The 132,325-nt window shown below is 41.5% G+C and overlaps 8 protein-coding genes and 1 long non-coding RNA gene across 31 annotated transcripts; 4 read left to right on the top strand and 5 right to left on the bottom strand.

Annotated features, from left to right (window-relative positions):
- Nucleotides 1-6,655: 6,655 nt before the first annotated feature.
- Nucleotides 6,656-22,033, bottom strand: matk (megakaryocyte-associated tyrosine kinase). 4 transcript variants are annotated; one of them, XM_064331667.1, is made up of 13 exons: nucleotides 21,822-22,033; nucleotides 21,025-21,093; nucleotides 20,293-20,406; nucleotides 20,009-20,124; nucleotides 19,419-19,638; nucleotides 15,949-16,042; nucleotides 15,785-15,850; nucleotides 14,642-14,741; nucleotides 14,408-14,492; nucleotides 13,663-13,736; nucleotides 12,947-13,142; nucleotides 12,765-12,851; nucleotides 6,656-7,275 (listed from the first exon to the last, which is right to left on the bottom strand). In XM_064331667.1, the coding sequence occupies exons 2-13, from the start codon at nucleotides 21,031-21,033 to the stop codon at nucleotides 7,084-7,086; spliced, it is 1,353 nt and encodes a 450-aa protein (XP_064187737.1). In that variant the 5' UTR covers nucleotides 21,034-21,093; nucleotides 21,822-22,033; the 3' UTR covers nucleotides 6,656-7,083. The 4 variants fall into 4 exon arrangements, with proteins under 4 accessions (XP_064187737.1, XP_064187734.1, XP_064187736.1 ...); XM_064331664.1 differs by having other exon boundaries at nucleotides 21,025-21,127; nucleotides 21,822-22,032; XM_064331666.1 differs by having other exon boundaries at nucleotides 21,025-21,130; nucleotides 21,822-22,032.
- Nucleotides 22,034-22,286: 253 nt separating this feature from the next.
- On the bottom strand, nucleotides 22,287-46,825 carry zfr2 (zinc finger RNA binding protein 2). 12 transcript variants are annotated; one of them, XM_064331663.1, is made up of 19 exons: nucleotides 46,718-46,825; nucleotides 41,215-41,452; nucleotides 40,735-40,849; nucleotides 40,197-40,418; nucleotides 39,736-40,049; nucleotides 38,971-39,153; nucleotides 38,334-38,553; nucleotides 38,014-38,162; nucleotides 37,587-37,706; nucleotides 36,396-36,541; nucleotides 35,866-35,992; nucleotides 34,939-35,129; nucleotides 34,338-34,509; nucleotides 28,620-28,794; nucleotides 27,109-27,203; nucleotides 25,646-25,741; nucleotides 24,919-25,030; nucleotides 24,400-24,497; nucleotides 22,287-24,215 (listed from the first exon to the last, which is right to left on the bottom strand). In XM_064331663.1, the coding sequence occupies exons 1-19, from the start codon at nucleotides 46,768-46,770 to the stop codon at nucleotides 24,042-24,044; spliced, it is 3,000 nt and encodes a 999-aa protein (XP_064187733.1). In that variant the 5' UTR covers nucleotides 46,771-46,825; the 3' UTR covers nucleotides 22,287-24,041. The 12 variants fall into 12 exon arrangements, 11 of the variants coding, with proteins under 11 accessions (XP_064187733.1, XP_064187728.1, XP_064187732.1 ...); XM_064331658.1 differs by having other exon boundaries at nucleotides 40,197-40,436; XM_064331662.1 differs by having other exon boundaries at nucleotides 40,735-40,852.
- A 694-nt stretch (nucleotides 46,826-47,519) lies between these two features.
- On the top strand, nucleotides 47,520-67,361 carry atcaya (ATCAY kinesin light chain interacting caytaxin a). Of its 4 annotated transcripts, XM_064331671.1 has the most exons (13): nucleotides 47,524-48,567; nucleotides 52,289-52,396; nucleotides 58,628-58,686; nucleotides 59,045-59,281; nucleotides 59,830-60,009; nucleotides 60,099-60,201; nucleotides 60,567-60,698; nucleotides 61,457-61,543; nucleotides 61,840-61,938; nucleotides 62,455-62,490; nucleotides 63,110-63,175; nucleotides 63,578-63,642; nucleotides 65,313-67,361. In XM_064331671.1, the coding sequence occupies exons 2-12, from the start codon at nucleotides 52,320-52,322 to the stop codon at nucleotides 63,609-63,611; spliced, it is 1,110 nt and encodes a 369-aa protein (XP_064187741.1). In that variant the 5' UTR covers nucleotides 47,524-48,567; nucleotides 52,289-52,319; the 3' UTR covers nucleotides 63,612-63,642; nucleotides 65,313-67,361. The 4 variants fall into 4 exon arrangements, with proteins under 4 accessions (XP_064187739.1, XP_064187741.1, XP_064187740.1 ...); XM_064331669.1 differs by lacking the exons at nucleotides 63,578-63,642; nucleotides 65,313-67,361 and adding an exon at nucleotides 63,310-63,421 and having other exon boundaries at nucleotides 47,520-48,567; XM_064331670.1 differs by lacking the exons at nucleotides 47,524-48,567; nucleotides 52,289-52,396; nucleotides 63,578-63,642; nucleotides 65,313-67,361 and adding exons at nucleotides 55,422-57,040; nucleotides 63,310-63,421.
- Nucleotides 67,362-70,534: 3,173 nt separating this feature from the next.
- Nucleotides 70,535-75,185, top strand: mibp (muscle-specific beta 1 integrin binding protein). Of its 2 annotated transcripts, XM_064331679.1 has the most exons (8): nucleotides 70,537-70,739; nucleotides 71,846-71,936; nucleotides 72,927-72,975; nucleotides 73,246-73,420; nucleotides 73,938-74,009; nucleotides 74,096-74,202; nucleotides 74,611-74,696; nucleotides 74,809-75,185. In XM_064331679.1, exons 1-7 carry the CDS (start codon nucleotides 70,714-70,716, stop codon nucleotides 74,694-74,696), a joined length of 606 nt encoding a protein of 201 aa, XP_064187749.1. In that variant the 5' UTR covers nucleotides 70,537-70,713; the 3' UTR covers nucleotides 74,809-75,185. The 2 variants fall into 2 exon arrangements, with proteins under 2 accessions (XP_064187750.1, XP_064187749.1); XM_064331680.1 differs by lacking the exon at nucleotides 72,927-72,975 and having other exon boundaries at nucleotides 70,535-70,739.
- Nucleotides 75,186-80,716: 5,531 nt separating this feature from the next.
- On the bottom strand, nucleotides 80,717-84,817 carry LOC135252975 (uncharacterized). Its single transcript, XR_010329500.1, has 3 exons — nucleotides 84,720-84,817; nucleotides 83,914-84,408; nucleotides 80,717-81,344 (listed from the first exon to the last, which is right to left on the bottom strand). It is a non-coding gene; the product is annotated as an uncharacterized LOC135252975 (long non-coding RNA).
- Nucleotides 84,818-92,332: 7,515 nt separating this feature from the next.
- Nucleotides 92,333-98,297, top strand: loxl5a (lysyl oxidase-like 5a). The gene is made up of 7 exons (XM_064331673.1): nucleotides 92,333-94,554; nucleotides 94,641-94,749; nucleotides 95,036-95,173; nucleotides 95,449-95,605; nucleotides 95,748-95,843; nucleotides 96,849-96,964; nucleotides 97,535-98,297. The coding sequence occupies exons 1-7, from the start codon at nucleotides 93,513-93,515 to the stop codon at nucleotides 97,539-97,541; spliced, it is 1,665 nt and encodes a 554-aa protein (XP_064187743.1). The 5' UTR covers nucleotides 92,333-93,512; the 3' UTR covers nucleotides 97,542-98,297.
- A 5,127-nt stretch (nucleotides 98,298-103,424) lies between these two features.
- On the top strand, nucleotides 103,425-107,771 carry mydgf (myeloid-derived growth factor). The gene is made up of 6 exons (XM_064331676.1): nucleotides 103,425-103,891; nucleotides 104,920-104,970; nucleotides 105,215-105,276; nucleotides 105,532-105,613; nucleotides 106,759-106,831; nucleotides 107,003-107,771. The coding sequence occupies exons 1-6, from the start codon at nucleotides 103,631-103,633 to the stop codon at nucleotides 107,080-107,082; spliced, it is 609 nt and encodes a 202-aa protein (XP_064187746.1). The 5' UTR covers nucleotides 103,425-103,630; the 3' UTR covers nucleotides 107,083-107,771.
- On the bottom strand, nucleotides 104,989-112,051 carry LOC135252971 (uncharacterized). Of its 2 annotated transcripts, XM_064331675.1 has the most exons (4): nucleotides 110,568-112,051; nucleotides 109,221-109,889; nucleotides 107,540-107,628; nucleotides 104,989-106,562 (listed from the first exon to the last, which is right to left on the bottom strand). In XM_064331675.1, the coding sequence occupies exons 1-2, from the start codon at nucleotides 111,558-111,560 to the stop codon at nucleotides 109,323-109,325; spliced, it is 1,560 nt and encodes a 519-aa protein (XP_064187745.1). In that variant the 5' UTR covers nucleotides 111,561-112,051; the 3' UTR covers nucleotides 104,989-106,562; nucleotides 107,540-107,628; nucleotides 109,221-109,322. The 2 variants fall into 2 exon arrangements, with proteins under 2 accessions (XP_064187745.1, XP_064187744.1); XM_064331674.1 differs by lacking the exon at nucleotides 104,989-106,562 and having other exon boundaries at nucleotides 107,509-107,628.
- Nucleotides 112,052-117,523: 5,472 nt separating this feature from the next.
- tnfaip8l1 (tumor necrosis factor, alpha-induced protein 8-like 1) lies at nucleotides 117,524-127,702 on the bottom strand. Of its 4 annotated transcripts, none has more exons than XM_064331683.1 (3): nucleotides 127,376-127,702; nucleotides 125,254-125,438; nucleotides 117,524-120,309 (listed from the first exon to the last, which is right to left on the bottom strand). In XM_064331683.1, exons 2-3 carry the CDS (start codon nucleotides 125,273-125,275, stop codon nucleotides 119,747-119,749), a joined length of 585 nt encoding a protein of 194 aa, XP_064187753.1. In that variant the 5' UTR covers nucleotides 125,276-125,438; nucleotides 127,376-127,702; the 3' UTR covers nucleotides 117,524-119,746. The 4 variants fall into 4 exon arrangements, with proteins under 4 accessions (XP_064187753.1, XP_064187752.1, XP_064187754.1 ...); XM_064331682.1 differs by having other exon boundaries at nucleotides 125,254-125,441; XM_064331684.1 differs by lacking the exon at nucleotides 125,254-125,438 and having other exon boundaries at nucleotides 127,376-127,700.
- Between the last annotated feature and the right edge of the window lie 4,623 nt (nucleotides 127,703-132,325).

A 132,325-nucleotide genomic window follows, 5' to 3' on the forward strand; every position in this document is an offset into this window, starting at 1 on the left:
TGGGGAACACTGTGATAAACAACGTACTGCCACCACAAGCAGCACAGTCAAGATTTGCTTCCATAACTTGGGCCACAGCTATTGCTTCAGCTGGACTCACGCTGGAGGCCCGTGCTTATGAATGGTCTGAATGGACTTGGTTGCTAAATTACTAACTGTGTCACAAATTGACTCAACGTTTTAGCGCCTCCCACAACTCTGAGAGCTCATTTTAAATGCGAGTGAAATATATGTTAGTCACAGGAGTATGTGGGGCTAGCCTTACTTTCTCACAAACTCAGAATACAGAAACATTATAAAATTCCTTTTAATCTCCTTTAATTACATTAGCAGTAAAAGTCAGGGCTCCCCAACCTTGCTCCTGGTCTTGGGGTGTGTTTTTTTTTTCTCCACACCAACAGTTGCCAAGAACAACCAATTCAGACAGACACCTTGTGAGGTTAATTAACTGTGTAACCAATCATTTTAATTGATTGATAAAGTGCTGGGTAACAACAGAAACCAGCACACCCTGTGGCCCTTCAGTACAGAGTATAAGATGATATAAAGCACTGCTGAATACAAATGATTAATATCTGTGTTCAGATGTAATGTGTTATTATTGATAGGGATTTAATAACAAATATTCCTTTGGTTTTGAAAGATTGAGTCCTGGGTGAGCTAGATGTTAAGTTCCTTAATTCTCTTCCCCGCTCAGACAGAAAATACCAGACAGGAATATATTTTGTCTATCGATGCATCCTTCCGTGAACAAGTGTGCATGCAATTACTGCTTTATCACTTAATCTGATACTCTTAACGTCATTAAAGAAGTAGCAGAGGCCTTAGGAAGCACTGACGTACTGTGGCAGATAATCTGCTGATTAGCCACTACACCTGTCAATCCACCCTCTCTGCCCCCCCTCTCCCCACACATCTCCTCCGAGATTCGGCCAAGCCCTTCCCTGAGAAGCCCCTGTCAGGTGACCTCTCCTGACCCCCCGCCCGAATTTCCTGCCATTGGCTTCTTCCCCCAGTGGCCTACTGGCAGACTAATCCGCAGTAGCTGAGTCTTGTCAAGTCTGGAGGAAAGCTACATTCACACACCATGCCACGGAAATAACACTCAATTTGGCTGGGTTTGGCAGATGCTTTCTGGGGATACAGCGTCAACGGACGCCTATCTCATAATGAATAATCAGCCAATTATTTTGCACTCATAAAAAATCCCAGTGAGGGGATATTTCGTGTTATAACATCATTATCCGTCTCTTTCCTGTGTGTGTCCATGGTTATCGGCAGCTGCTGCAGTTAAGCAGATGTTGCTAGGAAACAGCTGGAGACTGTTTGGCCTGATTATTACAGTGCTGAAAAGTAGAGGAGAAACTGTTCACCAAAATGCCGCTAAGCTAGCCCTGTCTTTTTCAGATGAATCACTGAGAGCAATGGTACTCAAAACCTCTCCTTGAGGACCCCCCAGTCAGTTCCAGGCATTTGATGTGTTCCACCTAATGAAGTTCGTTTCCTCTACTAACAAAGCCCTTGATTAGCTACATTAGGTGTGCTTGAGAGGGAACACTTTAAATACCTAAAACTGACTGAGGCTCCCTGAGGAGAGGTCTGAGAACAACTGACTTTCAGAAAAAAGAGAAGGAGAAAGCATGGAGAAGAGTACGAAGACTTCCTGGGCAGGCCCAGCAGTGTCCAGCATGGAGAACCAGGCTGACACAAACACACTCTTCATTACTGTCTCCTGTGTCTGATCACTTCCTTCTGTCTCTGCCTTACGACACAGGATTACAGGGCACCCACGGTGGATTAGGAAAGCCCAAATCAGAAGATATACCCAAAGAACAAAATCACAATTCCAAGAGACCTTAATCTCTCCTTCATAAATAGAAAATAGAATGTTTTTAAAATTAACTTTAGGAACAGTGGGATTTATTGTTATAGGATGTTGAAGGTCACCTTCTCTGCATTCACTCTACAGTCAGTCAGTATCTCCACAGTGCTGCCCTGATTTCTTGTTAGCTTTAAGGGAGAAGAGCAAAAGCATTGCTGCTTTTCTTCGATTGGAGCCAGGTGTTATGGTCAGATGTGAACAGCTTTTTGGACACATATACACTAGCGGTGGGTTTGGTGCAGAAATGTTGAAAAGGATGTCAAACCTGTCATAAAATATGGTGGTGGATCTTTGATGTTATGAGGTTGTTCCGTATCTGTTGGTCCTGGGCCTGTACAAAGTACTGAAAATTGAGATGAAAATAATTATAGAGCATATTTTAAGGAAAAAGAGTTAGCAAGTAAAAAAATCTATTACGTTTTTTTTTTTTTTTTTCCAATTCTATGTAAGTATAAATAATATATTTTTCCCATTTTTTGAGCACACAGTATAGCTTATTACTTGTTTTGTTTATACAGTCTTCTTTTCTCATCTTTATCAAAGATATGATTGAATCTTAAGGGTACTTTATGTAAAATTTTCTATGGAAAATCTGTGAAACAATTTAAAGAGAAGCGCAATCAAGTTATCCTATATGAGCAGAATGTGCTCTTCTTCTGTTCTTCTACATGAGTTGACAGGATGACCATGCCAGCGCTGACTGTGGTCGTGTCCGAAACAGCTTACTTGCCTACTATTGAGTAAACAAGTTGCATGTTGTACACTCAATTGTAGGCAAATAAGCTGTTTTGGACATGGTCTGTGAGACAGCCTCACAGGTGCTTCACAATTGGCTCTAGCGCCACCCAGGGATGGGAGGTTCTCAATCTGCTGGGCTCACAGCATGGTGATGATTCTACATGTCTTCTATACAATAATGATAATTTGTTGAAATTATATATTATAATTATATACTGCAAGCAAATCTGAGGACAAGGATGATAGGACTAAATCATTTTCAACGTCAGTGGTCTTTGATTTAATATTGCTCAATGTGGCCATAGTCTTTGTGACACTGCAACTCATCTTATAGCACCATTCACAGGAAAAAGGATACAGAGCTTGGGTACAGAGATTTCTGTAAAATTTCCTTCAGTTGATTTCTTAAGAGTATTTCCAGTTCAAGTTTGAGTAAGGCTTCAGTAAGATCCTCTAGAAAAAAACATTGAGAAAATGTTGTCAGACCTAATCGTAAGGTCTAACCTTTGACCTAGAGCGCTTGTTTCTGCAGTGGCCCTAATCCCCACTAATGCAGTCTGGTATTATACAAACAGTCAAGAGGTTACCATCGCCAAGACATGTCTTCCTTTTCAAAGCCTGGTTACACTCCCAGACAGGTGATGTGAGAGCAAAACCCACCTGAAATGTTTCCATGGCTGACTGTATGTGGCTGCAGTATTCACGAGTAATCCCTTAACCGGTGTTGGACACCAGATTTAAATGGTAATTTAAACTTGATATGTCCTACAAAACAGGACAAGGCCTCAACCATAGAAAGCAGCAACAGGATAGTAAGAGGGAGGTAAAGTTTTAGGAGGAAGAATTCTGAAGAAAGAAAAACATTACTGTAAACATTTATAGAAAGAAGTGGAGTCAAATCAAACCACCCACGTGGTGGTTCAGAGCCAGTGGTAAAGGAGAGCAATGCTGTCCCTCTCTCTGAAAAAGCTCCACCACCACTGTCCCTCAAGGTGAGGGGATCCTGGTGTCTGTGTAGTTTGTTGAGAGTAAAACAGCTCAGCTCAATAGCTTAGCTCGTTAAAAACAGCCTTGATCAGCTGGGCTGCCATCACCTTTGTGCACGCTCCTGATTGGTCCCCAGGGTACCGTGTCAGTGGGGTCTGGAAATGACCCTGCCAAAATCTGAAAGAGGAAACAATGTTCCACAAGGGTTTCGTGTTTTTTATGAGTTATGGATTTTTAAAAATGCCATTTTAAATCAAAACTCAAAGATCTAATATTATATATTACATGCTTACTCTAAAAGGCTGTTGGGGCCTACAGAATACTTGCAAATGCCTTTATTACTGAAGATTGGGAAAGCCTAATAAAAGTTTCAGCACTTGCTTGATGATAACATTCTTTCTTTTTTCTGTTTCTATATTACAGTACATTATGCTTTCCACATCTATTCCTATAATTTCTCAGTCAGCCCAACTCAGAGAAAGAAAATTACAATAAGTAACAATCAGTTTTTTTCTGCTCAAACCTAAAAGGCCTCAATAGGTTATATCCATTTCTTAGAATCTTTCATTTTTTGGACCAGGACCAGGAGGAGCAGGTGATGAACCTGTGATGCCCAGGATTTGAATTATTATTATAATTTATTTTTCCCATTCAGCGGTAATCCAGAAACCGTGCTTATAGTGTGACTGACCAGAACATGAAAGGAATTTCTTTCTTTTTTTTTCTTTTTTTTTTTAAAAGGCCCAAGAGAAGATTATAGGAAGTGTCAAAAGAGAATTCTACATTTGAAGTGTATAAGCCTGGATTATATAAGTCAGATAAATGTTTAATTAGATGCCAATAACAAGTATAATGCCACTTTGGTCATAATGTACTTATTGTGCATCGCTTTGGATAAAAGCCTCTGCCAGATAAACGTAATGTAATGTCTCGGCCTTCAGCTATGAAAGGCCTGTCTGGCGGCATGCCCCATCTGCCCTCCTGTTATTTTAAGTGCCCTCGTGTCCCCACCTGGCCTGCATGTCCACCCCTCCCGCCCCGAGCACACTGCATTGTTCATCCACACTGGATAGCTCTGAACTTACATGGATAATTACCTAAGTTCATTCAATCCACTTGATCCATTTTGAATCTTTACTTGTTCATTTCAATTCTGTTACTATCAAGGCTAACGGTATTAGTATCATTAATGCTAGTACAGTACTAATAGCATTATTGGTAGTGCCAATGTGACGAGTACAAGTGTTGTTTTTATCACTTCTGCATCAAGTAGAGTGCATCTTGTTCAAGGGTACAATGACAGCCCCATTCGATGGACTAAATTCTGCAACACCTAGGATAGGGGTTATGTACATTTTTGTGTTTCTTTTGTGTTTTTATGTTTTTATTTTGGGTTAGCACCTGTTTTACAGGAAGGTTTGGCTGAGACAGTTTTGGCAGGTAACTGTAGTAACTATACGCAATCTATTTCATTGCTGTACACAATCGAATTACTATACGCAATCTACTTAAACTGAGCAGCACAGGATAAGCCTGAGTCACACAGGTTTTCTTGAGCACGTACCAAATGGGACCAAATGCAATTTCCTCTGTATGAAACAAAAGGAAATTACCTAGTAGGACATATCTAGCACTTAACAGGCTTTAAATGGGGCTTACTCTGCTACAGTGGTAAGCACCTCACTGATATGTATTAGAGGATAATGAAGTTATCCGTTCGAAGCAGCGCTGACTTTCATAACATAACATAACATAAAGTAAGATGAGAACAGGCCATTCAGCCCAACACTGCTCGTCTATTCCTACCACTAAACTGTCAAACAAAGTAAGATACTTCTGTAAATTTGGGACCCTGTATCCCTCATTAGATGATGTACCTGGGAAAGGGGGGTTTGAGAGGGGAGGAGGGAAGAAGGAGGGAAAAAGGAATGCATCAGTGATCACACTTCTGCAATTCTTTATGCAGTCAGATACAACACATTTACCCCCAAAAGAAAACAAATTCATCTTAAATATTTTAAATATGCCAGAAATTTTCCTTTTTTTTCTTTTTCATTATTTCTTTTAATGTAACAACTCATCCAATTAGGGGATTTTCAGAGACAATGCAAATCCAACACGGGCCGTGTCTTAATGAAAGGACAACGGATAAGGACCAAATCTGAGTCCCATCCCACGGGTGAAAGACAAAATAAAAACAGGCTTAGAAAGCTTTAAAGCCACTGGCATCTTTGATTTGGGATGCAACATGACAACAACCAAAAAAAAAAAACTCTCCTCGCAGTAATCTGTGTCAAGTTAATCGCCACTATTTTGGAGTTGGGAAAAGCTGGTTCTCAACATCTAGCCAAAAATAGCTCTGCGATCCAGATTCTAATTTTATCATTTTGCCCCCTTCTGAATTTTTATTTAACCAAGAGAAAATTTAATATAGAGCACTGAGCCTCGTGGATTCCCTCCACACACTACCATGGAAACAGTACCATGGAATAGGAAGGGTTCCCGCAAATCCAGTAACATTCACAACCGATTGCAGAGAGGTATCTCCATACACATGCTGTTTCCAGCTTTGTAATTCCTGACTTATATCTGCAATAACATTAAAGGTTCTGCATATTAAGCTCTGCAACCCAGGACATATTGTGAGACAATTATGCTACAAGACGTGCAGACATGGGTTATCTGAACACTAATCCCGGATAAGAGTTTTTATCTCTCTCTCTTTCTCTCTCTGTCTCTCTCTCTCCATCTTTTTCTTGCCATCTTGCTCTCTCTCTATCTCTTTCTTACCATCTCTCTCTCACTCTGTCTTTCCCTCTCTGTGTCTGTCTTGCAGCAGAACAGCAAGAAGAAGTTCTGTCCTCAGAAACACGAAGTCTAAGTCCAGGCCAGGCCATCCAAAAGCTACTGAGATGGAAACCACTGACACTTCCCGTTCTTTCCCTCCTCTCCTCAGAGCAAAAGCCACCATCACCTCACTGTCGCCTTTCAGGCAGATACAATATAATAAACCTGAAAAAATAAAAATAATAAAAAAACTAAAGAAAATGCATTAAAAAGTTATTTAATTACAATAGCCTTTTCCTCAATATATGCATTACATATATCCAACAGTAGTTACATCATATAGCTGTATAATACAGTGTGTATGTACAGTGGCTGCCTTTAGGCACTATATTGCTTGATAGGAGAGCAGGGATTCATCTGATCTGCTTCAGTTCTTAGTGCTGCCCCCTGGTGGCCACCAATCCCAGCTCTATTTCAAGTGCCTTGTGTGTCATCTCTCTCTGTTTTCCACACATCATAAATATATAAATATCTGTATAATTAACTGGAGAAACAGCACAGTTCTTGTGTGACCCTCAGGAATTCTAAACATTTCACATGGAAACTTTGGATGGGGGGGAGGAGGGGAGGGGAGCGCGACACAAACTGTCTGCTAATTTTGGCCTTACTCCACCCTCCCCTCAGCGGCCTCAGGAGCCCGTTGCAGAGTTGCTGTCGGGCAGCTCCCTCTTCAGCTTGTCCCGCAGTTTTCGGAAGGAAGGCCTCTTCCCGGGATCGGCCTCCCAGCAGACCCTCATGATGGCGTAAACGCTGGCGGGGCAGTCCTCCGGGGCTTCCATGCGATAGCCTTGTTCCACCGTCTCCTTCACCTCCTTCAGAGACTGAGAACACAAGGAGAACACAGTGTGCCACATGGCCTCCTGAACCCCCATTAGCCCGCCTTTTCCCCAGCACGGATAAGCAGGACAGGGGAGCCTCTCCCCCAAATCTTGTCCGCTGTTATTTTTGGCGAGGACGTCCTGATCACAGGGCTCATGTGGGGGCCCGTCCCACGCTCATATGAACCCAATGAACTTTAAGGAGGGCAGCAGGGAAGTAGACGGACAGGTAGAGAAGATTGACGGAGAGACTATGTGTCACAGGGAGCTTTAAGTAAGATAATCCTACCCACCCCCACATCCCCAACCATCACCCTGACCCATCCTGGCTCAATGCCATCATAAGGAGCTGTTGCCATAGAAACGAGGCCTGCTAGCTCTAATCCCAGTTTATCCCTGCCTCCATTACCTGCTTAGTGCCGTTGCTTTGATTTTTCTGTGCCACATACCTGTGTGATATACACAGTTAAAACTAAGAAGCTAATAATAGTTCTCGCCCTTAAAAACTGAAAAATTGTTGTTACTTTGTCCTACAGAGCTCACCATCTTGCCCCTGTGGGACATGATAACTGTTTTACAGGCTAATCTTCAGGTATATAGAATTTCCATTTAATACTAGTTTGCGTTAATCACATTTTGAGCAAACATTCTCAGTAGCTGTCATCATCACAGGATGATGGTTTATTATATTCTTACAAAGTATCTACAGGTGATTAAATACTATCTAACATCTGTCAATGTCTGTTTTATATGAATACTTTTCAAAGTACTTAAACCCTCTCCACACAGAAAATGTTCATTGTAACAAAGGCACAACAAGGGATTATATAAATAAAGTGATTTATGGTCCTCAGAACCAGAAGCACGTTTGTAAATAGAGTAACAGGCAAACTCAGCTCAGTCTACTCTGTAGGCTTGCCTGGAAATGTTATTTAGAGGAATGTAGTTTCAACAAGATCTGTCCATGATGGTCCCCTGCTGGTGAGATACCCTCAGTGCACATGTGCTCTGAATACACAACCATCTCTGAACATTTGTTCATCATAGTCTACCTTGACATTATGTTACGTAAGGAACAGGGAAACTTTGGTGTGCTCGAATTCAGCACGTCTGCTCCCCAAAACACATCCGCCGGCAGAAGATAAGTTAATCGTCTCATAGGTAAAGGTGAATTACTTCTGGATCCAAAGAGCTTATTTGTCCTTAAGGAGTCTTACAAGTGGGCTTTAGTACCTTTGAAATGAACTCACCCAGCGGTGTTTCAAAGAACATGCCTTAATCACACTTAGTTTAGCCCATACGGGCCATACGCTGGGGTCAAGACACATTGCTTCGATTGCCTAAGATGATTACACGGTCCTTAGACGTATGGAGGGCAGCACAGGATGTTCTTTAGGTGAACAGCACGCAGGGCTCGTATTAAAAGGTGCCCTCAGTTTGCCTCATAAGAAATATCATCTATAATACTGGATTAAAAAGGAAAGGAGATCCACATAGGTCCCCCTACAGAGCACAGTTAAAATGGCCTGTACTGAAACTGCCTAATGCAGGTCATACTCCAGAGTCCAGACTACATGTGAGAGATTTGCTGGAAACTCAAACCATTTTTACAGAGTCTGCCATTCTAATGTAGACAGTGCAAGTAAACGTCTTCTACACACACTTAGAATTTGTGAAAGGCAAGAGCTTTCTTTGTTTCTTCACAAACACAGTTTGACAAGTTCTGTAATCACTAAAAGGACGTTGCTAAACTGAGTTTGTGATGACATTACATTACATTACAGGCGTTTGGCAGACGCTCTTATCCAGAGCGACGTACAACAAAGTGTATAACCATAACCAGGAACAAGTATGACGAGACCCCTAGAGAGAAGTACCGGTCCAAGTACAGGGAACAACCGCATAGTTCAACTTGGACCCTGATGGTTAAACTGATTAACACTAACAACGAGAACGGCAACAACGCAATCTATGGAAAAATAAAAATAAATAAAAATACAAGTAGTCGTTAAGACAGTTGATGCGCCTAAGTCACCTATGAAACAGCTGCCTAGTTACAACCCTAAGTTTAGTCATTTACAAGGGGGAAGGGAGGGATGGGGAGAGGTGCAGCCTGAAGAGGTGGGTCTTCAGTCGTCGTTTGAAATGGGTCACAGTCTCAGCTGCTCACAGGGAGGTCATTCCACCATCGTGGGGCCAGAACAGACAGGAGACGTGTTCTGGAAGTGCAGGTGCGGAGAGGGGGAGGTGCTAGGCGTCCTGAGGTAGCAGAACGGAGGGATCTGGCTGGCATGTAGGGTTTGAATATCTTGTGGAGGTATGCTGGGGCTGATCCCTTGACTGCCTGGTATGCTAGGACCAATGTTTTAAATTTGATGCGAGCTATAACAGGCAGCCAGTGGAGGGTAGTGAGCAGGGGAGTTACGTGGGAGTGTCTGGGGAGGTTGAAGACCGGACGAGCCGCAGCATTCTGAATGAGCTGCAGGGGTCTGGTGGCAGATGCCGGTAGTGCAGCCAGAAGAGAGTTGCAGTAGTCCAGGCGGGATAGAACCATTGCTTGGACCAGGAGCTGGGTTGAGTAGGTGGTGAGAAAGGGGCGGATTCTGCGGATGTTGTATAGGAAAAATCTGCATGCCCGGGTTACTGCTGCAATGTTGTTGGAGAGGGACAGCCTGTTGTCCATCATCACTCCGAGATTCTTGGCGCAGGGTGATGATGTCACTACGGTGTCCCCTAAGGAAATGGAAAAGTCGAGGAGGGGAGAGGATAGAGCAGGAATAAAGATTAGCTCCGTCTTTCCCGGGTTGAGCTTCAGGTGGTGATTGTCCATCCAGCTCTGAATGTCCCTCAGGCAAGCGGAGATGCGGGCAGGGACCTGTGTGTCCGATGGGGAGAAGGAGAGAAAGAGTTGCGTGTCGTCGGCATAGGAGTGATAGGACAAGCCATGGGCAGATATTACAGGGCCAAGGGATCTGGTGTACATGGAGAAGTGAAGGGGACCAAGGACTGAGCCCTGGGGAACTCCGGTGGTGAGGGGACGGGATGGTGATACCTTACCCGCCCAGGCAACCTGGAAAGAACGGTCAGAGAGGTAAGACTCAATCCAGTCAAGGACTGTGCCGCGGATCCCTGTTGCTGCCAGGGAGGACAGGAGGGTAGAGTGGTCCACAGTGTCAAATGCAGCGGAGAGGTCTAGAAGAATCAGGACAGAGGAGAGGGAGGCTGCTCGTGCGGCATGGAGTGACTCACTGACCGAGAGGAGTGCAGTCTCGGTCGAGTGGCCAGGCCTGAAGCCAGACTGGTGGGGATCAAGCAGGTTGTTCTCAGAGAAGAAAGCAGAGAGCTGGTTAGATGCAGCACGTTCAAGTGTTTTGGATAGGAAAGGGAGGAGAGATACCGGGCGGTAGTTCTGAATGACTGAAGGATCTAGTGTGGGTTTCTTCAGCAGCGGGGTGATGTGGGCCTTCTTGAAGGATGAGGGGAAACATCCAGAAGATAGGGAGGAGTTCACGAGGGAGGCGACAAAAGGGAGGATGTCTGGTGTGATTGCTTGAAGGAGAGATGAGAGGATAGGGTTGAGGGCGCAGGTGGTAGGGCGGTGAGTGAGCAGAAGCTGGGAGACTTCAGTGTCTGAGAGGAGAGAAAATGTGGAGAAACAGGGCGAGGGGGGCGGAGGACGCAGAGGGGCGGAGGACGCAGAGGGGCGGAGGACGCAGAGGGGGCAAGAAGGAGCTGCGGATGTCTGCAATCTTTTCGTCAAAGAATGCTGCAAAGTCATCTGCAGTGAAGGAAGACTGGGGTGGAGGAGGTGGCACGCTGAGGAGAGAAGAGAAAATAGAGAAAAGTTGACGAGGGTTAGAAATGGAGTTATGAATTTTGGTTTGGTAGAATTTTGCCTTAGCGGCAGTGACAGCAGAAGAGAACTCTGTCAGGAAAGACTGATAGGCTGAGAGGTCAGATGGGTCCCTGGATTTGGCTCACTTCCTCTCAGCAGCACGGAGGGTGGCCCTGGATGTGCGTAGGATGTCAGACATCCATGGACTGGGAGGGGATGAACGTGCTGGCCTAGGGACGAAGGGGCATAGGGAGTCGAGTGCTGAGGAGAGAGATGACGTTAGGGTGGAGGATGCAGAGTTAGTGGGGAGCTTGGAAAATGATTGAAGAGGGGGGAGGGAAGCAGTCACTCTGGGAGCAAGAGAAGAGGGTGATAGGGAGCGGAGGTTACGGCGGACAGTGACAGTGGGGATGGGAGGGGGAGAGGGAGGGTGTGGAGAGAGGGGGAGGGAGAAGGAGATGAAATGATGGTCAGACGTATGCAGGGGGTAACCGTAAGATTGGAGCTGGAGCAGGTCCTCAGGAAGATCAGGTCTAGGAGGTTGCCTGCCTTGTGGGTTGGAGGAGAGTGTTGTAGGGAGAGGTCAAAGGAGTGAAGTAGTGGTAGGAAGGCAGCAGACTGGGAGGCTTCTAGGTGGATGTTAAAATCTCCAAGGAGGATCAGCGGGGTGCCGTCCTCAGGGAAGGAGCTGAGCAGGGTGTCTAGCTCATCCAGGAAGCTTCCCAGGGGCCCCGGGGGACGATAAATAACAATAATATAAAGGTTAGCAGGGTAGGTGATAGAGACAGGATGGAATTCAAAAGTGGATATAGACAGGTCAGGGAGGGGGAAAACAGAGAATTTCCAGGTGGGGGAGATCAGTAGACCAGTACCACCACCACGGCCAGATCGCCGGGGCGTGTGGGAGAAGGAGTAGGAGGATGAGAGGGCAGCAGGAGTGGCAGAGTTGTCTGGTGTGATCCAGGTCTCTGTGAGGGCAAGGAACTGCAGGGATAGGAGGGAGGCATAGGCAGAGATGAAGTCTGCCTTGCGCGTAGCAGACTGGCAGTTCCATAGCCCCCCTGTGACCGTGAAGTTCTCACAGGGGGTCAGCGGGGGGTAGCAGAGATTAGAGGGGATCCGTTGTCAAGGGGGGCCACGTCGCTGGAAGCGCCTTCTGGGGGGGAGAGCACAGACTGGAATGGGGAACTGGCTCATGATGAGTAAGTGTAACACTTGCATTTAGTTGTAAGTTACAATTAAAGACAAATACAAGCCACTGTGGAATACAGGCCAATGAGTCAACGGTATGGAGCCTAGGGTTGCCAGATACCTGGTTTTTTCCAAACTGTCTGGTTTTCAAATTATTTGTACCGGTCTGGTTAGTGGTTCCAACTGCACAATATAATGTCCGATCTGAGTAATTGATTGAAAAAAATGACCTTTAGTTCGTAATGAATTTGCATTTCAAGAAGTCTCAGTCTGTGATCTGTTCCAATAGCTACCCACCTCGTTCACGATTAAGTTTCCAGCTGTCCATGTTGCCAGTTTGGACAAATTCAAAATCTGGCAACACTAATGTTACGTGCAGTACCTACAGGACAGTGACTTGCTAACGGCTCCATGTATGTAGCACTATGGCATCATGGCTATGCAAACTCTCACTGCGGGAGCTTACCATCTTTGGGTAGGGCTGTCTGCCGTAGGAGAACGTCTCCCATAAGAGGACCCCATAGCTCCAGACATCTGAGCGCGTGGAGAATTTCTGCCAGACAAACACAACCCCAGCATCGTTTACAATATCAAAACGTTGCCCTTTCAAATCCAAAAAACAAGCCGTGAGCTCATGGAGCATCTCACATCTTTCTTCAGAGCTTCCGGGGCCGTCCATTTGATGGGCAGCTTTGCGTTATCCGTCGCCTTGGAGTCCCTTTTGGCCAGCCCAAAGTCGCTAACCTTAGCCACACTGTCGACGGACACCAGGACGTTGCGAGCGGCCAGGTCTCTGTGTACCAGCCTCTTGGACTCCAGGTACTCCATCCCTGCACAGACGTCTCTGGGGACGCAACACACACAATGTACTCTGTTTCTCTGATGACTCAGAAAAGCCATGCACACTGTTCAGTAGCACTTCCGTTGGGGACTATATTGGGATAGGATACTGGAGGTCTTACTATAGATTTCATAATAGCAAAAGTATAAATAAAGAAAAAATTGCGTGTTGCCAAACACATTTCCCTTGTGTTATATCTGCATAAAAAAGCTACAGGAGTTTCAGCATGAAAAATTATTTAAATAGACATGCATTACATGCATTCGCCATCCATCTTGCTGTCATGTCATCTGTGAACAGCATTTCTGCATCGTTTCGCTAAATGTAAATGAGCCGGCAAAAACGAAATCAGTCAACGTATCTTTACACCTCACTTCCTGCCATCCATTTTTGCTGTGTTTACATTGCTCCCCTGAGAGTGTCTTCCATGATTTACTGCATCATCTTTAATAGACATAGTACAGGGGTGGGATCTGCAGAAGGAGGAGACTGAGAGGCTGATAAAGAGATTGACGGGTCTCACAGTGCGAAGTGAAGCAGTTGCGTCTTGCCAATCACGGAGCGACCTCTCGTCCGGAGGAAATTCACCAGGTTACCCTGCAAAGCAAAGCCACACAAGCACACACACACACACACACACACACACATAATGGTCAGAACCATCTCAGACAGGATACCATGCATTATTAACTTTGATTCATATTAACGAGGAATGAATGGCTTCTAAATTCCTTTCTCCCTCCACCACCTAACAGCATCCCTAATTTGGAAAGTACATTCACTATGATAGGCCCCTCCCACCATTGCAACATTTATCATTAATAAGCAATGGTGTGGACTGGCACACGTCCTTGGAAAAGGATGAGAAAGCCAGCCACATCTATTCACGACAGTTATCTGACAGCTAATCAGCTGCATGTGCTGCAGCAGGGGACTGCACAGCTGGTGCGCCTGGTGCAGGCAGAGAGCCACTGGGTGATCGATCAGAGGAATCACACGAAAGATAAGGCAGGGAACACCCTGCTGATTGAAACCCTCCTTCCCTGGGACACACTATGGCCTACTGTCACTCCATTAGACTCCCAGCAACAGTTGGCGCTGGTGCAGTCCAGCCTTATTCCACAAACTCCCGCTAATCACGCTATGGAATGAAGCCTGGCTGCGCACACTCCCGCTGACTGATTTCACCACCTCTTGAAAATAAGAATGCAGTTGTTATGGAGTCTACAGGCCTTACGAAGACAGCTTCCCAGCTCAATTAAGCCTACCTTCGCCATGAACTCTGTGACGATGTGCAGCCCATTGTCCAAGATCACCCCTAGCAACTGCACCAAGTTCCTGTGCTGGAGTTTCCTGGGAGGAAGTGAGGTGGAACAAGAGAGAGGGAAATTGACAGAAACGTGTAAATATGGAGAGAAGTGGGTGAAGACACAGAAGAGGTCAGTTTGCTGGGCCCCGAAATAACATCTACAACCAACAGATCCAGGTCCAAAGGTTCTTACGTCATGACAGCGGTCTCCGCCAGGAAGGCCTGAGCTGTGACATCACACTTGATGTTCTTGACGGCCACCTTCTGTCCCATGTATTCCCCCATGTACACCTCTGTAGACCGGCAAGAGGCAGAAGGTCATAACGTGACTCACGCCCTTTTTTCCTCTCTACAACTAATTTGTCTTGATATTCATACAGGCGTGTCTTTATACCGTGGTCACCACACATGATTCAGACCCACAGAACTTCCTGATTTATTGTAGAACCGCAATTTCTGACTTTCCAGCAAAACAACGTTGCTATGGTATTTTGTGATGAGAACAGGCAATACAGTACAGTAGAGAGGAATACAATGTGTATTTGTTTCGTGTAAAAAATAAAAAAAACCTAGATAATGTTTGCTTTTAATGATAATGTTCATTTATAAAGAAAACATCTGTGTGAATATAATATTTTCCACACATTATGTCGCATGGGGGAAAATGGGATGACTATTTTCCACAGTTTCTGATACCAATAGAGGACTTAATCTTCCATTTTGTTAACTCAAGGGATTGTGTTGCAAGGTACAATAAGCATTCAGCAGTTAAACTACTGTGTATGTCATTTTCCAGTTTTTATCTATTACCAAAAGACAACGATTCAGCATAATTGTAGAATTGTGCTTTTTTAAATCCATGATTAAAAAGGACAACATGTCATTGACTTGACGCTCACTGTGGCATTGTATCTGTCCTTATACTGTAGCAAATGGCTTCACCTGGCCTGATCATGGACTGGTAAATGGACTGCATTTATATAGCGCTTTTATCCAAAGCGCTTTACAATTGATGCCTCTCATTCGCCAGAGCAGTTAGAGATTAGGTGTCTTGCTCAAGGACACTTCGACATGCCCAGGGCGGGGTTTGAACCGGCAACCCTCCGACTGCCAGACAATCGGTCTTACCTCCTGAGCTATGTCGCCCCTGATCACTAAACAACTTTACTTCTGTTCTTCACATTTCACCTTTGGCTTTACTGAACCGAAAGTCATAGTTGATGATTTGGATCGAAATAAGCTAGTTATAAGAACGGTAGAGAATGTGCCCTTTCCCTTACGGTGTCTGACGGTAGTGCCAGTGTCAGAGAGCGAGGCGGGTGACCCCCAGACTCACCTCCAAACTCCCCTTCTCCAATGCTCTCTCCCAAGGTGAGCTTTTTGATGTCCAGCAGCCATCCAGCTGAAACACACAAACGAGCAAGTCCCAAAAGGCCAATAAATGGAAGCTGTAGAAGAGGCTGAGATGACCAAAGCCTGACACCTGGACCTCACGCTTACCCTTAGACAGCTCCACCTCCGCTGATTTGGTGCCCTCTTTCTGTTTCGGTTTCTGCAGGGTTGTAGCAATGGCTCCCTTGTTCTTTGTGTAGAACTGGACAACAATGCGAAAACATATAGTATATGACCAAAAGTATCAGGACGCCCCTTGGTCTGGGGCTGTGTTTCACAGCTTAGCCCCTTATTTCCAGTGAAGGCAAATATTGGATGGAGTCGTGACCTCAAACCCAACCAACACCTTTGGGATTAATTGGAAAGCCAACAGTGAGCCAGGCCTAATCGCCCAATCAGTGCCAGACCTAACTAATGTTCTTCTGGTTAAATGGAAGCAAATCCCAACAGCAACGGTCCAACATTTACTATAAAGCCTTCCCAGAAGAGTGGAAGTTGTTATAGCAGCAAAGAGTGGACCAACTCCATATTAATGCCCATAATTATTGATGAGATGTTGGATGTCAGGTGTCCACATACCTTTGGCCATGTAGTGTAACATCTTGATGTTTTACAGCATTCCCTTGCTCAAAAATGGGACACAACACCGTGACGCAGACTAATGCGATCCAGTTTAATATTATAAGCTAGTTTGAGGGTGGGTTACCTGTTTGGTATTTAATGTCATTATATTTAATGCTTGTGCAGCAAAGTAATTGAATTTGTGGTGCTGTGGTAAACCTGAATTAGGCAAGTCATTAATCAAAGAAAGCACTATATGCAGGAACAAAGGGAGTCCTTTGACACAGTTTGTGGCTGAAATATGGGATGGGTATCCCTGGTAATCCCTGTTGTTGGCAACCCTACCCGAGACTGTGGGGCACTAACATTCACTCTCACTATTTACTGCGTGTTTCACAACAACACATCGTATAATTTCGTTTCTTCATAATTTCCTTGACAAAAATATCCTATAAAGTGATACTTCTCAAAAGAAATACAGTACTGGCAGAAATTATGGAAACACTGTGCCTAAGGAAGTCTCTTAAAACTGTTACTATTAAAATCAGTCATCTCCCCAGGAGCATTTAATAAGGGCAATAAATGTAACTAACTAGATCAAGCTTTGTGATAAAATTATTGTGCAGCACAAATCTTTGAGAGAGTATAACAACCACCACATGTATTCCCCAAGTTAAATTAGAATTGGGTCCTCAACTGACAACTGGCTAAAAGATTTTAAAATATTACAGCCCAGCTCAAAACCAGAAGTGAAGCATCTTAAAAATTGTCAATGAACAGAGAGGCAAAATTAACAGCCACAGAAACATGAATTTATTTGCCAGAAGAAGACCACAGCAATTAACTTCTCACAAATACTAATTAATATGTGTTCAATATCCTGCGTGGCTTAAGCCACTGTTATTACATTTCGACCATTAAGGCCATTTGGTCTGACCTGTCCCTCAGAGCGTGGCCTGTATTTATGAGTGGGAGAGCAGCTGAACACTGGTCTCCCACACAAGCTTATCACATGAACAGGACGAGGAAATGAGTCAGGCTGGATAAAGCAGCCCACTCGCCATGGGTAACCAGGCCTGGGTGCCTCAGATAGGGAAGCCTTCTCGTTCAATGTGATGAGGCACCACTGTTATTAATATTCACACCATCTGCCTCACATCACTTTGCGTCACTCAACTCTTTACAAATTCAGCAAGCCAAGGTCAGATCTGGAAAATTATTTTTAATGTGGGTGTTCAGCTAGTATGACGGCAAAGCAAAGATCTTTCCTTTGAAGCACAAAATGAGGAAGACACAACAATTTCATAACAGTTTCAAAGGTATTGGATTTGTCAAGACCTGTGGAAAACATGTGAGAGAAACACATGCAGAAATCCACCCAACTTCCTTTCAACCGCAAACAGATACACATCAGTTCTCAATTTCAGATGTCAACCCTCAAATATATTGGGGGAGTGGCACTTTTTATAAATGGACAGTCAGTCAAACTAGTGCCATCGAAAGTCATGCGGTTATGTAGCACAACATAACATAATGACGAGAACAAGCTATCCAGTCCAACAATGCTCACCATTTTCTACCACTAAAGTGTACCTAGTGCTCAGCTTAACTAGACATTAGATACTATACAGCACCATGTCAAGCCAGGTCTTGAAACCCCCGAAGTCTCTGAGGCAAGCGATTCCACAAGGTGACTACTCTCTGTCTGAAAAATACTTCCTAATGTCTGTGTGGAATTTACCTTTTGCTCATTTCCATTTATACCATTTTTTTTCTACAAACAGAACTCAACCTGAAGAAACTCAAGTAGTTCACTTTCTTAATCACTTTTATTAATTTAAAAGTCTCAAACAAATACCCCCGAAGTCTCCTTTTACTAAGCTTGAAGTCTTTCCTCAACTTTTATCTTACCAGGGACCAATTTGGTTGCCCATCTTTGAACCTTTTCCAGAGCCTCTATATCTTTCATGTAGTACAGTCCCCAGAACTGCACACAATTTTAAAGTGTGGTCTGACAAAGGTATTGCATAAGATAAGTATAACTTCCTTGGATTTAAATTCAATACCTTTGTCAATATATCCAAACATCCTGCTTGTCTTTTTTAATGCTACAGCACAGTGCCTAGAACCTGAAAGGCTCTGATCAAGAATCATTCCCAAGTCTTTTTCAAATTGAGCACATTCCAGTTTGTTCCTCACATAAAGCAGTCATGCCTTATGTTTTTATCCCACATGTAGAACTTTACATTTAGCTGTTTTGAATTTAATTTGCCTGGTTTCTGCCCACTTCTGGATTCTGTTTAAATCCTCTTGGATTACATTGCTAGAGTCCAATCTGTTAGCTAAACCACTCATATCATCTGCAAATGTAGGTAATGTACTTCCAATGTCCCTGTCAAGGTCATTTATATAGATGAGGAAGAGCAGTGGGCCCAGCACCAATCGCCGTGGGACTCTAGTTCCTGTGATACCCTGCCCAGATAAGATCCCCCCACTACTCCTTGTTCTACCTCATAGCCTTTTCAGAACACACTCTGAAATATCTCTTGTAATTCCTACTGTCTTCATTTTGATACTCTCCTGTATAGATTTATTCATCCACTGTGGAGATTGCTTTGTCAGCTTACTTTTTCCTTACCTTTGGAAAGAATTTTTGTGCATCAAGAATAACCCTTTTGAACCTGCCTCACTTTCCATTCAGTCTTCATCCGCAATCAAGAAGCAGCACCCAGCCTATATTATTTTGTATTATACAGTATTTAACAGTGCTATTTTCAAATGTTCTTTGGTCAGGTGTAAAGTATGTAGCTCAAAACATCACATTCTGCAGTATTAAACACTGTTACCTTTGGAGTAGTGGACAATGTGAACTCCACATTATCTATTAAACCTCAGAATATTCCGATTTTTCTTTACATGCCAACAGTTTGTAGTTCTGAAATGCCACAAAGTCCCTCTAGTCAGGTCTTTGAATGTAAATTGCAAGCTCTAAATCAAGGTAAATCTCTAAATCTTACCTCAATCATGTCAATGAGGTTGTAGAAAAACTGGGTGTTGTCAATTGTCAGCTTGTTGTCACGATAGATAACCCGGTAGTGAATGACTTCGTGAGCAAAACTGACACACAGCACATAATCGCCAGGATGCCGGATGGACTCTCGTACCAGGAACAGCCCATCCTCCATGGGTTTCAGCTTGTTCACCGCTTCTGGCCCTGAGATTTTCCCATGAAACCAGCTGTGATGGAGCCAAACAACCAATTAAGAGCAGCCACGGCCCAAATATTTAATTGCTCATGGCCCACATGACTTGAGGGGTTCTCAAAAATACTTGACTCCAACAAAACTAGCATGTACTTACACACACACATACAGTATTTAGTAGGCAGAGTTGATATTAATAGACTGATACCAAATACTCGTAACAATTAATGAGAAGTTATGAAAAAACCCTGAGGTGTAAGAAAGAAGTACTGAGGTTTTCATTCTTTTGAGCCCTACTCTGAAAAGGAAGAGTGTTTTTCACACGTCTCCGTAACATGCAATGAAACAATTCTAAGGGTTGCCACAGTTTGAGAGTGCGTGTATGCATGCCTAAATCAACTCACGGCATGAGGCTGAGGCTTGGGTCTATGCGAATGGCTTCCCGCTCTCGGACATTGCTAGCAGAGATGAGGCCCTCCTCTCCGGTCTTGTTGTGTGTGGCTTTGTAAACGCCCTTGTCCTGAAGAACAATACGTTTTCTTTTTTTTCAATATGAACCCATGATAATACATCCACAGATCTGCCATTCCCATACTAAACCCCTTGTAGACTTCCCCTTCAAACTGCACATAGGGCTTAATGGAAAGCTTGTATCCCTAAACAAATAAGACGGCAGTCCAAATCATACCATCCCAATCTCCACAATGGTGAGAATGTCTCCTTTGCGGTAGGCCAGCTCAGAAGCTTTGGGCTTGGTGTGGTCATTCTTGGCAATACACTGAGTGCCAGCCGCCCAACATTTCTATAACAAAACAACAGGCAGGGTCAATAGCAACCAATGTATAAATCAAGGTGAGTTTGTTCATATCCAGAACTGAACTTGTTGATAACTTCGTGTTTAAACGTGACACTAAAGGGTCTACTGAAATGCCACTCATTCCTCTCTCAATGCAGACAACAATTAAATAATGTCTGTACTGTATGTGCTAAATTCTGAGAGAAGTAAAAAATAAACAAAAAATTAAAAAAGTGACTTAAGTTAACTTAGCATTAATGAAGAGCTCCCATAGTGGTCTGCAGTGCAAACGCTCCTGAACATGAAGACTTGTCTTTGCTTGTGGTATAATTTAGCCCACACACTTCCTTTACGAAATACTATGTAGGCCATGTCATTTTTAAAAATGAGTTCAGTTTGTCGCAAGAAAGTGCGGTAGACTACTAAATCTCATTTTCCCTACTGAACATTGATACTCGCAGAGTGATCAAGTGATTTTCTAGTAATACAGCACATCACATTAGCTGGACAGTAAGGACTGGTGTCGATTTAAAGGATGATACATCAAGAGAAATAAGAGAATCTATGTCGAAGTGAACAGCCATTCACCCAAACGGTGGTCTTAAGACGGATCTCAAAGCTTACCGTTGCCATCCTAAAGTGTGGCTGGTCCAGGCTGGATGACTGATGTTATTTCATAGGGTTAAACAGTGCCTGGTTGAGAATAGTAGATTCCATATGTAAGAATCTGCTGAAACAATGTAAATGTTCAGTGGATATAATTCAAAGCAGTAGCCTAAGCCTGGGTTGGTTTGAAAGGAGGAATGTTTTATTCATCCTTAGTTTCAAACCATTCATGACCCACCGATCCGTGACATTCTCTCTTGAAGGGACCACGTGAGAGTTTGGAACTTAACACAGCGAAAAAAAGTTCAAGCACCACCATTCGTCTGCAGAACGAACGTTTTCAATACTATGTTCAAATATAGCCAATCGAAATTTACTGAAGATCTGAAATTGTTAAGAAAGCGATTACCTATCATTACAGTTATAATCTTTTTGTACTTTTCTGTGTGTAAGCCTTTCTGGCGGTTTTATTTATTATAATGAATTATTATTATTAGGCTATTATTATTATTGACTGAAGTCAATGGAAGCCTATTGAATTACTGAAATGTCTACAGCGCCAGCGGTGTGATGACAATAGCTTTTCCGAAAATAAACATCGCCTCGAACCGAAAACAGCATTAATTTATCGAATTACTTTAACGGCAACTCTATAATAAAAAATAAAAAAGCGATTCGATGCCCAAAGCTCTAAAGGAATTCGCCAATGACTTCTTCATTCAATGCCATACGTATGTTAGAGCTAAGAATTGCAGCTGCTTTCTTTCGAATACGTCCTGTAGCAACCTTGTGTTGAATGAACACACCTCACTTACCTGAATGCCTCTCATAAGCCTTTGTAGACGCAGTCTCCTATGCCATCTCTGCGACCCAGCTAGGACAGCAGATTCCAGCAGAGAGATCCGTGTGCGGAGGAGGTGATGATCAATGTACTGCTGCCAGAGTCAACCAAACAAATACAGGCCAAATGCTGAACCGGCTTCCTCATTTCAGAGCGCACCAAGCGTGAGATCCCTTAACCATTACCACTGGTGGTAATGACGTAGCTATGATTTGTGACCATTCAAGGCACGCAAGTTTTTTGTTCATTATTCCCTTGCAACAATGTGCGCTATGCTAGTCCAAATGTTCATATCCAACTATACATTCACTACCATGTGAAGCGTTCCATTTCTTTAAGGTATGTTTAATTTTCTACCCCACTACCATTGTAAGTCACTAACGTCTAATAAAAATGACAGAAATTGTTAAATTAAATTTGTGACACTGACAAAACCAACAATGATCTTAGTTTCTTTAATATTTTCTCTTGATTTTAGGCAGCACTACAACAACATTCAAATAATATTAAAGCAACGTACACACTTTCCTAACACATATATAAAACAAAATTGATTGTAACACCCTCCTGGAAACTTAAAGTCAAATGGGGAAAAAAAAAGAATATCTCAGATGTTAAATGTGAATCTTTTAATTGAAATTACCATGAAATGCACAAGCTCGGTACATAAACAGACATACACTTAGACCTGTGCATTTTTCAAGGGTATACTGTCTCTTCTCCAAATTTCCACCACATGAAATATCTTCCCTAATGTATTAGGTTTTTTTCCTACATTCATACCAAACGTATGAAATCTCCAAAGTGCCTGAATTATACAACACAATTTTATGTTGTAGACATAAGGAAGTCTGACCACATGAGTCCAACACCCATTTGTAGGGGATACCCAACGCTTCAAAAAAAATAAAATTCCCCTTCTACAAGTACACTTTTTTCCTTCCCACTCCAAGCCTTAATAATGACAGGTCAGACAGCGTTGATGTCGTGGCTGACCCAAGATAGCTGCCTATCATTCTACCGCCTGTCCCAAAGTACTGCTTCTCCTCTCTATGCTCTGGCCACACAAACAGCATTCCAAAATAGATTTGAAAAGCTAGTCTTGGCAGAGAAATTGCCTGCCTTTAAACTAGAGCCGTTATTCTGGTTACACTTTAAAGCTTCCAAATTTCACTCCAGTCACACAATCGTGCCTTGGCCAAGTGTCCCTTTGGGCAATTTTTACTTGTTAAACAGCACCGAGGCATATGTGTGCATTTTCAGAAAGGGTCATTGCCTATAAACAAGCCCTTCTCTTAGCTATTGACATTCATACCTCAGCTTGTGTCAGGTTTTACAAGAGACACCATCTTGAGAGGAAACAACCACCCACAACAAGCACCAAGTAAGCAACACGCGTAAAGGCGGCGTTTCACAGCTTAGTTTGTTTGGTTTTTTGTTTGATCCTTTAAAAAAAAAAAAAAAAATTCCAGTGAACGCCGTCCGTTTAGTCATTTTTATGCTTATTTGTTTCAAGGTGCAAAGTTTTTCCAAATTCTTACACCTGCAATTTGGGCACTGTAAACAGTATCTTTCAAGATAACTTATTACTAAAAATTTGTCCTTTTGTCTTCATACCTACATAGCACATATTAAGTCATTGCTCTGGAGTATGTGTAAAACATTAATTTTCCTTCCCCAGAGCTCCCAACATGCCCTAAACGTCTTTCTCCTGCATATAGCTCTATACAAGCAACTTAAAAAATAAAAACTGCTGTCGTAAATGAATTAAAAATACTTAAACTGGCCTTTGCAGGTGGTATTTCAGCTTTTCTTTTCTATAAGAAAAGATGTAGGTAAAGTTAAAGAAAGTGCACTATTAAAAAAATAAGTAAAGTAACAGTGGTTGGTACAGGTACTGCATGATGAGAGTATTCGGCAGCTATGGTGGGGGCAAAGATCCTTACAATGGAATGATGCAAAATTTTCTTTCTGCTTCAGTGACATTTAAACCAATTTTAAAGCACAATTCCTTAATGACATCCACAGTGGATTGTGTATGGGGAGAGAACTGTGTGTCCTGCCCCCACGGATCCCCACTGTAAAATGCAAACTGAACGTATGGTCATATAGATGGATAGTGTATCTAATACAAGAGAAACGGACGGTCGAGAGCTTCTGAAAACGAGCGGTGGCTACGCTGTGGTTTTCTTTTTCAGACGTCCTCGGCATCTTCCTTCTTGTCTTTCTTTCCTTCCCCCTCCCCCTCCCCCGTTTCGCTGCCGTCTCTCCTTCGCTTGCGATTGCGAGCGCTGGCCTTGGCCGCTGGCAGCGACTCCATCCCCAGAACCTTGTGGATCTGCCGGAACGCCAGCAACCGCAGAGCGTGCTGATGGGAAAACAATAATAATGAATAAATAAAAAAACGAAAAATTCCAATGACGAGAGTCTGACACCATAAGCAAAATCTGCGAGGTGGATCAATAAGGTCTATTTAGACATTGTTTGATCAAGTTGTGTGACACATGGAAGAAAACAGAATGAGTCAGCCATTAAGAAGACAATGATTTTACCTGTGCACTTGCGGTTACATCTTCCCTGGCCTGATTGGTCATGCGTTCAAGAGCATCTATTTGGTCTTTTTCGCAGGGATCGAGCAGCCCGGGGCCATCTGTGTGGACAGCATTGACAGCTAACTACCAGCGCAAGACTCAAACACCATTCACAGCTGCAGAAATTCAGGAACGGCTTGAGGTCACCCCACCCTCCTCCATGGCAGCATGAGACGATGGCGAAACGCCAACACAAAATGTTGCGACGTTTTATTTACAGTAATTTGTTTTTCTCCACAGGCCTCCGCGTCAGTTGACAGTACGGAACAACAGAAATGGGGAAGCGGCTGCTCGAGCCGATAATTAAATAGGTCACAAAAGTGAGGAATGGTAGAGAGCACTTTAACCACTAGTGTTATTAGCCTGACAAACACAGCGGGAGGCCTACGTTTGGAGCCAGCGGCGTGACAGAAGCAGAAATAAGGCCATAAATGTTCACCCCTCTCCTGCCCAGCCTGCAGGGGGCAGTCAGGTACTCACCCGGCAGCAAGATGCCCGTGGCAATGCACTCCAGAACCCGGCGCATGGCCTCCCCGGGGCTGAGTGGGCCAGACGCGCTGCTGATGGCCTTCTCCACCAACAGCTCCATGGCCTGGCATGAGGGGGGCACCACAATGCCATCTCAATGCTGTTAGTCTTTGACTTAGCAAAGCTTAGCTTAAACAATCAAACAGGTTATAGTGGTAATCTAACTACACGTATATGAATAATTATACAATTATCAATTATAATACATACATATACAGATCGATGAGGATTCATTTGCTTTATTTATTTAGATGTGGTGTTCACATTTTTAGTGATTATTAAAAAGTTATTAGAATGTATTAGTTATTAAAAAGAGGACTTTGACAATAAATGAATGGAAAGACAACAACTTCTCAAAATGTACTTCCTTCTGCAAATTATACTTTCAATCACATTTAGACACCACAAATCATGTAGAAATCATTAGCAGGTTTACAGGGGGGCGATTGTGCATTTCATTGGTTAGAGTGAAAACAAACAGTGATAATCATTTCCAAGACATAATCAGCGCACTGAGAATGCTGCTCAAAGAACAAAGGACCCCCTGTTCTTTGATCGGAGTTCCTGTTTATGCACCTGTTCAGCCTTATTCTAAATGTAACATGAAACCAAGAATCATTTTAACCTCTACTTCCTGTTTTCAATTTAAGAGAACAGGAAGACAGGAAATCTCTCTCACCCATCCGGGCATCTTTCCCCAGGTCGGCACTCTCTGGCACAGGTCCCGTAATACCCTGATGATGATCACACAAGACTGCAGACCATTTGCACGAGCCTGAAATCACAAGGGATAGCGCTAAAGATGCATACTTTGTTATTTTCTGTAACGCCACTAGCCACAGAGAGAATTAGAATGTCTTTTTTCGGCTAATGAAATCTCAGTTGGCATTGTCTCAAGCTCTAGAATGGCAAGCCATCATGTCTGCCAACCATGTTTGTGTAAACCGGTCTCAAACATTTTATAAACATTATTTTCAGTCAAATCAACGAGGAAATGGAAAAATCATAGAAAGTGATTAGTGTTCTCCACTTGCTTACTTCCTCAGACATTTTACCAAGCCTTACCTTCCAAACAGTAAAACCACTGCTGAAGAGAATGTCTACTGTATCTTGCCAAAGCTTGTGACAAGCATCAGTCATTTCACACTTGTGGTAATTTAGTTTCAAGAACTGTTCCCCTTACTAAAGCATTTGGTTCACTTTAGCAAGCTGGCTAGCAAGCCTTTATGAAGTGGCAGTGAGCACATAAGTAGCGTAGGATCTACATTTCCAGAGGACATCGCTGTATTCTCAAATAAATAACCAGCCAAAATAAAATGGTGATTGAATGCATCACACGTTTGTTTTTTTATCTGAGATAATGATATTAGCTACTATATGATGCTGTTTCAATAGCCAACGCGTTATTGCAAGCGAGTGTGTCATCTAGTCACGCGTCATCGTAGCAAGCTTTTTTCACCACCGAATTCTTATGGACAAGCCTCATGTTACGTATTTCATCCAGTCAATTTAGTTTCATCTAACGTTACACTTGATTCACTCATTAGCTCCGCTAGATAAAGTCTTACTCTTTGAGATCATGTAGTAGGAATAAAATAAGAAAATATAACTCATTTACTGAGAATAGATACTAAGAAATAATAATAACAAATTAATAACAACAACAACAATAAAATAATATTCATAAAAATACATGTTTGAAACTGGAAAACTGATTTTTTTTTTAATTTTTTATAGATGGCTGGAAAAGAAAAGAGTAAAAGCAACGTGTGGAGTTATTTTGAATTCACACCACTTGAAGATGGTGTTAATATATATATTTAATTTAATATCATCTTTTACATTTTTTTATCTATCAAAAAGGTCTTTGTGTGTTTATTTTTATTTATTTGTTTGCTTATAAGTTAAATGTTCTCAAATATAGAAACTTTGATAAAATATAAGTTTTGAAAATGTTGCACTTTTTGACAAAATATCGGTCAAAACATCGGTAATCGCTGGGCTAGGACTCTCCAAAATCGGGATCGGCATCGGACCCAAAAATCTGGCATCGGTCGGGCTCTAATCAATACCCTTGGAAAAGGGAGCACTCTGCGTTCTCTGTATTCTTTTATTTCATCTTGAACATTGATGACCTCTCACCTGGAACCACTTAGCGTGCCGAAGGGCGGCCAGGGACTCCAGGCACTTCTTCCTGTCCAGTACGTCCAGAGGATCCGTCTCCACCTCGGGAGTCCCTAGAAGACAAAGAAGTCCATCCCATTTCACACAGCCCATTTTCCCCAGTACCATTCAACTGCTGTCTACACTGAGCCCTCACAGTTCCCCTGTGCCCAGGCCTCCTCAGAGACTGAAAAGGTCTTTCAGCCCTGCAGCTTCTTGTCCCCATCCTCATGTTTCTGCTAGGATGTGTTCATGAAGGAATGGTGCACCATTTCTTTCAGCCCCAATGAAACTTAAACTGTCCGAGTCAAGGAATTTAATCCTGTCCTCTTCTTTTTTTGTACCTCCATTTTTCTTTTGACCAAAGATAGCACATCGAGACCTCAAGAAGCTGCTGACAAACACCACTACAGCCAATGTACTCAGATCAGAAAAGAAATAGCTTGTCAGTTCCCAGAAGTCTCCATATATTTCTCAAGGAAAAAAAGGCTGTTTTAATAGTAGTCCAACTTAAGAACCAACTCTCTATTATAAGAGCTAGACTGTAAGGCAGAAGCGATGTCTGGCTAATTTAAGTAAATGCACAGATAAATGCAGGTATATAGTCACAGGCTTTGTTTCACAATAGAAATATCACAGGTGCTCCATAAAACAGGCGGGTCCAATCTCATCCAAAAAGGGTTGGTGTTGGTGTAGGTTTTTGCTTCAGCACAGCACTAAGACACCTGATTGTACTTATCAAGATTTTGACTGAAGCCCATGCTAAGTTAATTAGTTGAATCAGGTGTCGTAGTGCTGGGATAAAACAAAAACCACAACAGCCCTTTTCGGATAAGATTGGACACACCTGCCTAAAACCTTCCACTGCAAATGAAATTTTACGCGTTCCTGAAACGCTATTTAAAACTGATGTCAATAAAGTCTGGTTCCTAAAAACCAAGACAATGGTAATAAAGGACATTTTATTTCATAAGCACATCAAAAACATTTTTTTAAATGCTAAATACATGTCTGGACATCTTCCGGGACGATGAGCAAAACTTTACAGTAAAACAATTTCAGAGATTTTCACCAAAACACTTCTCAAGTAGAAAATGTACAGGAGACATCGACCTCATAAAAGCAGTCATAGAATAATTATAGAATAACACCAATGCAATTTTAGGGAAGAGAGATTACGAGTTGGATCTAAGACCACCAGATGCACATTCTCTAGGCTCACATAATTCTTTCCATAACACACTGTTCACAACATTCCACATATGGGAGAAAGGTCAGAGATCCCTGCATCAAATTGAAATTGAGGGGTGGATTGCACAGAATGACAGACACGTTTACAAGTGACACCAATTAGTTAATATTGATTGGGGGTTGGGCTGGGGGGGTATCAGGTTGGAAAGGTGTCGACTGTGTCGGGGCGTTTCCCGTGAGCTGAATCTGACCCGGAGAGGCGCACGGGTGTGGCGGGCAGAAGGCCAGGCTTCTCTAACCTTTCTCGGCCGGTTTCTCCCCCGCCTTCGTGTCCGTCTCCGCGGCGGGGTCCTCCCTCATCAGGGGCGAGGTGAGGGAGACGGTCACCTGCATTTTGGGCTCCTTGCTGGAAAAAATGACGATGTTGGCTTCCTCAGGGTGAGCCTGCACCTCATACTGATCTTCAGAAAACGTCTGCCGGTTAAAAGGACACTCGGTATTACTCACTACAGAGGAGAGGACAAGGGTGGGGTTGGAGGGCTATGGGACACTAGTGTTGGGAAATAATAATGACTATTCAATATTTTGGTTTTGAATCATGGTCTGGTTGTACATTGTTAATTGCATATGGGTGACCGTGAATTCCGTTCTCTCTTTTACAAAAAGCAGTTCTACATAGCACAGCCTGGAAGTATATTTATAGAGGAATTGTCAAAGGCCACAGAATTACAAATGACCAATTTGGGGTTTGCAATATTTTCTCTCAGGAAACGAACAGATGGGAGGGGAGGCAGGGGGGAAATGAAATGGAATAACAGCCCCACTCTCGCTCTGTAGGAACTAGGTGTCATAACCAGGCAGGGGTACTAAAGATCAGTTAACATTGGTACTGAAGATCAGTTAACATGGGTACTGAAGATCAGTTATCATTGGTACTAACGATCAGTTGACATTGGTACTAACGATCAGTTGACATTGGTACTAACGATCAGTTGACATGAGTACTAAAGATCAGTTAACATGGGTATTGAAGACCAGTTAACATTGGTACAAACGATCAGTTAAAACAGGTAGTAAAGATCAGTAAGCATGGGTACTAAAGATCAGCTCTCCAGGTGAATGAAAAGATGGATTAAACCAGTCAGATCACCCAATAAAGGGAAAAAAAAACAGGAACTGTGCCAGGCAGCAACTTTTATCCATTCATTTATTTTGTATTCCCTCCCGTATTGTAAGAAAACATGTTCATTACAGAACAAAGATAGCTACAGATTTGACACCGCTAGGAGAGCATACAGGTGATGAAAACGAACACTGTGGGACACTCATCCGACCAACTACTTTATTTAAACGATTCCTAAAATGGCAAAAATTGAAATGAGGGATCCTGTTTTTAACAGCAGAACTACAGGCCAACTGTGCTCTGGAGGCCGGTTTACCCACAGACAAGGCTATCGCACGCCTCACACAAGGTACAATAGCACTTTGTGTGGCTGAAACAGGAGCACATATAAAGACAGCTTTGGCAAAACAGCTTTACAGTGGCAGCATATCTTTAAACTGCAGACAAAACCACTTTTGTGAGCTATGCATAAAGTGCAGTTTGCATACAGACGTATGCAGACTGTGATAGGGTGGGCGTGGTTTTGCGTTGGCTGCAGAGAGAGAGAGTGGGCGGGGCGGCTCCCGGAACTCTGCGCCACAGCTGTTGGGGATTATTAATCAGCACTGATGGTTAATTGTTTGATTAATGAACAATTTGCTGATTACCTCGACAGTGAGCCTGGACGCTTAAAAAGCCGGTCTACACAGACGGAACGGGCTGACTGGAGACGGTTGAAGGGCTGACGGACGGTCAGCCGGGAAATTGTGTGTTTGTCTAAAAAAGTGTAACAAAAAGCAGCGTGACAGCAGTAAAAATAAAAGACGCATTTGCGTCCAAAAATAAACTCTCGTCTCTCTCATCTCTGACACGAGCGGTGGCACGCAGTTTGCTACACAGACATTACTGTTTGTATGGCTTGCATCTCAGAAATACAGTTGCAACTGTCACAATAAAAGGCTAAATTAATTTTCGAATTTTCTTTTTTTTTTTTGCATGGCATGAACGACTTTCAGTTTGTTGAAGTGTTAATCAAGGACCAGTGTTGGAAAACTGAATTCATGAGTGTTGAATGTGAAAAACGTTTCATTCACATGCACAAAGTGTGCAGTTTACCAGACTGAGAACTGCTAGGTTTGGCCAGGGAATATGATTAGCAGAATGTCACACAGCCACCGGCACACATCTATAGTCCCGGCCTGATAAATGTGGCATATGCTGCATGGAAGACTGAACTTTACTGCCAGGTGCTAAGAGATGACAGGCAGGCTTCATTCATTCTGTTAAGTCTGCAGACACTATGCCTGATATACAATATGTTGTTGAATTAGATTAGTCTTTGAATTAAATTATGTTGTGAGCAGCTTTTTTTTTTTTTTTTAGCCCCACATTAGGGGCTGCTTGGGTGTGTTTAGATCCGACACATGAGAGATGACAATGAGTGAATACTGTGAAAAGCCACTGTGGGGGGAGAAAAATTCTGGTAGCCATTTTGGGTATGTCCTTGGATATTAAGGTGTTAAATTTAAGCGTTATTCTATTGCAGAAGACACATCATCACATTTGGCATAATGCATGAAGTGTTTTAAGAGAAAAGGACGGTTATAAACCATACACCTTATAAATTTAGCTGAGACTGAGGGTAATGAATACTAGAAAACCAGGTTTATCACATAGTGGTTTTCAGTGGATGAGCAGACATTAGGGCATAAATGTCTGCCACATTGAAATCACACACCAAACATCTTTTCCAAATGGACTTCACCAATACCACGCACAAAAACAGGTGAGCAAGATCCCGTGTCTGGATAATCTAAACGGCAAGAGCTGTCAATCATCGAGTGCATAAACATAGGCTACGTTGGTGGGTGGGACAACTTGACTGAATTTGGTCAAATTTGTGGCATCAAATTGTCTAACATGGCAGTGAAAGAAGAAGTAAACTGATTGAAGCAATGGTGATTGCAACTGCAGTGCATCAAACTGATTAAACTGCTAGTGAATACAAAAATATTAAAGCAATCAAATACAATGATGAAATGATTTTTAAATCATTGTATCACCAAGGGATTGTTTCATTTGATAGCATTTTGGCACTTCAATATATAGTTTAACAGCATTTTATTTGGTGCAACATTTCATTTGATTGCATTTGACAGAACATTTAATTTGATTACAATTTAATCCATTCCGCACGCATTTAGTAACTTTTGTTGCTTCCACTCATAGAGTTCTGCGTAACAAGTTTAGGAACAGTTAGCATAAAGCTTTTATATGGATGCCACGTTCAAAGAAATGGTGCCGTCGACCTTGCTGTTGTGTCGACAACCTCCCTCCATTCATTTTGTGATTTGAGCACATTTAAAATTTGCCCATTCTGTATTTCTGTAAATTATTTTCATTGGGTAAAAGGTATGCATGTACACAGCTCAGAGCTGATTTTAATGCCCTTCTCTCTTCAGTTCATAAGCGCATACAATTGTGTATACAATGGCCAAATGTTCTTGTCCTTTATTAATTTCCCTCCAAAAAGAACATGAATGTGTCATGCAGTCCCCCACATTCCCACCACATTTTACCAAAACTGGGTATGGCTATGAGACAGACTGGAGGCACAGACACAGAAAGGCAGTAACACCAAAGAATTTTCTTTTTCTTTTTTTTAAAAGAAAAATTAAAAAAACACAAATATGCTGTTGCTACCTTCGGCTTGTAAGTCCAACAAAAATACAATGAAAACCACATTAGCTCACAAAGACATTAATGCTTTGGCTAAACATGAATAAGAACTCAAGAATAATGGTGTGCTTTCTGATTAATAACAAGTTATTTTAAGTTTTGTTTTCCCTCCAAAAAACCTGAATTGCCTAACACATTGCAACTCATAGTACATCTGTTTTTATATTGTTCGTCAGGGAACTTAAGTGACACCTTTAGAATTTCCCACAAAAACTCCCTAGTCTCCTTCTATAACTTCAAGGATTGCGGTGTAGAGACCAGCAATACTACACAGGCACGAGAAAATGTATGAAGGTAGTTCACTTTGGAATGACTGTTTTCTCGTTTTTTGGCATTGCTCACATCAGAAAAGATTTGCAAAGTCTTCAGCATAAAGACATGAAATAAAGATGCTGGTGGTATAGGGATGCCTTTCCCAAAATAAACTGTGTCTAACAACACTGAACCATGATCAGTCCTTGTTACTGTACTTACAAAATTAATAGTTAACATTTAAACAATATTCAAGGTTTCAAAAATAAAATAAAATTAGCAGAAGAGGCAATTGAAGCCCTCAATAGAAATTAATCAGCCAACAGCAACAGATTCATCTGCCACGTGCGGGCTTTAATGCTTTAGACGGAAGTCTGAATGAAAAGCAGACCCTACTTGATTTTGTGAACCACCAGTATAAAGCTTTAATACGCACTACACATCACACTATTTTCTGATGTGTGCACATTTTCCCACGTTGGATATTTAGGGGATAATTAAATACCTCCACGATGCAAACAAAATATCTTTCAAACAAGGAATAAATATGCACACGTTTTGCCTCCTCCATGTAGTTCTCTCTAGAAATCAAATCATAGCTCACTTCTTTATTCTTTCAGTTTTAGTGTACGCTTTCAACTGGCCCAGTTTTTTCAATGCGACGAATAGTTGAAATGCACTGATGCAAGTTCATGACGACTTGCAGTTTTACAATGGCAGATATAAGGGCAATTGTAGCCCTGTGGTTTTCAAAAAAAAAAAAAAAAACTTCAGGTAACTCCAGATGAGCTTGCAAGGCAATGGTATGCCTACACAACCTGAAATAACATTTTAAAAACATTTTAAAGAGTGAAGTCCTGAGCCTCACACTGATCCAGCTGGACTTTGAGCCCTTGTGTGTAGTAAACACGTTATGAAGCTGCAGAACGTCAGCAAGCATCTCAAGCACGTGAGGTCAGCAGTGCTGCCACAGCTTCTATAAAAAACCTTTGTGGTTGAAAAATGTCACTGCAAAAGTAAAACTGAAAAACATTCCATTTCCATAAAGTATAATAGAATCAGTATTGTTTTCACTTTTTGCAATATTACAAATTAGGACACACACTTTGAGAAATACATATTTATATACACTGCAACAGTCATGGTTTTTCATGAGTTACAACCTTGACAATATATCTCTGTCTGAAAACTGAGCTAAAAACATATTTTAGGCATAAGCTTTGTTCACTTATCATAACTGGTTTAATATTGTTAATGCAGTGATATTATTATTCTTATATTCAGCTTCACCATTTATGTTACTATTAGTAAAGTGGAAGTTTTTTAAATTACTGCAACATCCTCATTTTACGGTCATCCCAACACATAAATGAGAAGCTCTGAATTTCGTAATGCGTTTCCAGGAAAGGAAGTGACGAATTAGTTTTTTAGAATAACAACTTAAGGGCTGCTGACGTCTCATGAGTGCTTAAATTTCTACATGTAGCAGTGCTATTCTGATGCTTCCTCAGACCACGTTTTGAGCAGGATGTGGTCATAATTTACCACGATGTATACCAAATCCATAATACAGGGCTTCCAGCCTCCGTTTATCAAACACAAAGACAGATTATATTCAAATAATATGATATTTGGTTTCAGACTGGTACTGTACTGGTTTACTGCGGTAATTGCAAGTTTTCCTTTATTTTTTAAGTCCACTACATTCACCCAGCTAAATGTGCGGAGAAGACATCTTCCGTTTTTACAAACTCGCTGTACTTGTGAAGACAGATCTGAAAAAAAAGGCCAAACTTGTCGACCCTCAAAACCACCTGCTGCAAACACGTGGGGAATCAAAAGGACACTTCCCCATTTGTTAAAAAAAGATCATAAAAATGATAAGAAAAAAAAAAAAGGTGTGAGGAGAGTTGGCAGATCTTACCGCGAGCTCGCGGGGGAGCTGCTCTGCGATGGCGCTGAGGAGGGAGGCGGTGGGCTTCTTGGCGGCCAGCAGAATGAGCTGCACGGTGGTGTCCCCGTGCAGGAGCAGGCCCTTGGCCAGGATCCCCACCCGCATCACCCCCTTCAGCATCCGGGGCTGGGGGTCCGCAGCGCTGCGCCCAGGAGACAGGAATAGGGTTGGGTTAGGGTTGGGTTGTCACAGTTTAAACACGGGTCTGAAGTTTAACCGTGTTCGCAAGGCTAATTTCTCCACCAACATCGAAAAAGAAAGTTTCATATTGTGATAATGTTTCGTCTTACTTCTGTAAAACACATAGTAAAAGACACGTATGTAATGTTCCATATAAACAAAGCTATTATTATTATTATTGTTATTACTTTGTATGCCTAGCAATACAGACCAACTTACACAGCTTACATTTTTACCAGTTATCCATCTATACAGCAGGGTATTTGCTGAAGTAATTTAGGTTCATCTCCCAGCTTAGGCATATAACAGCGCATTTCTTGCGACACCGTAGCCCGTAAGACTACGAGAGGACAGGCTGGCAGATGTTCCCTCGGGGGGAGGGGGGCCTTACGCGCTGTCCTGGGGGGCCTCGTCGGCCCTGGGGCCCTCCTTCTCCAGCAGGCTGTCGGAGACCAGCTTGAGGGCACGCTCCGAGTGCGACACGATCCTCTGCACCGCCTGCAGCTCCTCCTCCACCGGGTAGATCTTGGAGTGCTTGGCCATGATGTGGCGGTCGTCGGGGGAGTCCGGGCGGCGCGCAGGCTTGGGGGAGAAGAGCCGAATGAAAACCAGGCCCCTCTCAAGAGCCAAGCGGCACCGAGGCGGGGGCGCCGAGCTGGGGGGCCACGTCAGAAGCCAAAGGGGCCAGAGAAATACACAGGTCTGTGCCAGGCTGCTGATTTTAAGGGCCTCTATGCGAATGCTCTACTGGATTCTCTAACTGCAGGGAAGTAAGCTGTTGCATGGGACCCAGTCATATGGTCATGTGCAATACCAGGATACTACATGACTGTATGCAGAGTGCTCTTCTGGATTCTCGAATTGTAGGAAAACAAGCTGTCGCATGGGGGTCATGTGCAATACCAGGATACTACATGACTGTATGCAGAGTGCTCTTATGGATTCTCTAACTACACGGACTTGAAGGGCTCTGTAGGACTGTTTACAGAAGTGTGCCCCTTATCTGACCAGCAATCCACAGACCCACAATACTGGCGGAAAGCAGTCTCTTCCATCTATATATAACTGAAAGCATGGAGGAAAGGTTAAAACTCTATTTTGGAGTCAGATAATTGAGATATCATTAAATGAATTCCGTTCCAGGAGCACTGAATAAGACTACGTTCGCCACTCAGATACTTCCGTCGATCAGTGCGTAAAATTAGGGTATTAAAGTATCTGTATATGAAGATAGACTGCTCCTCTGGATTCATTAACTGTAATGGAACAAGATGGCTCCCTGTCATGATTATGTGCGGAACCAGGGGAGGACACGTACCAGGAGGGGGGGTACAGGCATTCCGGGCCGACTCATCAGGGGAGGGGGGCCCATCCTGCGTCGCTGTTCCCCCCAGTACAGCTGCTCTTCCTCTACCCTCCTCCAGTACATGTCTTCCTCATAGCGCCTGTCACAGGGTAAGAAAACCTACTCAGCTTTCATCTCTGACTGGCTCAGCTGGTTGAGGATGGAAAAATGCAGACACTGAGTCATGGATATATATTAGAGCAGGATTTCACAATATTTTTAACACCCACTGAAGGTTACTTTAGCATTTTATAGTAATAGAACACCTTTTTTCAACACACACAAAAACACACATGCGCGCACACACACACATATGCACGCACAGGCACACAAACACACACACACACACACACACACAGAAGGCTGGAGGGAGAAGCCATGTGAATCCCTTTGGAAGACCCTACACTATGACACACTGGGGATTCCCCAGCTCTGACATCATCCCCATGAGCCAGCTCTGCCCATCTGGCCTCATGAACATGCGCCGGCCCGGCCCCTCTGACCTCATCTCCATGTGCCAGCGCTGCTCGTCATCGCGCTGCCTCTTCAGCACGGCTTTCTGCTTCTGTTTCCTCAGCTTGCCCTCCTGCAGTTTCCGCGCACGGTTGCTAGGCTTGATCTCCACCGGTAGCTCTGGGTTCACCTTTTTCTGCGCAGGGGGAAAAAAAACGCAACGTTTCACTTCCCTCTCCCAAAAACCACACGTGTCTTTTCGTGACAATTCAGGAAAAACCCAAACTTATTGTTCCACAGCCAAAACGAACAGCAGAAGAACTCAGCCATTTGTACATGACACACAACTCAAGGTCAGCTAAGGGTATTAGGAGGCATTCTCGTCGATGGCATTCAAAGATCTTGCGAACCTTTGATAGATCAAACAGATACAGACCAGCAAAAATCTCAGCATACACAACATTTTAATGTATTTCACGGACAGGTAAGGGCATATTTAAATTGGTTCTCAGAGGCTGACATCATCAAAGTAACTGTTAATGTCAGCTATGCCCGAGTCACAGCCGTGATCTTGAGTGTCCAGGGGTGAGTGCAGTGTTCCTGTTCTCATTAGCTACTATATGGATGCCTTCAGGCGTTATTCACTGTAGTTTAGTATAAATAAAGCCATTTTTTCCTGATTACCCTGCTAGGTTTGTTTCTTTTGAGTAGTACTGCACTGTTATAACTCAAAACACAGTTTGTTAATGTCTACACCTCACTCTTCCAGAAATGTTTACTTAATATTTCGGTTTCTACCTCTCCATTAATATTTCACGGCTGCTGGCCACAGAGATGTCATAAAAATAAAAATACGTTGTTGCATAATGATGAGATTTTTTTGTAGCCGTTTACCTTCATGGAAACCTCAAAACCACCCTTATGTTGAGAGATGACAGTATGAGCAATATAAACACCTTAATCGGACCAATCTTGCCACCTACTGGTAAAACTGAAAAACAGCCTTCAATTACACACAAAATGCAATCCCTTTTTTGGTTGCAACTCAGAAGCAGACCAAGAATGCCATGCTACAACCCCACACTGATTTACTGACTGGCTAAATGCAATCTACCATCTATGCTGCATGCAAACTTAAAGTTACAAAGTCAAAAGCCTCAAACTGTGTTGAGCTTTTCCGTTCTGAACAAAAAAGGCAAACATAACAGCAAATTTAATCATTTGTGAAGCCCCCCCCCCACCTTGTACTGCAGCCTGTGCCTCCGCCCCTTCAGGTGCATGTCTTTAGCGTTGGGGTCGTTAAAGCTGCATTCGCACAGCTTACAGTGGAAGCGGATCACCTTGCCGTCTTCATTACGGACCTGAAGAGACCACGGAAAATTAGCATTAATGCTTTACGCAGAAGCAGCACATCTACATTCATATAATAATAAATGAATACAGTACTCAAAGGCAGCATATACATTTATATAACAGTAAATTAATATATGACTCAGAAGCAGCACATTTATGTTTACTTAAAAGTAAATAAAAGTTAGAAAAAAGTAACCAAGGGTTGTTATGAGACGCCAGCTATATTATATAAAAAGATAAATATAATGTGTTCTTAGACCATGAAACACAACATAAAGGTGCCATTTCCTCTGTGAGAGGAGAGCCGGGCCCCACCTCCTCTACGTAGTCGTGCCCGACGGGCTGCACGTCTCCCTGGCCCCCCGGTCCGTCGCCGTAGTCTTCGTCGCTCTGTGGGTCCGGCTTGGCCACGGCCGGCTTCGCCTCCTCCACCTTGGCCACCGGAGGAGCGGCGGGTTTGTTTGCTGATGGAGAGAAAGGCCCACGCCAAAGGTCGCGGTAACCAATGGCGCGAATTACAGGATTCAAAAAGATGCCAAATGGTCAATTCTCTCTCAGCGAGTGGCATGTGACCTTACACACCAGAGAGGGTTTGAATTGTGTTCCGCTCGTGTTTTGTGTACGCCAAGACATACCGACAAAGGTTATTTTGGGTGCGGCGGCCTTCTTGACCGGCGTTGGAGCTTTGCTGGGGTTGGGCACCACCGGTTTCGTCGGTGCGGTGGCGGCGGCTGGCGTGACAGCGGGAGGGGCAGGTTTACCGGCAGTGGTTGTCGTGGCAACAGGGGCGGAGTTCACCAGAACTGGCTCTGTTGACGGAATGGGCTTGCCCAACTTGGTGTGGAGTTTTACAACCTGGGGAGGAGGGGGGGGGGGGCAAATATGAGCACTGGGCAAACACGAGGCTGACAAAGCAACACACAGTACAGTTACAGTTCAGTTACAGTACAGTTCACTGGGATAAGAATTCTCATTTGGTACAACGAATTTACAAAAAATACAGGCTTACTGGATAGAAAAAATAAATGTGTTTTGGCTTAACGGCATGTTGAAACACACTGGCTTTTCATGACTAATAAACCTGTACTTTTCCCCTCTTTTTTTCTTTGTGGCTAGAATTGTTATCCATGCACGTGTGTAGTTAAGCGAAGTGGACATGGAGCACGCCATTACACCCTTTCCAACAAACAAGGACTCTGTGGGCTGTAGTTCCAACTCAGATGAGGCAGACTTGTGGGTGCCATGGTAACGGTCGCTGCGGCGGCGCCTCACCTTCTGGTGCTTGGCCCCGCGGATGTGGGCGGCGTACGCGTCGGCGCCGGTGCAGGAGACGTCGCACAGCTCGCAGCGCAGCTGCGTCTGCACCCCCCGCAGCCCGTTGCTCGTCTGCGTGCCGGATTTGAGTGCCGCCTCCTTCTTCTTGTGCTTCTGGCCCTCCAGGTGCTCTCGGTACGTCTGCAGGGCGAAAGCGCGTTTGACGCCTCTCAAATCAAACCCGCCTAATGAAAAACCGCAGCTAGCTCCAGTGTTGAAGCTTGTGAATCAACTGTAACGGCATTTCCACATAGCACAAAACCCCTTCGAAATTTAACAAAAGAACTAAACCGGGGACAGCACTGAAAGCCAGGTTTTCTGTCTGGTCATCTCTCATACCACAAACTGATGTCATCTATATAGTTGCAAATTGTGCTCTCTTCTTTTTTCCCAGAGCAGAAACAGTACATTTATGTTTGGGCAAAGTTTTATCTTCCTTAATAACATTTGATTCTTATTTTTTTCTCCATATCACTGCTTTTTTAGACGTTTGATAATCACACGCTATGTTGACTGACGATAAACTATGTGGTGCTTCCAGCATCTGTGAGCTCTCCTGGGAGATTGTTTACTACGCAGATATAAGCCTTTTCTCACAGCACCCTACAGAGGCAAACGAGAAACACAGCTAGCCGCGGTAGCGATCCAGCAACAGTAGCACAACACCGACCGCCACCCTGTACGCCGTGGGTGAGCCAGCAGCGACGCTGCAGGGAGACGCACCTGCGGACCAGCACAGCTGATCTTGCAGATGTCGCAGTAGTGCAGCTGCGGCTGCTTGGGGGGGCCCTTGGGTTTGGGCATCTTGCTCTGGTGGAACATGGGCTTCTTGTAGGTGTTGACCGCAGGGGCGGTCACCATATTGCTGCCCGCGTTGCTCCAGGACGAGCTGGTCAGCTGCTTGGGGGGCTGCTGCACGGGAGGCTGGGGCTGCTGCGGGGGGGGCTGGGGCTGAGGGGGGGGCAGCTGGGCGGGCTGGTAGTAGGACGGGGTGGAGGTGTAGCCACTGGTGTCGTAGCTGGAGTAGCTGATACCTGCTGGGGGAAAAAAAAAAGTAAGAGCGCAGCGGGAGCCGGGGTAAAGCACAGCGCCGCAGACCTCTCGAACCGCCATACCGCGCGGTTCTGGAAATAAAACCGTAAACCGCCTCCGACTACCGGGAAAGGAGGGGCACGCCGGCTCACCCGAGTAGGAAGTGGCAGCGGTGGAGTTGTAGGAGGAGCTGGGCGCGTAAGAGGAGATGGGCGTAGGGGGCTGCTGGACACTGGTGGACACCGGGTAGATGTTGTAGCTGGTGGACACGGAGATGGCGGGCGCGATGGGCTTTAAGGCCGTGACCTGTCTCTGCGGGGGTGGCGGCGGCTGGCTGTACACCGTGCTGGCCTGACTGTAACCCGTCTTCGCGCCTGCAGGCAAGCACATGGCTTTTCAGAAGAAAGGGTAAAGGTCTGCTCTTTGTGGTTCAGATTCACTTTTCACACAGACATACACGTTCAAGTGGGGATTCATTTCCCTTCTGATGGTGAAACTATACAGCTGTATATTTAGCCTAATTTTTTTTTTTTTTTGCGGTGTTACAAAGTGCACTGGGGCACAAAAATACGCCCACAAACGCAGCAGCTGCTCTGAAGCCTGGCTAACATTACGGTGTTTGGCAGCGGCTTTTGAAAGCGATGTCTGGAATCTGCAGCGTGGGTGTAGCTAACGGGCGGAGCTGCTCACCTGTCTGGTAGTAGGTCTCTGTTGGCGTCCGCTGGGCAGGTGCTACGCTTGTCTGGTAGTACTGCTTGCTCTCATAGTTGGTGGCAGACGCTGCACGGCCATAACTGTAGTTGTCCTGCTGTTTTTGTGACAAAAAAGTGCGAACACATCATTTGCATTGACATTCATATTGGACAACTAAACTGTGCATAAGGAGAAGAGTAAGAATGGAGGGCGGGGTTCATACAAGAGATTGACAGTTCTAAGATTGACAGTATAAACAGGTTTTTTTCGTATGTTATCAGACAAACTAATCATTACTATAAGCACCACCACACTGAGGACACAAATTAACAGGCGACCTCAGAAATCACACAAATGAATACAGGGCATGGTACGAGAGTGTTAACGGCGCTCAAATAAAAGAAAAGCGAGTTGCATGGAACACTGCATCAAATAAGCGTGGATACGGTAAAAGTGACTGACCGTTTCACTGTATACCTGGTAGGTCTGAGGCGTGGTGGTGGGCTGTGGCGCGGGGTCCTGCTGCCGCGCCCCGTAGCCGTAGTCGGGCCCCGGGTGGGCCTGGTACCCGGGGTAGGGGGCCGATGCCACGGGCCGGGCCGCGGGGGCGGTGGCGGGAGCGTAGGAGGCGGTCACGGCATGGGCCACTCCGGGAGCCGGCTGCACGCTGTAGCTGGCCGTGGTCGGGTGCGAGTAGGCAGTAGCCGGCTGGGTGCTGCAAGAAACAAAAAAAAAAACAAGACAAATAAGAGACAATTAAGCTAAAAGGCTTAGGAAACAGGCCAAAGACTCACCACTGCAGGCACGTCGAAATTAATCTATTTAAAGCCAAGACGTACGTTGAAATGTGAAACATTTCAGCCGTCGCCCATTTTCGCCATTACCGATTTTGAATTAAGGCAAGGCTGCTTTCCTCAGAACTCCGTGCTTAGCATAAATCAGAGCTGACCCATTTTCTGCAGGTTGTTTAAATCAGCCAAAACATACCAAATAAAAGCTGAGCTTGCAACCTAGCCCAGGCCTCCAGAAACATTTTAAGACCCAATGCTCTCACGGAAGCTGGAAAACAAGGCCGTGCCAAGTAATTAAACGTGTAGCTTTTCTCTGCTAAAACGGATTAATTAAGGTGACAGCCCGTGCTCAGGAACACAACATTCGGTTCACAGGCCTTCTCATAAAATCTCATGATGCGAGATGAGGTCCTCAAAGGGAGCATGATCTAAAACACGCGTGTAAGCCCAACAGCACCACATTGCCAAACTAAGCCTTATGAGAATACGGAAGTTCACTTGCGTGATCAGGATGTCGGAGAACAGAGTTCAATCAGAATCTGTGAAACCGAAAAATTGCAGACCGCTCCCAATAAGCATGAGTACAGCCAGTTCAATACAGACATTCGAAACAAATAATATTTGAATGCACTGCTTACCACCATTTTACTTTTCAGTTACAGATGTCAAAATTAGCCATATCTGAAAGAGGTAGAGATTAAGGCTCCAAACTGACTTTGATTTGTTCAGTAGTCAACAATTTCCACAGGAACACATGTATACCTAAAATAGCAATATTTTTAAATATCCAAATTGTCAAGTTTTTCATACTGTTTGAAAACGGTTTATTCACTGATAATTTTAAATGTTAAAGCCTGTATTAAACATTTGGCTGTAGGCTATATTTATATTCATAAGATCCCATTCAAAAATGTTAAGTAATTTTACACTAAAATTATAACATATAGGCTCCAGCACCCCCCCTGATCCTACCCAGGATAAGTGGGCATTGGTTAATGGATGGATGGATGAATATGGCTGAAATAGTAGGCTATACTTTTACAACCCATGCAAACAGTGCAACAGTAACAATAAGCAACACAACTTGCACAGCACAGGATGCATCATGAATTAGTATAACAATTCCAGTAAACAAAATGTCAGTGTGCTGGTATAGGAAGTAAGTGGGAGTCAATCTTCGGAAGCATTGGTCCAAGGAAACACTGAATGGTGTATTGCAGCATTATCATGGGAACATTACATTATTATTTCTGGATGGATGAAATTTTCCTTTGGAATTTAGACTGGATTTAGCCTAATGCGTAACAGTTTAATGCATTAAAAATCACTGTCATTTTGAATTGCATGTTGGATCAGAGTATAATTGTTTTAAAAAAATTTGAAACCATTTGTGTAAACATCACAAGGACTGAACAAAGTAAACATTTGCAGATGAGCTCTTCTGAAGTAAAACCTTTTATTTTACAATTAGCTGCACTTAAGTAAAAAAATATATGTAAATACAAATGTGACATGGGGTTTTCACAAAAGGGTTATTGAAGTTTTTCTGGCTTAATCTTGAATTTTCCATTTTTAAACATCCTTTTGGGGAAAAGACATTATTTGAAGTGAACATTCTCAAATTTACAAAAAATAAAAACGCAAATGCAAAAAAACAAAATGCAAACAAAGTTTTTTCAGGCTTTCCTACATACTGCCACAGGACCACAATATAGGCCTAATGTGAACAAATATGCCTAAAGGCTAAAAAGTTCCCTTATCAAGGAAAGAGAAAACTCAGAGCACAAATATGCTCCCCACGGGCGTACTGTGGTTCCATAGCACGTCCTGCAGGCACATGCTCAACTGCTTTCACTCTCAACTCTAACATTTTGTGTAAATGTCAACTGAAATTTGACAGTGGGACAACGACAAGACATCTCTGCCTCCTCCAAAATCAATCGCGCCTTCCATCTTTTTTCCATCCGGAAAAACGTAATATCCAACATCACAGAACGTACACTGTTTCTACCAAACCCAGGGTTTTCAACAGTGGGGCCCCTGTGGGGTCCTTCAAAGTACTGTAGGGGGTCCCTGGCCAAACTTGATAAGCAATGCCTACATACAGATTTGGGATAATATTTCAAAATATAAAACACTTTTCAAAAATATAACCCTTTTTAACTTATGACGGGGTCCCCTGGGTGCCTTTGGGACTGGGTAGGGATCCCTGGTTCAGAAAATGCTGAAAACCCCCAACTGTCACTATCATTAGTGGTGTGGAAATGGCTTCTCGGACACGAAGCACAGCTGCACTACCCAGCCATTCTTTGTGCCAGCAATTTGCTCAATGTCCCCATTTGTGCTCGTCTCTGAAGCCCTCTTTCACTCCCTGCGCGGCAGAAGTCATGTGATGCAAACTAAAAAGGCTTCCTGGATAAGGATCTGTAAAATTTCCCAGATTCCAGCAGTTCCGCAGGTTTGCCTGAGGAAGACCGGAATATGGCGAATCAAGTTATGAACCTTTTCCAGCTTCGATATGAAGCCGTTTACTGAAGCCTACTACTAGACGAGAGAAATTCCACCCAGTCTGAACCTCGATTTGCAGAACAATCATAATAAGCAAAGATAAAGGCATGTGATTACTTTTTCAAGCTAAAAATATAATGCAAATAAGACAGCTAACATACAGCAGATTTTTTTAGTGAGGTGCATTAGCTGCTTGTCACTGAAAGTGAAAGAATACAGTGGCTTTTAAAATGGAATAGGAAGATGGCAAAGTAGTGTAAAAAAACATGAGACAGCCTTAAAATTGCATTTCATAATAGACTTTAAGAAAAGTCAGAGACAATAGAGCAAATTGCAGGGCAGGAGATATGCATGTGAAATCTAGCAGGATGGTCAAACCAGAATACCTAAACACTACCAAGGCATTCCATGTGAATTTGGACCTAAAACCCCCTAGACATCCAATATTTTCCTTATAGTTTCCACAAGGAAACTTCCAATGGAGGAAGGATATTTCAAGCATATGTGAGAATTTGGTTACAAATAGCCTACTTCTTGAGAAACCTGTAATCAAAGGATATTTTTGGCCCAACAGACGTCTCTTTGAAGACCTTTTTTTAACCATAGGCCTATATTTTACAGACAACAACATCTTGGTATCATTATAATCTTCATAAAAGGTTCTAAATTATGAAGGCAATGATACTGCTTATTTTTTGTACATAAACGTAATCCTTTAAAAAATAAGTATTCTGATTTCTTAAGTAACATTTTTGGGACATCTCACATTTTGTTATCTTGTTCTATAAACTATTGCATAAACAGATTAGTTCAGAATGGGATCACTGGTTTTGAGCTAAAGTCCGTTAAAAAAAGAAAATGGGAAAATATATTCTTCGGTTTGGGATGTCTTTTCTTAAATTTAATGCATACTTTGTTGCTTGCATTTCTGCACTCCCCACCTTAACAGAAAATAAACTACCTCAAAAACCACCACTTGGAGATCTCAGATTTTTCTGCATTTACACAATATTGTTTATAATACAGCCGATCAAAGGATGAGTAAAATAAAAAATTGTACTTTATGGATGTTTCTACAGCCTAATTATTACATCATAATTCAGAATATCATATGAGGTGTATGATACCCAGATGTAGCTGTGTCATCCATATGGCATTTCTTTTTAGAGAACTAAATGAACATTTGAGAAGTCAAGTGAATTTTATGTCACAAAGAATAGCCCTGCTATTAAAGCCCTGCCTTACCTTATTCAAATATATACACAACACTGTGTGAAACCACAACCAATTTGCATTTTTCAAGTTATAATCCCTATACTTTACTCCATCACTATAAAAGTACTAAGTGCTCATGAACTTTTTCAATTGGAATGCAAATGTGTTTGAAACACAAATAGGAGTCTCCAAATAAATTCCACAACAGCAAGAGCCTGCCTTCAGTTATACGAGCAATTTGCATCTTGGCAGCTCGGTAAAATCAGTTAGTTTGCCATTTAAGAGAACGTACCACTATCAAGGTACACAGTGGATAAAGATTCAGACTCTCAAAATACAAAATTCCACCACCTTGATCGTTTAAAAAAACAGGCTTGCATATTGTCATTCAAAACAACTTGATGTTTGCCGCAATCTACCGCGGGCTGCCAATACAAGTGACATGTTGCGATGACATGACCTCTGCACTGAAGCTTGTATTGTATTGACCCGCAAACTATTATCAATAAATCATAAATAGGTTAAACACGTGCAAAGAATGCAGGATATACTGAAATGCATCACTGAGACAGTTACCCAGTGGTAAATGCTAATCAACTTGAGTATGCCATTAGCATGGCCATGTTGCTCTTCAGCAGAGAGGAAGATCCCATCTATAATCTTTGCCTTTAGCCAAGTTTTAGATCTGTCACTGGCCAGTACGCCACATGACGTAATTGTCATGTTCGGGTGGGTTAACGTTACTACAGACAGCCTATCAACTGAAGATGGTAAACATTTCGTCCATTGGAGTTAACTTTGCTAGCTACCTAAATAATCGGTTTGTTCAAACCGTGCTGCTAGCTTTTTCCCCAAACGCTTGCCACCTCACTCAGACAATTTGCCAACTCCGGCAAACTGTTACCCAGTGTGTTATTCACACACCATGCACCCATCTTGCTAGTTATGAAAGAAGTCCACGTAGTCATCCTGAACAATTGCTACCGGTAGGTCAGTATCCACGCATTCTTTATTAACAGAGTACCAAAACAACGATGTTAACGTCTACCTAAGCATATAAAATAAAATAAGATGTTGACCCACAGCTGGATGCACCCCACCGCCATTTTACTGTTTCCAAGCGATAAAAGCTAAGCTAGCCGGTTGGCTAGCTAGATAACTGATTGGCTTGGTTTGGGCGACTATTAATTGGGTGACGCTTATTACTTTTGAAAACATACCTCAGCCACTGAAATATTTTACATTAAACCAGCTAGCTAACCAGCTTCCAGACCCCCCGGTTGCTGGGCTAGCTAGCTAACTGGATTTGATATGTCAAGTATGCAAGTAATACGCTGTTTTCCGTTCACGGCTTCTCAGAACAATGTAGAAAATGCGATTTGAAGTCTTGGAACAGCATAAGAACGACCTCCCTTACTGATCGTGGATGTATGCATGCTACTCCAATTTGTCATCAGTTTCAATACCTGTACTGCGGACCGGCACCATGCGTGAATCCATAATAATTGCTCGCCGCCATCTTGGCATCTTCAGGCAAGAGCGAGCTGGGTCCTCTTGCGGTCACGTGCCTGAGAAATAACCCGGTCGCGCGCTTGTTATATTTTTTAAGTTCTGGAGCGCTGAATGTGACAGCTTGGTCTTCTGAAAAGGAGGGCACGTTGTTAAATATTTAGTCATTTTTCTTACAGCGTTTTCCGCTATATTTATCACACGTTTTTGTGCAGATGGGATAAAATCGGACTTATCAAAGATATACTGTAACCAGCTTGGTTGATCAGGGTTGAGTTTCCACTTTGTTTCAAGCTGGCTAGTTCTCCGTTACAATACTACCCTGTGTTTTATAATAATTATTCATTTAAATGTCAACATGACAAAAACATATACATATCTAATCGAGTGGATGTAATTTAGATGACCTCTAGCAAAATAAACTTTAGTACTAAAACTGAAATACACCATATAACATTCTTATATAAGTTAATATAACATTTAATATTCATAATTTGCAGCAGAACACATAAATTTGCCAGCTTGTCTTTCTGTAGCATAAAGTAGAATGCTGATAGTATTAGTATAGAAAATTGCTGGTGCTAAGCCTACTCCAGAATCTGCAGTGTGGAGTGTAGGCGATGTACACTGCCACCCCGTGAATACTTGGAGCTTTGCAGCCCAAGCCCAGTGTATTAATAGAACGTGAAAACACACTGCAGAGCGTAATGCATCCATCAGCCAATAGCAGGAGCAGAAAGGATGCTGCTGCTCCGCTTCAGAACCCCACAAATGCAGGCTACGAGTCTCACTGCTGGCTGACACCGCCAATAGCACCCTGCAGCTGGGCAAAGCGATGGGGGAGGAGTGAGGCAGGAGTGGAGGATGCGAGAGATAGAGAGCGAGGAGGGAGGGATCTGATAGGATGGGGTTTTTGAGAGTGAGACGGAGTGCGTGCGGTTGTATCCGTGCGTGTACGTTGTGGGGGGGATTGATGTAGACCAAGAGAGGGACTGGGAGAAAGGCGAACCAGCGATGTTGTTGCCAGGGAACAGTGGCAATGAAGAAACCATCTGTAATGACTTATGACGGATAGACAGACAGGAAATCTGAAAGACGGGGACATTCACAGGAGAAAACATATGAATACACAAGGAGACAGAAAAAAATTATTTGGATTGAATTGCTCCTAAATTAAGAATTTTACGATTTTGAGGAAAGGATGAACAGGAGGAGCTGAGGAGAACACAGAAAATGGGGTTTTTAAAAAGTATTAATCCATCTACCCATGCAGATGGATGGACTTATTAGCAGGGATAAGAGCTGACATGTTGATGATCACGACATCTGAGTTAAAAGAGTAGAAAGGCAGAGTCCAGACAGAAATGGTTATTCAATGACAAATATAGAAACAGATACGGTTATGATATCATAGACCACAGGGACCTAAGTGGAATACTGAAAAATCCCCACAACGCTGCTCCCACTGCAGAGAACAGCTTTCTCTAGCACTCCCACCCAAACAACAAGGGGGTACGCCTCTACCTCATCCTGCCCAGGAGGACAGCAAGCTGTCCTGTCTGGTCTCTTCACACACCTGCTGCTGTCACTGGCAATCCCCCCCTAGAAACCAGGACTGGGGCCAATAACTTCACACAAGACAAAAAGGAGAGAAAAAAACACACCAGGCATGCATTGCCGTTCAATTGAAACAATAACATTTTCTTCTCTTGAGCCGAAGCGTCGCTGATTCACGGGGAAGACGGGAAGGCAGGAGTTAAAGAAGGACCGACGGACAGAGGAGAACGGACAAATCTGTCCCGTAAATGTGAGTACTGCCTCCCTCAGAGACCAGACTGCCATTCTCTTCCTCGTATCGAAGAGATGCTGTCACAGCATATTGTGTTTCTGCCTTTTCCATGGAGATTCTGTGGAAGACTTATCAATTTGAGCAAGTGCCTATGTATGGATGACGTACTTATTTTAGGTTGTGTAATGCATCTCAAATACGCAGCCATTCTCCATTGATGAGATAACATTTAATGCTCTATTTAATGTTGCTAATCAGGATTGAGTGCCTTTTTCCGTCTTCCAGAGCAATGAAATGTAAAACTAGCAGCCATGCCTTCCTGTGCTAATTTTCCTATTCATTTGTTTCAGAGCATGTCATGGCACTGTATTTTATGCAATTAATGCCTGCAGGGTATCCATTTCTGGTATTCAGACCAACGGCATTGCTGAGTGCCATGTCATTGTACTTAGAGGGGGTGTGTGCTTTTCATTGTTTACTTCGCCCGTATTATTTTGCATTGAGCTTGCTTGTACTGCAACACTCAGCGACTTCAATTATTGTTCAAGTGTATTAGCAATCCCCATCTACCATATGAGTAATAGTTGATTTTGTCAGTTTATTTTGCCCCTGGTGAAAACCCAGGCATTACATTTTTGTTGACTTCCATACATCAGCCGTAGGATTTGTTGCTCAATTGCAATCCTCAATGCCATGCATCTACTTCCATCATGTACTTGGAAGCTGGCATTTAAATCTTGTTTCAGAAAAGGTGCATGCTCAACACATTTGAGTGCCAATGTCATCTGCTTCCAATCATGTCTTGCATGGATGTAATAATATACATCAGGGGTGCTCAATACGTCGATCGCGATCTACCAGTCGATCGCAAAGGTAGTATTGGTAGATCGCATGAGTACCATGGTGGTTGCCTAAAGACAACTGGGAAGTGTCACGTTCAACAACAAAACAAATGTGCATAATTTTTTTATTCTTCAGTCATTTCAATGTACTTTAAAACGTATTTTTCTAAGCCTAAATTTCCCACTATAAAAATTCACCCGAACCGTCTGGACGTGGTAATGAGAACTGTCAGTTAGCTATGATTGACAGACCGTGCCCCGTTACCATAGCTACCCCCATGCTACGCGCTCTCTTTGGGAGACTGAATTTTCACAAGCTAGCTAGCTTAGTAGTATATCAATTATCGATAGATAGCTAAGGTAAGGACGTTGACTTATATCCAATTATAATTTTTGCTATCTAGCTAGCCAAGTTAAGATAAAAGCACAACTATAACGTCCTCATAAAAGCAAACTAGCAAGCTAACGTTATCGATAACATTGCCTTATGAAAGCAAACCTCCTAGCTAGCTAACGTTAGCTAGCTAGCTAAATGAATATCTGATATTCTGATAACCAGAAATAATCTAAAGGCACTCTAATTTAAGTGAACCTAACGTTAGTCAAATATTTGCATTGTCTGAACAGCAGGACGGTGTGACCTGTCAGATTTCTTTACGGAGCGTGGAAATGGGAGTGGTTACTGTATTCGTGACACAGCAAAATGACAACTTTCTCAACCGGTTGAAAATAGGACGATGAATTTAAAACGCATATTTCTCCAAAAATACAGAACGGACATATTTAATACTTTGCTAATTGTGTTTCTTCAATGCCTCTTGTGCAAATAGCACATAAAACCGAGAAAGTGTGAAAATAACCATGGTACTCCTTTAAAAAAAATAGACGTCAGCCTGTCTTCCATCCCGTCACTTGATTGATATAGGGCAGCCAGTTAGATGACATCTGAATTTTTCTGACACTTAGGTCACTGCGCATGCGCAAACGGCGCCAAGTGCAGCAAAACTAACAAGCTAGTCAGTCCAAGTACCGTTCCACCATGACTGATGAACATTTGGAAGTGTGCTTGAGGCTGGCTGTCAGCAGCTACTGTCCGGACTATGTATCCCTGGCTGATTCAATTCAGTGCAAGTCATCAGAGTAAACTCAGGTAATGACAAAAAAATGTACATAGTTAATTATGTTGTGTTGTGCAATATTGGCTCATGCGGTTATGCAAGGTACATCAACATACATTGTACATATAAAGAATCCTCAATATATTTGTAAATAAATATATGTTTCGCATTTTTGTAGTGGGTAGATCATTTTGACTTGGTCATTTTATAAGTAGCTCGCATGCTGAAAAAGTGTGAGCACCCCTGATATACATGATGTTATATTCCAGCTATGGTGATTCAAATTATGTATAGTTTCACTTCTATTTATCATCCATAAACTTAAATACAAGTCTGAAAACAGCTTTTCTGTCTTTTTAATGTTAAAAAGCACATTGACAAAACAGTAAGGCAAAAACTTGTGTCTGGCCTGATACTGTCATATACAACACTACAGTGCCTCATTGTTTCTCTGTATTGGTAAGTGATTGTTTTAAATTGGTCTCAGATGAGTCAAAGGGCAGTACAACATAGTCCTGCTTCAACACCATGATAAAGGATTGAATTAATTATATTACAAGGTGCATTATTAGCACAGCTGTGCCCTACAGACATATGACGGTGTTTATAGCATCTTATATTCTATGATCTTGACATATTAATTCTCAAACAAAATCAATAAATTCATTAAAATAGACGCAGATAAACGGAGCTACTCATATCACGTGAACAGACCAGTCTTGCAGCTACATACGTCTGGTAGTGGTTTTCCTTGGTACATCTGTTACCATAAATACTGCAGCCACTGACCCAGGGATCCTTTGCCACTAAGAGCCTTTCATTTGGGATCTGTTGGTGTTCTGCTTGAGTGCGCTGATGGCATTCACATGAAGCAATGTGGAAAATATACAATGCATTTAGAATTTCTGTACTATCTGACTGTCCGAGAACCGAGATGTGTCACAGTAGGCAAATCTAAATCACTCTCAAATTTGAAAAATTTGACCTGGTGGGCATATACACAACAATGCACATAAAAACACACATTGGCTCACACATATGTGCATATGTAAAGTTTAATTTTCAAATCGTTCTTATTTTTTCAGGTACTAACCATATAATTTTCAGATGTCAGTCCACATAGCATACATTTTTCAAGTCAGCACTGATTCATCATTTGAGACAGAGATGTCCTCTTGGTGTTCTGATAATAGCTCAAGTCACAATAAATACAATGTCCTTGAAATAGGTCACCCTATTATTCAAAAAGGAACACTGTCTCCTTAAATCAGGATGACATAAAGAAAAGGCTTGAACACTTCAGAAGTACACACTTCTGTGTGGATTAGGAGGAGATGAAGAAGGATTACGTCTAATTTTTCCTGAAATTTCACTCAGGATTTAGCAGGAAATTCACATTCTGATTGACTTTGAGGGAATGGGGGGTAGGAGTCCCTCTATCACGTGGATTTCACATGGTTGTCATGGGACAGTCTTGCGACCTGCACTTGGTACAGGTCTTGTTTTTAATCATATATAACTTGCTATTGTTGTTACTGCCATCTTCCACTGATTGTTATGGCCAGACAAGTTCTGTGATTTTCACCGAATCATACATTGTATATATATATATATCTTTCTTTTTTTTTAATCCACCCTATTGGCATACCGAGAGAGGTGTTCCACTGACTTCCTTCACATGGAGGAAATGAAGTAGGAGCCTTGTGTCTGCGAGCATTGAGTTTGAATACACTGAGCTCCCACCTTTGGTCCTCCTCAGCAGATCTGTCTGTCTTGCAGCATCCCCAGCCCCGGCTTTCCTCTCTGGAGGATGGGCACAACTGAGGCTACCTTACGAATGGAGAACATGGAAGTGAAGGATGAGTGGCAGGATGAGGACTTCCCCAGGTGAGCCTGCATGCTTCCTGGGTACAGCTCAGGGGATGCTCAGGATGGGCTTTAATTAGATGGGTTTTGCCTGAATTAGGGTTATGAGGGCAGCTCCAAATAGAGGCTGTTGCTAATGTTCATGGTGTGACTGCAGTTGATGATGCACAGATTTTTATAATTTGGGATGGACTGGTCCCTCCTCAACAGTACTACTTTTCACTTCAGCAATATGCACACAAAGCATGAAATCACAAGGTTAATTATCAATATTTTATCATGAAATTGATTAAATAACTCATATCTGTACCGTTCTGCTTAATTTAACTGCATTAATGTGTTATATTTGTATTTGAGTCTTGAGTCATTTACAAAATTTCACATTTCAAGTCTATCCTGGTGTCTATATAACAGGCAAGGTTTTATGGCTCATCTCTATCATTATGAAATCTGTTTGCAGTTTACAAGAAGGACCACCCTTGGTCCTGGCAGGGAGTATGGAGAGAGCTGAGCTGTTCCTTATTGGTCTGCCTGTGCTTTTTAGTCCAGCTTGAGGAAGGAGGTCACGCAATGGGTGGGATGGATTGATCATCCCTTTAAGTAGAAAAATTGTGACCTCCTCCCTTCATTGTTTAAGAGATGGGAGGTGGAGGAGAGGCCAACTGCCCGAGTTAGAGATGATCTTAAGTGCTCTGCACTGTACTCATTCCAACTTCTCTTCCTGCCCTTTGGTGCATCCAAGCAGTAGAACATGCCCATACTCAAGCACTGTTCTGATGAGGACAAAGTAAATTAGTAAGAGACCATTTGAGTCCTTCCAAGGAGGTAGTTGAGAGTCCATGCTATTGTAGTGGGTGTTGCTTGGCTAGTTCGCGAGGAAGTACAGTGAGGTGTAGTAAAGCAAAGGCCTCGTAGCAGGCTACGTTGGTGCGGACTGACCCGGATTCAGAATCATTAAAAAAACGTTGCTGTGGAGTTTCAAATGGTGAGGGATTCAAAGGGGAGTGATTGTAGCGGGTGTAGTTTGGTTAGTTTGATTGTAAGCACAGAGGTGCAATAAAGCGAAGGCCTCATGGCAGGTTACTCTGGTGATACAACCCTCTGGTTCAAAATAATGTTGCTGCCCTTAGCTAGTGATTTCACCTCTAGCTTACTAGTAATGCATTTGTCTTTGGAGTGAGAGGCCTGGGTTTCTATTCCCACCGTGGGTGAGTGCTTCTAACTCACTGTACTATGTCTTGGGGATCTGAAATGACCTCACAAAAGTGCAGCATCGGTGTTGCATAATTGACTCTATTAAAGGCCTTGGTCATGGCTGCCAATAAAACTCGAGCTACTGTGCTGTCTTGTGAGTCCGATGTGTTTGGCCAGGACTGGCATGCATTGACTAAGGTGATTGTGGTTGAACAGGTCTTCTGGTAAGCAAATTGATCTTTTACGACTGAAAGGATATGGTGGCTGTTTTGTTTCAGCATACCCTTTTCTGGAAGTTTTGCTATGATACGTGTTAGAGAGATTGGTCTGAACGGTTTGGTCGGTTTGCTCCTGGCTCTTTGGGTACGCGCACTACATTTGCGTTTTTCCGCATGGTTGAAAGCTTGCCCTCTGAGAATGACTGATTATAGAGATTAATCATGACAGGAGCTATATCTTCTTTTAGAAGCCAAGAAGTAATGCCCTCCGGGCCTGCCGCTTTTCTACTTTATGATTACTTTAGTAAGGACTTCACCTCTCCAACAGAGCAAAGCTCATTCTTGTCGCTAGATGTTGGAAGAGGGAGAATGCTCTGCGATGTGCTTTCACACCACGCCCCAGCAAAAACGTCTTTTTAATTCCCTGGCCACATCTGCCTTTGCAACTTCATCCATCCATACATGGCCTGAGCCCTTTGGCTTCCTTTTCAGCTGTGTATTTACAAAGTCTCACCATTTTCGTGGATCGTCATTCTTCAGCTGTTGAGTGTGGCTTGTGTACTGTAGTATGAATCCTTTAAAGGCATTCATTGGCATTTCCTCTTACTAATACAGTTACTGATAACATCTTATATTTAGATGTTACATAGAAAAGCATCTTACACTGATAAAGGCAATATTCAGAGAAATACATTTTTGGTCCTCGCTTTATATGCAAACATTTATCTCGAAAGCATTTGTTTTATGAATGTAGTTACTGTTACATACATTAAAAATGTTTTCATGTGATAATAATAATAACCACAATAATTTATAGATAATCAACAGTCTATTAAACCTTTTTTTGTGAACATTTGAAATGATGGAATGTGAATTGAGTGGAACCAGCACATTGGTGTGATGTCATTATTATTTCTTGTAGTAAATACCTAGCAGCAGTGCATTACATAAATTGTAATCCACCCCTGAGGGATGATGCGAGTTCCCATCTGGACCAGCTTTGCACCGGCCTAGGAAAGCCTTCTAGAATGGGTTGTAAATGAGTAGCCTATGAAAATGAACAGCAGCACAGTGTTTTTATATGTTACATTACATTAGTCACTTGGCAGGAGCTCTTATGCAAAGTAACTTACCTAAGTGGAGAGCGGAGAGATTCATTATGAGCAAACCAAAATGTTTGGTGATGAATGTGCTAATAGTGGCTGTAACAGCCATATATGGAAAATATATAAAGGACATGTAAAAATTACATTCAGGCTCACAGGTATGGAGAAAACTGGTTGCTATGACAACATAGAGGTTAAGGTGTGAAAAATCAGAGGATAGAAGCAAGTGTCAGGGCCTATTGTAACCATTAATATTAAAATATTTTCAGTACCAGACCTGATGATTTAGGTTGCTGGCTTGTGTAATACTTTTCCTGATTAAATTATCTACATAAAATATAGAGAAGTACCATAGCTGTGGCACAACTGTGTAGATGGTTTGTGGTGTTGGCCTACATGTTTTCTTGATTTGGCTCTGTACTCCTCGATTATATATTTGTAATCAAACAATTTACATGTGGTTAAAGCGCACACTTTCAGCTTTTATTTCACTATGTAAAAATTACAAAACTTTTTATACATAGTCCCCCCGTTTCAAGGTACCATAATGTTTGGGACAAATGGTTTCACTTGTTTCTGATTAGTCAGTTGTGTTTAACTGCTTCATTAGTGCAGGTATGAGACAGCTTTCAATATTTCATCTTGATTCTAGGCTTTTGGTTGCCTTTGGAGTCTGTTATTGCTGTTTGTCAATGAGGACCAGAGTCGTACCAATGAAATGTGCAGAATGCATTCTGAAGTATACACAAGCATCTTATCTGCTCTCGTTCAACCATATGCCTCCAAACTCATCGGATGGTGCTTCATCCTACAGCAAGACAACAATCCCAATCATACTGCTAAAGCAACAAATGAATTCTTTAAAGCCAAAAACTAAAATCCTTGTTTGGCCAAGTCATTCACCTGATCTGAATCTAAATAAACATGCATTTCAAATAGCCCCCAAACAAGCAGGAGCTGAAGATGGCTGCAGTACAGACCTGGGTAGAGCATCACCGGTGAAGATACTCAGCACCTGGTGATGTCTATAGGTCACGGAAGTCAAGCAGTCATTACATGCAAAGGATATGCAACAAAGTACTAAACACAACTACTTTCATTTACATAACATTAATATGTCCCAAACATTATGGTGTCCTGATATGTGTTGCAATTTCTACGTGGTGAAACCAATATGTATAACAATCCCATTTAATAAAATTTGAGAATGTGCACTTTTAACCTTTTAAGTCCCAAACATTATGGAGCACGCTATATTCTATCCAATATTTGGGTTTATTATATGATGGACTAATTTAGGGAAATATGTTTAATTCAAGGTAGATTCAGAAATTAATTTGCAAGGAGACAAAACCCTAACCTCAGAAACAATTGTTAGCATAGTGTTTTGAATTCCTTATGCTCACAAGACTCAATCTTGAAGGTTGATGTAATGTAGACAAACTGATTGTAAGAAAGTCATTTCCCATTGATTAGCTTGTGCAGTCGTATAGCAAGGTTTAAAAGTCACATCACCAGCACACTGTTAATTAAAAGTAAACACGATCAAGGGTAGGCCCTTGAGCTGTGATGTATATTTGACATCTACCCAGGACAGTAACATGGGAATTGCTACCATGATATAATTGTTTTTCCCACCATCCTTGCGAAATTCACAACCAACCACATCTATTTTAGTAATAGCATTGCATTTAGAAAGAAAGCAGGCTTATGCAGATCAGTGCTGGACTGGATAGGTTTCTATATTGATTATAGTCAATAGTCTCTCAGAAGCAAAGTACTTGTACATGAGTCCGAGCATCCACTGTTATTTACTATGCACCACCCAATCCCCACCTTGCACCACCCATCCCCCCGTATGCTAAATAGGAGCAACTGTAAGATTGAGAAAGGAGAGTGGAAATACTGAAAGAGAGGACATTATGAAGGAGGGGGGAGAGGGAAAGAGAGAGAGAGAGCGATGAATAAGGCTGCCTGAGTCTAAGAAAAGAGCAGGTGCAGCTCTGCCCTTATATGGTAATGCCCTACGTCATGTGACCACAGTCAGCAGTCAACAACACAGCATCATCTCAGGAAGATGGAGGCCGGACAGGCTTAGAGAAAGGAGAGGAGCAGCAGATGCATCATAAGGCCAAGTCCCTTCTGTGGTTTGTGTGTGTGTGCGTGCGTGTGTGTGTGAGCTAGGCTGAATGTCGCAGCTCCAATTTCCTAAAAGGGTGCTGCACAGGGACAATTTAGGATAAACGACTGTAGATGAAAAGCAACCTTAATCCTGTATAAAATCATTCCCTCTTCTTCTCCTGCAGGTGAGTCCAAACTGTTCCAAATTTCACACGTTTGCTCGCTTCGTCACGGCCTTATTTCACCTTTTCTGTTCCTCTGCTTTCTGCTGTATTATGTGTGGAAAATATCAGCTGTTCGATGATAAGCTCAGAGGAATAAGGGCTACAAGCAGTATATTTGTGTCTAGAGGTACAATTTATCTGCGTAGCGCTGTTCTGTGTAGGGGTGCAGGGGATAAGCTCTCTGCGTAGAGTAATTCTGTGCAGAGGTGCAGAGGGTTAACCATCTGCTTAGCGCAGTTCTGCGCAGAGGTGGTGAAGGATAAGCGTCTGCTTTACGGAGTTCTGCACAGAGGTAGTGAAGGATAAGCGTCTGCTTAGCGCAGTTTTGTGCAGAGGGATAACCGTCTGCACAGCCGTGCAGCTGTGTGATTAGTCTGTGCAGGGGGATAATCATTTTGCACAGTTATATGCAGAGACATCATTTGTCAGGGTAGCGTAGTTCTGTATACTGGGGAAACCAGTCTGCGCAGTCCTGCACAGTGCTGCAATTTGAGGGGGGTGATAAAGTCTTTCACTTTCACTCAGATACTCATTGCCCTGTCTAGCAGGCTGTGAGCGAATGTCAGCTCTCCATAGATGTGCAATGAGGTGTTTTGTGCATTTGGGGGTTTTTTTTGGCTCTTTTCTCTTTCACTTCAGAGGGATACTCTGGAATAATGATTTCCTGTAAAATGGCTATAGGGTGGCAGTTGTTTCTGCCTTAACACAGCAGAGGGGTTATTAACATGTCACCAGTTCACTCCTTTCTCATTTCTTTCTGTGCTGCTACTAGAATTTTAAAAGCCCCCAGAGGGACTTTGATTACCGCCTTTCTTTCTAGTTGTACAGATTTTCTGTAGGCTGTAGTTAGTATTCACACAATGGTTTATCGGGGGGGTTATTATCTCTCTTCCAATGATGTTCGTGCTACCGTGCTGGAACAACTTCATGTAGTGTTGTTTGAGAGGAAATTTTGAGGTTTCATTTTGAGTAATGTTGAAATCTTCAACAATAATTAGATGTGATATTATAGGGTCAAGAAACTTTTTAAATCTTGGCTTTGCAGCTTTCTTTTTTTGGCAACAAATTACTTGAACTATATGCCATTAAGCCTACATAACATGATCATCAGGATGACATAACTCAGAACCAGTCATGGCAGTGTATTTCTGAAGACTCAAGACAAATATCATGTGACGAATTGTGTCATACGATGAATAATGCATGCTGCATATTTTACGATGCAGGGTCAAAATAACTGCTACAAAATTATCGCTGCATATATTGCTCAAGGCAGCATTAAGTAGGCTTTCTTTACAGCATGTGGTTCGAGGAGCATGCAGCTGCTGTGGAGGAAGTGTGTGGCTGTGTGTGCATTCTGCTGCCACAGTCTTGTGTTCTCTGCCGCAGGCCACTTCCAGAAGACGGTGACATGGAGACCTCCTGCGGACTCACAGATGATAGGACGTGTGAGTAGAGTGCTGTCCAAACACACGACCACAGCACATATACCAGGTCTGCCGAGAGCCACTGGAGGCACTGCACACGCCTGCTCAGCGTGTGCTGAATCTCAATGAGCTGACTGCTTTGGTTTGTTTTTATTGGAACATCTTGTACCAAAACCAAATGTATACATGGGAATGTTTCACTGTCGGTCATGTGCACGGACACAACTTTATTCCTGTTAAATCACCAGGGGAACAGGAAAGAAAATGACCCTTAGCCTATTAGAAAGTTGTAAGGTTTATTTTGAGTCACAATGAGTGAAATTAAGCTAAACCAATCACGGTGACATTTCTAACATTCTGACACTGGCTCTTACGTTAGCTCCACCCACTTCCCTCAATGTGGGTTTGGGAGGAGGGGGCTCAGGCCATCGGAAGCGACGCACCTTAGTGGCCCCTGAGATGAACCTGTCTCTGGACCACAGCGAGGGCTCTCTGCTGTCCGACGACTTCCTTGACACACCAGACGACCTCGACATCAACGTGGACGACATCGAGACACCGGATGAGACAGACTCTCTTGAGTTCATCACCAATGGCAACGAGCTGGAGTGGGAAGGTCAGCCCAGGGAAATGGGTGTCATGGGGTTGGAGCACATTACATGTTGAGTTCTCTCACTACAAACCACAAGGGTCAAGGCTGTATGTGCCTATGTACTGTACAGTAAGCCTTAGATTTCTCTCATCATCCCTTCTTCAGATTTTCCTCTTAAGAGATGCAGAGGACTGAAAGTCATTAAAATGAGGTCATGTTGTGATTCCACATTGAACTGCTAATGTATTCAGAACCCATGTGATTTCACTTACATCACTTCTGCCAGGCCTGCAGTCGCACCAAACCAGCCATAATATGAACTCAGAAGCTCAATGTGACCTTGTTGGATTGGCAGTGTGGTGAACTGCGGTAGTTGGTTGTGCACCAGAGATGGAAAATCCCAGTTCAGAAAGTGAAAGTCCGCCCCAGTATTTTGTTCCAGTTACCAGGAGTTGCTAAATTGTGCACACAGGAGGTAGAACTGTTCAGTGAAATCAGCTGGCTGAGTTCACGGGTGGAAGAAACGACTTTCACTTTCTGACCCCTGGAATTTTAATCTCTGTTGTACACAGATGACACGCCGGTGGCCTCTGCCAAGGCCCCCCCGGGTGACCGGGCAGGGCAGGCAGGGGAGGACGGGGACGGCGCGGGCGCAAACGGGCGGCTGTGGAGGACGGTCATCATCGGGGAGCAAGAGCATCGCATCGACATGCAGGTCATCAGGCCGTACCTACGCGTCATCACGCACGGGGGTCAGTCAGTCCGTCCGCTTCGGCTTCTCGGTCACACGGTGTGCTTGCGTGACCTTTTCAGCACGTGTCTGTTTTGGTCCTTCCTTTAGGTTATTATGGGGAGGGGCTGAACGCCATCATTGTGTTTGCAGCCTGCTACCTTCCCGACAGCAGCTGCGCAGACTACCACTACATCATGGAGAATCTCTTTCTGTAAGTGACAGTGACCCCCCCAAGACCCTGCACATTTGAAGCATTTATTAAGTCACAAGGTGCATACTTCCATTGTTCTAATTTATAAACAGGAATATAATAAAAATGTATTTTTGACTATGTCATGTATAAACACAAGAGCTGGAGGTGTGCGCATTCTGTGTGGATTTTCACATCAACTTCAAATTGTCAGCCCACTGAACAGTCACACACCTTATTAGATTAAACGTAAACGCCATGTCAATTAAGCAGTATTCACGGTTTCCAAGTATGAAATCGTTCTGATGTGGTATTTTTAATAACTTGGCATTTTGCTACCTGCGCTCTCCTCTCTGTCTTTACGCCCTTACCCTCCACCTTTTCAGGTACGTGGTCAGCAGCTTAGAGATGCTGGTGGCTGAGGACTACATGATCATTTACATGAATGGAGCTACGCCACGCAGGAAGATGCCCGGCCTAAGCTGGCTGAAGAAGTGCTACCAGATGATTGACAGGAGGTACTGCATGGCGTGTAATGTCTAGTCCCCGTACTGTACCAGAGACGTAAATGCATTTGCCATTTGCAATTATGATGGACATGCGAGTGTTGCCAGACACAGCTGAGGCCTTGTAGAAATCAATGGAAAGTAATTGCACTTGTCAAAGACCATCATGAGCAATGGAAGCTGGAATCACACAGATTATGAAAACATAATAAATTGGATGGTTTCCGTTGACAAACGATGGCATTCGAGGGGCATCTAGGGTAGCAAGCCCAAGGTTTTTAAAAAATGTCAAAACATTTTTGAAAATTAAGATGTGTATGTGCGCTCCTCTCCCACAGAGGTGTTTGCTTTGCTCATCCATGTTACATCTAAAAAGATCCGTTTTTTCATTATTTTGAATTATAAGATGTCATCTGTATATTTTACCTGCACTGTAAGTATAGAACATTATAGACACCCACCAAGATGACCAGTTTCAGCATGATTGACCATTTCATTTTTTTTCCACATATATCTAAAAGTATTCAATAGGAGGCAATCTGTAATAAGACCTCTGTGCAAATAATTCAGCCTGTCAGTTCTGATCTGTATGAAAGGGTGACTGACTTTAATTCTATAGTACATTCTGCAAAGTCTAAATACATATTAATTGTGTATTTCCAGGGTGACCTGCAAACCCCCTATTTGGATATTTCCTGTGTTGTTAATTTCTCTAATGAGCCTGTCCATTTCTCATGTGCTGCACGACTTTGCTTTTCTGTTTCTGCAAGGCTGAGGAAGAACCTGAAATCTCTGATTATCACTCACCCCTCCTGGTTCATCCGCACTGTACTGGCCATCTCAAGGCCCTTCATCAGGTGAGCACGCTAAGTGAACCAGACTCCTCTCTATCACAGCGACTCCAGTGAGTATTATGGTGCAAAATAATGAAATACGTTCCCTGCCGCAGCCTGTTGGCGGACACTGTTTCTGAGGAGTGAAACAGTGGGGAGCGTACTGCAAATGAGAAAAAAAGCATGTTTGATGGTGTTAATCGATGGCGCTATGAGTCACTCTTTGCATTCTGAGCTGTCAAAAACAAGTAATCAGGTACTAACTATTATGTCCACAATGTTTCCCATATGAATGGAGCCTTTTTATGTTTTTCATACAGCGTGAAATTTATGGACAAAATCCGCTACGTACACAGCCTGGAGGAGCTGGAACAGATCATCCCAATGGAGCATGTTCAGATCCCCGAGTGTGTGCTGCAGTAAGTACTGGCTACCACCAGGGGTAGCAATTGCCTTTGCTACTAATTCCCTCATTAGCCTTTACTGGACAGTGCTCATTGAAATATTATAACAGAATTATTTCATATAAGCAGAGGTGGGTAACCCGGCTTCAAAGAGTAAAAAGACTGACCATGTATTTGCTCCACCACCATGCACTAAACCAGCTGATTCTAATTAGCATAACTCTTCACCATGGTAGGAGAACTAATTATTGTAATCAGCTGGTTTAGTGCAGGTTGGTGGCGCAAATACATGGTCAGTCTTTTTACTCTTTGAAGCCGGGTTACCCACCTCTGCATATAAGTGCAGTATATGCATACCATTAGTTGAACAGTTATACAGCCATAGAGCCCTAAAATTTCTTGAAGCAAAAATAATCATCTGAATCATTACATTCAAAAGTAAAATCACATTTATTCTCTGTACATATTAAAGCGTATGTCTTGACTCTGTTTTACAGTTCCTAAATTGCTCATATTTATTTGGCATTCTAGATATGAGGAAGAAAGAAATAAGGCTCGAAAAGAAAGGTAAAAAAAAAGCACTGCCACGCCACTGATAAAATGAATAAAAATCTCACAAAATCATAATTGTGAAATGGTCATTTAGAGCGTATTGTAGCTGTGGTTGTACAAGGATTCTGGTTAAATGGTGAACTTCTCCTGCAAAGTTCATTCTGCAACCTGCAATAAGCATGAAGTAAATCACAACACCAGACTATGTATTATTTTATACTGTGAGGTGCTCATCTAAATTAAGAACTGGAATAGAAACTCTGGCTTTTCGGCTGAAGGTCAGAAAAACTGGGACAGTTACATCACGTTTAACCTTAAACTAAAACATTTGCTTTGGGGTAAAAATGAATCACTTTGTTATTTCATGTTTGCCCCAGAAAAATTCATTCTTTCTTTAATGCCATGATATGGAAATATTGTTTTAAATACAGGATTAGATGGGTACATCTGATGGATACAGCAAGTATCTTATCCTTTCCCCATTTTATGTTGAGCAGAAAAATGCAATGGTCCCCTGAAATGAAGCTCTGATATGTGTGGTGGGCTGTGACATCATAGAACTTATGAAATGTGCAGTGTGAGCGTGCCCTGTAATGTAAGCTCATTTTTTCATTCAATCTCCTGCCCTCTACAGGATGGAACAGGAACAGCAGCAGTATCTGCCACAGCCGCACTCACAGCCTCCAGCCAAAACAGAAAGGTAATTAAAAATGGCAAAAAGCCATAGGGGTTTATGTGTTTGTGCAGGAGGAAGGTGTACTCATTTTCACACACTTTGTTGCAAAAAGCACATAGAGTGAATAAAAAAATAACCACAATTTGACATGTTTACAGGCCAGCATCTATGGTGGAAGTAAAGTACTGTCAAGTAAAACTGATAAATGTCCATCTCAACAGCAATACACTGTGTGGCACTAAAACTATTTCATGAAGCTATCAGCATTCAGAGGTAAATTCTAAATAGTCCACATTAGATTAATTTCTGAATCACAAAACAATATCAAGTCTATAATATCATTTCATTCAGATTATTACTCTTTTCTTTTAAAATCATTTTAAAATAAAGATACATGGTTAAACATGTTTATTTTTATGTTTACAGGCCAGCATCTATGGTGGAAGAGCAGGGACTGTAAGGTGAATTAGAAGCTCTGTGCCTCCCATTAGGTAAGCCATCAACATACTGTACTCTGTGCTGTACATGAGGGGTCTCAAGCTCCCATCTTGGGTATCTGCAGTGCCTGCATGTTTTTGAGGTTTCCTTTCAATCAGCAGCCCGTTTAGGCCTTGGAAACAAGGTGTGTGGACTCTTTAGTCAAACAATGACTTCAATTGAGCACTTAAGTGCTGATGCACACCAACAGCCAACAGATATCGTGGCCTTCCTGGATTTTAATATCAGATCCCTGCCCTACAGTACAAATCATCATCTATGGATCAGTGTAACTATTTTAATTGCCACTAGATGGCATTCCATCATTTAGAATGGTGGTTCTCAAGCTCAGCTTTCCTTCCAACCATATTTGCAATCCCAGAATTTTAACAAGTTACTTTTCTTAATTATGTGTTACAATGTTTAGAGGGATTATTTACCCTTTTAACTCACATTATGTCCTATATAGCTGTGCATGCCACAAAGAATACAAGTCTCATATTCACAGTGTGGTGTACTGCAAACGGTTTCAACAGGGCTGCCCAACCCTGTTACTAGGGATCTGCTGTCTGGAAGGTTTTTTAATTAATCAAATTAAAAACTGAGGTGAATCAATAGGTTCCTAACTGGTGAAAGTGTGGATCCTGGGCTACAAAAACTAACCATATGGTAGATAATGAAGAATTATTCTTCATGGCATGCTAAGCATTTTCTTAAATAATGTGACTTAAGAGGGTGAATAATTCAACCAAACATAAAAAGCACCTAATTAAGAAAAAAAAATGGCATGATAAAATTCTGGGATTGCAATTGTGGTTAGAACGAAAACCAGCATACACCAGAGGTCCCCCAGGACCGAGGTTGAGAACCACTGATTTAGAAACGCTTGTCTGACCTTGCAGGATTGTGAGTGCTCAAGTACCAAAGCAGATGTTCCAACTCATTTTTTTAAACGTATACAGCTCCACTATTACATAAGCCCCACCTGCTAGGTTCTCACACTAGTATCTAACCCAGATGAGTGATATTTTGAATACATTATCAAATGTCTCCACATTAACCTTAATTATAGTAGCGCCATTGCTGTGTTTTGTAATCACATGGCATGCTGACCTACTGATTGCATAATATGCCACTCCGCATATAGTATAATATATAGTTGTGGCACAGGTGAAAGTAACTTAGATGGCTGGACCCTGGTCTTTTTTTAAAATATGAAGCATATATTAAAAAGTAATTGCATCTATTTAGAGCAAATATCGAACTCATTGTGTGCTGTTGTTGTGGTATTTATCCAGTTCTAATAGTTTATAATAACATCTCTAATCAGGAGGTGAGCAAAGAGGGTGGGTTTTAGCAATGCACCAGTCGGTCTTAAATGCAATTATATAATTTGGCACTTAAATTTCAGAATTCATGGGTTTATTCAAATTGTTTCATGAACGTACCGGGAAACCTGGATTGTGTTCTAAAGCATGTTTGCATACTTCTACTGCCATTTCATACTTGGTGAGGTATAGATTTACAATATTCTCATTTGAAAATACATGCAAATAATGTAATTTTTACCAAAATCATGGCTTTTTTGCAAGAAGAAAATTTGAATGTTTGGACGTGCAGTATACACAGCAAATAAATTATGAAGCCAACAATTCATTTTAACACTTTATTTTCTCTGTGACAGGAAGAAGTTTGGAGTGAGAAAAAAAAGCATTTACACATTCAGCAAGTGGAAATCAAACAACTGTACAAAGGAAATATGTGACTTTAGAAACAGTGCTTTTCCTTATGAGAGAGTCACCCCCACACACTCCATGCTCAGCTTAGATTGCCCGCCTAAGTCCTCCACTCCAGGTCTAATATTACTCTGGAAATTCCAACATGAAGCATTCCAATGAAGGCATGCTTCCCCATCCTTGGATAGGATCTGTGCTCTTGTGGGCTCCCCCAACCCCTAAAATGTAGGCCCGTCTGTTTCAATGGGTCATGGAATACATTACTAAGGACTCACATGTGAAGTACACTTTCAGTGATAAAATTGATTGCACAGAATCTGCCAGTGAAAGTTGATGCTGATGAAAAAATATTGTGCTGAAGCAAAAATGTGCAAACTTGGACTGTTCAATTTTTTTTTAAATGTGCACCTCACAAATCTGTGAACGTCGAGCAAGTGTGCCACCAGTGAACTGGGTCCCATGAGACGATATCACATTGTACCTCACCACCACAGAAAATCCTATGTTGTACTATTTTTGAGAGCCCCTGTCAGTCAGGGCCCTTGGAATCATGCTAAAATCCTCCCCACCCCACCACCCCCCCCCCCCCCCACCCACCCCCCACCCCCCCACCCACCCCCACCAAAGGAACCACTGTCCTTGTGCACCATGAAACCCAGCCTGTTTTCAACTGGTGTGTAGTGCTAGCTGTCTTTTCCCGTTTCCCTGCCATGAATGTCTAAGCACTTATAATTCATCCAGTTGTAACTGTGGCAGCATCACCCTGTTTGTAAATATTAATTCTGCCATGTTTCTGATCAACCTGCCCTGCTATATGACAAATAGCCAAACACCTTTTGGTTGCTGATGTTTCGATTTGCCCAGGAATCTGCACTCTAAAACGGTGGCATCTGTGTACAGTAATTTAACCGCTTGTGCTTGTTCCCCATAATGCTGTCCGGTGTCATTTCTCTGTTTAAAAGTGTACATCGTTGTCTGTGCTCTTTTGAAAATGACTGTTTTGGAGTCAAGGCATCAGAGTACATCTGCTAAGCATTTGACTACAGTTTAATAGAATAGCCTCTTATCTGTATGGTGATTTCTGTAAAGGTTTGATTGTATTTAAGTGCTGCCGGCACTCAAACTTTCTTACATCTATTGATAAGCTGTGTTGATAAGTGGTGCAGATTGGTTCCCATGATGGGAAAGGTCACATCTCCTGGTCATGAAAGCAGCATGTTTTTATCATTAATTTGCCTATTGATTTGTTTATTGTTGTCTTCTACTGTAAAGATTTCTTGCTTCTGACCAGCAGTAGAGACCAATAGAGTTTTATTTTTCTTATCAATTATATGTATATACAGTACAGTAGCTATGTTGATTTGCACTTTGAAATTAATTGTTCAAATAACTTATTGAATGGTAAGAATATAGTATAATTGTTAGTGATTTTTTTAACAGTTTTATTTTTCATCACAACCAATTCCAGTGACAATTGTGCTGTCAAATCTCTGGTATACCTCTCTGTCCTGTATCATTTTTATCATGTGTAACATTGTCAAATATTAAATCTAGAAGCCTTCTGGCAAACATGACATGTTTTAATCAGCAATATTTTTGGATATGCCATTGATAGTACACTAGACTGCTTTGTTGGAATGAACTTACTTTCTGGTGTTATCTGATTTAAAAAAGGTATGTGGATAAAAGCACATTATTAGGGAAGGACTACTTTCACTATCCGTCACACAGCTGTGGCTTATAAATCGTTTACTTTATGAGGAAAGCACAAAGGCCCAGAGATGCATGCAGTTTTTCTGTACCATGCGATGCTACTTGGTTCTGTCCTAGTCTTATATTATTTATCATTTCTTGTTTATGATTTTCCTTTGTAAGAAAGAGTTAAACCCAAGAAACACTCAATGGGTAAAATTTGTCCAACTGCATAAATAATGATACACATTGGCTAACTTACTGTAAAATATCTGTGCTTAGCATTAAATATAAAGCTGACATAATCTGATTATATCTATACTCTTTATTTACTTATTGCACGGAGCTTCGACAATAAGCAGTTTTGTGCCGTCGATTTTCAGTAGCAACGACGGCAGAGAGTCCGGCGGTAGGATGTGTGTTGATGGAACGCGGGCGGTTCACTCGCCTCACTCTGCTGCTGTGGAAAAAAAACTCTTTTGTAAAGGACCTTGCTGGAACCGCCTCCGTGCAAAAGCAAAACAGGTTTGTAAGAGCTGTTCGTATACCGACGACCCATTCTGATTCCTGGATCTGTGGAGACAACTGTCGCCGTTCAAGCAATTTTAATGCTGTATCAAACATCCGCAGAGCAGCTGATATGGATATTCTAACAGAACTGAAATTGCATTAGATTTTATCGCTGTCAAGTAAAACTGATAAATGTCAGTCTCACCGGCAATACACTCTATGGTACCAAAACTATTTCATGAAGCCATCAGCATTCAGAGGTAAATTCGAAATAGTTCACATTAAATTAATTTCTGAATCACAAAGCAATATCAGATGACAATACCATTTAACTTAAATATTGAGTTCCTCAGATTATTATTATTTTCTTTTAAAATAATGATACATGGTTAAACATATTTATTGTGTGCAAGCAGAACAATTAATTTGCATACTCAAATGAACTTAATCCAAATGTTTATTCTAAATTAGTTTCTCTGCTTGAATTGTTGACCTCACCTTAGTCTGTCACATCAGGTTTCAAAGTTCAGTATATAGTAAATGACTCAGTTCTGATATTGTTTAAACTACAAGAAGTAATGCTGTGTTTATTAAATCAAAATTAACAAACATTCAACATTTCTTTACAGTTGTATTTTTTTCACATACTGTACCCTCCTTAAAATATTAATATTGCTTCAGACTGAAGCAGCTACCTGACAGATACTGAATCTCATCTCCTCTATACAGCTCTATCACTCTGGCGTTACAGATCATCATTTATGGAAGATTCTTATATCCATGCCACCCATAATGGATAAATCGATACTTGTGACAGCAATATGTTACAGTGCAATGTGTGCACATAGTGTTTTATGTTCAGAATAGCAGCTATATAACTGAGCCAATGTGGCTCTTGATTCCAGTGGTTTAATGTGCGCAGTTCACCTTTTTCAATGACTTTGCTTTCAGCTAATATTCTGAGCAGAATGTAATGAAACAACTTGATCTCAATTTAAAGTGTAAGCATGAGAGAGGTCAAATCGCAGATAATAAGAGTCAAAGTGCGCGTGCGCTCACTCGAGTTAAAGGACAGTAAAGTAGGTGACTCATATGTACCTGAGACCTGTCCTCTGTGGTAAACAGGCAGACTGACACGGAGTCACATGTGATAACTCCCACTGTCCCAGTACTCATGACGGTTGCATCAGAGATATGTGTGACGCAGCAAGCAGCTACACACAGGGGCCCAAATAAAGAACAGCTTCAAAGCCAGCGAACTGTCTGTGAATAGAATAACGAGCAAACCCTTGCAACGAGAATGAGAGAACACGACAAAGAACATGTTAAGTGCTTTAGTTCTCTTTGACCTGATTTTTTTCCAGCCTTAGGAAACCTTTTCCTCAAGTCTTCCTTCTTCTGTAAATTCAGGTTTTGGTTCCACATTGGACATATATCTTTTAGTTTGATTGGACTGTGTTACTAATTGAATACTGTTTTTAAATGGAACCTGCTATCTACTACAAACTCCATTATGAAAGACATATCCCTATACCATAATATCTGTATCTCAAATATCTCTATACCAAATCAATTATGGATGACCCTATGTCATCCTGCAAGGATTAAGATTTCCCTTTACATTCATAAATTGAATATATTATTAAATATTTAAGTGTAAATGAATTTGTTTATAAAAACAAGAGACCCTCGGTTTGTTATCATTTAAATAATAAATTTAAATGATCTATTTAAATTGGCCAAAATCTTAAAAACATACACACATAAATGGACAAATCAATAAATGGTTTTTGGTTTCCATGAAACCTTGCATTGTGAGAGATTAATTTTAAACACCACTGGCTAAGTTGGCTGTGTGATTCTAAAAGGGACAGGTCTCATTACTTCACCTTCACATCACAATGCTATAAAACATATGATCACTTATTTCAACAAGACATTAATATTAATGCGCACAACACTAATAAATTGATTTGTCATATCTTACCTTGCCTAGGGAAACACTATGATGCATTACCAAAGTAGGTACTAGGCTGCACTGATAAAAATGATTTTCCCTGCACTGACTGCTTGTAGAACTGATGGAATGTGTCACACGCTGTAAATCAACACAAACACACAGTTATTGCCTGTCCCTCCTCTGTTGAATAGCTTTTGCCATTGGGTTATTTGGAAGGGAGGGTGTGTTATGTTCAAAGCACACTTCACCTAATAAAGGAAACCTTATCTGGACTTTGTGTGGTGACCTCTTGCACGTATGCATAATCCTTGTCATTATCTCCCTCTGTCTGCAGAAAACACATCACGTTTCACATTCCCACTTTCCCCCGCACATGACAAAGGCACAAGGACACAATAGTGGGGTGAGAAATTCCATGCCTTCATGTGCTTTTGTCTGCTCTTAATGACTAATTGTCAGTGATCGAACCACAAGCTATACATAATGAGACACTGATAAATAACTTTTGGCCATACTCATTCAATCAATGTTATACATTCACTAATATAATTATGAAATAACATTTTTCATTCATTGCATATCTGTGGACTACAGTCATTAACTAAAGGCAGAACTTGCGAAATGTATTTACGCACAATTACTCATGTGTTGTGGTTCCATATGGGGAAATGCAGCCCCTAGTCTCAGCCGATAACTTTCTGTAAGGCTTCCGAAAATTTTCCTCATTATAAGACGCTGTGCTATTTTTGGGTTAATGGTCAGGTGGACAGTCTGCCTTTCACGACTGTACATGCAAAGATAGACAGGGAATAACAGGTGCAAAGGGACCTATGCCACCATGCAAATTCCGCAGCGCCCGCGACGGCGCTGATTGGACCCGCCCAGTGCTCAGAGGCCAGCGATTGGGTACTGCAGAACGGAGACATTGGAGAGAAGAAAGTGCGTCGGACCACGCGGGCCAGGCATCTGCGTGACGTGTTCCGAGTTTGCTATAAAGCAAAAGGGGCACGGCTTCTTTATCAATGAAATAGTAAAGAGAGTGGGACTCTGGAGGGAAAAGAAAGGAGTACAGAAGAGAAAGCTTGAAATATATTTGACCAAACGTTTTATATATCATTTTAGTAATTCGGGTGTGTTTGCTCTATTCACGTTTTACTTCTTGTGAAGAAAATCAAGAAATCGACAAAATGAAATATATCATAGGCATTGGCGGGTAAGTAGCCTACCCTTTCAGTTCGTTAACAAACATCATTACCATGTTATTATTTGCTAGGTGTTTATGTCTGCCATATTTTAAACTTACATTTGATAATATTTATTGATGGCATTTTAATTGGCTCATCTAACTTATCTGACATGCCTTATCAGTACATTAGGGTAAGATCAGCAATGTTCGTATTCATGTAATGGCTAATAATTGCCAAACTGACCATTTTATATCAAAATTAAGTTCGTTTTACAAGTTGAATTTATTTTAGGACGTATTCGCCGGCTAATTCGGTAATTTGTTACATTTTGGAACGCAACGAGTAGTATGGGCAGGCTCATAGGCTAGTTTGTTTTGAGGAGTTTGAGCGGGAGATTTAAACAACTGCGCGGTCTCGCCGAAGTGAAAAAGGAGGGACATTCAAACTTAACACACAAACTGAAGATGATTCAAATATAACCGATACATTTGCTTTATACATTTCTAGAAAAACATGATGTCAAGAGATTTTTATGAGTTTATCCAGCAAATTTATCAGCATTTATGTTAAATTAATCTCCAACTTACATTTGAAACTAAGACTAAGGTGACATTTTAGTATTATGCAGTGTTGTTGTAACTGAGAAATCGCAACATAAGCTGAAACACTGTAACACTGCCCCAGCTAGTAAATATGGTCAGTTTGTTAACCAGCTTGTCAGTCAGTTTATCTGGCAGCTCTGTCTTTCTCAACTTCTCAAAATCTGTATATCGTAGACCTAGCAACTTAAATTATTGCAATGCAGTATTGTCAGTCTCGTATAGTTACTTTATCCACACATGATCTATACTAACGTATCTCGATCGACGAGAAATACTTTAACGTTAATCACTTGCATAACGCACTCACCGTCCTATTATGTGATAACTGGAAAACCAAGTAATTGTTGACTATATGCGTTTGGTATGGCAGCCATTTCAGTAACTAGCCGCCCAGCAAATATTAGACTCCAGATAGCTAGCTCTTTAGAAGACCAGGGTAAATTCCCTGGCTAGCCAGTTTAGGGACCGCTACTTGTAATTTAGTCGTATAATGTACTAATTCAAATCTGCTATTTTAAATTCCTATTTAGCGTGACCAATGGTGGAAAAACCACTTTGACGAATAGACTTATCAAAGCATTGCCTAACTGTTGCGTGGTACACCAAGATGACTTTTTCAAGGTAAGCTTTGTCCTAACTCGTCTGATTTACCGTTTAAATGTTTTGGATTGTGTTGAGTTTTCATTAGGCTCTGCTGCATGCGCACAACGCGTCTTCGCTAATCTCAGGCTGTTGCTATTGTTATTGGGAATGTCTTGCTGCAAGCCCGCAATAGGCCTATTGAAACCACGAAAAATAAAAAATTGAATGTGTCATCTGGGGGCGTTGCTAATTGCTACAGCAATTTTAACCCCTTGATCCGTTTTTGGGCGGTCGTCTGGCCATCTAGTGGCAAAACTGAGATACTGTCCTTTTGACTTGTATTACTTGCAGCCAGCAGTGACATTTCGATGGCTTTCCAAATTAATTAAAATAATGAAAATAAAAGATTATTACAGCACTGTGGGGCACTGGGGAGTAAATTGTTTATGGATATTACTTTGATGTCTGGTGTGCTTCAAACTAACTACCACTGACGTCACAGAGCTTTTGCAGTAGATCTGCAGTATTTCTTTTTGTCTCCCCCCTTCATTGCATGCTGCATCTCAAGTGCGTACGCATGCATACCTATGGGCATTAGTCACGTTAAACATAGATGACATTGACAGCTTCCAGCAAAAGTGATGGATTTTTACACATAAATCAAGTGATTGGCTTTATATAATATTTTGTTTTCTCCATTGCTCCACAAAAATTTTATTCTTAAATTGGGACATTTAATGTTATGTGCCCCAATCTTGAGCATTCTGTGAAGATGACTGTTGCTCATGCAGTGTCCATCTCTTAATGGACATTTTCTAAAGGCTTTGTATGTGGGTTCCTTTACACTGTTTTGGATCCTTCTTTGATGTGTGTGTATACACCCCAGAATCCTCCAAGTGCTCCTGGCTTGCTTTATGCTTTCTGGCTTCCGTATGTGCTTGCTTTCCATGTTCAGGGTGTGATCGGATCTATTAGGCTGCTGATCGCCCTGAGGTTGCAGCATTGTTTTATTGGTCACTGTTATTTCAGCCACAAGATCAGATAGAAGTCGGGGAGGACGGCTTTAGACAGTGGGATGGTAAGAATGTGTTTCGCTGTAGGAAACCAGTACTGCATTTTCAACCAATGCTGTATTAAATGTTCTGTAGTCATATGACATTACTTTAACTTAAAATGAAACGTTCCCTTTCCCCCCCCTCTTCTAAATTGTTTCGTTTAATAATGTGCAACGGTAGTGCCTTTGTTTCCTAACTTCAGATCGTCTGTGCTGATTACATTTCTTCAGTGAACAGTGTTCCTGTCCATTAAAGACTGCTGTTCCTTTTCCCTCCTCTCTGTTCCGATGCAGTGATTACATCTTTGGACATGGAGGCCATGGTCTGCACCATCAAGGGCTGGGCAGAGAATCCGGTGAAGTTTGCCCGCTCCCACGGCGTCAACGTTTCACCTGAGACCAAGGTGTCCGATCCTGAGCAAGACATCCACATTCTGATCGTGGAGGGCTTCCTCCTCTACAACTACAAGTGAGCCACCTTCCTGAACAGTGTTGTACAGTTCACCCTAAATCCACATCGTTGTGTGAAATTTGTCATGTCTTGTCCCAGATTAGGGGTCCTAATAAATTAAATGTTCCTTGAGTCAAGAGTAGTTTAGCACCTGTGGAATTTAGCTGTCTGGAATGGGTGGGATGTGGGTTATCACTAATTAATACTGACTGGCTTTGCTGGTTGAATGTTTACTGCATTAGCTGTTGCCTTGGGTGACAATCTTCAGATTAAGTTCCTGGGACGTGGGTTGCGAGGAATACAAGTGCTCTAGTGCTGTCACATGCGAGTGCTGTAAAGTAGCTTGTTCAGGCTCTCGTTGAGTGTACCCATTGATGGTGGCCCCTGCTTGTCCTGAAGCAGGAGATAAGGATTTTGGCATTTTCACAAAACACTAGGGACTTTTTTTTTTTTGTTTTTTTTTTTTAAATATTGCCATGGAAGTGTGTGCCAAAAGCATTCTCTGAACTACTTTTCCCCCCTCTCCCCCATTCAGGCCGTTACTCGATGTGTATGACAAGTGCTACTACACAGCCATTCCATATGAGGAGTGCAAGAGGAGGAGGAGGTAGGTTGATGTGTGCTGTTTTTGCTGTAAAGACTCCATGAACAAGTTCTTTGCAGCATTGTCATTCCAAGCAATTCTCTTTTCAGTACAAGGAATTACACCGTTCCTGACCCCCCTGGTCTGTTTGACGGGCATGTGTGGCCCATGTACTTGAAACACAGGGCTGAAATGGAGAGAACCGGCTTGGCTATTGGTGAGTGAAAGTGAACTGCAGTGCAGTGCCGTGATTTCAATAAACTTTGGGTTTGTCAACATTCAGTTTCTATTGGGTTCCCATGGTCCTTAAATATTTTATCCTGAAAGGTTTTTAATTTGAATTTGTGTTAATAACATTTTATGTATTAAGCCCATTCCTAAAGAATTAATGGATGGTATTGCCATGCAATTACATGTCTTGAGATGCAATAACTTCTGAGTAATGCAGCTGTAACCTTGACTATCTTTGTATCCTGGTGTGCCTTTTAAATATTTTAATAATAAATCCGCAGAATTTTCACTGCTGTTAAACTCAGTGGCCATATTTGTCCCTGAAGACAACACTACGTTTAGATGTTTGTGTCAAACATTCTGCTGATGTTCAAACTTGCATGATGATTTTCAGAGTACTTGGATGGTTTGAGATCGAAAGATGACCTCTACAACCAGGTTTACGAAGACATCCAGAACACTTTGTTGAATCGTTTATAGGTGAGGAGGAATCCTTGTTTTTAATGGTTTTTAATTTGTCATCTTTACTGCCATAACATTCAAGTTCATACCTAACTTGTTTATTTTGTTTTTTGTTTTTTGTTTTTTACAGCAGGGCCTGTGCATTCCTGAAGACCTGTGTATAGAATTGTAAATAGTATCTTTTTTTTTTTTTCTTGGTGATACTCTTCTTTTTTTAAAGTATTTTTTAACCGTATGTGGTAATGTTTTGTAAATAGTTTGAAGAAACATTAACTTATCACAACTGATGGCATTTTGCTTTTTTTATTTTATTTTTCAGCATCTGTCTTGGTTTCAAAATCTAAACTTAAGTGGAATTTGTCCACCTATATTTTCCACATATAATGTGCTATGGTAATGCAAGACCCTGTTTTTGTTTTCAGAAAAATTGTGGTTTTATTGTGTCAACTTCAAGTGTGCTGTCCCAAATTGGGCTTGACTCCATTTAATGAAACTTCTTGAATATGGTTTGTCTGGTCTTTCTTTTAACTTAAGTTGTATTATTTGGTGTTGTGTTCATAAGGTATTCAACAGCCACATTTCTAATACAAACATGCACTACCCAGTACAAATATAAATTCTAAAATGGCACACTTTCATATCAGTATTTTAATTTAAGTCTGCTGTAATGGAACCATACATGGGACTAGGTTTGGTTAATATACTTTATTGTGAGTCCAGTACTTAAAGCATTAAAATTAAATGTATAAATGTTTAATTGAAAGTAATACTTCAGTGTTTAAAATTGCAGGAACTATTCATAAGGCTGCAAATGTATACCAAATTAGAGCTCCGAAGGGCTTGTGGCATGTGCAAACTGAGCCTGAGAACTCTGGGGAGCAAGTTGTGTAACTAGGTATTTGGAGTTCCTATAGGTATAGGAAGCCCTGGTACCTGCTCTCTGGGTGCAAGATCTTACCAGTTGTTCTGTGGAAAATTTTGTTTGTGCGCACGCATGTGATGTGTTTTGGGATAGGATGGTGGCCTGTGGAATTTGATTATAAAAAGTGCCATTGTAGAAAAAAGGCTGAGAATGTCCAGATTTTTAAAAGTATTTTTCAATTTGCTCACATGTTTGGTGTGTCCAGCTAAAGGGGTGAAGTGCCCATGGCTTCAAGATTCATAGTAAAGTTAATTGTCTTCATAAAAGAATAAGGCATGTGGTCAAGTTGCTACCTTTACGTGAAAAGCACACTATAATAATTATACCATCTGTACAACAATGTAATCAAATGTAAATACCCCTAATTCTTTACATTTGTATTTTATATAAAATGGGTTACTCTAACAGGCCACGCTATGCTTGCTGAAATTTGAGCTTACACTGGTGCTGACCTTCAACCTGACTTAATGAGCTGCTGAAACACGTCACGAGTATATGTCGGTTCCCATTGAATATTTAGCCTCCTGTGCACATACCTGCCAACTTAAAATTAGGATATTGAACACGGCGGTAGCGTGCTGGCTACGGGTGAGGCTGAGAATGTTGCATGTTGGGTTGAACACTGCAGAAGCACACAGGCCCACAAAGTGTTAATAAACCTATAGCTCATTGGTCTTTAGTAGGAAAAACCTGATGTTTATTTGTCTTCATGTACGTTTCTGTATTATAGCGATGCAGACACAAGCTGGTAGAAACTTGAAATGTAACGCATCAGTTTGGGGGGGGGGCGATAAAGCACTTCACCATTGGAGCAAGGCTGTGACTCCATATTTTGTCTGCAGTTTAAAAAATGTGTAATATTTTCCATACACATGTAATATTTCAATTTGCACCACCAAATAGCCAATACTTTTTGTTAAAATATTCTTTATGAATAACACCATTGCCTGTGTCTTGTAAGGTTTCACTTACAAATCATGTTTTTATTTTATTTTTTTTATCTTGGAGATTTTCCATCTTGGAGACTGCAGCTCAGTTCAGGCATCCATTCCAATGGATCATCTTTTTGATTTTGACTTCAAACAAACAATATGAGGCCTTATACTGTATCTCTCAGTTCCTATGTCAGACCCCCCACCTACAAAAGTAGGTCTGTGTTCTTTGGCTTCAATTGGTTACTCAGAGTGGGTCAGACTAAACACAGCTCAGGACTGGCAGGCCATGAGCCTCAGCACATGCAAGTATTTCCAGAGGATTTTCCAGATTTAAAAATAGGGCCTGTTAATACCCCATTTCCAACAGGATGCCTAAATGACAGTGTGTCTTCTATGTAAATTCCAACTGTCATCACAAGGAGAATCATTCTACAGAGTTAGTCTTAACACTTGTTCCTGTTTTCAAATATCCCAATTACTGAAACATAAGTCCCCTTGCAACAAACTTCCCATATTACTATAGGAGCTGTTTTGGTGTATTGGCCTTCTTTTCACCCCATCTAATGTAATGCGTGCAAGCGGCTCAGTAAAACCACCAAGTCATCTGTTCTTAACTTTCAAGAGTGCTGTTTTTGTAACTCTGAAAAGTAATTTTTTTTAAAGTGCATTTCTTAAAGTTAAGCAGGAACAACTTCACTTTTGCACTGACTTCCACTCGTAGTGCTATTTTAACATTATTATACTATTCTAGAAATGAGGCAGCTGACTGGATTCCTCAATTAACCACAGCCTCTGCCATGAATGAGGGCATCCTCTAAGAGGAGCTTAACTGAACTGACTGAGCTTAACTGACCTTGAAAATGAATGAGTAATTATGGAATGTCAGGAAAGAACTCTCCTGACATTCCATAATGTGCACTCTCCTGATATTGATCTGGTTGACATTTTGAAATGGGTTAAAACAGTGCTTAGTCAATGACAGTGCTATGTTAATGTTCTTATTATTGTGATTCCTTATTTTTTAAAATTAGTCTTTTAAAAAGAAAGGTAAATAACTAAAATGTTTTCATGGATTCCATATAAATAAGAAACTTACATTTTTTTCCACCACATGGATAGATTTCCCTGTCTTCCATTTTGCAGGAAAACAGGTGTGCATGCAAAGTACAGTGTAAATTATCTAGTTTCCTCAGTTATAAAACACCCCAGTCGTCAGTCGTAAGATTTTTTCATAATGTCTTACAGAAACAAATGATGAATCTGTTTGGGTTTCCTGATCCCCTGTGTATGTGTTATGTTGAGGACCTTTCAATATTCACACAAAATACTTCATTATAAATGTTTTAATAATGGTCTTTTCTGTTTCCATCTTACACTGTAAACTGTAGTTCCTTATTCTGCCAAATAATGGTTACTATTATTATTAGAAGTAATAGCAGCTGTAGTACTACTACTGCTACTACTAATATTAATGATAATGATAAAATATGAATAAAATAGTGTGTGTATAGCCTACAAGTATTCTCACACTGATAGAGCAAGCACATGAAGATCCCTTATTCATTTGTGCATGTCTGACTGAGGATTCAGGTTTATGTGCCTTGGACCTACTGGAATTCTGTGCAGATGTGATGACAGAGTCACAGTGCTGCAGCATCTTAGTAGGTGAAACTTGAGTCTTGGTTGGCAGGAAACTGGAATTACCCTGTCTCTTCCTTGTGGGAATAGTTTGCAGCTGAGCAGTGTGGAACCTCAGAGTGACATTTGAACACATTGGCTAAATCATTACAGCTTTAGGGCAGCTGTCTATATCAGCAGAGCACAACAACCTTGTTTTGAGATTCTGTTTTATTGTGGTCAGATTTAAGAGTGAATCAGCGCTATGCTGATTGGCACCAGCACATGTTCACTCCTATATCAGACCAGAGTGAACCTTTTTCAGTCAGCATTCATGTGCAGTCTTCTGCTGTTCAGTCAGTATAACTGGTTGGCACAAGAAGAAGCACACAAAACTGCCCTCTAGGAATAGATTTGCACACCCCACTGGTCTATTTCCTTCCTAGATGCCTTCCCCTCCTGTTTGCTGTATAGTTTGATTCAAACATGTATGCTTTTTTGTTCTTCTTCTAAATCTTTCTGCTGTTCCTTTTGTCTTTCTTGCTGCAGTTTATTGCCACTGATTGTGGTCTGAAGTGATAAGAAATAATGACAGAAAGCTGTTTCCTGAACAATGCTTTGACCTTAGAGCTAGTAAATCCATACGCCTCGTGGTCAGCCCATATTTTCACTTAATTACCACGTGTTACGTGACAATTTCTTGAACTAGCCCATCTGGGGAAGGTGCCATTGTACTGACACTGCTCAAAAACACCCTGTTAGCTGTGCACTCCTCCAACATGCTCCACAAAGCATGTGACATAAAGAAAATCCCAACTGTCAGGCAGATAGCAAACTTCTGCCAAGCACAGTTTTTTTCCAAGTCATTTTTTCCCAAACTGCATTACATTTAAGAAGTATGTGGACACCTGAACATCACACCCATATGTACCAGTTGAACATCTTATTCCAAAGCCGTGGGCATTCATATGGAGTTGAACCCCCCTGTGCTGCTGTAACACCCTCCACTCTTATGAGGAGGCTTTCCAGTAGATTTTGGAACATTGCTGCAAGGATTTGTTTCCATTCAGCCACAAGAGCATTAGTGAGGGTGGGGTCTGATGTTGGGCATAATAAGGTCAGACTTGTAGTTGGCATTCCAATTCATCCCAGAGGTGTTTGTTTGGGTAAAAGTCAGGGCTCTGTGCAGGCCAGTCAAATTCTTCCCCACAGAACTCAGCAAACCATTTCTTTATGGACCTTGCTTTGTGCTCATGGGCATTGTCATGCTGAAACAGAAATGGACCAACCCCAAACCCACAAAGTTGGAAGCGCACAATGCGTACAATTATCTAGAATGTCACAGCATTAAGATTTCCCTAAACTGAAACTAAGGGGCCTAGCCCAAACCATGAAAAACAGCCCTAGACCACTATTCCTCCTCCACCAAACTATTCGGGCCAGTACAGTTGGCACTATTCATTCCGCCAAATCTATATTTTTCTGCTAGGCTGCCAGATAGTGAAGCGTGATTCATCACTTTGCACCACTCCAGCTGATGCTTGGCATTGCGCATGGTGATCTTAGGCTTGTGTACGGCTGCTCGGCCATGGAAACCCATTTCGTGAAGCTCTTGACAAACAGTCCTTGTGTTGACGTTTCCAGAGGCAGTCTGGAACTCTGTAGTGAGTACTACAACTGAGGACAGATGATTTTTACACTACACACTTCAGCACTCGCCAGTCATATTTTGTGAGCTTGTGTGGCTGACCGCTTTGCGACTGAGCTGTTATTGCTTGTATATGTTTACACTTCACAACAAAAGCACGTACTGTTGACTGGGACTGCACTAGCAGGGCAGAAATTTGATAAACTGACTTGTTGGACAGGTGGCATCCTATGACAGAGCCACGTTGAAAGTCACTGAGCTCTTCAGTATGACCCATTCTACTGCCAATGTTTGTCAATGGAGATTGCATGACTGTATGCTTGATTTTATGCACCTGTTAGCAAAGGGTGTGCCTGAAATAGCTGAAACCACTAATTAGAAGGGGTGTCCACATACATTTTGAAAAGTAGTGTACTTCAGTCTTGCTGACACACATCACAATACTCTACTGTGACCATGCAGTGTTTATATTTAACATTTCTACTTGAATGTTTAAACAAAAGCAAATATTTTGTGTTTGTTACTGCCCATAATTTCAACATGAAAACGTGAGAGTGAAATATTCTTGAAAATTTGCATAATCCATCTGTATTGTGAGCAAAACACTGCAAAAGTTATTAAGGGTAGCTTTAGAATGAATACTTTTGAATAGTAACTTACATTTGCACAGTAAATTATTATCTAGACTAAACTACATCATAAAATGTTTGACCTTATATGTGTATTGACCATGTGAAAGGAACATTTGTACATAGAGTGTCATTATCTTTGCCAACTACTGTGTAAGTAAGCGTAAACATTTGAAAAGTTAATTTACATAACATTTAGGGAGTAGTTAGAACTGAGACACCCCATCCCAATCATAGCAGTACAGTTAGAACACTCCTCCAAACACACTGTGTCCAGCACACACTAATCCTTTAATCCCTGTGTGGGACGCTTGCTTTCGTTTATTTATGACTATCCATATTTTCATATTGCCACAGAAAAAAACAACAATGGTCACTCAAATTTGATGAGCCTCTAGGAAAACCATAATTTGCACCAGTGGAAGCGAGTTGGCAGGATATTGTCTTTATGCACTGGGTGTAAGCAAATTCTGGGCATTATCATGCAGTTTCCTTTATGAGTTTAAGCAAATGACCATGAAGCACAACTTGCTTGAGGTCTAATGTATTCATTTTGATTTTGGCACTTACAGTAAGTAATACTTTAGCTACCACCTATAGCAAAGCCCACCTCAGTTAACACACTTATGAATGCATTCTAATGTAATAAAGTTACAGTCCATAATGGCTACTCTTGTAAAGACATTCCCTCTCTGTCACATCGCTCGAAGGTCCAGAGTGCCAGTGGACGTAGTGTGGCCATGATGGTGGGTTGGACCACGTTTATATTTAGCAGAAATTCTTGCAGTGTCAGGGGAGTAAATATAGGCTTTATAAAGATGGACATTCTCTGATCCTCAGCTTCAGTGGCAGGCTGCCCGTGCCCTCCTGACTGGCCAGTAGCTGCCTCACGCCCAGTCACAATGTGCATCGCATCTGAGGACAGAGCAGGGGAGAGGAGAGAGCTTCAATGTCAGACACTCCGCTGCTCTCTCCATAGCGTCACTACTGAGAGGCAACCACGCAAAAAGTAAACTGCCTTTCTTGCCTAATTTGGACGAAAAGATGGCAAGGAGCAGCGTATCAGGTATCGTCTACCTTAGCCTAGGAAATATATAAATATATGTCCGCTTTGCCATCTGCTAAAAACCTGGGGCGTCAGGCTAAGCTCTTCTTTGTCTCTGTCTCTGTCCTCAACATAATTCTTTTAGAATCTCCACATTGCATTTCAGATTCCTCATAAGTCAACAACAGCCTCATCTGTTAATACTAGGAATCCACAACGGAGAGTCCTTTATTTTAAGTGGCCAATGGAAAGATCTGTGGTTTCTTAACCAACTCTGTAGTAACTAAAATCTTAAGAAAACCCCAGAATGCATTTCTCTTTCTGTGAATCCTGGGTACTGGGGGCAGAGTCAACCCACTGTGTAAAAATGGATATCTCTAAATACTCTAAATAAGACTGCCTATCAACATTAAACATGGCAGTCATTTAAGTTACATTTTACTTATTTGTTCAAGGTTTAGAGCACTATATATTGAGACACATTTGGAAAGAAGCTAAATGTCATGTTTCAGTGCTAAACTAATGCAATTATGCTAATGCAACTAATGACTAATGCAATTAATCTTAATTTAAACCTGAATGAGCATAAGACAATCTGCTAAATATCTAGGTACATGTATGGGTATTTATCGTGTTTTAAATTGATGTTGGCAGTTTATTTGATATTCTTTGACTGGGAGGTCCTTCTCATATGGTCAACAGTCATTTCTCAAAGGTAATTAAAATGTCGATACTCAATGCCGCATGTGTCCTTGAATAATTAATTAAGCTGTGGAAGAACACTTAATTAATTATTTTTGTGGCTTTGTGAGGCACAAAGCCACAACATAGTTTACGCACATCTTCTTGGGAAAAAGAGACTTACAAAAAAACTACAAAATTATGAGCCTGTCAAATGCAACCAAAACCCACCAATGGCTAATTTGAGAGCAAAATGCAACAGCAAGTTAAGCAATTACAGTATTTGATAGGTATCACATATGCATTTAAATATGTTATATATTTGCTGTCCATCTTCCAAAACTGATTTCCTTCCCACTTCCTGTTTTGAGTCTGGAATGATGATGAATTTTTCAAATGTAACATATATTGTGTTACAGAATGACTCCTGCAGTGAACCTGGTAACAGGTTTCTAATTCCAAAACAGCGTGAAATCTCACGTGGTCATCTACAAACCACACTTGCCCCTCTGCAAGTGTGCTTTTTTTTTTTTTTTTTTTGAACGAGATGCTGCCCTTATAATATTTAAATGACCATACGCTAACATGACCGGGCTTAACACTACCTCATGACCACAAGGTGCAGTGCAAAAATCCCAAACTGTTTAAGACTATTCTGAGAGCTCTCGGCTGTAATTGGATCTGACAAATGGGGGTGAAGGCTGGCTAGCAGAAGCCCAGAGGTCCATCAGGACAGGCTTCGTAGCCTTTCAGTGAGGACCTTATCAGTTTCCACGCCTTAAGCAACATTGCAAAGGCCATAGTCCCCAAAGGACAAGCACGCCAAGCAGGTGGCTCATGTCTAATAAATGACCTACAGAATCTGAATCCTTTACAAAGAAAGTGTGTCACATATATCCTGTGAATTACAACTATGTAGTGTGCATATTCTCTCATACTGGCTATATATTTTCATTTTCACTGCAGTCTAAGGCATAAGGCAATAAGATCATAAAACTAAATAGGAAAAAAATAATTCCAGAAATTATTCTATACTTTGATTTTTTTAAAAGCTGTTATCTGTCCCTAAGCATTTTTCTTTGCCTTTAAATTGATAAATTATCCACCTAGTTCAATAATTAGGGGATTTATATATATATATATATATATATATATATATATATATATATATATACATACATTTACTGACTGCATAGCCTAGTGGATGGCGCCATTATTACTGTACATTTTAAAGGCTAGTGAATATGGTATCTGAATCAACTTGCAGCCATTTTATCATAAATGCGTTTCTGCAATTCAGAAAGGTGCTTCATCTCTGTAATGAAAATGTAGATATAATGATCAGGTTTAGAAACAGGGGTTATTTAGGACACCTATGGGCATTGGTGATCATAACATTAGATTAAATCGGTCACGCATTCCTCTTCAAGGGCGAACAAGAAGTTAATTTACAGCAGAGCTTCAGCACGAGGGGACACGGCACGTGTGTTTCCCAGATATAAAACTGCGTAACCACCGAAAAAAATAATGAATAAATAAAAATATCCAAAATCTCGAAACCAAAATACAATCGAAGGTTGAGATTTGGATGTTTGGTCGATAAAGCACAGCTATACACAAGAAAGCAAGAAGTGAGCCATGCCAGGCTTTGTGAATATACGGTTAAATATTAATGCTAAATATGTATAGATAATAAATTCATGTGCATTAAGGGTCACACTATTTGTTAAAGGAAACCTTTAGTGTCTGTTACTTAACTGCTCCTTCAAAACAAAAATGTATATAAAAAGCATAAAATCCAAGTTGGTTCAAAGACGAAAAAGTTTCTTCCTCTTGATTGTACGTCCACTTGTGTAAATCCATGGTTTGCGTCTCGCTCAAGCTTTCACTTGTACGAATTTCGCAGTTAGCCACGATTGTGTTTTCTAAAACTCTTTAAGTCCATTGTTGGGATAGTACGTGATTCATGTCTCATCTGTCGTCTTATTACTTCCCCCAAAGAAGACCAGATGTAACGAAGACCTTCAGAAGATTGGAAAAACGTAAAAAATAAAAATAAAAAAAAATTAAAAAAAATATGTTACTTCTGGTTTGGACTGTAAGGCTGTTTAGATGTTGCCGTTTAGGTGGGTTCAGGTGTAACGTAAAAAGGGACGCATTTATTATTCCATGGCGTGTTTTCTTCTAGTGAACCAGTAAAGAGATTCTTCGCTTTATCACACAAGAAGCAAAGATCTGAACGGCGTTGGACACCTAGATTTGTGAAATGAAATATATATTTTAAAGCAGCACAGAAATACGTATTTTACCACGTTTACCACAGCACACAGAGCAATTTGAATGTCGCTTCTTTTATTAAACAACAGGATTTTGTGAAGCAATCAAGAGGGTTTAACCAGAAAGAAAATTATAGTTTTATTTACTGATCATGACCAAGATATGTGTCAGAAGTAATATATACTTTCACCATTTATGGAAACACTTTTGGCATGGTGTTTTGTTTACTCTTTCAAATGTTTCTTGTTCACCATAAAATAAACTCTCAATGCAGCATTTATACTTACAGTGGGCTATACTTTTCATTTATCATTCTGCGCGATGTCGAACGTCTTGTGCCGACCACTCGAACGAAATCTGTTGATTTTATACGTCGCTATAAGGGGCGGTCCCATAGCAGTTTATAATCACGAGTTTCCCAGTGGATAAATATAGAAAACAGACAGGAGTTTATGGCCGTATTTGGCTTTCAAGCTCTTGGCAAAAAAAACTGACGGGAACCTGTGTGATCCATGTGGATTTCAGCCGTTGACAAATTTCTGCCGACGAGCTCTAACCAGATAGTTCCACATATGTCGATGTAATCGGACTGAGCATTATTATTAGTGTGGTTGCCTTAGGCAATCACACTACTATTATCTCACATATTATTCTTCTTTATTGCACCCATTTTTGGACCGCTACTCCTCCCAGAGTTTTCGCACCACATACACGTGCAATATGTCAAATCGAGTGGCTTCATCAGGAATGGTGTGCTATTACTTTGTGGAAAGTTTCGGTGCATGGTTTCTGAAAAATTCTACCTTTTGTGGCAATGTTGCCCCATAGAGAAGGAATGGTGGAAAGTTGACCCTCATGACATCATAATAAACTCTAGCAGCTGAAGACACATCATTGTGAAATCACGAGGGTGAACATTCGGCCATTCATTTAAATTGCCAATGTATAATATTTCACAGCTGTTGAACTGCTTGTCATAAAGAGTTGGGGGATGCGTCCTTAGACTTGGTAGAGTCATTGGTGAACCCTAACCCTAACCCTAGCTGGAACCATAAACCTAACCCTAGCTGAAACCCTAACCCTAACCCCAGCTATAACTCTAACCCTAGCTCTAACTTTAACAATAACAAAAGCTGTAACCCGGACCCTAACTGTAACCCTAGCTGTATCGCTAACCCAAAACCATGCTGTAACCCTAACCCTAACCTTAGCTGTAACCCTAACTCTAACCCTAGCTGTAATCCAACCGCTACCCCTAGCTGCAACCCTATCCCTCACCCTAACCCAAGCTTTAACCCAAACCCTAAAACTAGATGTAACCATAACCCTAACACAAGCTGTAACCCTAACTTAAACTGTAACCCTAAACCTAACACAAGCTGTAACCCTAACCATAATGTTAACATTAGCTGTAACCCTAACCCTAAACGTAGCTGAAACCCTAAAACTAAATCTAGCTCCAACCCTAACCCTAACGCTAGCTCTTACCCTTGCTGTAACCCTAACCCTAACCCAAACCATAGCTGTAACCCTAACACTAACCCTAGATGTAACAATAAACCTTAACCCTAGCTATAACCCTAGCTTTAAACATATCCCTAACCCTAACAGTAGCTGTAACCCTAACCCTAACACAAGCTGTAACCCTAACACTAACCCTAACCCTCGATGTAACCCTAACCCTAACCCTAGCTGTAACCCTAACCCTAACCCTAACCCATAGCTGAAACCCTAACCCTAACCCTAACTGTAACCCCAACCCTAACCCTAGCTGTAAGCCTAACCCTAACCCAAACCCTAGCAGAAATCCTAACCCTAACCTTAGCACTAACCCTAACACTGACCCTAGCCCTATCTATATCCCTAACCATAGCTCTAACCGTAATCCTAACACTAACCCTAGCTGGAACCCTAACCCTAACTTTAGAAGTAACCCTAATCCTAACCCTAGCATTAACCCTACCACTAACACTAAACCTAGCAGTACCCCTAACCCTAACCCTATCCCTAGCTGAAGCCCTAACCCTAGCTGTAACCTTAACCCTAATCAAAGCTCTAACCCTAACCCTAACACTCAACCTAGCACCCTAAACATTTCCCTAGCTGTAACCCTAACCCAAACCCTAACTGAAACGCTAACCCTAACCCTAGCTCTAACCCTAACCCTAACCCTAGTTGCAACCCTAACCCAAACCCTAACTGTAACCTTAACCCTAACCCTAGCTGTAACCCTAACCGTAGCTTTAACACTAACCCTAACCATAACCCTAGCTGTAACCCTAAACCCTAACCCCAGCTGTAACCCTAACCCTAACTATAGAAGTAATCATCACACTAACCCTAGCTGTAACCCTAACCCTAACCCAAACCCTTGCTGTAACTCTAACCCTAACCCTAGCTATAACCCTAACCCTAACCCTAACCCTAATTGTAACCCTAACCCAATCTGTAACCCTAACCCTAACCCGAACCCTAGCTGTAACTCTAACCCTAACTTGAGACGTATCCCTAACCATAGCAATAACCTTAACCTTAACCCTAACACTAACTGTAACCCCAACCCTACCCCTAGCTGTAACCCCAACCCTAACTGTAACCCTAACCCAAACCCTAACCCTAACTGTATCCCTAACCCTAACCCCAGCTGTAACCCTAACCCTTACCCCAAACCCTAGCTATAACTCTAACCCTAATTTGAGATGTAACCCTAATCCTAACCCTAGCAGTAACCCTAACCCTAACCCTAGCTGTAACCCTAACTCTAACCCTAGCTGTAACCCTAACCCTAACCCTAGCTGAAACCCTAACCCTACGTGTAACCCGATCTCTAACTTTAGAAGTAACTCTAATCCTAACCCAAGCTGTAAACGTATCCCTAGCCCAAACCCTAATCCTAGCTATAACCCAAACCATAATGCTACCCGTAGCTGTAACCCTAACCCTGACCCTAGCTCTAACTCTAACCCTAACCCAAACCCTAGCTGTAACTCTAACCTTAACTGTAACCCTAACCCTAGCTGTAACCCTAACACTATCCCTATCTGTAACCCTAACCCAAACCCTAACCCTAACCCTAGCTGTAATCCTAACCCTAACTTTAGAAGTAACCCTAATCCAAACTCTAGCTGTAACCATAACCCTACCTTTATAAGAAAACCTATTCCTAAACCTAGCTGTAACCCTAACCCTAACCCTAACCCTAGCTGTAACCCTAACCCTAACTGTTACCATAACCCAAACCCTAACCCTAACCCTTACTTTAGAAGTAACCCTAATCCTAACCCTAGATGTAACCCTAACCCTAACCCTAACCCAGGCTGTAACCGTAACCCTAACCCTAACCCTAACCGTAACTGGAACCCTAACACTAGCTGTAACACTAACCGTAACCCTAACCTTAACTGTAACCCTAAGCCTAACCCTAGCTGTAACCCATACCCTAATCCTAACCCTAGCTGTAACCCTAACCCTAACTAAAGAAGTACCCTAATCCTAACCCTAGCAGCAACCGTAACCCTAACTCTAACCCTAACCCTACCACTAACTCTAACCCAAGCTGGAACCCTAACCCTAACCCTAACTGTAACCCTAAACCTTTCCGTAGAAATAAATCTAACCCTAACCCTAACCGTAGCTGGAACCCTAACCCTAACCCTAGGTGAAACCCTAACCTTAAATTTAGGTCTACCCCTAAGCCTCACCCTACCAGTGACCCTAATCGTAACCCTAACTGTAACCCTAAGCCTAGCCTTAGCGGTAACCATAACCCTAACCCTAACCCCTAGCTGTAAGCCTAAGCCTAACCCTAACCCTAACTGTAACCCTAACCCCAACCCTAACCCTAGATGTTACCCAAACCCTAACCCTAGCTGTAACCCTAACCCTAGCTCTAACCCTAACCCTAGCTGTAACCCTAACCCTAACCCTAACACTAGCTGTAACCCTAACCCTAACCCTAACTGTAACCCTAACCCTAACTTTAGACGTAACCCTTATCCTAACCCTAGCTGTAACGCTAACCCTAACCCTAAACCTAGCTGTAACCCTAACCCTAACCCTAGCTGTTACTTTAGCTTTAACCCTAACCCAAAACCTAACCCTAGTTGCAACCCTAACCCAAACCCTAACCTTAGCTGTATCCCTAACCCTAGCCCTACTCCTAGCTGTAACATTTACCCTAACCTTAGTTGTAACCCTAAACCTAACCCTAACCCCATCCTAACCATAGCCCTAGCTGTAATCCTAACCCTAACCCTAGCTGTAACCCTAACCCTAATGTTAGCTGTAACCTTAACCCTAACCCTAACCCTAACCCTAACTGAAACCCTAACCCTAACTCTAACCCTAACCCTAGCTGTAGCCCTCTGCCTAACCCTAACCTGAGCTGTAACCCTAACCCTAAATTTAGAAGTAACCCTAAACCTAACCCTACCTGTAACCCTAACCCTAACCCTAGTGGTATCCCTACCTCTAACTGTAATCCTAACCCTAACTCTAACCCTATCTGTAACCCTAACCCTAACCCTAACTGTAACCCTAATCCTAACCCTAGCTGTAACCCTAGCTCTAAACCTAACCCTAACCCTAACCCCTAGCTGTAAGCCTAACCCTAACCCTAACCCTAGATGTTACTCAAACCCTAACCCTAGCTGTAACCCTAACCCTAACCCTAACCCTAGCTGTAACCCTAACCCTAACCCTAACACTAGCTGTAACCCTAACCCTAACCATAACTGTAACCCTAACCCTAACTTTAGACGTAACCCTTATCCTAACCCTAGCTGTAACGCTAACCCTAACACTAAACCTAGCTGTTACTTTATCATTAACCCTAACCCAAAACCTAACCCTAGTTGCAACCCTAACCCAAACCCTAACCTTAGCTGTATCCCTAACCCTACCTGTAATCCTAACCATAGCCCTAGCTGTAATCCTAACCCTAACCCTAACCCTAGCTGTAACCCTAACCCTAATGTTAGCTGTAACCTTAACCCTAGCCCTATCCCTAGCTGTAACCCTAACCTTAACTGTAACCCTAACCCAAGCTGTAACCCTTACCCTAACCCTAATCCTAGCTATAACCCTAACCCTAACCCTAGCTGTTACCATAACCCTAACCCTAGCTGAAACCCTAACCTCAACCCTAACCCTTGTCGTAAACCTAACCTTAACATAAGCTGTAACCCTATCCCTAACTTTAACCCTAACCCTAACCCTACCTGTAACCCTAACACTAACGCTGGCTGTTTCCTTATCTTTAACCCTAGCTGTAACCTTAACCCAAACCCTAAGCCGAACTATAACCCCAAACCAAACCCTAACACTAGCTCTAATCCTAACCCTAACCCAGGGTGTAAAATAAACCCTAACCCTATCCCAAGCTGTAACCTTAACCCTATCCCTAACCTTAGCTCTAACCCTAACCCAAACCATTGCTGTAACCCTAACCCTAGCTGTAAACTTAACTCTAACCCTAGCTGTAACCCTAACTTTAACCCTAGCAGAACCCCTAACCCTCACCCTTGCTGTAACCCTAACCCTAACCCTAAACCTAGCTGTAAGCCTAACCCTAACCCTAGCTGTAACCTTAACCATAATCTTACCTGTAACTCTAACCCTAAACCTAGCTGTACCCCCAACCCAAACCCTACATGAAACCCTAACCATAACCCTAACCCTAAATCAAGCTGTAACCCTAACCCTAACACGATTTGTAACCCTAACTCTAACCCTTGCTGTAACCCAAACACTAACCCTGACCCAAACCCTAGCCATTACCCTAATCCTAAACCTAGCTGTAACCCTTATCCAACCCCTAACCCTAATTCTAACCCTAGCTGTAACCCTAATCTTAACCCTATCTTTAACTGGAACCATAACCCTAACCCTAGCTGTAACCCTAACCTTAACCTCAAAACTAGCTTAAACCCTAACCCGAGCTGGAGCCTAAACCCTAACCCTAGCTGTCACCCTAACACTAACCCTAACCCTAGCTGTAACCCTAACCCTAACCCTATCTGAAACCCTTACCCTTGCTCTAATCCTAATCCTAACTCTAACCCTAGCTGGATTCCTATCCCTATCCCTAAAGGTATCTGTAAATCTAACTTTAACACTAGCTGTGACCCTAACCCTAACCCAAGCCGTAACCCTAACCCTAACCATAGCTGTAACCCTAACACTATCCCTAACACGAACAATTGTCATAAGCCAAACCATAACCCTTGTTGTAGCCCTATCCCTAACCCTAATCCTAATCCCAGTTGAAACCCTAACCCTAACCCTAGCTGTAACTGTGACCCTAAACCTAACCCTAACCTTAGCTGTAACCCTAACCCTAACCCTAACTGAACCCCTAACATTAATACTAACCCTACCTTATGGCAAGCTGCCTCTTCAACATAAACATATAGTGCTTTATTTATGTTAATAAAACATTAACTTAACCATGCTTCTAAATCCATTGTTTCTAATCTCAGCTCAAAACTCCAATTTTATTCTCTCCACTTGTCGGACACAGGCCTACATTTTTTTTCGTACAAACATAAACTCATAGTTTGTGACCACCCCATAACTCTTTAATGCTTGTTTGATATTTCGTTTTGATATAAATTTCACTTTATTATTTTTCATTGAAAGACCGAGTTTTCTTAATAAATCTCTGTGTTTGAAATCGTTTAGTGAACAAACTTTCGGGTTTGTGAACTGACAAAGAGTCTCCGCATATTGTGTTTCACTTATTTTTGGTTAAATGATAGACTGAACTGAAATGAAATGTTGAATGCCTGTTTGTTTTTTTCGTTTGGGTATTAATTATACTTTGCTCATTTTCCTCGAAAGACAGAGTTTTTTGTTTATCTCTGTGTTTGACATTGTTCAGTGAACGAATTTTCGGAGAGTGAATTGACGGAGTGTTTAGACGCATGTTGCGGTCTCACTTAATTTTGGTGAAATTAAAGATTCTTCGTTGAACTGAACTGAAAAATTTACAGTGAACTATATAATTTCAGAGTTTTGTGAACATTATTATGGACTGTAATGGAGCATTTTCGGCCTTTCTGTTCTGTTTTCGGTCCATTTTCCTCAGACCTCTCTCATTAACAAGGTATTTTTGCCCGCAGAACTGCCACTCACAGATTTCTTTATTTATTTATTTATTTTATTTTTTATTTTTGCTTTATATATTTATTGCAGCCACATGATTCACTGTTTAGAGGAGCAGGCTAATTGCGTTAACAAGCTGATGTACCTAATAAAGTGGTTACTGAACGTATAGCTACTGTTTGCATGGACAAAGTCCATCAGTTACTATTACATGCATGAGACCTGACCGGCAACCAAGGATTCATTTCTGTGAATGACGATGAAGCCTTATGTTTAAAAAGATTGGTAGAAGAACACTGCCACCATGTGGACAGTCTAGTTCTTTCACGCTACTTGACAACTGAGACTCAGGAGTCAGTCAGTTTGAGCTGTTCGAGAATAGTAATCTTTTAAGAGAGAGAGAGAGAGAGAGAGAGAGAGAGCGAGAGAGAATATTTTTCAAACGTAAAGTTCCTCTCTTTGGTATAAGAAGCCAAGTCTGGTTTGGGGCAAAAAGTTCCCTGGAGGACCTTAACCCAAGATAAACGTGTAAGTAGGCATATTCAGTTTGATTTTTAGTGGATGCAGCCACAAAAACGAACACTTACTTTGAGATAATTTATACTAGCCTTATCAGCTGTCAAATTAGTCTACATTTGAAATGATCAAATATATGAAAGGATGAAGACAAACGCATTTTGTTATGAAAGCCCTTGCAAATCCGGCGTGTATTTAACTCGAGAAATTAATTCGTGAAACATAAATGAAAAAGCCATTTGGCCTACTTGCCGACAGGCGCTTGAGCTCTTTTATTTTAATTTGTCAAAATATCTGCCAGGAAAAATTTCCTTCAAATACCAATTTTTAAGCGTTCAATCCATTTAGTGTAATATCCAAAATGTACGCAATAACTTAGACAGGAAAATAGAGACTATTAAGAAACAGAGAGGCTTTTTGAGTAATAAGTAAATAACTGCGGGGGCAAATAAAATGTGTTACTTTGATGCATAAAACGGAACTGCGTCATGAGGGAAACGTCTGAGAAGTGTATGTAGGAGTAGGTGTGGATGATTGGAGAAATACGAGTTGTGCTGTTAAATTGGCTTACCTTCCTGTGAGCTAACCTAATGGCGCAGGAATTTTCCACTTTTCACAAGAAAACTAAATAATCGGATCCAGATATGTTATCTTGCCTGTTTATCGAGTATGTTTAATTCAAAATAACCAACGAAAACAGCAGCGGTCTTGGAATAAACAGATCTCGACCATCAGTTGTGGAACACAAGCTAATAATTTTAAGATTCTTGGGACTACACGATTACTATACAAATCAATGCCCATTCGTTTGCATACATCAAAATGGTCTAGACTTCTTGACTTAGTACACAGTCATGTTGTTTCTAGTAATAAAGCAACTGAGCTTTATTTATAATGGCATTTTAATGTTTTCAGTATTCTGATTTTATAAAGCGATACAGGTTAAACTATACGCACGCAAAATTGGTGTTTTGGCTACAGGGAAGGCATCACGAGTTCAGCTTGCAAAATGCTCTGTCAGATAAATGCTTAATATACATTTCATTGTGTCTTTCAACGATAACACCCAAATAACAAAAGTGGTCGCCCTAAAATGAAAATGTGTCCACCACATGTTTTATTCTTCAGGACAGCCTGCGAATATCACCTCAATAACCTTTATTTAATCAGAGAAGGCCACCTACGCGCGTGGCACGGGCCATACAATTCATCATATGGGGATGAAATGGTTAAGACAAACGATATCCTACTTAGAAGTAGCACAGTCTCGCTATGCGTGCGCCAACATACCCGCATGAAAAGTAAGCGCAGTGCTCTCCATCTGTCCCTTTCAAACTAGCTTCTCAATTGCACTGTAATGAGGATATACTGCACAACTAACTGCAAGACGGTGTGCCCAAGATCCCGTCTGTGTCACTCGCTTATTTTCGTGCACAGAAGTGAACATAAATTTAATCTCAATGGCAAGATTTATTGTTTTACATATATTTCTACTGAAATGCTTAATTATTCTGGTAATTAGTCAGTCACAGTTCCAAGGGCTTGTAAAACCATGGAAGCACAGGATTCAATGGGAATATAACGGCCAGGTATATAGCTTACTGAGCACCGATACGGAATATCAAGCGCCGATACAGGCAAAAAGGGATACTCAATTTTATCTGAGCACCAAACGAGAAATTAATAGGCACTCTCTGTCTGCATCGACTGGCAGGTCATCCGGAGGCAGAGAAATGTATCTGAAAACCGAATTCCTAAAACATGATTTAAACCAAAATCATGGCAATATTCAACAAACAAATCATCACTCGAAAACCAATGTGCACAGACCAGAAGTTGGGCGCAACATTCCTGCTGCCTTTCGCACTTCTGGAGCGAGGAACCTGTTGTCTGGGTCATCCCATAGAAAACAGGTTGCAGGTTCCCCTGGCGCTCGAAGCGCGTCGGTGGGAGCGCGCTCTGGGGCAAATTCTACACCGTCGTTGACAATTAGCGAACCTACTGGCAACGGAGTTCCAAGAGGAGGAGGAAATCATGCTCGTAATTACAATGTATTTGCTGTTTCAAGACGGGCTCATGCTTCTCCAGAAAGATCCACTGAGTTCCCCCGAGGTCTCGATGGTCGCGGAGGGTCTACAACAGCGGAAAGCAAGAATCCCGTAGATGAAGGCACAAGGGAACCTATTAATCCTCTCCGGTTGGAAACCAGTGACGGCGCAGCTCAAGTGAATGATCACAAGACACTTGTTGGTTATGATTCTAATTATGCTAGATCCCCGCATGTGCTTTCTGAAAATAGCAATGATGTTGGAAGAGAGAGTATTATGCCAGAGTCTGGCAAAACGGCAGACCCCAGTGATATGGTTGGAGATGATCCACGGTATCCCTTCATAAACAACGGGAACACCATTCTCTATAACGCCTACCGACCCCGTGGGAGAACAAGGGCTCCGACACGCCGTCCGCAAGGGTCTGGATACGGAACAAGATATTTTCTCAACGGTAAGGAAATAATCTCAGCTCATCATGTTGAAATAAGCCAGTGTTTACCTAAAATAGCTCACGGTGTTGTTTTCTTTTTATGGCAGGACTCCCGGACCTCATTCCGGACCCTTATTATATTCAAGCATCTACTTATATACAGCGCGTGCAGATGTACGCCTTAAGGTGTGCCGCCGAGGAGAACTGTCTGGCCAGGTAACTTAAGTGATTCTTTATACTTAAGTGATAGACTATCAGACCTGGTGGTATTTTTAAGACGCGGATATGATGGTATAAGCTAATTACTATTTACAACCTGACAGACATGGCCGATATATGGGTAGTCTACTTTTGATAAGTCGCAGATGTTTAACGGAAATGTAGATGTGATCAAATATTTGTGTAATTTCCTTTTCGGTACCTAGAAAACCTAATAGGCCATATATAAACAACACAACTGAAAAACGTAGCCTCCGTGGATTCTTCATTTTATGTATTCAAGGTCAGCGTACAGGCGAAGTGTCAGAGACATTGACTTCAGGATGCTGCTTCGGTTCCCCCAGAGGGTGAAGAATCAAGGCACAGCAGACTTCCTTCCTCTGAAGCCCCGGCACCAGTGGGAATGGCATAGCTGCCATCAGTGAGTTCACACCAAATGCGTATCTCCAAAGACAGTTGTAATAAAATCAAAAGGAATATAAAAAGAACAGTTGAAATGGCCGGGGAAATAAACACATTTAGCATAATTACTGTTTGGTAGCGTTACATTCACTTATAAATTGGCCAGGGAAATGTCCATAACTTGCACTTACTTTTTGAAGTCTTAATTGGCAAAACTCTGCCACAGAGATCACCCTTTTCCCCCAGATTTCTGCTTGTGCCCAACCTAACCCAATCCGGGACATTCAATTTTAGGCATTACCACAGCATGGATGCCTTTAGCACCTACGACTTGCTAGATGTGTCCACTGGGCGGAAAGTCGCTGAGGGACACAAAGCAAGTTTCTGCTTGGAGGACACCACCTGTGATCCAGGATTCCAAAGGCGATATGCCTGCACAGCACACACACAGGTATGCTGAATGCATTAGCTTCTGAAATTAATCAGCATTTACCAAATGCTCTGAACTGAATGGGCAGAATGGGCATGCACGGTGGTCTGCATTTCAAAAGCCAGTGTGCATCTTCACCCTTTCTGTGCTTCACGTGGTGCAGGGATTGGGTCCTGGTTGCTACGACACCTATGACGCCGACATTGACTGTCAGTGGATTGACATCACAGATGTGCCTCCTGGTAATTACATCCTCAAGGTAACATTAAATAACTTCTGCATTAGATATTTATTTGTGTGACGTTTTTATTTTTTTATTTGGGGGACTGGAAAAAAAACACAGAAATAGGTAGATCAAACCTATGTACAGAAAGAATTTTAAACAATATAAAATGTAAAGAATTTAACATCAGATGCCTAGATCCCATACTATGGTATACAATGTTTATCTACAACCTGCTAGACATACAGTTAAACTAAAGCAAAGGAGTTTGAACAGTGGGTTTGTGCTTTGGTCCAGTATAGGTGCATTCATATTGCATCATGACGAGATTTAGTTAACCCTTTAAGGTGTAAGATCACAAACATGTGACTAGAATGTTCTTCACTGAACATTGTAATGCTGATGTAACAATCAGTACTGTTATTTGAAAGCAATTGAGTTCTAGAACCCTCAGTATTTTGAAAAAATATTCTAAAAACCTACTCTTCAAAGGGTTAAGCACTGTCCCACTGCGGTTGGCCAGCAGCCTTAGAATTCTGTTATTTTCCTATGCCTGACAGTTGAAGCTACATTATGTGAGACTGGATTTGGATGAGAGACCTCCCAGTAAAGGCAGATCATGGATTCTTTAAATTCACCAGATACTCAATTCCTGCATTCCTTCAATCCTATTTGCATCTTAACAGGAGGTTCCATAGGACATCAGACGTTCCTTGTGTGTATAGAATCTTTGAGTAGGCTGGTTGTCTAGCTGATGTTGGATAGGCTAGTAGGAGTCTGTCCTCTGTACGGCCCAAGAATTTGGTGTCCCAGAGCAGTGATGGGGAATCTTTGAGGTTGGAGACATTGTCTTTCAGGGAAGTGGTAAAAAGAACTCTTGCACAGCTATTTATGATGGTTAAATGTAAATTCATGATCCTTCACTCAGCCAGCTTAGCTATTATTGCACTGTTTTCAAATACAGAATGAGACCGCTTCATTTAATTGGAGCATAGTGAATGGACCAATTGCATTTGATTGGATTCTGTTTTCAACTTGCAGGTTATAGTGAACCCAACTTACCAAGTACAAGAATCTGATTTTTCCAACAACGCTGTGTGGTGTGACATCACATACACTGGATCTTTTGTCCAAGCGCAGAACTGCCAGATAAGGGGGTAAGCAAACTATTACACCAAGCATGAAATGCTTTCCCATTATTATTATTATTATTATTATTATTATTATTATTAACAATTATTATTATTGTTGTTATTGTTATTATTATTGTTATTAGTATTATTATTATTATTATTATTATTATTATTATTAACAATTATTATTATTGTTATTGTTATTATTATGGTTATTAGTATTATTATATTATTATTATTATTATTATTATTATTATTAACAATTATTAGTATTGTTGTTATTGTTATTATTATTGTTATTAGTATTATTATTAACAATTATTATTATTGTTGTTATTGTTATTATTATTGTTGTTGTTTTATTATTATTATTATTATTATTATACAATTATTATTATTGTTGTTATTATTATATTATTGTTATTATTATTATTATTATTATTATTATTATTATTATTATTAATAATAATAATAATAATAATAATAATAATAATAATAATAACATTATTAAAATGTTATTATGAAACTTCATGTGAAATATTCTATATTCTCCTTTATTTACTTTGCTTTTGATTTTGTATTGTGTTTTCACAGCATCTAATCTACCCAATGTGCTAATAAGGCCATCAGAAGTGAGTTTCTGCTCAAAAAAATAGAACTTTATGCCATCAAAGTTTTTACCTTGATGGAAACTAACTGAGACTAACTTGGGATATTTTTTTTTACCATACAGACTTAAATATATTTCCCATACAAATAAATATTTCTGCACTTTTCAAACATAACTGAAATTCAAAGTAAGAAAGGAAAAGATGAGTGCACCAATATGTGATTATATATTCAATTGTATAGCTTTTTAATTTAAAAGTGTGTAATATTTTAACTCTGTTTAATTAACTCCTCAAAAACAGAAAACATTCATTCTTAAGTTATTTTTGATGTACTGAAGGTGTTTTAATGAAGGAATTCATGTATGATAGTATTTTTATTCTGAAATGAACCACCCATTGACAATAAAGAACCAAGTTCAAATAAATCCCTCAAAGTCATTTTATGTGCACTCTGAATACCATTTCCATGTTTAAATATTAGCCTTTTATGTACCAAATATTAATATGTATGCATGTATGTATGTTTGTGTGGTTTTTCCCCACAAAATTTAATGGAATCATGCTGCTTAAGCACATGAACTTGAATACTTGCTGTAAAACAGTTTTGTTCCTAGTGGGTGAATTTATTTAGAGCTTTTTTATTTAGTTTGTTTTGTATGAAATAACTGTTCTCTGTAAAGTCAGTATGGTTGTTTTATTTGTGTATGTCCAAAAAAACAGTGACTGAAATTTAATGAAAATAAATAAATGAAAATAAATGAAAAACTGTGTCTGAGCATTCAGTCAATTGTCACAGTGAGTCACTCATCTTGAATTAATACATTATCTTTACCATATGCATTGTTGTGTGCAAAAAGTGAAAATGCACACGTAGACATTTATTCTAGTTAGCAAATTATTCTCTACAGATACCTATTCATTTAGACAGATGGACAGGTAGATGGATAAATGGATAGATAGTCTAGGAATTCCAGACCAATATTTACCCAAAGTCACAATGTCAGCCAAGACCATGCCTTAAATGGTTTATTTGAAATGGCATCTTGTGAATTATACAAATGCAACATTACCAGAGATTTACCCTGATTAAGAGCCTGGTACTATTTTACGATCTTTACTGACTATATTCAGAGTACAGGAAAATGCACTAGACTTGGTGAATGTACTGTGAAGGAAAACTAGGGTAGAACATTGCCCCTTTTGATATTTTTGTCCTTTTAAACATGCCACAGAGGCAAGAGGAAAAGGCTTTTTGTTTGAGCAGCTGTGCAAAGGACAGACAGATCCAGTATCCAGCAGGGACACAGAATGTGATCATCACTGCTGCCAAAAACTACAAGACCCCAAAATCCAGGACAAACCTCATCACTTAGTTTTAAGTACATTGTACATTACAGGTGACTGCAGTGAAAAGCATCTCTGGACAAAGTCATTCAGTATTGGATATTTCTGTTGACATGCCTATTACCTATAGCACAAAAGCTCTTACAAGCCAAGCAAAACTGACAGAAATAAAACAAGCTGTGGGAATTCAACACTGATAGGTCATGAATCATTTACAGTCACTGAGAGAAAGCTGCTAACCTTGAGATTTGCCAATAAAAACCTGTGTACTCATCTTAGGTGAGCCCTATTACCTTCAGTAAAGATGGAAGGGGAATGGGAGGGTGGTTCAGCAACTAGGTTCTCCAGCCATAACAGTCCATATGGCAGACCTGGGAGTGTGGGGTACTTCCACAAGCAGCAGGTATACCTGCTAAAAGTACAAAGAGCACAAATGTATTATTTTTCCCCTGAATATTATGTGCTACTTACAGAATAGACTCACATATATGGTCAATTATTATAAATGGTTTAAATGGTGATTTCTTTGTACATTACATTAATTTAACAGTCTTATCCAGAGCAACTTAGAATGTAGTTGAAAGTAACTTCCAAAAAACTCCCCCAAAAAACTACATTTTCCTGGGTCATTGTGAAAGGTCGGCATTGATGCAAAATTTTGTTTAAAAACTATTAAACAAAGACAGGAAATTAAAAAAAAAAGATTCACACCACTTAACAAACATGATTGCCAATGTCTAGACATCTTCATGTTAACAGATGGTGTGCAAAAAGTGTGAATAACATGGCATAAAAGTTTTATTACAACAGATTGTATATTTATTCATCTGTGTAATCGTTTAGAGAGTCAGCTACCATTATTTCGCAAATAGAACATAATTCTATCATCAGGATTCTATTTCAGTTTGTGGCAACACATAGCCATTGCTGAGAAACTGAAAATCTAATTTCACAAGTTTGAGAGACAGGCCTGAAAAAGATTTGCTTCAGCAAGTTACATCATAAACTGCCAGCCCCCAAATATTACTGCATGGCCAAAACCACGCTTTTCACCTAAATACCACCCTGGGTGGTTTTTATCTGTCAGCATAGGAAAAAAACATTCTTTGCGCCATTTCTAAAATGCTAATGCTCCATAAACCACAAAGCAGGCTCCTGCAGTAAACTTCATAAGTATGATGGTTAAAGAACAAATTGTGCACACAATTTTGTAAAAAGAAAATTAAATAAAAATACATATTGTACAAATCACAACATATTTTATATTATAATAACATATTTTCGAAAATATTTTTACCCTGGTTTTCTTTATATCCACAACTTGGAATGCTCGATCGTAAATACATAAGATTGTTGCAGCATCTTATTCCGTTTTGGCAGGTACAGACCTGCATTTGGAACCTTTGGAAGTTTGTCTAGCCAGCAATCCTTTCCTTTCATTTCTGCAGCGCAACCTCTGGCCTGCAGGGTCACAGCACATGATGGACCACACATCAGCTGGAACAGGCAGACTACAGGTGCTCCATCAACCGGAGGACTTGCTGGGGAGAGGAAATATCCTGCCAATAAGCCTTCAATCCCAGGGCAGCACAAAATGGCAGTTATGCTGTCCTCTCTCAGCTCTAACTGGCACTGATATGCTCAAGATAAGATTGTTGACTGAAGCTCATCATAGTGACATAATTAAGTGCTTTAGCTGAATACACAACCAGAGACACCAATATTTATATGCACATCTTAATCTTAGTGAATATACATTCTATTTCAGTCTCACTGAAGGCTATCATAGGTTATCTTCCAATGCACACTGAGGACTTCCCCATTCAGACTACATTTTAGCTTCCTTTACCCAAAGCCTCAACATCAACACTTTTAAGACCAAAAGGTCTGATTCTTGATTGGGCAGTTGGTTATGCCAACAGCATAGTTCTAACCATTTTTTGTTCACCATTTTAAAAGTACTGCTGTCCTTTTCTGTAGTTACTATAGTTCCTACTGCACCTGCACACATATAATCATCCCTGAAATTAGCCTCTGCCAAATTAATATTATATTATATTATATTATCCATCCATTATCTATACCCGCTTATCCTGAGCAGGGTCGCGGGGGGTGCTGGAGCCGATCCCAGCATGCATTGGGCAAGAGGCAGGAACACACCCTGGACAGGCTGCCAATCTACCGCAGGGCACACACACAATTACCTATGGGCAATTTAGAGTCTCCAATTACCCTACCTGCATGTCTTTGGACTGTGGAAACCGGAGTACCCGGAGGAAACCCACGCGGACACAGGGAGAACATGCAAACTCCACACAGAAAGGCCCCAAGCCGAGATTCGAACCCACAACCTTCTTGCTGTGAGGCGACAGTGCTACCCACTGCATTATATTATATTATATGACATCATGTTCTTTTTCATGTGAGTGTGCTAAATGGGTTAACAGAGAGGTATACTGCATAAGTCGGACAACACATTATTCATTTGACTCTCAATTTATTTTTGTTCCCCTAAGATTTTACAACTGAATGACTGGAAGTTCCGCTTCTTCAAAAAAATAACAGTACACACCTGGGCAGAACAGAAGCAGCCTGCTATGCTAGGTGTGGCTAGCTGCCCATTTATACATTACTATAATTTAATGAGGAGACTGTCTGAAAATGAGGTATGTACTCCAACACATTTTGTATGTTTCCCTCATGGATCCAAAGCAAATATCAAGTTGTCCATATGACAGCTTGGCAATACATGTTCATTTTTAGCAATGTGAGATCCTGTTATTTTATTATTTTTGGATAGCGAGGTCTGACAGGGTGGAGAGTTAAGCCGGATAGGGTGGGGAGGGGGTTGTTAAACAGCTGCCGTCCTGTTAGTTTTGGTACAAGTACAGTCCTACATACTGGTGTTGTTCCGCATTTGGTTTTCAAACCAGTGGCAGTCAACCAGTTTTTCTGAATGCCATGTGTTTGACAGAGTCTCAAAAAAATGCATGTTAATAATGAGAAAACATAACGGCACCTTTGGGTGCAACATTTACACACTGATAAAGCTACTGGTATAAATATTCAGCACTCTCCATATTGTAGTTTAACTGAATACTTATGCATAAAACTCATCGCATTTTCGAAATCCTTAAAACTACTCTGGCGCCCACAAGGACAGAATATTTATATTTTACAACAAATATATGAAAATGGAGGGTGACAGATGCTTCACAAATGAATGCATTTTATTTCGTTATTTTATTTATTTTCCAGGGACCAGATTTAATATAAATATCTGTTGCACCAGGCAATTATTAAAAACGAATTTCCATGTGCAGTCTAGGCAGATTATTGCAATAAATAAGAAAATGTGACAACAATACTGTGATAAGACAGAGAAACAATACCATAAATATATGATCTTTTACTGTGTGAATGATGTCATGAAACCATAACAGTTCTGTTGTAATAGAGGTGTTAATCAGTTATGAGATATTATTTTCAGTTTATTAGAATCTAATGACTACTGTATGTCCCATGGTTAAATTCCACTAATGAGTTTCAACATATATTTTAGTGCATGTGTTACATGGCACAGAAAATTACAATCTGTACAAACAATTGAAACATTAAAATGTGTAAAAATGACAGACTTTTTTTTTTGCTTTTTAAATGATCTAAATCAAGCATCGATACAATGAAATGCTGAAGCACAAATTTGTGTGACCTGACACGTTTCACTGCCCTGAATTTAGAATAACAGTCATAATTCTCAAAGTGCTATTCGGAAATAAATAGCGTCTTCTTGTAAACTGCGTGCATGGTGTACCCAAAGCATGGGTACACCATGTTAGCAAGTGTACGTTTGTATTGGTATATTAAGCTGCAATCACTTTATCTCCAACAGCCATCATCCCCCTTCAGAACCAAGGTCAAGGGTCATGGTGCATAGGTGATGCTTGGAAGGCAGTAGTGATTAATAGGACTTTCATGTGCACAACCCGCATCAGTAAAAACAAATGGCAAACACCAGAACCTGACCACATCTAGTTTCTACGTTAAAAAATTAGGATAAATTACAAAAAAAAGAACTTTTTTCACAAGAAACTTAAAGCCTCACATACCTAATAAATGGTAAAAACAAAGGGGTGCAGAAAATTGCTTTTTGTTTACACAGTTGAGAACTAAATATGCAAATTGCATTCCTTACTTGTAAATATTGCAGATGATTTGCGATGCCCATGTTGTCTAGATCGACCTTGTGTGACGGCACAAACGAGACAGCCTGGTGTCACCTTAGATCCGTGTTCATAACCTCCTCATTCAACATAAAATTGTAAATTATCTTGTATTTCCAGAGCTGAAGCACCCTCTTGTGGTAAAAATAAATAAATAAAATAAATGACTACAGCCGTTAATAATTTCCGTGTGTGTTTCAGTTCGATAGCTTTAAAAAGTGTTGCGACAAGGCTAACAAACAGTTTCTAAAGCATTGTTTAATTTTAAAGCACTATAAGATATCTTACTATTGCATTAGGCAATATAGGACAGTCTCTTGAGTAAAACAGGGGTAAAAGTTAAGATTGAGGGTGTTCAATCAACGTTTGTCAAATTTGACTCACAATTAGAAGCAATAATTATTTGGGTTCCTTCCAAACACAAGTTGGCGAGTATAGTAATCATTAAAACAACTGCCCAAACTGAGTTTGTGAATGGATATAATGCTTGCATTTACTCTTGAATCAAAGATATGGACAGGCCAGAGTCGACTTCTGCATGCGCAAATGTGTTCGTAAACATTTATGTGCACGTCTACTATCGCAATTACGGTGAAAAGCCAGTGTCCAAAATGGCGTCCTCCAGTGCCACGGGCTTCAGATCCTCGCCTGCTCTAATAGTTTGTCTAATATTTTTGTTGACACTGGCATTCGCCTCTGCCAAAAAAAGAACCAAAACGGTGGATTTCGACGTAAAGCCAGGGGGAGTTGTACACACATTCGCTGCGAAAATCGTAAGTGATCGAAAAATTTCGACAAGCCTAGCTGTATTAGCTCATCAGCCAACTTGGAAACGTAAATACAATTATTTTAGGCGTATTGCCGATTAAAGTTAGCAAGGAAATGTTAATCGTTGAAGTAAAGTTGCAGAGCTGGAGTAACTATCGTACAATGAGAAAGAATGGTTTTTATATCATTGATTATGAATTAATACCAGCTTGCTAACGTTTGCAAATATTAGGTAATTCACAATGGTAAGTTTACTCTTTTTTAGTTAACGCTTCATATTCGACTAACGAGACGAGTTGCTAACCATCTCGCTATTTTGTACAACTGAGTCAAGGGTGATGAATGAAATGACATTATAAATATGTGAAAATGATTCATTAGCTAACTAGAGAACAAGCGGTTTATCTAAAACGTCTACTATAAGCAAAATTGATTTTATGACGTTGCATTTTAAAATAGACTTGATAACTAGCTTATATTGACATTGTTTTATTCGGTGCACAATTTAACATTATTGAAAATGTGGGTTATTCATTTTGCACCTTTTGTATAGAGTATATGAAAACCTGAAACCGACGAATAGAAAGCTTCCACGGAGAGGCCGACACGTCAGTACGGAAGAGAAATTGACAGAGGACGTTTTGATTGGATAGGGGGTGTGGCTAGACGATATCAAAATACGGTAACTGACACCCCCTACTTAGAGAGAAACAAACTAGCTAGGCAACTACAGAGTGCTGCTTGAGAATGTTTTCCACATCAGGTTAGCTTGACTTGCGAAGTTACCACGTTACTCGCAAGTCAGTTATAGGGAGAAACTAGGATGAGGAAAACATTTGTGGGGGTTTTTTGTGACTTTTTTATACCTCATCCTGACGGGGAACACAGAGTTTTTTACAGATGGAGATGGGATCACAGTAAATTATTACAGCCGGGAATCTTTGTCAGAATCCTATGGGTTTGAGCGTACTGCACCACCCTTCTTGCCCAATAATTTAATTGAACTCAGTACTACTATGTTTTTCTTTCACAGAAAAAATATGAATGCTCTTTCACCTATGCATCACAAGGTGGAACAAATGAGGTGAGCTACACCACAGCATCAGGCAGTATTTGAACTTTTTATTTGTGTGATAATTGGGTAATCATCAAGATTCCACTGAAATGATCTTGGGTACAATTTGGATACAGTACACTTTTAAAAACAAGCCATTTTTTTACAAATGTAGCAACATGGGTAAAATGTGTGTCTATAAAAATAAAAAAAGTATAAAGGATACAAACCATGGCTGTTTGATAGAGAGACTGATTTTTACATGTTTGCACAGCAATGGCAAATGAGTGTGGGTCTGAGTGATGATGAAAGCCATTTCTCCTGCTCTCTGTGGAGGTAAGAACTGGTGTCCTCTACACATTCACATCCAAGCACAACACTCTGAGAAATGTACATTACTATGATCCTGTGTGCCTGTGCTGTAATGATGGTTGTTTTACAATGTAAGATTGTTTTCATCACAGTCATCTTTCTTGTCGACTCGCATATTTAACTCCTGTCGCACTTTTTAGCCTGTCTTGCTTATACTTCCCTTCGAATTTGGTGTTTGGACAGGGCTCGCTCTTACATCCTGTCTGTTCCTCTATTTAGGCCCCAAGGGAAATCCTACCTGTTTTTCACACAGTTTAAGGCTGAAATCAAAGGAGCCAAGATTGAACATGTCACCGCATATGTAAGTCCAATCATAGATGGAAATGGCATGTAACCGAACTCTCTTAATCTTTCTTCCACCCTTGCTGTTTACATGATGTATGGGCTATTCTGCCATGTAAAATGGAAGCCGTCGGGCACTACATAATGGGGAGCCTAGATGGGCTGAATGGATGGAGCTGTCCTTTAATTATATATTTTTATGTTCTTAATTATGCATGTGCAATTTACCTGCCCGCTCCGGGAACGGTGAGCCATCTCAATATTCATGATCAAAGGTGACAGAAGTTGAATGGGAAGCTGAACAGGGTCGTGTCTCTAGCGGATAAGCGAGGGAACAGATGTTCTTTCTGCATCTGCATTTCTGCGGCCCCAGCGGATGTACAGTAGCCAGCCAGCTCCTCTGGTTTTACTGGGCTGAACATTTCAGCCGTGTGATGGATTTACCCTCTCCTAGCTCCACTGGACCTTGTCCTGTTATCCTGTACATATATATTCTTTAGCTTGAATGTGAATTAGTCTCCAGGCATGCTCAGAAACATGGCTTTCTCTTACTTCTTCATCTTAACACATGTAAAAAAGTACTTTTCTGGTAAGCGCAATGATAGGCAGCGAGTAACTGACATTGAGGCACTGAGTGATTCTTTTTTAGAAAAGATTAGTTTAATGGATGAGTAGCCATGCCAAACTTCTGAAATGGATGTAAGCTACTCTGGATATAATGTACATTTTTGTAGAGTTTCAGAAACCATATGTGGTCTGTTGGAATGCAGAGAGTGCACAGATTACAGTTTAGTCAAGCTGAGCCTTTTCTTTTTAAACAGAGGGTTAAAATTCTCCTGTTCAGAGGTGGTCATCTGTCATACTCCTTGGTCCCAGAGAGCTGTCTTTAAAACGCCTCCACTGCCAGGATGAAATTACAGTTCCTTTGGGTCGCACCTCTCATAATCTCTTCTTGCTGACGTTGTTCCCTGTATAAAGAGAATTAACAAACTGATGAGCTGTTAAAACAGAGATCGAGGGCCCCAGAGGCACAGATACATCTCCTCGTCCTTGTCACTCATCGCTTTCACTCTCCTTATTTTTCCTGTGCTTCAGTTTCACCCTTTCTTCTGTTCCCCCTCATTCGTTTGTTTGACATTTGTCTCTCTTCCCTCTCATCTCCAGTCACAGACGGCTGTGGGAGGTCTGGGTGATGTCGCTTTGAAGGAGGAGGAATACTCAGTGGGAGACCACACAGGTAAGGCGTTATTGCTGTGGCTTGGCTCAAGTGAAGCTGTTTCATCGTTGTTTCCATCCAGTCCCAATATCGGCTTCCTTGATTTTTAAAGTGTAGAGGATCAGATCTTTGATGCTTTTTATATAAAACCTTCATTTTTAAACTCATTCATGTTTACTTTTGTTCCTCCAGTAACCCAGAATGATGGAAAGTTCCGTGCGCAGCTCTCCAAGTTGACCATGATTGGCCAGACTAGCCACGATGAGCTCTGATTGGCTGGGACCTCTTGAGTTCAGCCGGGCCTGTTTTCAGAGTAAATGCGAAGAGGAGCTGAACGCACAAGGCTATTTCGCTCTGCTGTCAATCATGACCCAAGAGGAATGGCATTCACTTACAACAGAAAATATGTCAAAACCTGAACTTGATGCTGTTCAACTTTGTAGATTAAATCAATGAATATATAGGGGGCTTTTTTATGGAATTATAGAGTAAAAGGTGAAATTTATTGCAATCAGAATTCTGTGAGGAAAGGGTAGATGCTTTGGGTTGGGAATTTAGAGAATTAAAAACAGTATTTCCTTGTCTCAAAGTTTCTTTTATAAAAATATTTCTTTCCTTCTTGCACAGATCTACCATTATAAATGCAAAAGTGATCATAAAAATAGCTGAAATGTAAGTAAAATTTGTTCAGCAAAGGAAAGATTGCAGTAGCATTCTGCCTACACTTACCTTTCTACAGCGGATATGAGCCTTTCTGTACATAATTCTTCAGCGTCATCAATGACTGTGGTGCACTTGTCCTACACCATCTAGTGTCACTGTGGAAACAAACAAAAAATACACTTAGCACCTACAGGCTTTGTGATAGATGCCCAGCTGTTTTGCGGACTTTTTTTCCCTCATTGTTATTTTGGTTTATTGGGAAAGTGGATATCCAAATAAATCCATTTTTGTCATACAACTGGGTGACTTGTGATTCCGACTTCCTGCAAGTTAAATTGTGAGTGTCAAGTTTTGATTAAAAGCTTCAAACGAATAGGATAACTCGCATGCTTTGATGTGTTAATTTTCCTCTCCCCTGGGGCATGGTTCAAAGATGATGAGATTTTCTAAGAGGAGGGATGGAGAAGCACTGAAGTGGTTTGTTTTGGTGATACTCCATCTCATATTATCACATTGCCTTGCTTTTGCATCTGACTTTGATTTCAACTGCGATTAAATGCATAGTATACAATTTTCATGCGTCTTTCCCAAAACCCCTCTGCACCTGCTAGACGCTGTGAATTATTGAACAGCCATCTAAAATAAATATTTCTTTTTCTGATAGAACTATTGCAGAAGGACAAAAATGGGATGGGTATAACAGCTCAAGGGCAAGGGTTTTAAACACGTTGATTTGTTTCGTGCTTTGGAAATTTCCAGATCAAAAGCTCCATTGCTGTACATGTATGTTTTGGAGAGTGGTAAGACATAGCAAAAATCCTAAAATGTATATTTCCAATTCACCAAAGATGGTTTCACGTGCAACTTTTTCAGGTTTCCTTTTTGCCAAAGTACAAATACGTCATTGTAATGGGCCATCTGCAACCACTCTACGTGCTTACCGTCTACCTCTCTGTGTTTATGTGCGGCCATCACAGATGTAATAGGAGCAGAGTTTGTTTAAAACAATATTGGAATACATTCCAAACCGCCATGATTACAACCAGATTAAGAGCTGGCTGAACACGAATAAATGAGGAAAACTTGGCTGTAGTAACAGAAAAAATCCACTAGAGGGTTTTTTTTGTATTTCACGTTGTTTAAAATACAGTATTTTCTAAATATTTGTGACAAACCTTGGAAGCTTATTTGTGTTGGATAAAAGTTAAGCAGTAGGATTAAGTTCTAACTGTAAGACTGTATGCACAGAGTGTATGCCAGTTGAGCAACCCTACTGAATGACTCAAAGGAGTGAGTCATGAACAGTTTCTGGTAAATGTTTACATTCCTATTCTGGCCCGTTGTCTCGTAAAACTGCTCTGAAGGCGTTCACCCACATCTCATATTCACAGAGAGCAGATGGAGATTGTGGTGGGGTCAAGACTCAAGACACAGGCGGTGGAAATGAGATCAGATAATGGCTGGAGGCCCTGTGAAGGGTCTGATTAATCTCCAGCCACCGTCCCCACCCCCCACACTGATGTCTGACAAAGCTTCCCAGCAGTGCTGAGGACGTTAACTGAAAATCACGTGAAAAAGGGCCATTTTCACTTCCTGGGCTGGCTGTGTAAATGTCTTTGAATGTCGATGTATGCACAAGCCACCTTCATGGGTGTAGCCATTTAAGGGTGGCCAGCTGCTGCCTGCTAATGTGACCAGTACAGGGTGAGGACAGGTAGTACAGCCAGGCCTCCGGTGCCGGACTCACCGTGAGCTGCCTGCTTCTTGGGGTTCTCTGGCTCTTCCACCAGCTGGCAAGGCCCTTCTCGCTGCCTGCTCCAGAGCCCACGGATGCCGTCCACTGCCCCCCTCACACCATGGTGGAGAGCAGTCTGCGTTTCGCAGGGTAGGGGGGTGCCTTAATGGAATCTCTCCCCTTCCCCGTCTTTGCCATCTGCCCATTGTGGGGGTACGGCGGTGGTTTCTTGCTTCGGCAAGTAGTTCCTCCAGGCCCGTGGTCTGCTTGCCGGTTCTGGCTGCGGAAGGCCGGTTTGGGAAGGGCGGGGTGCAATTGAACCATCCCGCTCTGAGACTCTTGACCTGGGTCCCTGGGTAGGCTTGCTGGTGGAACGCCCATCGTGGGAGGCGCACATGTCCGATCCTGAGGGGGGGTTCCTCGTGGGCCCGTCACCACTGTCTGGTTGGCCACGATGACGGATGGATTGAGCGCTGGGGGGTTCGAATGAGCGGGGGTGTTTCTGAGGGAGGTGCACGCAGGGTCCACCTGCTTGGGCTGGTGGCTTCCCACCCCCCCGTGACTGGACACCATGACCCCACTGGAGCTGCTGCTGTAAAGAGTGTCACTTGGGAGACTGTTGCTAGGATCCTCTTCTCCAAGGTCAATGTTGGAGGTCAGCAGCTCAATCTGTTGGACCACCTGTGTGGGAAATGGCTCTGAGGAGTGAGTGCACATTGCAGTGTCAGAGTCACACTGCTCTCTAAGTCTCTCACACCTCTCTAATGCCTCGTTAATGCTAAGCTTTCCATTCAACGGGTTAGGCAGATGTAATTAGATGCAGATACTGTGGAAGTGAAATGCAATACTACAGTTTTACCAAGTTAAAGTGAGACTGAAATTATTCTCCGTAAATAGATTATTACCATGCTTCCAGCTGCTCCAATCTAAGCATCATCTGTTGCCAAAGCGAGCAAGTCAAAGGTGCCCCTGACCATCACTTTCAATACATTCAGTATGTCCTACATTTAGCAAATGGAACACATGACACCAGATGACTTCTCTGTTACTTCACTTTCATGCAGTTCCATAGAGAGTCACACTCTGGAATGGAAAAAAAAATCTTATGTGCATGCAGGCTCATATGTCTAGGGAACAGTTTTATTTGGATATTGTCAAGACCATGCACTTTTCTACACCTCAGGAACTTAAAGAACCACGGTAAACTTTTGCAGAGTCAGGAAGCAAACTTCATCTTCCAGAACAGCTGCAGCACAAGACCCTTCAGATTCCCTTACGTGACTGAAGAGTTCTTTTTAGTGAATTCTTTAATATAGGATTGTGTCAACATACTAAACAGATGTATATAGATTTTCTTACCTCCTTCATCTCAAGATGAACCTGCTTCAGGCCCCCTAAAACCCCCTCCAGATCCACAACCACCCGTCGTATTTGGTCCCGTACCGCCGCCTGGCTTATCTTTGGCCTGTCAGTGCCCGGATCGCCCTTCTGTCCCAGTTCTTTGCTGGGGCATTTGTTTTGGATGTGTGTCACGTTACCACCTGGCCAACACAAACTTCTCTGCCTGCCATAGTCCAGCTCTCTTTGAGGAACTTCAGTTGGGAAGATAAGCCCCTGGGTAGAGCTGGGCCCATTGCAGCCCTGTTCCTGTCCATTCTTTGCCCTGGGCAAATCTCTAAGGCCGTGCTTATAGTTGCTATATTCCTGTCCATGTATAAAGGTGGAATTTGAGCCATGCTGCCTGTTGAAATTGCGTGTTGCTGCATGTGCCTGCCCAGACATACGAGAACCCCTGTGGTAGCTCTCCCTTCCACAGCCACAAAACTGCCTCTCCACCACACAGCCAGGCACTCCGTAGCTTTCTTGACCTTTGAACCCAGTTGGAGGGGGCGGCACATACTTCCTTCCAGAGGGGTGTGGCCGTGTTTGGTAGCCGTGGCTGGAGCAGACACATTCTCTGAGGGGCTCCCTCCCAGACGAGCCGTGTTTCTGCGGTAGTTCTGGAGCCTGGTTCCGCCTGGCGGAGCTGGAGTCCCGTGGGCCGCTCTGGCTAACGGGCTCTGGCTGCGGAGCGTGTTTCTGCTCGATGAGAGGCAGCCTCCTCTGCAGATTCCGTTCGTCAAAGTTAGCGTTAATCCTTCCCCTCACGTGGGAATTTCCCTTTCCCTCTGGCGGTGTAAGCCCCGTTTCTCGCCTTCTGTCTGGCGGGAAGGGGCTAGCTTCCGCCTGCGCGCTCGGCCCCCTACGTACCAACTCCCTCTGGACCACGACCCCGTTCTGAAGCCAGTGCTGGGGAGCGTTACCGCGCTGAGAAACTCTCTGCTGCCCCAGCGGTCTGCTGTCTGCGAACATGATGTAAACAGTCCGGTCGCCAGAAGAAAACTCCTTAAAGATTGAGCTTTTTCCTCCCACTTCCCGCCTGAGCCATTCGCATGGGCTGGTTTTCTCATCTGCTCTTTTCTTCGTCTCTCTCTCTCTCTTTCTCTCCCTCCCTCTCCCTCTCTCTCTCTCTCTCTCTCTCTCTCTCCCTCTCTCACAAAAACTTTCTTCCGCTCCTTCTTCGCCTCAGAATTCCCCCCTTCTCATATTTCCTTTCTTTGCCTGTTCCTGTTCTTTTCCTCTTGCTTTTTCTCTCTTTCTGGACCCTCCCTCCCTTCCTCTCCCTCCCTCTCACTTCTTCACCCTGTTGCCCTCTCTCCTGCTGTGGGCCTCTGTCTTCCCCTCTCTCTTTCTCTGCTTCTCTGTCTCAATTGCTATTGCTCACTTCCTGTCTCGCTCTCTCCCTCTCTCTCTCTCTCCCCCCTCCAGCACTGCGCTGCCTCCCTTTCTCGCTCTTTCTTCCTCCCACTCTTTCTCACTGCCATCCCCCTCCCACCCTCTCTCTCTCCCTCTCTCACTCACTCATAGACTCTACCTTCAATCAAGTTCCCCGCTTTTTAATCCCTGGTAGACGCCGCGTCTCCACGTGAGGCCCTTGCTCCAGCTCTGATCTGATTACTCCTGTTCTGGCTCAGCACGCACCAATTAAACGCAGCCTGGGATTCCAGAGCAAGACGGGGGAGACACGGGGGGGGAGGTGGGGCTTTCGATGGGGACAGGGAAGGCAGGGCATAGTCCCGCACGAGAGGAGGTAAACACGTTCCTTCTGGTAAAAGGATACGTGCCCTCAAAATTCACTCCCATCCTCCTCTCTGCCCCCGCATAAGTGTTGCAATTCTCATTCGCACACCTCAGTCAATCTCCTCTGCGGCAGCTGGCGTTCTCTCTCAGATTCAAGTCACACGTCCGCTCCGCAACAATCAGAATTACTCTGCGAGGCTCCGACAGGCTTACTGATCCCCGGATATCTGTAAGTCACTCGTTTTTGCAGCAACCTCTCGCTCACTCCAGCCCACATTACATTTTCACCGTGTAGCTGAGAAAGGCTGTGCTGTTCTGTTGTTTTAAAGTATTCCTCTTTTAATTGAACAGCAAAGCAAATTATTCCTGAATAATTCTCTTTGATATAAATACACAGACAAAATCAAAGGAGTAGCAGGTAGTTATTGCCTTAAAACCTATTCATAAAAAGTTACTGCAAATGAGGCACTGGTCATTGGCAAAAACATGTCAAACAAGACATGTTCAGCTGACCAACAGTTTTAACAAAAATGTATTCAGAGTAACAACAAGGAGCAAAGCGATTAATCCATCTAAGCTCTACTGAAAAAATAATGAAACGCTGTCACAGCTGTTTCAGATAAGTAAACAAATCTCTGTCATGCACATATATATGTGTGCCCACTCAGGCATATATGTACTAACACATCCACACCCATACGTACACACAAGCAAACAATATGCACAGGAGTGCATACGCGTGCACTTGTACATGCACATACACACACACGCGCGCACACACACGCACACACACATGCATGCACACACACACATACACAAGCGCACACAAGCCCACACACAAAAACACACACACACGAACAAGCGCGCACACACGCACAGCGTCGTCCCAGATGAGCTATCTCTCATTGTCATCTACACACCTGCACAGACAGGGCTCAGACCTCCTGAGTGTTGAGCTGAGCTTTGATGCCTTCTGCCTCCAGGCATTCATCACCGGCCAATCTACAGCGCTCTGCGCATGAATAACCAAAGACACAAATTTGGAAGGAAAGCTTATTTTGTACTTAGTGTGAACAGCTGAGCACCCAATGCAGTTGCATTTGTAGAACTGTAGCTGCATAGCTACCACCCCAATGGACCTCCTCTCCATCCATTATAACACTTGTAATCCGTGCTTAAACCCACAAACATCCGATTGGGACACAGTTTCAGAGCTCTCCTGGTACAAAGGCATATTTCAGCCTCAGCGCGCACACTCCACCATGAATAAAGTACCACTGAATGGCTTACTTAAGCTCATGTGATTATCTTTTTCTACAGGCTTCTCTTGGTTTGTCAGCCTATTTGAAAACTGATGTTCAGCCACACTTTTGAAACTCTAAAGGCAGTCGGCAACAGCATTTAGGCATACATTCCTACTTCAATCACTAAAACCTGGAGACAGCTGTACAGGATGCTTCAAAATTCTGTGACTGTTTGAGGAACAGTGTGTGGTTCCTTATGCCTCCATCTATGATTTTTTTTTTAGCTCTGTGATGGAAAACTGACTGCAACCATTGTGCACAGAAATCAAAATGACAATAGGCCTCTCAGTTGATTTAAAATAATGAGGTGGAGGGGACAAAATATGGCTGGATTTAGCACCTTGAAATGTACTTGAAATTGATGTGCAGACCATTAATAAACGGTCAATGTGACACTAAAATAGCATTTTATTTAATAAAATTAGGTGTTCTATCAACCTGCCCATTTGTACTTTAATGAACTGAATGATTAATGAATTATCCGTTACCATATACAGTAAAATCATCTGTCTCATTTAATTATATTTATCTATTTATTTAATTTGTTTGGTTGTTTATAAACACCTGAGCTTGGCATTGCCCACAGCATGTAAAACACAGCAGTTGTAGGAAATAATGTAGGAAATAATGTGAATTCACACTTCAAGGACAACTATTTTTGCTTGTGAGTGCATACCAAATTCATCATTTTTAAGTTGCCCAGCTTACAGTCGCACTTATGATATTCATAACTGCACGGATTCTGTTATTTGCATAATGAATTCCATTGTGCTCTTGAAATGTACGGTACAATGACTATACATCCTGGTAACTGCTGCCCGCCCACCTCTAATCTAGCCCTGCTGGGATGCTTGTGCAAAACCCCAAGTATTTCAAAGCTCCGAACACGATGACACAGTTAATTCTTCAAGAAATACATTTTTCAAAGAAAGGGAAGTTTTATGCCTTTTGTCAAAGTTGCCACAAGATTTTCTCATTGCCTCAAAACACCTGAAAAACACCCTAATAGCCTAAAAGGGGGAAGTTCACTTTATGGAGTTTAGATTATTTCAGCTTTAGTGTATGTTTTTGATTGGCCCTGACAGTTATTGTGTGCAATGAAGGATATTTGTCATATGGAGAATGTTTAATATTTTTCAGTTTGAACTATTTTCTATGATTTATGCAACCAGAGACCATTGCATTTAAGTAGTAAAAAGTATGGGCATGATATAAAAACAGATTTTTATGTTCATAAATTTGAATAAATAGCATTAAATGAATGTTTGTTTTGTATTTTCTTATTTTATACAACAAACGCAAATGCCCTATACTGCCACTGTAAAGTAGGCAGGTTGTCAGAAAGTTCTAAAATATTAATTAAAAAATTGTTTAAAACCCAGAAAATGAACTATCAATTAAATATTATGAAGAAGGGTGATAAGTAAACTATAAGAACATCTATTGTGGCATGCGCATTTAGTCAAATTCATAGATTCCATAATAAAATTTGAATAGTCTAAAGACACCAAAAAGACACTAAAGACCAATGCACTTTATGCAGTGCTATAGTATACACAGTGTGAAGTGTGGCAGTGTGATTGATGTCATTATTGGGAAATTTGCTGGGCTTTGCAATATCACTGGTAACTGACATATTTGTGCTAAATGCCTAAAGGTAAAAATGTTACCAATTACTGGGGAAAGAATTTTGAACCTATAATAAATACGTGTAATTTGATGCAAGACAATGAAACATAACAGCCTTATTCAATTGTCTTCAGTATGATGGCTTCAGCTTCATTTGATTCTGTCTCCAACCTGTTCCTGTAAGATGTTGTCAGCTGCACTACCCTGGAAAACCAGGTAGTTCCCTGGACAAACAGCCTGACCTACCAATGTGTGCCAACACTCAATTCTGAGACGCAAATAGATTCACATAACTGTATAGTATATTAACATATTTAAATAGTACATTATAGCACTTACATTTTTACAATAGATAAATACACCTTTAATTTACATTAAATATGTGGTAATGTTTTTTTCTTTTCATAGAAAAGGTGGATATAAACAGTTTCACTTCATTTAAATGGCAGTTTAAAACATTTGTTTAGCCTGGATTCAGCTTCTGTCTTGTGGTGTGCACACTTGGGAGTTATTGTGTTGACTGAGTTCAGCAGGCTAACATTAACTGGGCTGCAGGAGCATGATTACCGCTGAGTTTTATATAGATGCCTATGGGATGCATGGAATTCAAAAGTGGTGCTAATTGCTTTAATTTTTTATGAAATAGGCTGGTCCTCTATACTTATATTATAGCACCTAAAATTTACTTATTTTTATTTAACCTTTATTTACCCAGGGTAGGTTCGCTGAGCACGGATGCTCTTTTGCAGCAATGCCCTGCTTCACCCTCGTACACATTTACACCTGGGAGCTGCCCAGTACAACCACAATCCTCTATTGTTGGCCATTGAGCAGCTCCACTGGAGGGAGAGAACATTTTTTAGCCAATTAAATCAGGATAAATTACAGGGTTCTATCTCACATTTTTATCAACCACACACACACACATATACAGTATATATATATATATATATATATATATATATATATTTATACAGTATGTGCGTGGGCGTGTGTGTATGTGTGTGGTGACACACACCTAGTGAGACCTGTAATAGCGAGAACTAAGAAGATAAGTGTCCCTGCCTCTTGCACAGCTTTGGTGGCTAATGCTTAAATCCTGTTTGCATGTACTTACTATTTCCATTTTGTTCTTTTGCCATTTTCACATTTCGCCAGCGTTCATCCAGCTGGCTGATTTTTGCATGCTTTGGAATCTCTACTTTTATACTCAATCCTTCAAATTCTTTTGCAAATCTTGCTGGTCACCAGCCCACACTGTCCCTACATCAGGAAGGGACCATGCATTTTTAAAGAACAGAGATTAAAATGAAACTTTCCATTTTTAGCATCAAAGATAAGTGGAAGCACAGGGGAACAGGAAGGTTAAACTGAACTTTGCTCTCCATTCAGGATCTTGAGTGCTGGTCAGGAAATCAAGGCAAGACTCACTGAATCAAAAAAAAAGGTAATGTGTGTGTCTGTCTGTGTATTGGGGGCAATCAGAACAACACTACAATCAAGGATTGCATAAGTCCTCTTTAGTTATTTACAGATGGCATTGTTTAGCATGTAAGGAATATTGGCAATTTTCGCATAATTTTCGCAATTGTGTTTCTATGGAAACGAGTTTCATAACCACTTTTCATAAATGCACTAAACTGCACAGTAATGTACGCTTTAGTAATTAACCTTCATAATTGGCCACTTAGAAAGTTCTTATTCAGGGAAACCATTCAAACCTTTACTTCCTTCAGAAGTCGTCTTTATATAAATGTCAGACTGGCAAAGATCATTTAATAATGTTTTTCATTGATACCATTAGATAAAATACAAGGAACACTTTAGGGAAAGTTAAAACACAAAAAACATATTACATCTATGCCCCAGCAGGACATAAATCCTGCTCAAAAGGTTTAAAAAAAAAAAAAAGTACTAAAATCTTATTGGTAAATTTCACAATTTCATTTCCGGTCCACTGGTGTTCAGCATTGACCTGTGACGGGGTTGCAGACTCTGACAAATGAGATCGCCAGAACAAAACCCTTCAGACAAGAAAACAAACTTTTGGGAAGTTGCATTTCTAAAAAATGACACAAGCATAACAAAGTCCTCGCCATGAGGAAAAGATTACTTGTCAGCGCAGAGCAGATTTAAAGCGTTCAGCTCTCCCAGGCTGCAGGAGATTTATATGGGCCGAACAGTCACACAGCCACACAGAGGGCCGGCTGCCTTCCCCCTGGTGAATTCAAAGCTACACTCTGACTTTCAGTTGGAAACTCATTCAGCTACACAGAGGAGAATTTATTATTTATATATTTTTTTAAAAAGAGTACATGTATTTTTGTTTTCCCGGAAAATAAAGGAACATGAAACAAAAATCAAAAACACATTATTTACACAAACATTTGTTCTTGGAAAATAAGAATAACAAAAGCAACAATAACAATCACACGGTACAGATAAGCAGAACCTTACAATTAGCGTGCAGAGTTCTGCATATAATAATTCTACAGGTTTGATTCCTTTGCTCAAACCTGCGTTTTGATAACCATTTTCCATAAAGCCATCCAAAACAACCCTGAGAAAGTATTGGGAAGATTAAAACTGTATGGCCATGCAGCCCGTTAGGACATAAAAGCCACCGACACCATTTTGAGCCGGTATGGATGACGTGTCCTTTCTGCTCATGTAAGCAGCACCTCGGTAATCAGCGTATTGCTTATAACTGTTGGTCACTGAAATGAATCCCAGAATGCATCTTGATTACTTAGTCCGCTGGCAATAAGAATACTACACCAGTTGACCACACAGGGAACAGATTTATATAGGAGGTGTGAGGGTGGAAGGAGATATGTCTTCATAATGAAAATAAAGATGGTAATAACAATAATAATAATAACAACAACAACAATAATAATGACAGTATCTATAGGAAAACAGTGATAAAGTGTGAGTGCACACTGATGAGTCATAGTCTTGAAAGTGCATCTGAATATTGGAGCTGTGGCTGACGGCGGTTAAAAAAATACATTTCTCTTTGGCAAAACCGTTATGTATGCTAAGCGTTGCACTGACAGAGGAGAGAGGCGGGGAAAGTTCCTCAGGGAACATTCGGGGAGTGCGTTTCCCTTACAGTAAAGTTCTTTAGCAAAAATGTACAAGGGCACAATAAGAAAGCACAAGAAAGCACATCCATGAAACAGCTCGCACTAATCTAACATGACTCGCATTCACCAGACAGGGAGTCCCTTTCAGCTGAACAGTTTAAAATAATCAATACTTCACTTTGTTTCCTGCATAGGGCTTGCTTATAGCAAAGAACTCTCATCATCACATTAAACGGGCGGCGGTGGTTGAGGAGAGGGGCGGACATAAATTCTGATGAGAGTGATGTTTGGGTAGAAAGACAGTGATGACCGACACTGTCTGTAGTGCACTGTACAGTTAAAGGGAACGTAAGCCTACGATACCCACTGCAATAAACTGTCATGTGTTTTGACCAATTCCACAATCATTTTTGCACTGCAATAAATAGGGAAAGAGCTTGCCCATGGTCTGCAAAATAAAGCTCGAGTTGCAGTTCCCTATTCGCTGTTTTCACAATCATCCTGTCCCTCTCTGAAGCAATACGGACGTTTTGCACAACAGGGCAGCAAGTCGCAATCCTAATACAGTGTTAACAATGTAGCTGCATTACAGTACAGACAAACGTTATTTCTTCAACAACAAAAAAAGAAAAAGAAAGAAAATGGAGCTTTGTTACCATAACAGCAAGGCTGTGCAATTGGCCTATTAGTGTTAGGACCACCAAAAAGATTTTTCTTGGACTGGGTTCACTGCCTTGTATACACTACAAAATAGTCACTTTTGTCTTTAAAGTGAATATACTGTACACTCTAAAATCACACCGACAAACTCCATATGCTGGGGAAGAAAAACCTTCAGAAATTCCTTCAGTAATGACAGATTACTGTAATTACTACATCCTACCTGGAGAAGCAACCCATCTAACTGAACTAGTTACAGCCAGCAAATGCTAAATTACAGTGGATTATGCAGAATGACAGCCTGCTGTGCTGCAAGCCCTAGGAAACCCTGCTTTCAGGAAAATGGCCCACTAAACAAGTTTCATGAAACCACTCGAGCCGGTCTAATGGTCAAATAGTAACTGAACCGACATTTTATTTTGGTATTCTGCATTTTACTGAGTTTTAAAAACAGAAAAGAATGCAAGGCAACAGGAGACAAGCAGCTCAATGCACTGACAGTTCAATGTTCTCTTCTAGATGGGCGAGCTATAAGACGTGACAGGCACATTCAGTCAGCCCTGTCCAGGTCCTCTTTGGGAAGAAGAAATAAAAACAGGAGGGAGAATGTTCCTCCAGCTGTACATATCCTTCAGTGTAAGTTGGAGAAGGTCACACAAAAACCAAAAAACACATGTTCACATAAACGTGTAAAAAAACAACGTAGCTTTAGCAAAGGAGGTCAAAGGGGGTAAGGTCAAAGGTTGCCTTCATCCAGCATCTTGTTGAGGCCGTCGCAGATCTTCTGGAGGTGCGGGCGGTAGACCTCCGACGGGCCGTAGAGCGCCGCCAGGAAGTCGCAGTCGGAGAAGTGGTTAAAGACGTGGTTGACGCGGGAGTGGGACTTGGCGGTGAGGTGGCGGTTGATGGCCTGGTGGAGCAGCTCCCGGCACTCGTTGAGGATGTTGCTCATCACGCGCCGGTCGAAGGTGAACTCGATCTGGTGGAAGCTGACGGCCGTCATGGCCAGCGTGTGCACCTTCTTGCGGAAGTTCTCCACCAGCACCAGCTCCTCGCCACTGAACTGGTTGTTGCGGTACAGCACGCCCAGCTTCACCACCATCTTGATGAGGTTCTTGATGATCTTCTGCGCCTCCTTGCGGTTGCGCGTGTACTCCTTGGTCACACGGTACAGCTCGTCCAGCACCTCGCTGCTGGTGTCGTCGATGAACAGGTTGGCCACGCTTTTGGTGGCCATCTTGCTCATCAGCTTCTTCTGGGCCTGCAGCGCCAGGCTCTTGGTGCTGAAGGAGTCCATGTCTGAGGAGGAAAGGACACGCAGAGTGAGAGCTCCATCTCAAATGCTAAATGGACTGCATTTACATGGCCCATTTTCCAGCAACAACTGCACAAAGCGCTTTACAATGAATGCCTCTCATTCACCCATTCACATACACACTCACACGCCAACGGCAATCAAGGCAGCCATGCAAGGCGCAGACCAGCTCGTTGGGAGCAATGGGGGGTTAGGTGTCCTGCTCAAGGACACTTTGACGCACTCAGAAGACCGTGGATGGAACAGTAAACCTTCCTGAGCTAATGTTGCCCCCAAGTCATACCCCCAGGCAGCCAGGTACCTGGGGGGTATTTCACAAAGAAGTATTACTGCGTTAGATGGATAACTGCATGGCGTAAAAAACAGGAACAGCTGTTTTTACTTCAGTGCTGCAGATTTGGATGAAACAGGTAACTCAGTATTCCTGCTTCGTGAAACAGGACTACATTACATTACATTACAGGCATTTGGCAGACGCTCTTATCCAGAGCAACGTACAACAAAGTGTATAACCATAACCAGGAACAAGCATGACGAAAACCCTAGAGAGAAGTACCGGTCCAAGTGCAGGGAAGAACCGCATAGTTCAACTTGGACCCTGAAGGTTAAACTGATTAACACTAACACAACGAGAACAGCAACAACACAGTCTATGGAAAAAATACAAGCAGTAGTTAAGGCAGGTGCATTAACTAAGTCACCTACGAAACAGCTACCTAGTTACAACCCTAAGCTTACAGTCATTTAAGAGATTACAGGGAGGTAGGGAGGGACGGGGAGAGGTGCAGCCTGAGGAGGTGAGTCTTCAGGCGTCGAGTAGTCCTGCTTCGTGAAACAGGACCCTGGACTGACCACAGCCACAATGTAATGAACGCAACCACTCAGATAAATCAACTAAGGGATGGACTCCCTGTGGAAAACAAATGGCAAACTGGTAGACCACTGTATTCATACATTATGTGGCTCCTATCAACAGTATAATGGCAAAGTAGAAAAAAGAACTGATCACTAAATACTTTTTAATGGTCATGCAATAATAATTCTTTGACACATAGGGCCTGAGAGAGTACGAATTTCCACGTTGAGATATTTTTATGGTACCTTGGGGGGGCTCCGTATACGGACTGATTTACTATGACCGGCAGCGCATGTTACTGGTTTTGCGTGTGCTAAAAGGTTTTGCACATGCTAACGGTCTTAGTAAATCAGGCGTGTTCCAGATTTAAGAGTTAAGATTTATAATATCTTTTCATTGCCATTTCACACTGTTTCTTTGCCACAGAAATGGGTTCACCCAGGGAGAAGACTAATTTATAAAAGCCACAGGGAGCGTGAGCCACTTGCCCCCTTCGGTGGATGTGTGACACTGCGTCTGACGCTGTGTGTGACGCTGTGTCAGACGCTGTGTGTGGCCCTGTGCATGACACTGCGTGTGACGCTGTGCAGGGCCCTGTGCGTGACGCTGTGCGTGGCGCTGCGTGTGACGCTGTGCAGGGCCGTGTGCGTGACGCTGTGCGTGGCGCTGCGTGTGACGCTGTGCAGGGCCCTGTGCGTGACGCTGTGCGTGGCGCTGTGTGTGACGCTGTGCGTGGCCCTGTGCGTGGCGTTGTGCGTGGCCGTGCCTGACGCTGTGCATGGCCCTGTGCATGACGCTGTGTGTGACGCTGTGCCTGACGCTGTGCCCGCGTGGCCCTGTGCGCAGCCCTGTGCGTGGCCGTGCCTGACGCTGTGCGTGGCCCTGTGTGTGGCCCTGTGTGTGGCCCTGTGTGAGCAGGCATCCAGAACGCAGGGAGCACTAAACGACAGCACAGTTATTCACAGAGAGCATCTGTGTGGCCGGCTGCCTGGGCCATACTTATCTCTGCCTGCAACACAAAGCCAGCGATGTGGGGCGGGTGGGGGGGCGTTATCTACACATTTCCGCCTGCCGGGGGAACAATACGCCCCTGTCAGCCCCAAACCCCCCCCAACACCGGCCCACAGACGCTTACTATCAGGGGGGTCAGTGCTGCCCTTTTTTCCTTTTTGCATCTGTGAATTATCATCATCTCCTGGACACCACCCAAAACAAACACTTGGATTCTCGGTAAACAGGTTTTCAGCCAAGCCTATATGAAAAACCCCCCATACAAAAACTTTGCGTTTGCCATGACACAGGCATGCAGAATGCCTCGAAGAATAATAAACTAAACAGCCTGAAATCGACTGAGCAGGATTTCACCATACGTGCAGCAGACAGTGAAAAACAATGGCTAGTCTTTTTTAATCACTCGTTAACTCTGAAAGGACGGCAGTTGTGTTCTTTTGACAACTGCCAGCTTGGTCTCCCTCTTTTCTAAGGAATACCCCCAAACAGGAATGTGAGGAATTTGTTCCAGTAAAATGAAGTGAATAGAAGTTTTGACCTTTCTTTTTCATTGTGGAGGCAAATGGCTGCGTCTTTCACTCCAACTGACCACAGATACGCGACAAGATCACGGTGACGTGCCTTAAAGATCTGGGCAATGTATGATCACGACGCAGCCGGCGACCTAATTAATAAATAAAAAGAATTGTTTTCAAACATCTAATTTAATGTTACTCGCCCCTGGACAGGAAAGACTGGAGCGAGAGCCGCTCTTCACATTGCTAAACTTTTCAGAGATTTGAAAGGTGGAGGTGCTCATTAAATTCCCCTCACGGGAAACTGCCATGAACTCAACGCAACTTGGTGACTAATACCTCAACTAAAAAAAAGGCTATATTTATCTTTTCCCTGACATAACTCCAAATGCTTTCAAGTTAAGAATGGATTGAAACCCAGAAGTGTCAGCAGGCTTGCACAAAGCTAAACGATGGCAAAACAAATTTCTTGGCGCTCTAATCAGAGAATCCCATGCTGATCCATGTCTTACAGTTAGTCGGGAAATGGAATGCAGAGAGAGGGAGGGGTGTCCCAGGGGTGCCACTCACCGAATCACAGGTTTCCATCATGGATTCCGCTCTCATACTTGGCAATGTGACATTCTGAATAACAGCCAAATATAGGGCCTCTGTGCTATATCTGGGGAGCGCTTGGCCAAGGGCAGAGAACTCAGATTTTTTTTTAAATAAATAAAAATAAACTGCACAACTGACATAAATGCCAAGCTTTAACAGCCGACAGCAAGAACACAGCAGTGCATTTCTATGTCCGGCGCGTTTTACCCGTCTCAGTAACACAAATCAAGCCGACAAAGGGTTGTACGTATTATCACTGTCCGGGGGAGGACGGGCGATAAAGAGGTTTTCAGCTAAGAACAACCGCTCCGGGAGTAAGAGGAGCAGTGAAAACAAACAAAACAATAAACTGAGAGGCGATCACAGTCGAAATGTGTGGAGAAATGTTGGTTCGGCGCTCGCGGCTAACTTATATCAAACAAAATAACCTGGCTTCTGCAGAGTCCTCGGATTTGGTAGGGCTTGTGCCCTTAAAACTCACCCGGACCCTCCTGGACGTCCATTGTGATCTCCTCTTCCATGCTGGGAGAAGAGTGTGTGTGCATGCGTGTGTGTGTATATATATCTCTGTGTTACTGTGTGCTCAAGTGAAAAAACAGAGCCCTCATCTATCACTGCCAGAGCTTCAACAGCAGGACAGCCCCTCTGCTCACACTGATTGCTCCAGGTGAGGGTGAGGGTGAGGGTGACAGTGAGTGGATACACCTGGATACCCCGCCCCCTTTCCTCATGCCCCGCCCCTAGCTTCACTCTGAGGGGAAATGAGTAACTCCCGCCCCCTTCATTCACTACTCAGGGAAAATGACAAACTGCCAGCCTCTCCCACATAGCCTATTATTCTCAAGCGCCATCCCTTTCTTCTCTAATAGCCCCACTCAGCCGGAAACAATGGTTCTGTAGCTAAGCAAAAAAAAAAAACAAAAAAAAAAACAATTTCCTATAATTCTAGAACAGCAAATGGGTAATCACTTCTTTTAGCACATGCTGATCTCATTATATGGACTTTGAACACACAAATAGTCTAAGATAAAAAATTAATCCCATACTACTGTTTGGGATTCCATTTAAAGGACATTCAATCAAACCGTACACACATATAATAAATAAATGCATTACGCCTGTACACACAGGTAAAGCAAAGTTCAAAAGCAGTCTAAAATAACATAATAATAACACTAACAAATTATTCAACGTACATCTAAACCAAATCTAACTGAATAAGTACATAAGGTGTGTCTATGGGGCTAATGTTTGAAGAGAAAGCAGAGCAAACATTGAGTTGCAAACTGGTTTGGTCTAAATTACATGGGGAGTTATTATAATATGAATGTGAACATATTGTACATTGCATCATTTGGTAAACAAAATACTTAAGAATAATGATGAGTCTTTCAGATAAGTTGATTGGCTGACCAAAGTCACATGGTTATAATTCAGCCACTGAATTCAAATGCATTTCCTGGTGTACAGCAGCAGAAGCTGAAGTCCTATTAGGGGTAGAATCAACACAATAGCCAGACTGCACTTTGAACTAAAGTACTGTATGACACATTCCGCCAAAATAAAATGTGTATCTTTGTTATCTAATAGCACTGAACATAAAAAATAAAAGGTGAATGCAAATCTTGGCAGTCTTGCCCAAGGTACACATTACATACCATGATGTCACATGTATGTATAGTAAGGAAGATATTTTTTAAGGAGTGGCCTTACAAGCAAAGATAACATGGGGGAATAAAACTGAACTGGTGTAACGGTTCAGTCAAAAACTCCTTTTGATTTCAGGTTAAAATAAACTATTTTCTGTTCCACAGAAGACAAAGCAAAACCATTCCAGGCAGTTAAACTTGAACAGGGCCATTAAGGGGGGTCTATTGTGCAATGTTGAAACCTTTCATCTATTACTACTGTGTTTTGTTTTGTTTTGTTCTCTGCTTCTGCACAGTTACCCGAGGAGTAAAGCGCTGACATCTGAAGTGGAACCAGCAGCTCGGTCCGCACGGCTCCGATTCACGCGCTGCCACTCTCTCTCTCTCCCTCTTCCACCCACTCCTTCTGTCAGGGGTTCTGCACAATTCTGAGCAGGCATGCATTCACAGCGCACAGCGGCGACTCCCCTCAGATCTGCAACAGCCTGCTGTGCCATTAATCATTAATGACACCCCGCAAAATGGTTCACAGATTAATAATTCATAACCTGCATTTAAATAAAATGAAACGGGGCGGGAAACTGTCTGTTAGATTACAACAGGTGCAGTAACAAAACTGCAGAACAATGCTTTTAGGGACAATGAGTGGCGTGCCGCCGCAACAGCTGGGGCAAGTGTTGTACACAATATCCGTGAACAGGATACATTTACAAGTACAAGCGGATGAAGTCAGACACAATAGACATTTCACATCAACAAATGCGAAGCCACAGGCCAATAGATTGGATAGTGAAGACTCCATTTAAATCTGACAGCATTTATACTAAAACACAAAACCAGAACTTTGAGCAGGTTATTACTTCTCTACTCTAATGCAATGACTGAAAGGATTTAAAAACCTGGCTCATCTCATTCTGCATTCCTGGCTGGGAGTAAACAACTAGATCATTTTGGAGGCATGGCAGTGATGATAGGCTGTACTCAAAAATAGCACCCCCCTATGGACCGCAGGGCAACAGCACACAGGAAACGTTTGTTTAGTTAATAAAGATTGTTGATAAGGTAAAATAACGATAGCAGCTATTTATTTTGGTGGTGGATGACCAAACATATGCACACACATTTGAGCAGGCCAGGGTGGATTTAATGGTTCTTGCAAAAAAACCTCAGGATAGAAAATATAGGAGGGGTTAACAAGAATACTGAAACCATGACAAAACATTTTTTTAAAACCTTGATAATTCAAAAAAGAAAAAAAAAACATTCATCCTAGCAAGTGCCCACAGCAATCCAGACTGATTAGTTGCATGTGTTGCCCAGGCAACAGTTGAAGCAGCCAGGCCAGCTGAACTTTGCAGTCAAGAGCCTACTGGCAGACTGAATCAGGTCAAACACCTCTCTGTTTCTGTAAATGAGTTACCGTATATCATGTTCCCAACATAGTTTAATCTTACAGTTTAGACGTTAAAGTAATAACTAACGCTGACATCAAAGTTCAGCACCGTCCTAAGCTGTAAACATGCTATAAAATCATTATTGTGTAGCCAACCGTTGCTTCCTTAGCTATGATATATCCAAAGTATTTTAAATATCAACGAGGATAGAAAGTGGTTTAGGGACCCAATATTGCAAACTTCGATTCATAAAAACGCCTTCTTTGTCTTCATGCCTGTACATTATATATCAATGTATGTTAATCCTAAGAGTAATCAGCACACATTCAAAAGGACACATTATTATTATTATTATTATTATTATTATTAACATCATCATCGAGCCAGTTAAATAAGACATGTGCAATGTAGGCTACAATAAAAGAATAGCTCAGCACTAGCCGCAAACTGTGGAGCTAGTGAACGTTATGTTGCTAAGAACAACGTTAGGCTACAATGACAGCTGTCACTCAAACTAAAATCTGATCACTGTAGCTAACCAGTTAATGAGTAAATTCTTGTTAACGTTAGCTAATACCACAATGTTTATGGGACAACATAGTACTAATTATCTAGGGAGTGCACTATCGATCTTGCCAAGTGAACAAATTCGTTGAGATCGCTAGCGACCTAACCATCTATTATGTATTTAGTCACCTAGCTACCTCTAGGGACAAACAGTTCAGCAAGTCATCAATTCAGCAGGCGAGTATGAAACAAGTCACGTTAGAATACTCGTGTTAAATAAAGATACTAGCTATCTAACTTACGGATGTGGTTTGCTATCAAACATCCAGCTCGCTGAACATCACCTCTTGTACTGCAATTATTAATTTAATTCTCAGTACAAATGGGAACTTTGTGGATTCCGGTTAGCTAATTTTTCTAACTTACGGTTATCCATTAAGCCCATGTTACCTAACAAAAAAGCTATTCACATCACATCAGCCAAAAAAATGTTAACTATCTACCGTTATCTTTTCTCTTACCTTTCCTCCTTCTTCAACACAAACCGGATATGGGTCGAGGGGAAAACCGTGTGGTCTGTACTATTTCTTCAAATCTTCATCTGAACTAAATCCCAAACCTTCATTATGACAACCAAACCCCGTCTTGTTTCTCTTTCGGAGTGTGCCTCCTTAGCGAAACCCCGCAACGATTTTAAGACACCCAACTCCTGACAGTGCTCTGTATTAGGTAGCAAGCTAGCCAGCCTACTGGTGAGTAAATAATTGAAGAACTTTTTTTCTTTCTCTCTTCGAGATCAGTTACAGAAGTTTGTAACTTGACTCCGCCTCAAAAAGTTTGAAACTTGAGGGACTTGTTAGTTCGTAGATTGACGCCATTTTTTACCAATGGCAGCGCATAATATTTAATTGACAAACCAATCATATAAGGTTACCTACTCGTTACAACCTCCATCTTCCCTGCCCCCATTTGGTTTCCAGTAATTATCCTCAGACTGGTCCTAAATCCAAGGCTAGGAATTTCCCAAAGGAAACGGCATTAGGAGAACAATGAGTGGGAACTCTGGGCAGTTTGCTTAAAAAAACTCATAAAACAAAGTTGCAGAATACAACTTTATTTAATTATAAAATAGTAACAATATGCATAAATACAATATGAATTCAAATGTAGTTTTGAGTGCTTTGGTTAGAACTCGCATTAATGTGTTCATATAGACATAATTAAAATAGGGTTTCCGTGTGTGTGGGCACACATGCATTGTATCTAGGTATCCCCGGTTTCTATATTCCTTTAGTGGAAAGTTAATGGGGGAAAATACCTAATTCTGCCACCAGCCTTCACTAATTATATAACCAGACACCTCATTAATAGGTGTTTCATGGACGGATGCTTTCTGGACAACACATTGTTGCAGACTTCCTTTGAATGAATGGGTCCCTTTGCAGGAATTCCGGCATTTAATAAAGGCGTTTCCTCAATGTGGGAAATAATAATTTGGAACAAAAACACATCCGAACTGCATGTGCCATGCCTCATATGTATTACATACAATACATACAATCATGGTGCTTACTCCGACTCTGAATGTGTATACGTGAGGGTTTGTGCAAGGACGTTTTGTACCTGACCAAGACAGTTTATTCTCTCATAGATATTTTAATATAGCCTTGTGTAAATCTAATAGTGAGTTCTATATTAATGGTTGATTTTTTTTTAGATCATAAAGTTATGTTTTAAGTGATAGAATATATTGTGTGGCTTTTTTGATACTATAACATTTTTCCTCGCAGGAGAGGTTAAATAAAATATGGGTGAGAAATATTGTACTGAAATAATGTTCACTAAAATAGTTGTAAATCAAAACAAACATAAAAATACCACTTTATGGTTTACCAGATCAAACAACTGAAGTATAAATTATATATTTAAAAAAATGTTCATATATAACATATTTATCCAAACCTGATTTTCAGAATACAGTAAATAATTCAATTAAAATTCAGTATTTTTATCTCTTCCACGTTTATACTGAAAAGCAACTGTACAAAAGCCTTACGTTTTACTTTCTGTTTCCATTTTATTAGTAATGCCCATTTAATGTGGCCTGATTCTCAACACCATATTGACAATGGCATGATACATCACAATATCCCTTTGTAGCCATAGAATCTATGAAGTATTGATAATCTACTGAATAAAATCAAATAAGTTTGAGCAAATTGTGAATACCTCCCAAAACAACAAAATCTAAAGCATTCAGATTTACCAAAAACAAAACAAAACAAAAAACTAAGATATTCAGTATATAGAGTGGGCTCCATAATGTTTGGGACCATGACAAATTTTTTTCTTGATTTGGCTCGGTACTTGACAATTTTATATTTGCTATCAAACCATTCATATGTGTGGTTAAAGTGCACATCCTCAGCTTTTATTTAAGGGTATTTCTTGGTTTCACAATGTAGAAATGACAGCCCTTTTTATACATAGCCCTTCATTTCAGGGCACTGTGATGTTTTGGACATATTAATCTTATGTAAATGAAATGAATCATGTTTAATACTTTGTTGCATATCCTTTGAATTCAATGACTGCTTGAAGTCTGTGACCCATGGACATAACCAGGTGATAAGAGTCTTCTCTGGTGATGCTCTGCCAGGCCTATACAGCAGCCATCTTAAGTTCCTGATTTTTTCCAGTTTTCCAGTTTTTGGCTTTGAAAAGCTCCTTTGTTGCTTTAGCAGTATGTTTGGGATCATTGTCTTGTAATAGGATGAAGCACTGTCCAATGAGTTTGGAGGCCTTTGCTTGAACTTGAGCAGATAAGATGCTTCTCTGCTCTTCAGAATTCATTCTGATGTTGCTATCAGCAGTTCCATCATCAATTAATCATCATCTATCATCATCAACAGGGCGACATAGCTCAGGAGGTAAGACTGATTGTCTGGAAGTCGGAGGGTTGCCGGTTCAAACCCCGCCCTGGGCGTGTCGAAGTGTCCTTGAGCAAGACACCTAACCCCTAACCCCTAACTGCTCTGGTGAATGAGAGGCATCAATTGTAAAGCACTTTGGATAAAAGCGCTATATAAATGCAGTCCATTTACCATTTACCAATTAAGACAAGTGAGCCACGACCTGTTGTATACATGCAGAAACCAAAACACCTGCACCACCATGTTTCGTAGATGAGGGTGGGTGGTTTGGATCTTGAGTAGCTCCTTTTGGCCCCCATTCTTTGCTCTTACCATCACTCTATAAGTAAATCTTGGTTTCATCCATTAGACTTATCTCCAGACCTCTGCAAGCGCTTTTAGGTGCTTCTTAGCAAACTGTAACCTGGCCATCCTGTTTTTGTGGCTAACTAGCGGTATGCATCTTGCAGTGTGGCATCTGTAGTTCTGTTTGTGAAATCTTCTGTGGACAGTAGTCACTGACACATCCATGCCTGCCTCCTAAGGAGTGTTTTTGATCTGTTGGACAAGAGTTTGGGGGTTTTCTTCATTATGGTGAGAATTCTTCAATCATCAGGTCTTCCTTGGCCTACCAGGACCTTTGCAATTACTGAGCTTTCCAGTGCTCTCTTTCATCTTAATTATGCTCCAAGCAGTTGATTTTGGTCAGCCTAAGGTTTGGCCTATATCTATATCTGTTTTTTTTCCTTATTTCTCAGGCTCATAATGGCTTCCTTGACTTTTATTGGCACAACTTTGGTCCTCATGTTGACAAATACCAATAAGAGACTGCAAAGGCAATCTAAAGCCTATAATCAAGATACTAGATTATTAGATACTGAGAGCTCTCTTATAGCTGCACTAAGAAAGCAAATGAACACACCTGAAATCAAAAACACCAGTGAAGCCATTTGTCCCAAACATTATGGTGCCCCAAAACAGGGGAACTATGTTTTAAAAAGTGCTGTGGTTTCTACATGGTGAAAATATAATGTATAAAAATTAATGGAAAAAAAGTATTTGTCCCACACATTATGGAGGTTGCTGTATATTAGATTTAAACAATGATTTTATTTTGCCATTAATGAAATTAAAATAAACAATTAACCAAGAGGAGAAAGTTATCAATGGAATTGATACAATCAGATTACATTATTTCAGCCATTAATCAGAGTGAAGTGAAGCATCAACCACTGATTGCATTTAGTTGTTGAAAACAATTATTTTGACTGGTTCAAACAAGTCAGCTTTTGAAAGTTCATTGAAACTCCACACTCTTTGGATTTTTGGGTTCTCCCAATTAAAAATAACTGATTGAAATAGCTAGATGGAATATTTCCATGCCTTGTTTATTTTTACTCCACAAATACCTTTACTTTTTAATGTTGGTCCAGTGTAAAATTCTTAGTTACACAAAGTTGGTCATTTTTGTTTTGTATTTAAATGGAGTAATAACACGTTGTATTCAGTTACTTAAGTGTCTTTAATTGTGAGAATTTCACCAATTTCAGTCACTATGTCATCCATCCAGTCCTCAGGCTATGTATTTGTTAATTTAATTCTCCAGTTCCTGGAAGTGACAACAAATCACAAATTGCATTTTTTATTTAAACATATGCCATTTTCAGAGACAAATCTTATGAACAGACAAGGCAGGCCTGACTTTTAGGAGTTCTGGGTAATATGATGATAGTGGAAGTTGGTCAGAATGGCCCCTGTTGAGGGCCTCCCCAGCCATTAGAATCGCCTCTGATTCAATTTCCCAGGTAGGCCTAACTAAATGAACAAAGAAGAGGTAAGAGCTTTACGGTCTACGTGGGCTTGATTTATGTTCATCTGTGCAGACTGACTGATCTTTATATGGATCTGTTAAATCTGTGGTTCCCAGCCTCGGTCCTGGGGACCCTCTGTGTATGCTGGTTTTGGTTCCATCCACATTTGCAATCCCATAATTTTAACAAGCTGTTAATTTTTCTTGAATTCCATGAAGAATAACACTCTGGTGTTCATGTTGTGCTTACTATGCTATATTGGAAACAATTACATAAAAATGGTAACAAAATTATTTAACTAATCAAATAAAAGATTGAGGTGAATCAATATGATTATAGTTGATGAAAGTGTGAACACATGGCCACTAAAACTAACAATTTTGTAGCTATTAAGAATTTCAAGACAATGCAAATGAAAACAAACATGCCTAAAAAAAATGATGAACGAAATGAAACACATATGTGGAACAACCCAGTTAGGAGCAGATTGATTCACTTAATTTGATCAGTGTACATTTTTTGTTACCTTTTTATGTAATTGTTTGCAATATAGAATATGCACAACACAGGAATTTTATCCTTCATGCCATGCATAACTATTTCTGACATAAGATGGTAAATATTTCCTTAGGGGAAAAAATTAACAGCTTTTTAAAATTCTGGGATTGCAACTCTGGTTGGAACAAAAATCAGTATACACAGAGGGTCCGCAGGACCAAGGTTGTGAACCACTCTGTTAAATGATTTC

Source organism: Anguilla rostrata, chromosome 4 (genome assembly GCF_018555375.3).
Source record: "Anguilla rostrata isolate EN2019 chromosome 4, ASM1855537v3, whole genome shotgun sequence".
Lineage (NCBI taxonomy): Eukaryota > Metazoa > Chordata > Actinopteri > Anguilliformes > Anguillidae > Anguilla > Anguilla rostrata.

What these genes read in the sequence shown, in the direction of transcription:
- tnfaip8l1 (XM_064331681.1), bottom strand. Translation starts at nt 123,849, where the DNA reads ATGCACACACACTCTTCTCCCAGCATGGAAGAGGAGATCACAATGGAC. An exon ending in GGACGTCCAGGAGGGTCCGG is followed by an intron (nt 120,310 to 123,785) that starts GTGAGTTTTAAG and finishes TTTCCTCCTCAG; the next exon opens with ACATGGACTCCTTCAGCACC.
- matk (XM_064331667.1), bottom strand. An exon ending in GCGGAGACCGCTGTCATGAC is followed by an intron (nt 14,493 to 14,641) that starts GTAAGAACCTTT and finishes ACTTCCTCCCAG; the next exon opens with GAAACTCCAGCACAGGAACT. An exon ending in GACAGCCCTACCCAAAGATG is followed by an intron (nt 7,276 to 12,764) that starts GTAAGCTCCCGC and finishes TTGTGTTCTCAG; the next exon opens with TCTCTGAAGGAGGTGAAGGA.
- LOC135252971 (XM_064331675.1), bottom strand. Translation starts at nt 111,560, where the DNA reads ATGTTCGCAGACAGCAGACCGCTGGGGCAGCAGAGAGTTTCTCAGCGC. An exon ending in TTCATCTTGAGATGAAGGAG is followed by an intron (nt 109,890 to 110,567) that starts GTAAGAAAATCT and finishes TTTCCCACACAG; the next exon opens with GTGGTCCAACAGATTGAGCT.
- mibp (XM_064331679.1), top strand. Translation starts at nt 70,714, where the DNA reads ATGAAATATATCATAGGCATTGGCGG. An exon ending in ACCAAGATGACTTTTTCAAG is followed by an intron (nt 71,937 to 72,926) that starts GTAAGCTTTGTC and finishes CTGTTATTTCAG; the next exon opens with CCACAAGATCAGATAGAAGT. An exon ending in TTCCTCCTCTACAACTACAA is followed by an intron (nt 73,421 to 73,937) that starts GTGAGCCACCTT and finishes TCCCCCATTCAG; the next exon opens with GCCGTTACTCGATGTGTATG.
- zfr2 (XM_064331652.1), bottom strand. Translation starts at nt 46,770, where the DNA reads ATGGCGGCGAGCAATTATTATGGATTCACGCATGGTGCCGGTCCGCAG. An exon ending in CGCTGGCACATGGAGATGAG is followed by an intron (nt 35,993 to 36,395) that starts GTCAGAGGGGCC and finishes ACCCTGTGACAG; the next exon opens with GCGCTATGAGGAAGACATGT. An exon ending in AGCTCCCCCGCGAGCTCGCG is followed by an intron (nt 28,795 to 34,337) that starts GTAAGATCTGCC and finishes TTTAACCGGCAG; the next exon opens with ACGTTTTCTGAAGATCAGTA.
- loxl5a (XM_064331673.1), top strand. Translation starts at nt 93,513, where the DNA reads ATGGCAAGATTTATTGTTTTACATATATTTCTACTGAAATGCTTAATT. An exon ending in AACAAGATATTTTCTCAACG is followed by an intron (nt 94,555 to 94,640) that starts GTAAGGAAATAA and finishes TTTTTATGGCAG; the next exon opens with GACTCCCGGACCTCATTCCG. An exon ending in CCTGCACAGCACACACACAG is followed by an intron (nt 95,606 to 95,747) that starts GTATGCTGAATG and finishes CACGTGGTGCAG; the next exon opens with GGATTGGGTCCTGGTTGCTA.
- mydgf (XM_064331676.1), top strand. Translation starts at nt 103,631, where the DNA reads ATGGACAGGCCAGAGTCGACTTCTGCATGCGCAAATGTGTTCGTAAAC. An exon ending in TTCTCCTGCTCTCTGTGGAG is followed by an intron (nt 105,277 to 105,531) that starts GTAAGAACTGGT and finishes TCCTCTATTTAG; the next exon opens with GCCCCAAGGGAAATCCTACC. An exon ending in TTGAACATGTCACCGCATAT is followed by an intron (nt 105,614 to 106,758) that starts GTAAGTCCAATC and finishes TCTCATCTCCAG; the next exon opens with TCACAGACGGCTGTGGGAGG.
- atcaya (XM_064331669.1), top strand. Translation starts at nt 52,320, where the DNA reads ATGGGCACAACTGAGGCTACCTTACGAATGGAGAACATGGAAGTGAAG. An exon ending in ATCTCAAGGCCCTTCATCAG is followed by an intron (nt 61,544 to 61,839) that starts GTGAGCACGCTA and finishes TTTTTCATACAG; the next exon opens with CGTGAAATTTATGGACAAAA. An exon ending in CCTCCAGCCAAAACAGAAAG is followed by an intron (nt 63,176 to 63,309) that starts GTAATTAAAAAT and finishes ACATGTTTACAG; the next exon opens with GCCAGCATCTATGGTGGAAG.